Source organism: Marmota monax, unplaced genomic scaffold (assembly GCF_021218885.2).
Source record: "Marmota monax isolate L192 unplaced genomic scaffold, Marmota_monax_Labrador192_F-V1.1 WCK01_AAM20220418_F8-fsc00003, whole genome shotgun sequence".
NCBI classification, from domain to species: Eukaryota; Metazoa; Chordata; class Mammalia; order Rodentia; family Sciuridae; genus Marmota; species Marmota monax.
In genome coordinates this window covers 28582798-28708508 of record NW_026694084.1, presented here as the reverse complement: position 1 = coordinate 28708508, position 125711 = coordinate 28582798, and the positions used below count along the sequence as shown (strand labels likewise).

At 42.3% G+C, this 125711-nt stretch overlaps 2 protein-coding genes and 1 long non-coding RNA gene across 6 annotated transcripts; 1 reads left to right on the top strand and 2 right to left on the bottom strand.

Moving 5' to 3' along the window:
* Nucleotides 1-33606: 33606 nt before the first annotated feature.
* On the top strand, nucleotides 33607-69540 carry Fbxo32 (F-box protein 32). Of its 2 annotated transcripts, XM_046464621.2 has the most exons (10): nucleotides 33607-34137; nucleotides 40176-40288; nucleotides 41076-41125; nucleotides 42247-42339; nucleotides 48123-48197; nucleotides 54966-55059; nucleotides 55812-55996; nucleotides 62566-62748; nucleotides 63647-63790; nucleotides 64187-69540. In XM_046464621.2, exons 1-10 carry the CDS (start codon nucleotides 34022-34024, stop codon nucleotides 64274-64276), a joined length of 1143 nt encoding a protein of 380 aa, XP_046320577.1. In that variant the 5' UTR covers nucleotides 33607-34021; the 3' UTR covers nucleotides 64277-69540. The 2 variants fall into 2 exon arrangements, with proteins under 2 accessions (XP_046320577.1, XP_046320578.1); XM_046464622.2 differs by lacking the exon at nucleotides 48123-48197 and having other exon boundaries at nucleotides 33622-34137.
* LOC124106825 (uncharacterized) lies at nucleotides 41127-85398 on the bottom strand. 2 transcript variants are annotated; one of them, XR_009228681.1, is made up of 5 exons: nucleotides 84038-85398; nucleotides 80630-80771; nucleotides 45536-59458; nucleotides 45121-45262; nucleotides 41127-44070 (listed from the first exon to the last, which is right to left on the bottom strand). It is a non-coding gene; the product is annotated as an uncharacterized LOC124106825 (long non-coding RNA). The 2 variants fall into 2 exon arrangements; XR_009228682.1 differs by lacking the exon at nucleotides 45536-59458 and having other exon boundaries at nucleotides 84038-85397.
* A 12841-nt stretch (nucleotides 85399-98239) lies between these two features.
* Nucleotides 98240-115638, bottom strand: Ntaq1 (N-terminal glutamine amidase 1). Of its 2 annotated transcripts, XR_009228680.1 has the most exons (7): nucleotides 115388-115638; nucleotides 110448-110547; nucleotides 109416-109466; nucleotides 104240-104388; nucleotides 103496-103620; nucleotides 99190-99378; nucleotides 98240-98652 (listed from the first exon to the last, which is right to left on the bottom strand). XR_009228680.1 is itself a non-coding variant. In XM_046464936.2 (6 exons), exons 1-6 carry the CDS (start codon nucleotides 115468-115470, stop codon nucleotides 99272-99274), a joined length of 615 nt encoding a protein of 204 aa, XP_046320892.1. In that variant the 5' UTR covers nucleotides 115471-115638; the 3' UTR covers nucleotides 98240-99271. The 2 variants fall into 2 exon arrangements, 1 of the variants encoding a protein (XP_046320892.1); XM_046464936.2 differs by having other exon boundaries at nucleotides 98240-99378.
* Between the last annotated feature and the right edge of the window lie 10073 nt (nucleotides 115639-125711).

The window sequence follows — 125711 nt, the reverse complement described above, 5'->3', positions numbered from 1 at the left end:
AAAAACCCTGTCATGTTCTAGAGCCCCCAAGAAAAAACGTTATATGTATCTAGCTGATGTAAGGATCAGGCCAGTCACTATTGGAGCTTATATGCAAAGAGAGCATGTCTACTCGGATATTGAATTAAACGAGCATATTCACCTAAAATTGAAGCCTATTTGTGCTATTTAAATTCATTGTTCATACTAATTATGCTTTGGTTTTTAATCATTCTACTTTAAGAAAGTGCAAGGGGTTTTCACTCAGCTATCCCACTTGTGGGAAGCTCTTGATTTTGAAACCTGAGCCCAGGCAGAGTTAGCCCACGAGAGTTCAGCCGCATCCCACACACTTAGGCTACTTCTGCTTCCTACGCCAAGAATCCACAGGTCTGGGCAGTGAGTCCTCCGTGGGAGGGCAGATCGCACACCAGGATGGTGCAGGGTGGTAGGGAGCAGGGGAGCCCTACTGTGGACCTAGCAGGTGATCACCTCCTGTAGTTGACTGGGAGCCTCCAGGAAGACCCAAGCTCCCTCTCCTCTCCGCCTGGCATTGTCACCTGAGAGTCCAACCTCCCCTTGCAAAGACTTACTCAGCATCGAGCATCATCACTGTTTCATCACTGTTTTAGTCTGGCTTTCTCACTGTTGTGACTGAAAGGACCTGACAAGAACAATCAAAGGTAGATACAATTATTTGAGAGCTTCCGGTTTCAGAGATCCCAGCCATAGATAGCTGGTGCTGTTCCTTGGGCCTCCAGGTGAGGCAGAACATCATGGCAGAAGAGTCTGGCAGAGAGAAGCAGCTCATAAGATGATCAGAAAGCAGAGAGAGAGAGAGACTCCACTCGCTAGATACCAAATATGTACCCCAGATCCACACCCCAATGACCCCCCACCTGCCTATAGTCATCACCCAGTTAATCCCATCAGGGGATCAATTCACCAGTTGGGTTAAGGCTCTCCAACCCAGTCAATCCACCTCTAAACCTTCTTGAGTTGTCTCACATGTGAGCTTTTGGAGGATACCTCTCCGCCAAACCATAACGATTGCCCAGGCACCCCGAGAGGAATGAAATGTCATTACTGTCACCTTTAATGTGAGTGGATTTGACAGATTACTTTTCTCAGATTCGAGAAAAGCCTAGGGTCTCACTGAACCCAGGGCAGTGTAAACATGAAAACCATCATGCAGGGTGCAAGTACGTGCTCTTCCTGCACGTCCAAGGTGCGTGGGGGCACACACGGTGGTGCTCCTTCCTTCTCACAAAACCGATGAGGGAGAGCATGCTGTTCTAGACTGTCAAGGGATAATGACAGTACTGTGAAGAATTTTCAAAATTCTAATTTACTGAGGAATTGTGTGCACCTGGCAGTGGAGAAAGCTATTCCCAGGCAAAATCTCATTATTCCCTACTGTGACTCCATGAGGTAGATCTAGCATTCCCTGCACCTCCCGATGAGCCACTTACAGAGGGGCCAAGATAATAAAATTTTATTTCTAGTCACACTATACGAGTGACAGAGCCGCGACTGCTTTCAGGATGGCAGTGTTGGAGGTTGAAGAAAACTGCATCATGAATCCAGAGACTTGATCTGGAAGCCTGGTTTTTACCAGCCAATGGCTGTATGACCTGGGTGACCTCAGAGCCTCGCTTTCCTCCGCTGTAGGATAAGGGAAGAGATGATCTCAGGACGCCTCCCAGCTCTAACATCTTAGGAATCTATTGAGACATAATCTTCCCACCTGACCAGACACAATCTCTCAAACTGCAATTAGCAGTTAGCGCAAAGGAGTGGACATTGTTTCCAGGGGACAACAGGGCCTCAGAATGTCTGTCTTTTTTTAATTCTTGAACTGGAAAAAAGGGTTACTGTCGTACTAATTAGATGGATGCCTGGGCATTCAAAAGCTTCAGTGGAAAAAGAAATATCAGCCTGCTGAGTGGCCAGGGCAGTCTGAAGTCACCGTTGTGTTATGGCACCGTGCTGCCGTTACCAAGACCCTGGAGGCTTAGCGCCTGGCTATTCTGTCAGCTGGGACTATCCATGTCTCTCAGTTTTCTTCTGTGCCTTAAGCAGAGCTGCTTTCCACAAAGACACATGACAGGTGGCCTAGGGTCTCCATTCAGTGCCCAGGACAACTGTAAGACCCAGTCCTTACTCCAGACGAGTTTCAGGAAAAGGAAACGCTTTCTTTGTAACATGGAGGAGACCCCACCTGGGACCTGCCTCTTGATTCATCCCAAGTTTGCTCTCACACCGCTATTATCCCAGACCAGCTCTATTAACTAGCTACCCTGATTCTGGCCATGGGGGCATAATTCTCAGTCTTGCCTCTTAAGATCACCACTTTGGTTAAGTCACTGAACTCCAAGGCTCAGCCAAGATCACAGGACTTTACAGGGCCAAAGACAAGATTAAATAAGAGATGATTTCTATGGGGATTTGTCTACTACGGGGCTCATGTGCCTTAAGCATTCAACAAATATTTGTTAAATCTGAATTGTATATTATAAGTCAGTCTAGAAGGAAAAGATTTTATGTCACTCAGAGGAAAGTGATTTGGGAACTCTGTAACCCCCAAATGTCATTGGAAATTGAATTGCATTTATTCAGCAAGTTTTTATAGAGTGCTAACCGTGTACCAGGTGCTAGTCTAGGCCCTGAGGACAAAGGGATGGATGAGACATGCAAAAACTTGCTCTCGTGGAATTTATTCAATGTAAGGTGCTTGGAATTTTTTAAGTTTAAATATACTTGGGGACGACAGCATCAGCTGGAGCTATCAGGCCATTAAGGAAAACCTAGTGTCCAGTCTTTAAACTCAGCCCCAGCAAAGGGTAGCCACATGCTGTGACAACACTTTTCTTGGCAGATCCATCCGACAGCATGTTCCTGTTCACTAAGACAGTGACTCTGACCCCATGTGGCATTTCTTATGTCCTCAGGTATCCTTTCTGGCTCAAGAGAACAAGCAGTGTGGGGTGCCACAGTCTCGCTTTCCCCAAGTACGTGCCTCAAGGCACAGCTAGACCATGAATGGGAAAGCTTCCTTGTCCACATGCATTCAAGAAATAATGGATCCAACCAAGTTCACTGGTTTCTTTCCTGCAGGCCTTCCGGGACCCTTCAGTAAGCTGAGGAGCTGGGACTCTCCAAGAGAGCAGTACAGTGTGCCGCCTTCCCACTCTGCTCGGACCACAGAACACTATTCCAGAACATGTGGTAGGACTGGCCTTCCACAGCACACGTGTGCAGACATGCTGGGTTCCTGGAAAGAAGTCAGAAGCCCCCATTCCACTCCCAGAACTCCACTGACGCCCTGTGTGACCTCAAGTCGGTCCAGTCATCTCCCCGGGGCCTCATCGAGAAACTGTGTCTGTGCTGTCATGGTGGGACAGGAGCGAGGTGAAGAGGAGGGGAGGCAGAACTGTGCCCCCTCCCAGGCCTCTGTGCCGGAGGAACATGCCCTGACCCCATGCACCAGCAAGCCCACGACTTTGGGCAGGCCCATGTGACCCCCCAGCCGTGATACGCTGTCCACCCCAAGCATCACTAACACTCCTTGCCTGAGAGCCTATTAACAGCCTCTCCATCCTAAGGCCTGCTGCTCTTCAAGAGTCGCCAGGACTGCGTCGGCAGCCAGGTGGAGCCGCTCAGATGCTGAGATAGCGAGGGGCAGCATGAGACGTGAGAGTCCTCTCTAGACAACTGGGTGAAAAGTGTGCAGGGTACTAATGATATCAGCATGCTCAACCCCCGCTCGCAGTGCATTGATCTAGAGAGAACAAGCGCTAGACGAGCAATTGACAGGTATGCAGATCTCTGGACAGAGGGTACACACATGGTCAGTTTATAGATATGGACAGTGCGGAATCTATTTTCACTGATCAATACATAGAGGGAGACATCTAACTATCTCTGTCCATACTTAGCTATGTTATATAGGTATAGAGACAGGTGAAATATACCCCAAAATTTATGTCTAGGTATGTGTAGTCAGGTGAAAGAGCGTGAGGAAAAAACTGGAGAAAATATAAGAAATATTAGCAGCAGTTTTCTCTGGGTCATGGGACAACAGGTATTTTCTTTTTTAAACCTTTCTATGTTTTCTAAACAGCCTTCAATAAGCATGTATTATGTTTGTGATATAAAAGTCAAAACTAGGGCTGGGACTATAGCTTAGTGGCAGAGCAGTTACCTAGCATGTGTGAGGCACTAGGTTCAATCCTTAGCACCACATAAAAACAAACGAGGAAGGCATGCTGTCCATCTACAACTACAAAAAAAAAAAAATTTAAAGTCGAAACTAACCCCTCCCTCTTTCAAAGTGTCATCTAGTGCAGGTCTAAGCAGGGAAGAAACCACCCGTAGACTTTGTCAGATTGCCCCTGCACGAGTCCTCTGTGTCCCTGTCTCCTGTTACCTTGGCTTATTTCCCTGATTCCTAATTTTCAACGCCAACTCCCAATCACAGTTTTTAATAGCTCTCCCCTGAGCCCCTGACATTTCCATGTGGCCTGTGCAATCTGATTATACAGACTCCAAGATATCCGAGTGGCCACATAGAGTTGTGTATACTGTACACTGCACAACTCCAGGGTTTACAATTAACAAAGATGACAATGTATATGGTACCTCCCGAGTTGTGCAGTGCACAGTCCACCCAGCCACCCATGGCAGCCTGACCTGCTGACCTGATTGTCTGCTTTTGTTGAGATAAGTGCTACCCAGATGAGAATATCTGGGCTTGAAAGTTCGCACACCTAACATATCTCAGCATGGGCTTTGGAGTCAGACTGCCTGGCTTATACATTGGCTCTGCCACTTAGCAGCTGAGTGACCTTAGATAACTTCTCTGCTAATACAGCTTCAGTTACCTGGAAAGGGAGATAACACTAGCTCCTACCACTAACTGTTCTGAAAATTAAATGAAGTTAAAACATAATGCACTTAATTTTCTGCCCCAAGATATTCAATAACTATGATAATTACAAATTCCTCTGAAATCACACACAGAGACCTTAGACAGGGTCTTCCTTGCTAGTTATATTTTGCATTTGTACCTTTCTCTGAGATACTGGGGGAGGTCAGCCAGAGTGGGGGTGAGATCCAGGGGACCAGAACTGGGTCAGGGCAACCCACCAAAGCCAGGCAGAGTCCAGAAAACCAGGAGGTCAAGATGATTCAGGATGAGAGTCCCTGCCTAAGAACAGACACCAGCAGCTGAGGCAGGAGAGGTTATGAGATGAGGGTTGTGAGACCCAGACTGCCACATCCCGTGGGAAGATATTGGCGGGGACCAGGGGCAGCTAGGCAGACACCCATCTGTTGGGCCTCCTTGAACATCAGCGTTAAAGTCTTTTGTTTCTACAGTCTTAGGATCGGCTCCAGCGGTGAGTTTTGAACACACCCAAAATAACAGTGGCTTAGATGAGATACAAGTTTATTTCTTGCTCAAACATAGGAATTCCAAGGCTGGTCTGCGGCTCTTTTTCTTCACTGGGACCAAAAGACCTGACAAGAGCAATGTAGAGAAGGAAAAGTTTATTTGGGCCTCATGGTCACAGAGGTCTCAGTCCATAGATGGCCTGTTTCTTTGCTCTGTGCCCAAGTGAAGGAGAACATCAGGGCAGAAATGCGTGGAGGAGGAAACAGCTCAGGACAGGACAATCAGAAAGAGAGCTCTGCTCCTGAGGTACAAAATACACACCCCCAAAGGCACACCCCAGGGACCCACCTCCTGTAGTCACACCCTACCTGTCTACAGTTATCATCTAGCTAATCCATTCAAGTGGGTTAATGCACTGATTAGGTGAAGGCTCTCAAACTCTCTCCTTTCACCTCTACACTTTCTTGCATCGTCTCACACAGGAGCTTTTGGGGGACACCTCATATCTAAACCATAATACTGCAACTTCCAGCCCAGGCCTCCCCCTTCTGTAGGGTGTGGTTGATCCTGATGGTCCAAGTGGCATCTGTGTGTTGACAGCAGGATGGAAGAGAGATGAAGAGAAGGTGGCAGGGGCCCTAAGATCCCAAGAGCTACCGCCCAAGTGTCACACCGATACCCAGAACCTGGGTCTCAGGGTTTCACCTAGGTACCAGGAAGCCTGAATGATCTCCTTTTTATTTTAGGAAGTGTGTTATTTTCCTGTTGCTGGATAATGCATCACCCCAAACTTAGTAACTAAAACAGCACAAGTCTATCACCTTACAGTTGCAGAGGTCAGAAGTCTAGAATGGTCTCACTGGACAAAAATCAAGGTAAGGCTCTGGGAGAATCCACTGTCTTCCCTTTTCTACCTTCTAGAGTGTGCCTGTGTTCCTCATGTCATAGCTCCTTCCATCCTCAAAGCCAGCGATGGCCAGGCGCGTCTTTTCCCAGTGTGGTCTCTCTGGTTTATACTGTTCTGCCTCCTACTTCCCCATTAAAAGACCCTTGCAATTACATTGAGCCCACCTGCATAATCTAGGATAATCTGTAGGCATCCTTTGTTCAATTTCTAACCCTAATTCCACCCCCTCGCCATTGAATATAACACATCCATAGGTTCTGGGAATCAGGATGTGAACATCTTTGGGGCTTGAAGGGAAGGGGGGCATAATTCTACCTGCCATAGGCAACTGTGGTACCCACTCTGCCACTCCAAAAGATGGGCAGAAGGACATCCCACCAAGGCTATGATCTCTGAGATGGTACCAATCAGGAGCAGCTGCTTTAGGCAGTGGGTGTGTGACCCAAACGGGGCCCATCCTGTCACTGCTGGTACTCCAGCTAGAGTTTTGATCCATTTCTTTTCTAGGAACAGCAGCTCTGAGGACAGTGACAACTGGGAAGCACCATAGCTATCTCTGTCACCACTGAGAAAGCCTCCTGTATGGAAGCCAGTGCAGAGGTGAACAAGGGCACGAACAGGAAGAGACAGACCCAGGACCTCCAAACTGCCCACAGCCCAAGTCACCCTGGGTCCAGAATTCCCTCTGCTCTTCTGTTTCTCCTGAAACTAATTTCACCTGCAACCAAATGCCTGCATTAACATACTCAAGAAAGACCTGTCAGAGCAAGTCACAGCTTCCAAGAGCCCTGAAGTGTCTCCTAAACCCAAGATCTAAAATGCTCTGATTCTAAATCAAGGTAAGGCTCAAGGAGAATCCACTATCTTCCCTTTTCCATGAGCCACTCCAGTGCGTGTGAGTGTGTGTGTGTGTGTGTGTGTGTATGTGTGTGTGTTGAGACAGGTTTCACTATGTTGTCCAGGCTGACTTTGAACTTGTGATCCTCCTGAGTAGCTGGGACTATAGGTGTGTGCCACCACGCCCAGCTCCCTTCCGGATTTTATATGCCCTCATAGATATCAGAACATCCTTGGTCTCTTTTGGCCCAGGCATCCACAGTGTCTCCAAGTCTGTTTATTCTGCATGGGAAATGCCTCATGAGACCAGAGGACCCCCAGCCTCTTCCCCAGCCACTCAACTCCTCCTTTCCATATCCATCTGCTTACTCCTGCGATAACTGCAGACATCCATATGGAAATTTGTGGCAGCAGAAGGAAAGGATCCAGAAACAAAGGAACAGCTTGCTCTCTCTGAGCCCAGCTGAAGAGAGTGAAGGTGTTTCCTCCTCAACTCCTTCTGTTACACAGGTTTTCCTGGTCCAGGTCCCTCCTGGGGTGCAGCTCTTGACTGTTCCAAGGGAAAGACACGTCTTGATATGTAGCCTGAGGCAGGAATACCACCTTCAGAAATTTAGAAAGAAATTTAAGGCCAGGTAGGTGAGGATGAGACAGGAGGATCACAAGTTCAAAGCCAGCCTCAGCAACTTAGCAAGACCCTCTCTCTCAAAAAAAAAAAGGGGGGGGGGGGGCTGGGGATGTGGCTAAGTGGTTAAGCACCTCTGGATTTGATTCCAGTATCAAAAAAGAAATTTGAGAAATAATAATTTTCTGCCAGGCACGGTGGTACATTCCTGTAATCCCAGCAGCTTGGGAGGCTGAGGTAGGAGGATCGCGAGTCCAAAGCCAGCCTCAGCAACTCAATGAGACCCTGTCTTTAAATAAAATACAAAATAGGTCTGGGGATGTGGCTCAGTGGTCAAGTGCTTCTGAGTTCAATCCCCAGTACCAAAAAGAAAGAAAAAAAAATAAAAAGAATAATTTTCTAGCCTGCTGTCCAGGGTAATATCAGAATCAGAACCCTTCTGGAATTGCCAGAAGGGTCCTGGAACTAAAGAATTTTACCAAGTACCAGGAAGCCACTTCACTAATGGAAGAGACATTTCAAAATTCTTGCTGCTAGGGTGCCTGGCTCTGGAGAGCAGAGACACACATCTTTCCCCCGGTTTACACGTATCTAGCACCCTTTATGCTCTCCTTGATGAATGGGGCCTTCTCTGCTGTGCAGGTCTGGAGCGCCTGTAAGACCCATGTGGATCCTGACTCACTTAGGTCATTCATCAAATGAGAAGCTAATCCTCGTGGTCTTGGCATAGCGACTAAAACTGAGTGTGAAATCATAGTCATACCTGCCATTCGCATAGTGCCTCCCATGTACTCTCCACCATGACCTCCTGTAAACCTACCAAGGAGGCTGCATTATCCACATTTTGCAAAAACAAAGTTAGTTGCGCACGACTTGCTTACAACAAGAAGAAATGTGCTGCTCAAAAACAACTCTATCCCACTGAATTAATGAGTAAATAAAAAGTTACCTAGCCGTTAACTGAAAATGGATGACTCACTGTAAGCATGTGATAAGAGTGCCCATCCCAGAGCTCCACCTTTATTTATCTTCTATATGACTCTATTCTGAGAGAAGTCCATTGGCCACCCATGTTTGAAGACCACTGGGATTTTAGAAAGATCCCCAGTCTTAGAGAGGGAGAGGATCTGGGATTGAATTCTGTCTCTACTGCTAACTAGCCATGCAACTCTGAACAAATCCAGTGCTATGGTGTGGATGTTTGTATCTCCTCCAAAAGTCACGTTGAAACTTAATCCCCAAAGGCATAGGTCAAGAGGTGGGGCCTTCTGGAGGTGACTAGGCCAAGAGAGCTCCACCCTCATGGATGGAATTAGTGTGGTGAGAGGGAGCAAGCTTGTTTCTTCACCCCCTTCCCTGATGTGAGTGCGCAGCAACAAGGAGCCGTCTTGGAAGCCCCTCTCCAGACACCAAAGCTGCCAGCATCTGGATCTTAGACTTCCCTGACCCCAGAACAGTGAGAAATAAATTTTTCCATGCTTTATGAATCTCATAGTCTATGGTATTTTGTTATAGTACACAAATGGACTAAGAGATCAAATAACAAAACTGAGATTTAATCTTCCCCTATGAAAAAAATGAGCTACAAATGCCCATCTCTGGGCTTTTGGAAGGATTTTAGATAATTTTTTTTTAAAGAGAGTTAGAGAGAGAGAGAGAGAGAGAATTTTTTAATATTTATTTTCTAGTTTTCGGCGGACACAACATCTTTGTTTGTATGTGGTGCTGAGGATCGAACCTGGGCCTTATGCATGCCAGGCAAGCACGCTACCGCTTGAGCCACATCCCCAGCCCCTTAGATAATTTTTATAAGTACCTAGCAATGAGCAAGTGCTCAGCACATGGCATTGTTAGTAACTATAACTGGCTCAAGAATGCAAGAGAACCCACTGAGAGAAGGCCTGGAGAAGGTGCCCCTGGGGAATTAGATGGTCAGCAAGGGCAGAGGTCACCAGACAGCAGGATTTGAGGGTGGGAAAGACCTGAGGCTGTGGAAAGATAACTGAGCCATAGAAGACAAATGGTTTCATTTCCAGCATGTCAAGGACTCCATACCTGAAACCCAAGAGTTGGCCTAACAACTTTCTTTCAAAAGGAACACTCGTCCAGATGATCACACCAGGACACCTGGACCATTGAGTTAACTTCCTATGCAAAGGGGCTAAGATCCTTGAGCAAGTTCACTAACTTACTTCCTCTCCTATCACCAAACAGGCCCTCAGCATCCTCCCAGGCCCTCTCCCCATCACTTTCCGGGAGGCCAAGTAGAAATAGTTTCTGGACTGCCTTCTCTTTGCAAAGCCATGGGAAGCAAGCTCTTAAAAAGCACATATTGAGCCTCATAAACATATCATAAATCCATAACCAAGTTCTCCACGTTCTTTGTGTTTTTATGTGATACATGTAATATTACTGTCCCCGTGACTTTGAACCCACATCTTCTATATCCAGATTATTAAAAAGTGGCTGTTCACAAGAGATTTTATTACTATTTATTACTTTTGTGTGGATGGGAGGATGCTTCTTTGTTATTTATCTCCAGGAAAAAATATATTCCCTGATGCATTCAGACAAAACATGATATCAGCTCTATTTTTTCTTTTTCTACTTCTGGTCAGATTTTGTCTGACCTGGATCAGACCAGTTTGCCTTAATAGTTTGAAAGTGGGGAAACAGTGCCTGGGAAACCACATCTGCTTCCTTCCCTCAGAATGAATGTGGCTTGAGACAAGTGCCATCTGATGTCCAGCAGGCTCCGTACAAATTCTGTCCATAAACAGACACGAAGAGCAAAGGGAAAGAGGGGAGCCAACTCTTGATTAACCAGCATTCAGCCCACCAGAAATGGCAGTTATCCAAAACTTTGTACTTGACTTCAAAGGAAAAGACAAAAAACTTGGAAGAAAGAAGCTGATATTGGTGGACTTGCTTTAGAAGCAAAATCTTTCCTGTGGTTGTTATCATGACAGCCAGTCACGACTAGGAGCTTATGGGGTTCCAGACACAGCACTAAGTAGCTTGTGTCCATTATCTAATTGAATCCTCCCATCAACCCACTTTGCAGATGACAAAATTTAGGCCCGGAATGGTTAAAGAACTTGCCCAAGGTCACACAAATCTGCCTCTGAACCCAGGATTCTAACTTCAGTGTCCACAGGCTTGACTTGTGCTCCTCAACTCAAGTTGGGGTTACTTCATAATAAACATAAGTTGAAATACTCTGAGCTGAAAATGCCTTTAAGATACTTAACCTGCTGATAATCCCAGCTTAGCCCAGCCTACCTGGAATGAGCTCAGAACACTCACATTCACCTCCAGTTGGGCAAAAATCATCTCACACAAAGCCTATTTTATAGGAGTGCTATTGCCTTGGTTAACTTATTGAATTCTGTACTGAAGCTGGAAATCAGAGTGGTTGCATAGGTAGGATTTTACACCATCTTAAAGTCGAACCATTAGAAGCTGAGGACCAGTGTGCACGCTGTTCTAGGAAATCAATGAAAGGAGGTCTACTGCCTCCAACTTCCCCAGAGACATCCAGAACTGGCTGGAAGGGGCCTATTCACTTCCTTTCCACAGCTGCGTGAGTTCCCAAAGAGAGGAAGGGGTCGGCCTGTGGATGCCTTGCCCCAGCCCTAGAGCTAGGATTTCCAGCAAGTTCACACCGGAGGGGCAGCATCTCAGGGCTGCATGTTCAGAAAGGTGACAACATGCGGAAACACTCTCATGGACTTCTCTACTGTTCCTGGCCCATTAAAAATAGCACACTGAGGGGGCTGGGGTTGTTGCTCAGTGGTAGAGTGCTTGCCTAGCATGTGTGAGGCACTGGATTTGATTCTCAGCACCATATATAAATAAATAAAATATGGGTCCACCAACAACTAAAAAATATTTTTAAAAAAATAGCATTGGCTCAAATTCTGCTAAATTTACCTAGTGTTTACACAATAGTATTTCCACATATATTTTCTTATTTGATGTCATCACAAGCATGTGACTCACAGGAAATATTTCCTATTTTAACACCTCCATTTCAGAAATGAAGAAGCAAAGCTTTGGTTCTCAGCTATGGAACCCCACGCATCTTACCTATGCCCCAATTTCTTCCTCCATAAAGTAGGAGGATTGGAATTGGATTCTCTTTAAGGTTTCTCCAGCTCCAATACCCACAATAATAAAGAGAGATGGCCTTGTTCTCTTGAATGTCCTTCCTATGGTCTGGCAAACTTGAAGTTTCTTGGCTTAAATACAGGTAGATTGGTATCTCCTTAGTGGTTGCGAATAATTGTGTAGTTTAATTATCTATGTGCCCAATGGCCAAGGAGTGGGTGCATTTTTTATGCAGATTTAATCAGATGTTCAGAGACTGCTTAGTTCAGGAGGGAACTGCTCACGTGGTACCACATCTTTGTTTCCACAAGCATCAAATGGCTGGCTGGAGCAGGCTTCCCTGGGGGGGGGGACGTGGGAGTTCCTGCCTGAGGAGTCTCAGAGCACTAACCGGGAAAAAGCCACATGATCCTCCACCCTCCCCTTGCTGGGTGGGAGGATGGAAGACGGAAAGGGCCATCAGGCCACAGCTCCCCAGGTCTGAAGCAACAGAGAAACTTAGTTCCACGGGCCTGGCAACTTCTGAGGATGGTGTCTCAGGGTTTTTGCTTTGGTTTCTTTTTTGTGTTTTAAGGCAATCAATCTTTTTTTTAATGTTTGAAAGGTCACTGTATTATGGCAGGCTCTGCTTTAAAAACAGAAAGTGGGGGCTAGATAAGAATTGAAAAGGCCTCTTTGTAGATGATGGCCTGTCATAGCCTTGACACCTGGCTTGTGGAGAGTGGGCAGTACGTGGAACGTAACAAGACAATCTTTACTGGATTGAACCCAGGGGCACTTTACCACTCAGCCACATCCCCAGCCCTTTTTTATATTTTATTTAGAGACAGGATTTCACTAAGTTGCTTTAGGGTCTCACTAAATTGCTGAAGCTGGCTTTGAATTTGCAATCCTCCTGCCTCAGCCTCCTAAGCTGTTGGGATTACAGGCATGCACCACCACGCCTGGCTGAATATCAGGCTTTCACTTCATCAAAAGGTTCAGAGAACTGGGCATTTTATCGAAAGCTATCAAACAACTATAATGTATTTGATTTGGAGGTACCTTACTTCCTATCTATTACTCGAGTGAGAAAAAAAAATTTTCTAATCCACATTAAGTCTCTGTGTTCTAGAGAATCCCCCATTATGAGTCCTAGGGTAAGATGAGCCCAAAATTGCCAGATACTCACTTCCAGCTTCTCTGGCAACTAAGTCACAGCTAAATAGATGGACATCAGCTGAATCTGATGCTGATGATGCCAACAAGAAGGGCCAGTGGGAAAGCATCCCGGTGAGTGCAGCAGCATAGCAGCGACAGCTGAGACCCAGGGACAGTGACGGCCACAGCAGGACACTCTGTAATATCCTCTGATCAGGGGAATGTCGGCACTGTCCTCACTAGGCTGCTTCTTGGGCACAATTTTGGCCTGTATCCAAGCTGCCAAATCCCCTGCCTTGTTCTAGGTCATTTTCTAATCCATGTCTTCCTGGTGATTCTGTGATTCCCAAGTAGCCACTCAACAGATTCTTTTTTTCCCCTTATCCAGAGATGATTCTTATTGTTTATGGTTGGGAATCTGACAGATGGACTAGGTATGTGACTTAAGCAAGCTACTTAATTGTTCCGACTCTCAGCTTCCATGTCTGAGAATGCGATCAGTCTCCAGTGTCTTTATTCACTCAGCAAATAGATAATCATTGAACACCTATCAGATGCTAGGCACAGTCTAGGCTCTCCTGCACTCATAGACTTACAGTCAGATAGAAAAGACAGACATTAGCAAATCATCACAGAATTAATTTATTACAATCATATAAGATTCTATGAAAAATTCATAGCAGCAGCATTCACCATAGTCAAAAACAAGATAAATATCCACCAACTGATGGATATATATATAATATATTCTCACAATGACGTGTTATTTGGCCATAAAAAAGGAATGATGTACTGATACAACATAGTCAAACCTAGAAAGCATAGTGCCAAGGGAAAGAAGACAGGTATGTGAGGCCACATACTGTATAACGTCATTTCTCTGAAATGTCTAGAATAGGCAAATCCACAGAAACAGACAGATTAGTGAGGTCCAGGGGCTGAGAATGGATAGTGACTGCTAACAATTAGGGTTTCCTTTTGCATGATGAAAATGTTCTGGAATTAAGATAGTAATGATGGTTATACAAACCTGGAATTATACTAAAAACCATGAAATTTTACACTTTAAAGGGATATTTTTTTATGGTATATGGATTAAATTTCAAAAGAAGGCTCTCACTCTCATTCCATCCTCATCACCCTTCTGCCCATCCTGCTTTCTCTCCTAATGCTGGACAGTTTTCCTTGGTGGTGCTAAGAAAGACCACCTCCAGTGACCCCAGCCACAGTTTCTTCTGGCTTAACAGACCCATGAAAAAGAAACTTCCCTCTTCACTCCCTTAACCAATTCCAAAGAAGGTTCTGATTGGCCCTCATTAAGTCACATGCCCACCTATGGACCAATCACCGCACTATAGGGGATTAGTTCCCCTGGTTACCTGGCAACCCCTGTGGGTAGGGCAAGGGTACCTGATGAACAACCCCCAGAACCACATAGAAAAAGAGAAAATTTTTCCCTCATGAAAAAGAGGATTGTTACCAAAAAGGAGACAATGAGATATGTGCTTGACAATTAATATCCAATTCTTCATGATCACCCAGTCTGTTTTAAAGCAGCCAACAAAACCTCCCTAAAAATATTTAAGATAAAACAGAATAAGAAATAGTGAAGTGATATAAAATCAATACCATAAATCAAATGCATTTCTATACATCAGTGATGAATCCTCTGAAAGAGAAATTAGGAGAAATAATCTCAAAAAAAAAAAAATACTTAGGAATCAACAAAAGAGGTGAAAGTGAAAACTATAGAACGCTAAAGAAAGAAATTGAAGAAGACCTTAGAAGGTGAAAAGATCTCCCATGCTCTTGGATAGGCAAAATTAATATTGTCAAAATGACCATACTACCCAAAGCACTATACAGATTCAATGCAGTTCCAATTAAAATCCCAACATCATTACTTATAGAAATAGAAAAAGAAATTATGAAATTCCTTTGGAAAAATAAGAGACCCAGAATTGCCAAAGCAATCCTTAGCAAGAAAAGTGAAGCAGGAGGCATCACAATACCAGATCTTAAACTACAGTAACAAAAACCAGTGTGGTTTTGGCACCAAAATAGACATGTAGACCAATGGTACAGAATAGAAGACACAGAGACAAACCTACGTACATACAGCTATCTCATATTAGACAAAGGTGCCAAAAACGTATATTGAGAAAAGATAGCCTCTTCAACAAATGGTGCTGGGAGAACTGGAAATCCATATGCAACAAAATGAAACTAAACCTCTATCTCTCACTATGCACAAAACTAAACTCAAAGTGGATCAAAGACCCAAGAATTAGACCAGAGACCCTGCACCTAATAGAGGAAAAAGTAGGTCCAAATCTTCATCATGCCAGATTAAGTCCCAACTTCCTTAACAAGAATCCTAAAGCACAAGAAATAAAATCAAGAATTAATAAATGGGATGGATTCAAACTAAAAAAAATTATTCTCAGCAAAAGAAACAATCAATGAGGTGAAGAGAGAGCCTTTGGTTTTGGGGGATTGGCTTAGCTCACTTAGCCTGATATTCCCCAACTCCTTCCATTTACCTGCAAATGCCATGATTTTATTATCTTTTAATGCTGAGTAAAATTCCATTGTGCATATATACCACAGTTTATTTATTCATTCATCTATTGAAAGGCATCAAGGTTGCTTTCACAGTTTAGCTATTGTGAATTGAGCAAGTTTTGGGGGAGAGAATTTTTTTTTAAATATTTATTTTTTAGTTGTAGTTGGAAACAATCTTTATTTTACTTATTTATTTTATGTGGTGCTAAGGATTGAACCGAGGGTCCTGCACGTGCTAGGCAAGCGCTCTAGCACTGAACTACAATCCCAGTCCCTGGGAGAGAATTTTTGCCACATGTATGTCAGATAGAGCACTAATCTCCAGGATTTATAAAGAACTCAAAAAACTTAACACCAAAATAACAAACAACCCAATCAATAAATGGGCTAAGGAGCTGAACAGACATTTCTCAGAAGAGAAATGATCAACATATATGAAAAAATGTTCAACATCTTTAGTAATTAGAGAAATGCAAATCAAAACTACTCTAAGATTTTATCTCATGCCAGTCAGAATGGCAGTTATCAAGAATACAGACAACCATAAGTATTGACAAGGATGTGGGGGAAAACGCACACTCATTCATTGTTTGGAACTACAAAATGGTACAGCCAATATGGAAAGCAGTATGGAGATGCCTTAGAAAACCTGGAATGGAACCACCATTTGACCCAGCTATCCCACTCCTCAGTCTATACCCAAAAGGACTTAAAATCAGCATACTATAGTAACACAGCCATATCAATGTTTATAGCAGTTCAATTCACAACAGCTTAACTGTGAAAGCAAACTACAATAGATGAATGGATAAAGAAACTGTGGTATATATACACAATGGAATATTACTCAGCATTAAAAGAGAATAAAATCATGGTATTTGCAGGTATATGGATGGAGTTGGAGAACATCATGCTAAGTGAAGTTAACAATGTTCTCCCTGATAAGTAGATGCTGATCCATGATGGGGAAGAGCATGGGGAAAATTGAGAAACTTTGGGCAAACAGGAGGGAACAAAGGGGAGAGGGTATGAGGACAGGAAAGATGGTGGAATGTGATGGACATCATTACCCTAGGTACATGTATGAATGTACATATGATGCGACACTACATCGTGTACAATCAGAGAAATGAAAAGTTGTGCTGCAATTGGGTACAAAGAATCAAAATGCATTCTGCTGCCATATGTAACTAATTAAAATAAATTAATTAATTTTAAAAAAGAGTGAAGTACCTTAGGTAGATTGCTACAGGTAAAGAGAATACTCCACAGGAGAAAATGTATGGTACAGAGCATCATCAACTCAATGGCACTAAGTAAATAGTTATTATTATTCTAGGATCCAGAAATCCTGGCTCCCAGACTGGGTCCCTTTCTGCTCTTGAGCACTGGGACTTAGAAAACACCCTGCCCCCAGTTTTGCCCCATGGCAGCTCACCCCTGGAAGCCTTTCCTGTCCGTGGAGCAACTGTCTACTCCTTAAAGACTCTCCAGCTGTTGAGTATCACAAGCACAATAAATACCACTTAATGCCCAGTGTTCCAGCCCTCTTCTCACATAAAAATTACAAGCAGCTATTTCGATAGTCCTTGCTTTCATCTAGGTAAAAGTGTGCTCAGGGGTGATAAGATCAGCTGGAGCTCAGGGCTTGCATCTTAGAACACTGTGCACAGCAGTCTTATTTTTCTTTTGAGTTTCCCCCCCCACACACACACACACACACACTTTCTTTCTTTCTTTTTTATGGCAAAAGGAGAGAGGGGAGTTTGCAAGGCTGGGCCAATACAGATACATAGACTTTATGGGGCTGGAAGAGAACATTTGAAAATTATTCAGCGGCTCATCTTAAAGATCAGAAAATCAAGAACTGGTTGGAAGATTTGTTGACTTGGTCACAAGCCATAGGGATGCTCCTATTCCCTGAACTTCCCATTTCTGGGTTACTTGGGACCCATTTGGTTGCAAAGAACAGAAACCAGTGAAAAGTTCACAGGCAGGGCTGGATCTAGGGGTGCAAATGATGTCATCAGGACACACTCTCCCTTTCTAGTTGAGGTTATCAGGTGTCCCCATCAGCCCAGGACTGAGGAGTTCTTGGGATGTGTGGGACTTTAACTTCTAAAAGCAGGATGGTCCCAGGCAAACTGGCACCAGTCATTCACCCTGATCGACATCTTCAGCCTGCTGACCCCTGGGTTAGCCCCACTTCCTATCAGGTTCTCCCCTCACAGAGGCAAGAAGGCTGCCAAGAGCTGCAAGGCTTTGTCCCACCCTCTCAGCAACTCATACTGCATGGGAATTCCTAGTTTCGCCAGCAGGGGCCTGCAGTTGGTAAGAGTGACCTGATTTGGGTCACATGCCCTGAAGACTTCACGATATTGGAGAAGATGATAGGTCAGGCTTATGCTCACCCCCTCCTATGACTTCTAGAAAAATGATTACAGAAACCCATACACTGGTTGACCATCACCCTTCATTCCACCACTGAAATATGATGCCAGTGTGTGAAGTCTGGACCCATAGTTATATTATACACACACACACACACACACACATATAACCACACAACAAGATGGCACTACTGGCCCAATGAGAAATTGTAGCAGAATACACCAGTCACTAATGTGGCATTATGTAAAAATGTGGATGTGTAACCGATATAATTCTGCAATCTGTATTTGGGGTAAAAATGGGAGTTCATAACCCACTTGAATCTAATGTATGAAATATGATATGTCAAGAGCTCTGTAATGTTTTGAACAACCAATAATAATAAAAAAAAGAAATTGTTCCTATACCTAGGTCCAGATGACAGAGGCACTTTTTGCAATCACATAAAGTGATGCCACGGTGGTCTCAACAGGACAACCTCACCCTGGACAGGCAGAATCCCATCCCCCCCAAATCCAAATATGTCTTCTGTGAGGACCTGCAGCAGCTAAAGAAGCGGTCTAACAGAACACCCTCCAGTCTCAAGACTTCCAGTGCCCTTTGCTGAAGAGGGACTTACATGTTTGCCACAGGAAGTTGGGACATCTGTAAGAGTTTGGGTCAGTTTTGCCAAACCTTGAAGGCTGCTCTCTGGAGAACTGTGAGATTGTGACCCAAACCCACCCTGTGTCCTGCAGGTGAGGCTCATGTGCAAAGTACCAGGAAGGGGGTTTTTCACCAAGGGAAATGGGGGTGCTGTTGCCAAAACCCAGGGGGAGATGGATGTCAGGGTAGCCAAAATAGCACAGGTGCCCTCCACCACACCTGCTGCTTAATCCTGCAGAATTTTTTCCTGTTTTCATCCAGGGAATTGTGAATACTTGTTAGTGTTGAAGAGCTGCTACTTCAAAATTCTTAGTAGCCAACTTATGGAACCAACCCAGATGCCTGTCGATAGATGAATGGATTAAGAAACAGTGGTACAACTATACAATGGAGTTTTACTTGGCCATAAAGAAAAATGAAATTATGGCATTTGCTGGTAAACGGATGGAAGTGGAGAACATCATGCCAAGTGAAATAAGGCAGACTCAGAAAATCAAAAATCAAATGTCTTCTCTCCCAGGTGGAAGCTAGAGCAAAATAAAGGGGGGGAGGATCAGATAGCTTAATGAAATAGGGACGATCCATAGAGGAAGGAGGAGATGGAGAGGAAGAGAGGAGTAATGGGAAAGGAGAGAAAATGCTGAATGAATATTTTAAAAATTATGGAATGTGCATATATAAACATACCACAGGAAATTTCACCTTTATGTATTAGTAGAAAGAACCAAGCAAAAATAAACAGATGAGGGGCTGGAGTTGTGGCTCAGTGGTAGAGCTCTTGCCTGGCATGTGTGAGGTCCTGGGTTCAATCCCCAGCACCACATATTAAATAAATAAATAAATTCAAGAGATTCATTGACAACTAAAAAATATATATATTAAAAATAAATAAATAGATGAGTGAAAGGAAGACCAGTAGAGGAAGGAGACTGGGGGTGGGAAGTGGGAAGGGAAAGTTGAGGAACATGAGCTGAGACTTAATTCCATACATGCACGATTTTGTTGGGATGAACCCAACTACTATGATGCTCTAATAAAAAAATGGAAAAAATTAAGAGCTGCTACTTGAAGACCCAGAGTAGACAAGGCAAGGAACAGGAATCAGGAGAAGTCCAAGGGTTCCACTCTTTTTCCCTTTCTGGCTGGGCTGGCTACTTTGCATCTGCCTTTCCAGACCCCACACTTCGCCCTTCCCTGCCTCCATCTGTGCCCCAGGACCTTACCCATATGGGCTGCCAATGGGCTCCCTCGACTTCTGGCTCTGGCTTCTGGTTGGTTTTACTGCTGGAAGCACCGCAAGAGATTGAAGAGCACAAGGAAAGGGAGAGCAGGATATCTGTTCCCCTCCGCTCCTTTCTCCTGAGTCACTGGGACTTGGCTGCCTCCTACAAAGGCCACAGTCCTACCTGAGGTCTGCCCTGCATCCTAGCCCCTCTCTCTGGGGCCCTGTAACTGCTTCCTCCTCTTGTCCCTTTAGCCCCAGGGGTGGAATACCCCTGCCCACTGCTATCCCTGGGTGCTCCACAGACTGTGTTGGATCCCTTACTCTGCCCAATACTTGTGAGCTGTCCTGTCATGAATTGTTCTCAAGTATCCCTTCTGAGTGTGCCATCTATTTCCTGTAGAGACCCTGATAGAACTCCAGCTATGAAACCTTGACAAATAGTCAACTTCTGGGAACCTTGGTCCTCACAACTAGGAATGAGCATAACTGTGTGACTTCTCAAAGCCATTAGCAGGCAACATCTGTGGAGCCCAGCACCTTGCCTGACACACAGAAACACTCTGCCATGGACACAGGGTGTCTGACACGCCTGTGAACTTTTTTTATTCATCTGTGATTCCACAGCACCTGCAGCTGGTGATGAGCACAGTACATTCTGTGTACTCAGGAAATGCAATTCTGTGTTCATCAATCTCTCCTTGGCCTTTCTTCCTTTCCTTTGGTTCTGGAAGACAGATAAGACAAATAAAGCAGCTCTAGACATTGGTCCCCCCATGTCCACCAACCCCAGAAGCTTACAGTCAGTGGTCCATGGTTTCCTACCTTATATTTTTGACACCATGCAAGGAAGAAGGACAGATTTTTTGTTGTTGTTGTTTTTTGGTTTAGGCTTGTTTGTTTGGTTGGTTGGTTGGTTTTGAGACAGGGTCTCCCTAAGTTGCCCAGGTTGGCCTTCAACTTTGGCCTCTACCTCAGCCTTCTGAGCAGCTGGGATTACAGGCACCACCATGCCCACCTGAAGATATCATTTCAACAAGATAGTACTACAGTAGTATTTGGAGACTTTGTGCTTCAAAAAAATAGCACTCTAGATCCACTGATTTCCCCTGGCTTAGAAGCTCCTACTGCAGCATCAGCCTTCAACACTGTTTAAGCCCAAGAAAAGAAGCACTAACTGCAGAGATGGACACACACAGATCTCAACATGCATCTGGGTGTTCTGGGGCAGAATACTGTGGAAGAGGCAAGCCTTGGCCTCCAGGGCTTTCTGCCCCTGCCCTCAGCAAAGACTTCCCATGGCCAAGGAGAGTCTTCACAGTAGGCCTTAACTTGTCTGCCGGCTCGTCCCACGTCTGCTTCCATACAGCCTCTGCCCAGCCAAACTGTGTTCAACACCTCCTCCCAGACACGAAGCTCTTCCTTCACCCTGCTCTACCATTTGCATTCCATGTGCTACATTTTATTGCAACGGGTCTGTCTCCCCAATAGATGGTCCTAATCTCTAGCCTTGGTGGAGCATTTACTATGTGCCTGCTGCTTCACAAACATCTCAGTTAGTTCTCACAGCAACTCTGGGAAGCAGATCTCTAGATCTACAATTGCGTGGCTGCAGAAGTCGACTGGTAATTGGGGGTTTTGTTTGTTTGGCACACGGCGAGCATTCAGAATGAGTCAATGATAGCTAATATCATTTTGACATTTGAGAACACTCAAAAGCAGAGACTTATTGAACTTGCACATGGTCACACAGCTAATCAGTGACAGCTGGGAGTCACATGTAGGCCTTTACACAGCACCCAGCTTGTGCCTGGTGGGCCAGGGCCACATCACATGCCACTCAACGACAGGGACTTTGTCTGGCCTCAGTAGAAGCCTGGAGAAGGAAAAAAATGGATGCTTCATTACTGTATAGCCCAAAGGATTATAATTTGATGACAATCATTTGCAAAAAGTGGAGTAAGCTGAATTCTCCAGTATCTGTAGAGATCAATCTTCTCGTTTATGACAAAGATGTTTTTGCCACAAGTGTGCTAGGGGGAAAGCACATTTGCACAAGCCTCTTACATAAAATAGGCTTTTAACATAATCTCCTTATTTTATAGTACTCCTGGCATGACTTCCTCTTGGAAGTCTGTATGCAAATCAGATGTTTGTAGAGCAGATTGATTTACATATCACAGGGACTCTCCCTTTAAAATAATAATAATAATAAAACACTACTATATATTCCTTGGGGAAAGGAAAACTGCTTCAATAAAATAAAATCAGTTCCCAGTTTCTCTCATACAGAGGCCCAACAGGTTATTCTGCTCAGATGGCTTAATTAAGAGGTTTTAGTAAAAGGGCTAGTTGCAGAGGTGTAAATAGGATGAAGGGACCTAGAGAGACTGAAGCTGCAAGAAGCCGCTGCTGCCTCTGGGTCTTAAGGGACAAGAGGAGGAAGCAACCTCATAGACCCACGAGGGCTGCTGTCAAGGCAGAGGAGCTGGAACTGGAGCAATGAGGAGTCAGAAGGAGCAATGAGAGAGAGAGGAAGACCTGACAGCTCTCCTCCCACCTCTGATCTGCCAGTAACCTTTAGTGACCAAACAGGACTGGAAGCCAGAGGGCTAGGATCCCATTGTAGGGCTCAGCTCCCTGGAGAAGGACAGAGCCTGCAAAAGGAAGAAGGACAGTGAGGGATGCAGAGAATAATCTGTGTGGTCCACCCTCTCGCAGCTACTCAGCATCCACCTTGCCCCTCACCCAGAAGAAAAGACTCTCATCCCAACATCACTGAGACACCAAGTCCCATAAACTGTGGCATCATTGAAAAAATAAGGAATTGCCAACCCAATCACACTCTCATCTGGAACATGCCCACGAGGTGGAAGAAAGGCAAGAGGAAAGAGAAAGTGTCCAGCGGTCCCTGACTTACGATGGTTCAATTTAATGATTTTTGGACTTCACAACAGTGCAAAAGCAGTGCACTCTCAGCAGAAACGACTTCAGATTTTGAGTTTTGATTTTTTCCCCCACATTAACCATGGACCATCCTCTCTCACTCACCATGCTGGACGCTAGCAGCTAGAGCAGTTTCCAGCCAGTCACTTTATCACAAGTGGAAACAACTGATACTCCACCATGCACTGACTCAGTAAATAACGTGACATACTCAGCACTTTATTACAGAATAGTCTTTGTATTAGATGATTTGTCCACCAATAGGCTAATAAGTGTGCTAAACATGCTTAAGATAGACTGGGCTAAGCTATGGTGTTCTGTGGGTTACATGTTATAAGTGCATTTTTGACTTTCTGATAATTTCAACATGCAATGAACCCATAACCCATGAGAGCATCTTTATCATAATTAGACGAGGCAAATATAACACACCTCCATAGGTGCAGATAGATCCAGTATCATAGCTTCCTTCTTTCCCAGTCCACCCTACCTTCCCCTCACCCTTAGCACCTCAGATGGTTAGTTTTTACCTGATAGAATGAGAGAAAATTGCCAAGAGGGATGGTGCACACTTGTAATCCTGCCTACTCAGGAGGCTGAGGCAGAAGGATCATAAGTTTCAGGCCAACCAGAGAAACTTAGTGAGACCCTGCCTCAAAATAAAATAAAGAGAGCTGGGGGTCTAGCTCAGTGGGAGAGTGCTTGCCTAGCACATGCAAGGCCCTGAGTTCAATTCCTGGTGCTGCAAAAAAGAAAAAATGAAAGAGTGAGATCTTTATTTCCACAGGATCTGAGCCCTAGTGATCCCACTTTACTGGAATGTCATGGTTTTCCATTAACCATTATGATGTATATGAGAGGCTGAGAAGTGACCCAGTGAGTCCCCAGACTCTGGATGGTTTTTGTTTATCGTTGGGTAGCACAAACCTAACTTTCCTATGTGATTATGATCAGTCACTCCTGTCAACACGGTACCCCTCCTGCTGATGCAGTGGTATGAGGAGCTTAAACTACTAAAGGACAGCATGAGCTTCCAATTTAAGGGAACCATCTCTGCATTCCCTGGTAGAAACCAGGACCCCCAAGTGCACCGACCCAAGGTTGGGAGGACAAGAACCCAAGATGTAGGTAGATTGTTGGGTGTAATGGTTTAGAAGTGAGATTGGGCTGCTCCTGTCTTGCCCTGGTTCTGAGATTAGGTATTCTGGATACACAGAAAATCACACTATGTTTTTAGCACATCCTGTAGGACAGTACCCCCAACTTTCAGAATATTTCCCAGTTCTTTTAGGAGCTTTATAAGGTCATTCCAGGTTCTATAAAGCTTCTGAATGATGGTTACATGGTAAACGGTTAAGTTTGACAGCAAGAACCAAGGGTTATACTTCTCTTGGTGAGTTTCTTGGTGATTTAGAGGCAATATCATGTAGGAAAGCAAGACAAGGAGGCCCCTCCAGACTGCATAATGGCAGCTACTAAAACACAGTCAGTGGCATCTCCAGGCCCAATTCTCATTTACATGGAAGGAGAGCTTGCTTCCAAGGGCCCTAAATTCTCTCTCTCTCTTTCTTTTGTCTTTCTCATCTGTGGCCCTCCTGCGACCTTCCAGGGGCAGAATGGCATCACTGGAAGAGCATGAGCTTTGGAGTGAAAAGTCCTGGGCTCAAATCCCAGCTCTGCAAACTGTGATTCTGAGCAAGTCATCTAATTGGCAATTTTCTAGGGACTAAAATAAGTCTATCATATCTATCTCATAAGGGTTTGGGAGCTTTAGAAGTTAAAGAAACCAAGGTAGAAAAAACTCAGTCACACAAAAGGCACTTGATAAATGTCATTCCCTTCCTCCCGCCTGAATGCTGTATTTCCCACCTGAAGCATCGATTTTAGAAATTGTTTATGACAAAATACACGCCTTAGGTGAATTTATAAAATATCGCCAGACGAACTTTCTCTGGGCTCCTCCTTGCTGCCCACAGGTTTATCAGCAAATTCTACAGCTCTGGGCTTTTCGACTCCTTGTCTTTGACTTTGACACAGGGACAGTTCAACATTCTTCTCTGTCTCAATATGTCTAAATCTGCCATTTTTGGTGCAAGGCAAAATCCCTCCTCTGGGCTTGAGTCCAGTTTTCTCAGCAGATGACTTCTTTTGCTAAGTCCTAGCACTTACAAATCATCTTCTGGTTGAATTCAACCCTTGGCCCCAGTACACACACGTGTGTGAGACCAGAGAGGCTTAGGGGAACGATGTTTGTGTGTAGCCCGCTCTGAATCTCTCTCCTACGTGGAAATTCTGTGCTGCCAGGATTATGGCTTGCAAGCGACACAAATCAACCCTGGCTTTCTTAAGCCCCAATATTTTATTATAAGACTATCAGGATCCATAGAATAAAGAAGAGGCTAAAAAAACAGGCTTGAAAAACAGGTGAAACTGACAGAGACTCAAAGAACAAGGCAATAGGGACAACAGCACAGCTACCATGGCAGGAACCACCTTACCCTCCCTCTGGAAAGTGCTTGATGGGTCAAATCTAAGTCACCTGCCTGGCCCTGGCTGGACCACAGTAGTAGGAACATTGGGTCCCTTTAGGTCCTGTATTTGTAAATGAGCTTAGCCTCCCACCAAATCAGGGGGCTACATAAAAGGGGTCCTAACCAGGCAATTAAAAAAAATGGAAGACACGTTTACATTGCATGTTTATTTACTTGTTGATTTTAGGCATTTTCATTCTTTACTTTCTTTTGGGGGGGGGGGTTACTAGGGATTGAACCCAGGGGCATTTAACCACTGAGCCACATCCTGACCCTTTTTATTTTTTTATTGTGAGAAGTGTCTTGCTAAGTTGCTCAGGGGTTCACTAAGTAGCTGAGGCTGGCTTTGAACTTGTAATCCTCCTGACTCAGCCTCCCCAGTGGCTGGAATTACAAGCGTGTGCCATCGTGCCCAGCTTTGCTTACTTTTTTTTTAAAAAAAGAAAGCTCATTATAAATGATATAACATATATATTGATGACACTTTCAAGTCATTTGAAAATGGAACATGTACTAGACAGGGTCTCAGGGCTGTGGATCAGATAGAGGGCAAGAAGAAAAGATCCCACCAAGTGTTATTCCTAGCAGAGTTCCTGCCTCAGGGCAGGCCTGGGCAGTTGGGAAGAAGTCCTTGCAGCAACATAGGCAATCTTCATGAAGCACAGGAAGCACCAAATTTGTTCTGTTGCTGGCCTCAAACAGGGTGAGAATGAGGTCTCACTCAGAACGAGACTTTAGTCCTCAACCCTAGATTCAACCATTCATTTCTTCTTTCACCCACCTCAGAATCTTGGCACCTCCATCTCCTGACCCCTTGCATTCAGTCATCCCTGATCCCTGCAGTGTTTGTCTTCCATATAGGTCTCATGGCCAATCCAGCTATCCATGGCTGCCCTGCCTCTGGTGCTCATCAGCTGCTGCCTGAAAACAGTAAAAACCTAACTTGTCTCCTGCCTCCTATCCAGAACATTCTATGCACCCCTCCAGCCTCCGAGAGCTATCTACCTCCTGTGCTATCCATCTACCACCCTTCAGTTCTCTTCAGATAAAGCCCAAGCTTTTTCCTGAAAGCCCACAGAGCCCTCTGCAATCTGGGCCTTGCCTGCCTCCCAGTTGCCAGCTGTCCTTGTCCCCTTCACATTCTCCCCTTCACCATGGTCCATGCTGTTCCTGTTCTTCACACCATGTCCCTGCTGGCTCCTCCACCTGGAATGCCCACCCACCCTCTCCCCTGTACCTCTGGACACCTGATGGTTCCTACTGAGCTCAAGGACCTAGCTCGAGAGCAACTGCAGGAAGCCTCCCATGACTATTCCCAGCTGGGTTGGGTGCTTTGTCCCCATGGGTGTCTCATAACACCCGTCCCTATGTCTCACACTGTCACATGGTTTTAGCTCTCATGGCCTAACCACTCCCTGCAGGTCTGTGCTCATTTCTGTGTTAAAGGCTACTGTAGAAGATCCCCAGGAATACAACAAGGGCGTGCCATATCCCTATTGAGACAATGTGTGAACAGTATTCTAGAATAAATTTTACTACCTGTAAAACTGCCAAAAATGGAATAAAAGATTAGCACTTCTCTTGCTTAGTTGACAGAAGAGGGGGAAATTTTAGGCTATGTACCATCTCTTCAATAAATACATGATTTTGAGACATTTAGCAAAGGCTTTTATAGCAGACCATTTTTAGAAAAGCAGATGTTTAAAAGACTAAATTATTTTTTCAATTACTATCAATAGTAAAGCCTGGTTGAAAATATTATGTCCCTTAAGGGACTGAATTTCTCAGGCTGTAATCAGGATGGAAAGGAAGATGAACATTTTGTGCTTCTTTTTAAATGATTTTCTTCCTCCTGAAATGAACGTACTGTTGTTTAAAAGAAATTATGGGCTCATTTTATTTTTATTTTAATTGAATCATCTGAGAGAAACAATAAAATGGTTTGCAGTTCAGAGCCCACAATTGCTAGAGATTTTAATCCCACACACAGAGAGACCTCATTCGTGCCAGGTGCTGGGTACAGAGCAGAGAGCAGAACATATCTACAGCTCTGGATTTTGTCAGATGAAATGACAAGAACAACAGGCAGAAAATTAGAAAACACCCAGGAAAAAGGACAGGAGAGAACCGAGTTCTATTTCCCAATGAAAATTTATGATTATTATTAATGATCTTTTCACATCAATGATGTGAAAGATACAATCAGCTCTATAACGTGTGTGAGTAAAAATATGAAGATAAACACCCAACAGGCTAAGTGACCTCTCCAGGATCAGACGAATGGGGAGCTGACTCACACAGGAAACACACCTCACCTGACTCACAAAGGGCGTCTAGTGATCCCCAGGGGCAACCAGTCAAAACATGCAGTGGTGACAACAATTTGTCAAAAAATAACACACAGGGCTGGGGTTGTAGCTCAGTGGTAGAGCACTTGCCTGGCACATGTGAGGCACTAGATTTGATCCTCAGCACCACATAAAAATAAACAAATAAAAACAAAGGTATTGTGTCCATCTACAACTAAAAATATATATATATATAAATATAACACAGCAGATCTGCACTTAATCTGATGGTCAGAAAGGGACTTGAGGGCACCTAAGTCTTTAAATCTGTAGTTTCTCTAAGACTCTGGCGGCCTTTGTAAAGTAACTTCTTTTTTTGTTTTAAATATTAATTTTTTTAGTTGGACACAATACCTTTATTCCATTCATTTATTTTTATGTGGTACTGAGGATCGAACCCAGGACCCTGCATGTGCTAGGCGAGCAATCTACCACTGAGCCACAATCCCAGTCCCTAAAGTAACTTCTTAAGGAGCTCAAATATTTGATATCATTTCTCCTGTACTCTTGGATCAAACTTATTTGATGTAAAGTCCAGATAAAATCCCATCACTGTAAATCAGGAAATTTGAATTTTACTACAAAATTCACATTTCTCGGGGACATTGGTCTATACAACTAGGTTAATGGCACATTCTAACCCTGCTGGTTTGTCTCATGGTACCCACTTCCCAGGACTGTCTTCATATCTGTGTTCCTCAGTGGGCATCCCTTCTTGGGCCTTTTCCCTCCTTGCAGGTAAAGTCACCTTCAGGTGCGTTCTGATTTTTAAGCTGAATTGCACGGTTTTATATATATATATATTAGTTGTAGTTGGACACTATACCTTTATTTCACTTACTTATTTTTATGTGGTGCTGAGGATCGAACCTAGGGTCTCACACATGCCAGGCGAGCACTCTACCGCTGAGCCACAACCCCAGCCCTAAATTGCACGTTTTTGCCACACCTGAGCCTCCGTCTCTTCATCTGTAAAACAGCAATAACAATCCCTACCTTGCAAAGTTATGTGAACATTACTGATATTAAGTAAGTAAGCCAACAAGCACAATACCTAGATGAATTTCAGCCCAATCTATATTTGCATATGTGAAGTCCCAGAACTAAAATCTGCTACTCAGCCTCTCAAGATACCATTTGAAGGATTATACATACTCTGGTTTGAACTAATTTCAGGCACTAGTTTTGTATTGAAAGCTATGCAACCATAACACATTTAACATCTTATTTTAAAACATATGTTCTCTTTTTAAAGCCACTAGAGGTTTGGCCTTCCCTTGGTGTGAATGTCACAATAACATTCATTTCCTTATGCTACACAAAAGTCAGCAGTTGTGTCTCCAAACTTTTTTTGCTATTTACTAAAGAAGAAAAGAATTTCCACTCAAACTGAGCCAGTGGTCTACAAAAGAAGGAGGATTATAGTAAAATGCCCTTGACCCTCTCTCCAAAGCAGAACCAGGCCCACACTTGAGGAATGCCAAATGATTCTCATTAAAGTAATGAGCATATTTTCAGTGACATGTGTCTGACCGACTTCAGTTTAGTTGGCAGGACTTGTGGCAGCCAGAGACCCAAAAATAACTCACAGCTGGCAGTTCCTGCTCGAACACACCTCACAGACGCAGTTCACACTGTTTCAAGGAAGCCCAGCCCTGAGCAGGTGGGGTGTAAGGTCATATGCAAATTGTTGTATCATTATACATGCATTCCTGTGACAACGGTCAAATTTAATACCCTGAGTTTCTCTATCTCCTCTTCTATTAAAATTCATTTTAACTTGCACAGATTTTGGTTTATTCTTGCCTCTGCCCCACCCAATAAGCAAAAGTTATTTTTAACTTACAACTACTGCTAAGTATTTTTCACACACACCACACACACACATACACACACACACACACACAAAATCCCTCTCAGAAAAAAGAAACTATGAAAAAAAAAATACCATTGCATTTCAGTGAGGAGTAGTCTGTCCCTCAGTCAAAACCATAAGCAAATGTCATTTTGGTTTAAAAGCAACAAAGCACTTCATATTTATCAAGTTTTTCACAGTATTTTCTAGAGACAATGCCTCTGAATACTCCCAGGAGGAAATGGACAGGCTCCATCTATGCCTTTGAAAATTCATCTATGTTTTGTAAAGAATAAGGACATTTACAATCTCAATAAAATATAATTAATAATGGACTAGTTATCTTTTCACTATACAGATGCTTTCTGTATTTGGAAGCTAGCTGAGTGAAACATGCTCCATGCCCTCCAAACCTGCCATTTGATGTGAAGATGGGAGTGGACTTAACCAAATAAAAGATGGAGGTAAAGATCTGGCACAAAGATAATAGCAGTAACTACTTTCCGTGCTTGCCATGTTATAAACACATCATACATATTGTCACAATAAATCCTGACAACAGCCCTTGAGGTAGATGTTATAGTTATCCTTATTTTACAAATGAAGAAAGTATAGTACAGAGAGGTTAAATAACTTGCCAAAGATTTCACAGGTTTATAAGTAGGGAACCCTGATTTGAACCCAGTCAATCTGGCTCCGGTCAAAGTTAAAGACAGACCTGGGTGCCTGTTTGAGTTCCACTACATACTTACCAGGTGATCTCTGGCAGACTGTGACTCAACTTTTCTGAAGCTGTTTCCTCATCTGCAAAATGGGAACGACAACTACTAGCTTCCAGATTGGTGACCGGTATTAGAAAGGATTGTGTTCACAAGGTACTCAGCACAGTGTCATCAGCATAGTCAGCATCTGCCACCAGGGCAATAGTACATTCAAATTTCTAAGATGCTACCTCTTGACAACCTTCCCAATTTGCCTTACCAACAGGTAAGTCACCAGTGTTAGAGAATGCACAGGGTTGGGAGTTGGGGGTGCTGTCTTCCTCCTCCTCACCCTGCTATCCTATAGAAGTAATAAGATATCAATAGGTGAGGTCTTGGAATAATAGCTTCCAGGTCAGACAAAAACATTTGGTGAATAATTGATCACCTGCCATGTACCATATGCCATATAAAGTATTGAGGTAACTAAACTGCTAAGACTCGTCCCTACCAGCAAGGGGCTTACAGTTCCATAGAGGAGAAGCACAAGTGAAACATCAAATACCCAGCATGCAATTTGAGCAACTGTTTCAGGGAACTGTGTAGGACTGGCTAGGTATCTGTGCAATGGAATACATGGCCACAGCATTATTCACATCATCAGGCCTTGTCACTCTGTGCCTTGTGAAGTCCTCTGAGTATCCATGGCAATCTCTTCAGCCTGAAGCTATAACACTGATAGTGTTGACTTTTGTGATTCTCAAATGCTCAAAAATACAGCCTTTAATTACAGAATCTTGGCACAGTCAAACCAACATCTGATGTGAAAGTCACTGAGTTTGATCCTGACACAGCCCAACACATTCTTTATCTTGAGTGGTCCAGCATTATAAGTCTTTCTAGTTGAAACCATATGTTTAAAATATACCAAGTTAGATTTCTGATAGTAGAGGAAATCTAAGGCAGTGAATCATACTTCAGAAGAAGCCTGAGTTAAGATATGAGAGCTACTATTTTTTTTTAAGTAGGAGAAAGCTGAAGAACTCTCAACAAACATGATCTTCCCGAGATTAGCTCTTAGACAAAAAAAAAAAAAAAATTGGGCAAATTTTGTGATTTCCTACTTGTGCTTGAATTTTATGTTTTAAAAAAAAAAAAACTTTTATCAACTTTCAGCTACTCAACCTTTTGTAGCATTCAGCTAAAGACACAATAATGCTGTGTAACAAAAGTTCACAAAAATATCAATGGCATTCAACAAGAAACATTTATTTCTTGCTAACACAATGATGTCATTCAAGCAAATCAAAGAATGGTGGCTAGCCAGGGTATGCTTTTTTCACTGAACTAGAAACATAAAAGGTCAACCAACAAGCACACACACCATATCCTCTTCTCAGATCACACCCACTAGCATCCCACTGGCCAAAGCAAGTCCCAAGACCAGCCCAATGTCAAGAAGTGGAAAACTACACATCACCCACTAAGAGGCCATGGCAAGGTTATGGGTGCACAACAGTACTACAAAGGTAGGAAGAATTGGTACTGATAATCCAATCAACAACACTTCCTAAAAATCCTGAAGCATAGACATTATTGGTGCCAATTGTTCTTGACAGTTGAGAAAATGAAGTCCTAGGAGATTATTATTCATCCAAGATAGAGCCAGCAGTATATTGCTACTCTAACAAAATTCAAATTGAATCTTTAATATTCTGGCCCTCTATGGTTTCTACAAGGATATTGCTTACTTACTAGTAACTAGCATGCATCTTTAATAATCACATCCTTTAATTATTCTTCCTTGCAAATAATCTGTTCTCCCCAATAAAAACCAAACCCAGCACTGTCTCATCTCTTAGCATGTTTACCATTTGTTTGGGACCTTCTGCAGTGTTTTTACAAGTTATTTTTTACTATTACTACACTAATAAATTATTTATGGTGGGAAACCTAAATTGGAAAACCCTGACTTCTTGGAAACAGACTTTATTAAAAACATCTCCTTCCCCCTCCAGCACTAGCCCCATAGGGTACAGTCAGTTTCTCTGCTTTCTCTCAGTCTTCCAGATTGCACTGGACAGTGGAAGAGAAGCTCCCGATGGCTGTAGAGTCAGGACTAAGAATCAAGTCTGAAGCCGTTCTGAAGCATGCTACTGCCCTATGCCATCCAATCACCAAATGAATCCAGTTGTACTGCGAACTTGAGGTGATAAAGGGCCAGAAGCCACCTCATGCCACAGCCTCCCGTGTCTATTCACTTATTCATACAAGAAATGGTTGCTAAAGATCAACTCTGCACCTGGCAGGGTGCTGGGCTGGATGAGTGCCAAAAGAGGAGGACCAGCTCTCACGGAGTTGACATTCTGCAGAGAGGGGCAGATTGTTACCAAAAACAAAAAGTAAAAGCAAACAGCCCTAGTTTCAGATTGTATTAAGTGTTGTTGAGGAAAAACTGGTCTTGTGGCTCTGGGAAGGTTACTGGTTTGACCACCTCTCCGGGCCCTCAGTCCCTTCAATCGGGATAAGTCCCATACTAGACCCTTCGCCGTTTGCAGGGTTAGGTTAATCATCTACGCTAACGGAGGGCTTCCCCACCTGCGCTGGGCACCTCCACGCACCGAAGTCCTAGGGTGGACGTTCCCGGGCCTCTCTCTCTTCACTCTCTCCAAAATGAAAACAAAACTCGAGACCTGATACTCCCCCCAGAGGATTCAATGGCTGAGGCCGAGAGGAGGACGAACCGTGGAAAAGGAAGGAGAGGACAGTGGTTCCTTGGAACAGAAGCACAGCCCCTGCGCCCTAGCCGGGGTTGGGACAGTGACCCGGGCTAAGAGGCCCTAACTCTGCCCCCCAGCTGCTCGGTGCCGAGCCAGGAGCCCAGCGCTGCTCGGTTAGGGTCCTCGGGGTGCGATGGGGCTCTGTTCCGATTCTCCACTCCCATCCTTCGGTCACCAGATGCCTCCTGGGCCTCCTTCTTCCCTCTTCCTTGCCATCCGGGGAATCAGGCCTGACAGTGGGCTTGTTAATGACAGCTTGGGGGTGGGGAGGGGTGGAGTTTGTCCCCTCCTCCCGACTCTCCGACCCGGGATCCTTACGGGGGGGGGGGGGGGTGAGGAGGAATCCTGATCTGCCTGAAGGGCTCGATCTTGATGCTCTGGGAGGGAGGTGACCGGTCCTCCTCCCCACACCTGCCCTGCAGTGTGACCTAGGCGCCGTGCCGGCCTCCTCCAGCTCTCCGCCAGCCCGGGAGCCGCAGGAGGACGGTCGCGGCTTCCCGAGCGCCAGGCCTCGCTCGGGCTGCGGCAGCTGCGCCCTGGGGGCTGGGAGGGAGCGCGAAGGTGCCAGGGGACTGAGGGGTGGTGGAAGATCTGGCCTGGCAAGGCAACCTCAAGTTTCCACCGGCGCTCGGTTGTGCAACGGCGAGTGGAGCGGGAGCCGCGGGCGCCTCAGAAAACTAGCCGAGCCCATAAACAAAGCCACGTGGCCTCGGGGAGGGGGGCCGGGCTAAGAGCAGGCGCTCTTCCGGCAACAAAGAGCCGGGGCCAGCGGACCAGGATAAATACTGTGGCCCCGACAGCCGCGCAGCACTCCCGGAGCTTGACGCGCCGCGCGACCCTCCCCAGAGACAGCGCCCTCTGAAAGCGCAGGGGACCGGCTCCGCACCCCCAAACCCTCAACCCTCCACGCCAGTGCCCAGCACTTCCAGACATCGCGGGCCTTGCACCCGGAGCATCCGCCCGGGGAGGCTGGTCTCCGACACCGCCAGGCCGGTCCAGTCTATCAGTTCGTCCACTCAGTGGGTGGCGTCTGCTCTCGGTGCCATGCCATTCCTTGGGCAAGACTGGCGATCTCCCGGGCAGAGCTGGGTGAAGACAGCCGATGGCTGGAAGCGTTTCCTGGATGAGAAGAGCGGCAGTTTCGTAAGCGACCTCAGCAGGTGAGGGGACCCTCCACCTTCTAGCCAGGCAAACCTGACCTGGGCTGACCTGGGGCGCGCAGGGCAGATGAATGAGGATAGGTTGGGCTGGGACAGGATGAGGAGGTGGGCCCTGTCCGAGGGTGTGGGAGTGGGTTGCCCGGACTTCTGCAGAAATCGCCAGAGCACTGGAGACCCGGAATTTGGGTTCTCTTACTACTTAAGTCAGCTTCTCCAGGTGGACATGACTTCTTACAGAACCCTGGATCCCTCTGGAACCTGACAATTGCAGATCTTGTCCCCAAACATGCACGCAACTCAGGCACCTTCTGCCTTTGGACACCATAGACCAAAGGCATTTGCGCTTATGCAGGCGCGGGCGAGTGGGCTGTGCGCCTTTCATCGCCAGGGTGGCGGGGCTCAAAGTGTCCAGTCGCGTTAGTCATAAGTCTGGTGACGATTGGACGTGGGTCCCATCGTGAGCGCCCCCACGCTCTTCCCACGCACAGGCGACGGTGGAGCGGGCAGAGAAAATGAGTAATCTGGAGGGGCGGCCAGATGGTCCCTGGGGCAGCAGCCTTGCTGGGCGGACTTCCTCTGTGATGGTAATGTCTAGAGGCTGCTCAGAGGCAGACGATGAAACCCACAAACCCCGTTTCGGGGGCAGACGAAGCACTAGCCACCTGTTTTCTAAGTGGCCCTTTCATCAGTCTTGGTACAGTGAGCACACTCCCATTTCTAGGGATGCCTGCCAGCTGCAGAAAGACCCCTGGGGACTTGAGGTCTCCCCTGAGTTCTGCCAGGCTGGTGGAAAATCTGAGGTCCTCTGAGTTCCATGCTCAGCTTCGTTAACACAAATACAAAGAATAACTTCTGTGGCCCTGAATCAAATGGTCGTGGGACCATTTGAATGTTTGAGAACAGGATCCGGGATTGTCAGTTTCTCAGAGGGATCCTGGGTTCTGAAAAGAGTCATGTTCACTTGGAGAGGCTGACCTTGACCAATAAGAGAAATCATTTGACTAGTGAAGAAGGTGATGAAAGCTGATGGGGGTGGGGAGGGGCTGCTGCAGCTGAGTCACCCTTGGGTGTCTTTTCCCATTGCTTTTGGTTAAACCACTGGACCCTGCACCCTTAAATTGACTTCAGTGGAGAGTTCTGTAACTGGGCCAGGTTCCTGCTGACTGAGATTTACCAGTGGTTGTTTGGATAAAGGCTGAGCAATAAATTGTAAGAAAACTATCAAGAAAATGTGGTTGTTTTAGCAGCTTGACCTCCAGAGCCTCCCATTTGTTTGTGATTTGTAATGCATCAAATTCCCTTTGTCCATGAATGAAGAGAAACAAATTATTTAATGCTGAGATCTGTCAGTAGAGACAAGAGCATATTAACCTTTATATTAGAGATGCTTTGAGGCAGTCCCAGGGGAGTTGGAGAGCACAATACAGAAATCTTATTCACAGAAAACTTGTTTGCAGAAAAATAAAGGCAACTGCTGTCATCAGACTATGCCTAAATTATTCTCCCTCCACTAAGTGGGAAGGGGATAGAGTGGAAACTTTCTTCCTCCCTCCTTATCCCTAAGGAATAATGATCTAATATTCTGGGACTTTCTGCATAAAAGTTGAGATTCTTTCTAGGATGGTGCAGTAGGGGCGCAACCAGCTTTGTATCACCTTGTCTCACCCAAATACAGTTGTAGGGTGGTGGTTGATTCAGTTCAGCAGGAAGTGTTCAAAAATGGGGAGCCTGCAATTCAATAACTGCTCCTTGAGATAAACTGGTGTGCTCTCCTCAAGAAATAGTGACACCTCCCCTCTCCACAGTATGGAGAACCTGAAGCTGTTTTAAACTCCGAGATGTTTAGACTAAGCTGGGATCAGGTAGCTACCAGGCCCCTTTGTCCCTTTGAGGAACCTCCTCCCACTTTACACCTTCTGAGCTCCAGCTGTCACACTCAGCACTCATGGTTACTGATAGGAGCAATTGATATAGTGCCCACCTGTGCTCCTCTGATGAGTCAGAGTTTGGGAATCTTTGTGTAGTCTCCCAGCAAAACAGCTGGCTGTTTGTTTGCAGGGTATTTTTTTTCCAACAATTGTAAACAACCCCTTCCTTACTTAGCAGAAGAAGTCTGCCAACTTCTTAAAAGCAGTTGGCCTTCTGAGGTCTCAGTTGGTAATCTCAAATATCTCCACTGTTTTCCGTCTTGGTTTCTCTGTGATGTCAGGTTTGGGCCCAGTGCCTGGCTATGCAGGTGAGGTTGAATGCCTTCTCCTGTTCTGAGAAAAAAAAGGAAGGCCCTCAAAGAAAAGGTGGGGGACCATAAACAGGACTACAGAGGTATGGGATCCTTTTCCCATTCTCGAATTCCAAGTACCAGTCTGTGAGCTGCCCAATAAGAGCAAGAAATGAAGGGTGCATTTGATGGTTCTTGGCCTGGGGTTATTATTCTATGTTGACCATTCTTGTAAGCACAGCACTCCTGTTCTGGACTCCTCCGTTGGCTGCTCTGTGGTCCAGGCCCCTGTCTTCCTCCAAAAAAAAGAATGTTACAAATCCTAGGGCAGCCAGGTGCCTCCCAAGACCATGAAAGGCTCTGAAAAACTTAAAGCAGAGCCCCTTCTCAAAAAGTTGAAAGTATGTAAGATAGAAGAGGAATGGCAAGTGTTAAATTTGGTGGCAGTTTAAAATTTCAAGGCAAGAGCTGAGCATGAATTGGTCTGAGCCAAGAATGCTTCAAGGAAATGGGGTTGAGGGGACCATACTGCCCTCCTCACCACCATCACCACCACCCACATCCACCCCCAGGATGAGTAATGTTGGCTCTATTTTCCAAGCCCGCACTTCTGCAGCTGAAAACTCACTTGACTGTTGCTTTACTGTGTAGCTAAGTCTAGACCAGGAAGCAGGAAGTTTGCCTTGGTGCTCTGGATAAAAATAATAGTTAAGATTTTATGAGTGCTTACTATGTGCAAGACACTATTCTAAGAGCTTCATACACAAGGCTGTTTGTCTCACAGAGTAATCTGGGACTAGCTTTTGGCCATCTGGATATGTCTTACAGAAAATTAGCATCGAAATCTCACTGGCCTTAATCAAGGCTATGTAACTACTTTGGGGCAGGACATGACTTTATTATTTGGTTTTTATTGCAAATGAAATAAGAAATGGGGTTCTATTTTTTTCCAATCCCCCCTTTATCTGTTGCTAATGTGGTCTTTTTTATAGTATTATTTTTATATCTTTCCACCTTTTCTAAAGTTGTCTTAGAGTATCTTGGTCTGTGTTTGATGATGATGTGGGGCTGCACAGGGGAGGTACTTCTTATTCTAGGCCTGGGTCTATAAAAATAAAGATAGTAAGAACTGACTACAAAATAGCAACATCCTGGCTATTATTATTGAATTCAGTAAAGAAAGCAATCTCCTTAAGATGGTTTTGTTTATTTTTTTTAAAAAAAAATAAATGCTGTGATTCCTAAGTGGTGGGGTTTTTGTGTGTGTGTATGTTAAAACTTTCAGTTGTAATTTTCCATTGGCTTTGCATTTCCTTGAAATGGACATAATTGAATTCTCAAAATAGCCTCTAACTGAATATATTATTGCTTAAAAGAAAACATATAAGCAGGCAATGTAAACAAATGCCATGACCCTTCCTTCCAGGCCTACCTCCGGAATTCAAAACCTAATACCAAAGGAGAAGTATAGGGTTTCCCTTTGGTTAAAACTTTTCTACACCCTACAGTGAGAGAGCATCATCAATTATGCAAAATTCCTTTTAACTCCCTTTTGAAATGAGTCACTCGGGCTTAAAGCAGGCTCTTAGTGCTTCTGTGAGGGCAGCAAATGCTTGAATTCCCTGGAAGAATGTTTTCAGTTAGAGAAGAATGAGATGAAATATAAGTATTTACAATTTCTAAGGAATGGTCACAACCTGTGGCCCCAGCTCTGCAAAGTTTCTGCTGAACCTTAATTGAATGATGGAGACTAAGATAGCTTCATTGTATGGTTCCCCATACACGGAATTTCTAATGTAGGTTTTTGTTGTTTGGAAGGGGTATGTATGTGCACATATACGCAAGCAAACTGTCTTTAAAAATGAGCCTTCATGTGGTATTTTTGCACACAGAATGTTCTAGCCTTGCTTTGGTACATCACGGACCCCTTCAGCCACCTTATTTTTCTCTTTTCCCTAGCTTTGAGTAAAATTTCCTAAGTTAGCCTCAGGGACTCAGAGTTCTGTTGTCGTTGTTCTACCCCTTTCTTCCTGCTGACCTTGGAGGAGATAATCCACTGGCCAGTGATTTGTACCCCTTCTAGTAATGCAAGTGGACAAACACACGCTCACATGTTACACAAAGCCTGGCCCAAAACATCCACCCTTGGCTTGCTTAAGAAAGTGCCTCTGACAGAGGACATTACCCTATCTGAAACCTAAAAATATTCTGTTTCCCTGAATGAAAAGAAGAAGGCTAAGACATTAGGAAACTCAATAAATGGTATTAAGTATGCTTTTGAGAAGGAAGATTAACAAATGATTGATGATCCACCACATCTTGGGTCTAGAAAAGTTATGTGTCATATATTACTAGGCATTGCGGTGTAAGCCTGTAAGATACTTATTATATTAATTGAAGTGGGACTTAAGAGACTGTCACAGCAAAGACACTGAAAACCATTTCAAACCCTCTCTCCTACCACCTTCACAAGGCATGGCGTGGAGTACAGGTGGGCCTCATTTGACCCAACAGATGCAAGTCTAACATGATATAAATCAAAGCATATTTTAAATCAGCAGAGAAATTTGAAAAGCTGAAGGACTCTAACATATTGATGATGTCACACAAAAAAAAACCCTAATTGATGTTTTACTGTGATTGAAAATCGTACCTTGTGTACTTCATGTGCATTGAGGGAGTTAGAGAACCTATCTTTTCACTGTAGCTCAACATTTCATCCTTTCTGAGGAAACTATTTAGAGATTCACTTTGAGGTCACCTAGCCAGGTGGAATAGAACCTGTCACCCCTACCACAGCCTGCTGCAGGAAGTGTACACCTGGCCCCAAGTTGAACCTGCCCATCCTTTGATGACCTGTGAATTGGATAGGTACGCCTCTGTATCTTTTCAGACCTTCTAAATTTATGAATTAAGGCTTTACCTTGTTTTCGTTAGAACCCAAGGTCTTCACCTTGTAGCAGGATGCTTAGTTTTGGTCAAGGAAACTAAACAGCTAGCACTGTACCCTAAACATCTGCTAGAAGTGGAATTCATATGTCAGATTTTTGTAAATGCAGTCATTTCTTAAAGATATGATGGGACTAGGGGTATGGCTCAGTGGTAGAACCTGGACAAGACCTTGGGCTTGATCCTCAGCCCTGCAAGAGTAAAGACATGACAGGCTCATAATAGAAAAATGGGCTTGGGTATGCCTTAAATGGTGGATTCCATGGTATATGAATTATATCTCAATAAAGTTGTTTTAAAAGAAGAAAAAGCAGGTCTGGAGTTGTGGCTCAGTGGTAAAGCACTTGTCTTGCACATGTGAGGCACTGGGTTCGTTCCTCAGCACCACATAAAAACAAATAAAATAAAGGTATTGTGTCCATCTACAACTAAAATATATATTTCAAATAAAAGAAGAAAAAGCAGCAACTTGGAGGAGCTGCCTTTGGAAAATGTAGGCACTGTACAGTACAGTGATACCAGTAATGGCCCTTCCCCCATTTGTGGCTTTTGTTTAAAGTGACATTGTAGTACCCTGCACTGCCCTTAGAGAGGGAAGTACTGTGTATCAAATGACAATGGCAGGCCTTGTTAGAGGATTCAAAAGAATTAGAAGCCCCCATCCCTGCCTTCCACACAGAGGTGACAGTATTTCATCCTAAAAAAGAGAAGTCTATGCTTGTGTGGACTTCTTTTGAGTAATTATTTTATTGTTTTCTCTTGTTTGAGAAGCCTGTATGATTGTGTTTTATGACCCCATGTGTTATTTATAGAAACAACTCATGTTAAAGTGTAGCTGTCACAGCTCATCCTCTTGTCTTGTTACCCATAGTTACTGCAACAAGGAAGTATACAACAAGGAGAATCTTTTCAACAGCCTGAACTATGATGTTGCAGCCAAGAAGAGAAAGAAGGACATACTGAATAGCAAAACCAAAACTCAATGTAAGCCATTTGTCTTTAACTTAAGAGGAAAGTTGTTTGAACAGAGTTATCATTGGTTCTTGGGGGAGAAAATTTCCATGTCGAACATCAGACATCACAGAAGTTGCACCCAGAAATCTGACTGTGCATTTTGCAAGCAAGATCAACTTATTCTTTATAATCTTCTTTATAAGTTATTTGCTATTTAGGGTGTTTTTTCCCTGTGTGTCACTTGCATTTGACATAGGCCATATAGTTATTATACGGTGATGCTGTCAGCTAAATCAATTCCAGCAACTACTTTTATTTGGAACTGTGTTTTGAAGCTTTGAAAATAGGTTTTTTTCTCTTTCCTTGTATAATTAATATTTCTAGATGCTTTAGTTATTAGCAGAGGGTATAAAACTCTATTAATAAACATGAATTATTTTAGTTTATTCCATTTCAACTGCATGTTATCTGTTGTACTTTTATGGATTTATGTAAGTTTTAGTTATAACATTTAAAACAAACTTATATATGGATATTAGATTTTCTTTTAATTTGGGGTTTGTATCCTAAAACTGACTATTAACGATTTTAAATGCTTTAGACAAAGAAAATTATAGCTCCAGTATTTGTATGCTGCAAAAACTCAGCATTTGTATCCTCTTAGATTGTCACTAGAGTCGTCGTCATCTTCTTCTTTTTTTTTTTTTTTTGAAACTTTTTAAGCTTTGGAATAAGTGGGGGAAAAAAAGAGTCAGTTTAAAATCTTGAGCACATGACCAATTTTAAACAAGCTGTGTTTTCTTTTTTGTTTCTGCAGATTTCCATCAAGAAAAATGGATCTATGTTCACAAAGGAAGTACAAAAGAGGTGAGCACTGACCTGTTTATTAAACCTTCATGCCTAGCCTTACACTTCCCTGAAGGGGCAGAGAAAATCAGGCAGCAGCTTTACCTCCAATCCTGCCATCTTCGGTGCATATGGTGAAGGCCAGCAGCCTGTGGCCCAACCAACCATCAGAGTTTGGGACCACAGGGAGAGAGAAGCAAAAGCCACTAAGTGGACTGCCCAGTAGTCCAGTGAAATAACATATGTAAAAGTGTGTTATAAAGATGAATGTATTCGTCTCTCAACTGTAATATGAAGCAGCCCTGGATTTTTCCTGAGGACGGTACCTCCCGTTACTCTAAGATCTCTCCAGACATTGTTAAGGGTTACTCCTGCAAGGGCTAATCACTAAATCTAATAGAAGTTTCCAGAGCCTGCTCAGCATGATGTCAGAGGAGACAAGACAGTGCATTCACGACATTTGTATGGCACTTGACAAACCATTTTGTACCGTTTCTCTTTGCACAGGCACTTGCTCAGACAACTAGGACACAAGGCAATATGGCAGGACGATGGGATTTCTATCGCTATTGGGGATCTTGGAAAACTTCTAGTTCACTCAGTGTTTGAGGCCCAGAGAGGGTCAGAACAGACCACCCAGATACGCAGAGCAGAGCTGGGACTGTGAGCCAGAACTCTCAATGCCTTGTGCATTCATAGGCAAAAGATCAAAACTTCTTTTTTACTTCCTCTCAAAGCCTTTTTTAAAAGGTGCTATTAGTGTGAGCAGATTGGTGCCACAGTTGACACAGGTGCATCTAGTTCTCTGGGGAATGTATCACAATCACTCACTTGCCATTGTCATCTCCCCATCATATATTCAGCTTCCAGAAATATTTTCCCAGACTCGTATGTAGAGAAAAAGAGCCCAGATGGTTTAAGTCATGAAAGGGACATTTCTCATGGTAGTCCCCAACAAAAGCAACTGCCAGACACATCACCCTTCTTGGTGCCCCCCCCCAGGGACTCATGGTGCAGGAAATACCAATGCCCAGGTTCCCTAAGACAGGCATCAAGCTTGTTTGGTAGAGTCCAGTTGGATTGTTCCAGAGAACCACCTCTGCATGGCAGGAATAACTTCTGTGTCTTTGTTTTACATTCAGCGCCATGGATACTGCACTTTGGGGGAAGCTTTCAACAGACTGGACTTCTCAACTGCCATTCTGGATTCCAGAAGATTCAACTACGTAGTACGGGTAAGTCTCAAGAGCCCAAAGCTTATCCAGATTCTCGCGTTGAATTGTCTGTTTGGGTTTCCTGAAGTAGTTTCCTCAGAAGACAGCAGTTCAGGACCCTGAGTGTTTCGAGGCAAGCAGAAAAAAGGTGCCCAACCTCCCTCTTCAAGGTCTTAGGTGAGGATGTCCTTGAGATCGACCCTGACATACAGGGACTGCCATACTCCTTCAGTAAGTCAGTCTGTTCATGAGCCGGTCCCCTCAACTGAAAATTCACTGCAGTCCCTTGAGCCCACCCAATGGACAAATGGGAATGTGTTGCAGGTAGCAACATGAGCAAGAGACACTACGGCAGGAACCAAGCCCTAATATACTTTGGCTTGTTTTAAAACCTTCTGCATCTGATTGTCCCTTTCCTATTCTGCTTTGGCTGACTCTGAGTGACCCTAAGGAATTCTTACTTGAGGACACAAAACTGGATAGGTTTACAGCATCTCAATGTGGCCTTCCATGACTCACTTCCACCCCCATGCCCATGTGACAATGGCACTTAGTCCCCTGTCTACCTAAATCCTAAAACTGCCTGTTGACATCTATTGATTTCCATTTTAAACTTTATTTTAGAAAAAAAATAAGTGAGTTTTCACAATTAATTAATGAATACTACTGGGATTAAAGCAAATAAGCTGACCATGACTTCCAAGCCATCAATTCTTTCTATTTGGGTGACTGTTGTTGTTCTTCCCCCTGAAGGTCCCTTGCCCATATTTGTTGGTGGCTCACCAGGGGATGTAACAGCTGTTTGGGTTTCAGGCTCTGAAGTAGGAGGGAAATTTCCCCCTGGGGGTGTTGCTTGGTTTGGTTTTTATTTTCTTTTTCTGAGTTGTTGGGCTTCTCAGTGCTGTGTCACAGAGTCAGATGATTGCAGAAGCTCAGCCAGAGTGATGACATTCAAGCCTCTTGAGGCCTGATCATTCACCTGTCATCTGGGCAGATGCAAGCTTGGCCGTGCAAACTGACCTGGTCAAAACCCAGCCTGCAGGTTAGAAGCACTGAGTGGAGCCCCTGAGGCATGTGCAGATCAGTACACTCCCAGCTAAGCCCTGTTTCCAATCTGTGAAAATAAGAACCTTTCTTGGGTGAGATGTTTGTGTCATTCAGCATGACTCTGCCAGTTTAAGGAGGTCACCTAGTCCTCCTAGTGCCTGCAAACTAGTCCAGGCTGGTTGGAAACAGGCCCAGGGAGATCTTGAAACTTCTGTTGCTAAGAATACGAATAGTTTCCATCTTCTGTGTTAGAGGAAGACACCTAGATCTGATGTCTTGCTACAGACTGATAATTAAAACAGTCCCTTTTTAGATGGTTTTTCTTCCTACCTATATTTTCTTTCATAAAAATAAAATAAAGCGAAGGAATAAGGACCATAATAGTGGAAATATAATTTCAGGCAACTGTGTGCAGTCTCAGTTTTTATCCTTGCAGAAACCCAATGAAGCATAGGCACTTCTGCAAGCTTCATTTAAACAAATGGCAGGCAGGTTAGCAAAGTAAATGACTTGTCCAAGGTCACAAAGCTACAAAAGAGACAATATCAGTGTTAGGGTCCATACTCTTAAGTTTTATGATAAATTCCATGTAAGCCAAGGATTTAAAGTAAAATGTCCTGAAGTCAGGTCCAGATCCTCTGATTTTCACATGAAGACTCATTCTCCTCCACTGTAAGAGGGACTGGCCCCAATTTTATAGGGTAGCTGTGGAAACATTGGGATATATTACACATGCAGACCACAATCCACCAAAGTCAGCTTCTAATATTTAATATTAACTGTTTACCAAAATTATTATTGATTCCCTATAAAATGCCTTTTCAATGTCGTTGATAAAGATGTATTTCTCCTTTAAAAAATAGTAATTGGGTAATCTGGCACTTGATTAAAATTTGGACACAGAACTTGTGTCTGATAGTCTGTTGTAAGATACATCATGAGTGCATGCCTTTAAGTAATCTTAAAGATAGGAATTACTGAATGCTTTCAAAGTTAAATAGGTTCAGAAATAGTAGAAAAACATTTCTGTTTTGGAAAGAACAATATTTTTTCCCCTTCACTGTTAGAGGCCTCTGTAATTTGAGAAATAATATGTTATTTTTATAGAGAACTTAAAACATTTTAATGATAGGCACTATGTTTTGAGGTTTTTCTTCTTAGGAACTCAATATACTTCTCATATATTTTTCTTATCCTTAAACCAACTCTGCAGAGTTACTTGCCAACATATTATCCCTGTCTTACTACTTGGACCTAATGGTGGTTTGATGCCACAGTGATTGTTTGGTTCCATTAAAGAGCTAAGCCAGTTTTCAGGGCCACTTGGGGGGAAAAAGATTTAAAGTTTTTAAAGCCAAAGTACATCTTTAAATTTTCCTATATTCAGCTGGCATGACAACACATGCCTGTAATCCCGGCTTCTTGACAGACTGAAGCAGGAGGATCTCAAGTTCAAGGCCAACCTGACAACTTAGGGAGACCCTGTCTCAAAAATTAAAAAAAAAAAAAAAAAAAGCTGGGACTGTAACTGACTGGTAGAGTGCTTGCTTGCCATGTGCAAGGCCCCAGATTCACTCCCCAGGACACACACACAGTTTTTTATTTTATTTTTTAACTTTTTAAAAATTTTTATGTATTTATTCATTCATTCATTCATTCATTCATTTAGGTACTGGGAATTTAACCCAGAGGCACTAGACCATAAAGCCACATCCCCAGCCCTATTTTGTATTTTATTTAGAGATACGGTCTTACCGAGTTGTTTAGTGCCTCGCCATTGCTGAGGCTGGCTTTGAACTTGTGATCCTCCTGCTTCAGCCTCCCAAGCCACCGGTATTACAGGCATGCACCACCGCATCTGGCTTTGTTTTTTTTTAATGTTCATGCTGGCTGTCATCTTCCAAAAAAGGGACATGCAGAGATAATTAAAGAAATGGTCAACACTGCTGCCTCAAAATGCTAACATCTCTATAAGCATGAAAATTTCATGGAATTTTGGGGATCTGAAAAAAATTTGTTATAAATTTAAAAAAAATTTTAAATGACATCTGCTTGTCATTTTAATTGGCTTCAAACTATGCACAGTGTCCCTGCTGAATCACCTATATTCCCCCAATGAATTAAACACAAGTTGAGCTATTATTGAAAATAATTAGAAGTAGCAACTTACCTATTTGTGGAAGTCCAATTACAAAAGTAGCTTATCTTCTTCCTCAAGACCAGAGGCTTCTGGTGGCTGAGACAGTCATGGGGTTGACAGTTGGTGACCAAGAGAAAATGGGTGCTAACTAACCAGGTACAGAGAGGTCACAGAATTAAGTGGATTTCAGCCCTGACTGCACATTAGAGTCAACTACGAGGCTTGACAGACTTCAGAGGCCTGCCTCTAGAACTTCAGACTTAATTAGTTGAAGACAGTACTCGGGTATTGCCCCCTTTAAAATGCTAGCCAGGTGATCCCAATGAGTTTTCAAGTTTGCACATCAGCTCAGAAATGACTTTGGAGCCCAAATGTTATATTTTACATAATGGGGTTTTAAACAACAGACCCTGAAGAATTAAATTTTGGATATGACTTCTAGGGTATATACTGTGGTCCATTAGGAATGAATGCAGTAATGGACAGGGAACAGCCCCTTTGACATCCCACTTTGAATTCAAAGCTTATTAGCTGGGACACCATCTGCAAATCCGCCACTGTACCTCTCCAAACTATAACACTGGAGTAATCATATCTGTATTAAAACATTTTTGTGAGAATGGAAAATACAGTAGGAAAATAAAGATAACGGATATGAAAATGTTATATAAGTTTCAAAATGCATTGTAATTTATTTTTCAGGAAGGAGGTAGGATCTAAACATATGCAGTCATCTTTCCTCGGCAATTAATCCAATAAGTCCCAAGTTTTCAAATTTGTGAACATAATAATTATTTCAAAGTTAATATAAGCGGTATATTACTCAATGTAAGTTTTTATAGGTGTTCTACATCTGGGCTGATGGGACAAGGAAGTCTCAATTTGCAGAACAGATACAGTGTGGGGTTGGAGGACATTTGCCTATTTGCTTAGAATGGGTGCTTAGAACTTGTATACATTTTTTAAATCCCTATGCTCTCGCTAGTGAGGCTCAACAACAGAAAACATCAACATTTACCCAAGTGCCTATCCCTGTTCCCCACGGAGTCAGTTGAGAAAACTGCATTATTGGGATAACATAAATGAAGATAAAACCTGAACCATACCAATAAAAAGCATAGCTTAAAAAGGGCAGGAACCAACAGCTAAGTAACTGTGATTGCTGAGTAGAACTGGAACTTGAACTCAGATTTGTACTATTCCAGAATCTGTGCTCCTGTCACTTGGCCCTGCCACTATCCAGTGAGGGAAATAGGAAGATAAAATAGATACAACCCTGCATTAAGGTCTACTGCAAGTGTCAGCAAATTGCTGGCCCTTAGGCTTATACAGCCTACTACCTATGTTTGCATGGACTACAAGCTAAGAATGATTTGTATATTTTTTAATATCTTACAAATAAAAACTATACTATTTTATAACATAAAAATTATATGCAACTCAAATTTCAGTATCCATAATATTTTATTGTAACATAGCTATGTTCATTCATTAAATATTGTCAATACTCTTTCTGTGCTAAATGCATAGTTGGGTTCAGAGTTGAGCAACAGAGTTATTATGGCCTGTAAGTCTAAAACATTCATGATCTGGCCTTTACATAAAAAGTTGTTGACCACTGCTTTACCATCTAACTGGTTATTTGAGGAATATGCATTAAAGGAAGTTACCTGAGCCATCAACATAAGAGAGTTTGAAAGTACCAAGATGTAGCAGAGCCAGATGGCCTATGAACTTCCAGAGGTAGGATCATGTGGGCAGGGTAGCTGAAAAAGTCTTCAAGGAGAAAGTGGGGTTTGAACTGGTCTTGAGTAGGGATAGACTGAATGGAGGCAGGCAGGACTCAGGTCTGTTCAGAGACCAGTGAGCAGAATATTCCATTTGGACAAAAGTAGCAGTGTACTTTATGATTCAGGATCAGCTAAGAGAATGGCCACAGGCTGGTTGAGCATGATCCTGGACAGGCCTCACTCATTCACCTGCTACATGGGAATGATGATCATAGTACTCCTCCCAGAGCTGTGACTGACACTGAATGAGATAAGCAGGTCACAGTGCCTGTGTGATAAGAAGCCCATGAGCTCTGCTGATGACTAGTCATTTAAATCTGACTAGGAGGAGATTGCACAGGTTTGAGAAGAGGCTTTGAAGGTGAAGCTACTTCATGCACCATAATCTGGCAAGCAGGAGGGAGCTGCAGGGTGGGAAATAAACAAGGAACAGGGCACCTTGAAAAAGCAGTATTTCAGATTCATGATTTTGAAATGGCTTCTGACATTTCCAGATGCTATCAATTATCATATGATAAGTCTGTTACCGTGCAGTTTGCTGATCACATCCCTGTACTTTTATTTTGTTGATGAGCATCATCAGGTGGTTCAGAAGGCAGTTGTTGTTACCCATTTTAAAGATGAGGAAGCAGAAGCCATGGAACTGAGTGATTTGCACAAGGTCACCTAGCCAGAAAGGGATGCAGAGGCAAAACAGGACCTGAATCTGGTCCTGACTCATGCTCCAGTGTATTCTCCCCTCCACCACATATCTTGGATGGAGAAGTTCAGAATGGAGCCTGCCCTCTTCTATAATCACTAAATTATTTGCACACACTGTCTTACAGGAGAAATCATGTCAGGATGACCTTGATCATCACTTCCAGCTCTCTCTATGGGATGAGAATGAGGGCAACTATATGGTAACTGTAGCTGTCATTATCAGCCCCAGAAGGTCATGCAGAACTTGAGTACTAATTTCCCTGACTAGAGTATACTAACCCATATGTGTTACTCGATCAGGAAGGACAAGTAAAATTTGCAACCCACCCTCCTGCAGCAAAAAAGAACATCACAACCTAAACCAATGCACATTCTTTTTTTTCCCCCCACATTACCACCCTAAGTCTATTTGAATATTTCCAGAAAGTTTCTGCATTCCTACCACCCCTGAAGTGCATTTTCCAAAAACATGTTTTAGTTTAAGTTGACTGGCGGTTTGGCAAACAAAAGGTTGAATATGGCCCAATGACTCAAATTTAAACCCAGTGCCTTAAATTGAGAGCATGCTGTTGCCAAACCCCTGCGGGTCATGATTAGCATGAGCAGCCTGGCCCTGCACATAGGTTCCTCTGCTTCAATGACCTTGGGGATTTACTTGGTGCTACACACACTTGGTGGCCTTTCTGTGATGGAGGGTGGCCCTGCCACCTGGGCCATAAAACTGGTGGTATCTGGAATAGAGGGAAGGTGGCCAGCTGCCACACAGCAACAGAGTCAACAGAGAAGGGCTGTGACTCCATCTGAAAGGGACTCTCAGAAATGATCATGAGTGATGATGACTTTGTATTTTCCTATCTGATTTTATTTTGGAAACCACTGGATCAAAAGCATGCCAGTTTGTATAATGCTTTTCTTGAGGACTCAGAATCTAGACACATAGCACAAAAGGCTCAGAAACATATTTTATGTTGAAATTGACTTAGATCTCTAAGCTGAGTTGGTGCTTATTATAGAGAGGAACATGCCAAATTGTATAGGTAAGCTAAGTTTTTAAGTGTCAGTTCAGCAGACTTTTGCTCGTCCAAGGAGGAATGTTCCTGAGGGTATCTGACACTGTGCTCTGAGCAACTAGTATCTGAAGGTCTCTTGATTCCATTAAAGAAGGAGATCAACAGTGTCCAGGAGCAAATTCCCATCATCCTCCTGCTAGGTCTCCACAGGGTGCACAGTGCTTCAAAGGCACAGAGAAAGCCTTTGAGTCCATGAACTTCTGTTTTGAGGCCACAAACTCACAGTGCCTTAGCCACTTGAGAATCACGGGGGATCTGGCCCCTGCTTGTCAGGTACTTCCAGCCTACTTTGGGTGACAAGACACAACATTTAATGAACAAGTTGAGTTTGGTACTGGCTAGGAGCAAGTGGTTTCTTGGGAGAGGTAGAACCTGAGAATCTGCTTCTTTGAAGGATGACCAGGATTTGGCAGATGGAGAGGCAGGGGGAAGGCTTTGAAGGGACAAATGACATGAGCAGAAACCTGGATATGAGAAAGAATGGAAGTGAAGGGGAGTGATCATGGGTGAGGGCTGAGGACAGTGTGACATTCAGCATCATAAAATCAGAATAGAGGTGGGGATATCAGTTTAAGAAAGATCACTGAGCTAACCATTGATGCTCAGAACCGGGCACCGATGTAACATCAAAATTAATTGGGATCAGTGAAAGATGGAGAGGCAAGTTCCTCTCAGCTGAGGATACGATTAATTCATGTAAACTTGGCCCTCGCTATTTTAACTCCCTCAGTTAGAAAGATGTTTCACTTGCAAATAATATTTACCCAATCTTGACATGCCTGAAGATTATTAATGCTGCTGAAATTTTTCCTCTTCCAACCTGTCAGTGTTTAAGCTCAAAGTCAGGACAAAACTTTCCAGGCTCATGCTCTGTGTTATCCATTGAGTAAATAAGGGTCTTGGAAGTGCATGGTACTGAGTGCAGGCAGAGGCCCTGCCTAATATAACCAAGAGTTTATTGCAAAAGACATCACCTTCTGGTGGGCACCCAGCTTGGGTACTGAGCGTGAGACATGGCTGGGACTTCTTGAGGCTGGTCCTCTTTCCTGCCTTTGATAACAGTGGCAGACTTTCCAGTCAAGCTTCAGAGCCCTGCTGTCATGGGAGATGGAAGAGTTGGAGCATAACTTCTGTTCTTAACAATCTCCCATGAGATAGAGTATGCTTGGGCAACAGCCTCATGGTTAACCTCCATGTGGTTTTGACCTTCTAAACTAACAGGCAAGGGAAGCTGCTATTTTTGTTACTTTTTTTTTTTTAAAGTTGTAGATGGACACAATACCTTTATTTTATTTATTTATTTAATGTGGTGCTAAAGATCAAACCCAGTGCCTCACATGTGCTAGGCAAGAGCTCTACCACTGAGCTACAACCCCAGCCCCATTTGAGGATTTTAAGCATGGAAGTGATATGCACTGATGTATTTTTACAAATAAGAGAGCGATGTTAGGATGCACTGAGGGAAGAGAAGGAGCTTGCTTTTATGTGAGTAATGTAGGAGGGAACTCTCTCCTGCCTGTGTGTCTTCCAAATATCACTTCATTTGTGGTTGATGTGCATTCTGAGATTTGCTCTTCTGCATTGCCTGCAACTAGATTTTTCTCCAACTCATCATCTCCAAACTAGCAAGAGCTAAAGCTGAAGAGCAGGATGTGGTTTGGGCAAGTGGTGACCACCACCCCTTCCTCTAGTAGCACAGCCTCATTCCTATTACTGCTCAACCAGTCACTACAGATCAGGCCTGATCACCACACTGGCCACACCACAATGACAAGGTGGAATTCAGGAGGAGCCCAGAGCCCTCCTCCTTTTTCCCCCTCCCCCTCTTGCCTCTCAAACACAGCCACAAATTACTGGCACCTGGGCTAAATTTGCCCAGTAGAAAACAAACAACCACTTCCAAACAATCCATTTTCCTCTGCTCTCTTTTTTCTCTTGTGGCTAAGGAGGAAGAATCCAGTTGGCTCAGTCATTTTGGTAAACAAATTGCTAGATACAAACCTACTGCCCCAGGGGCATACAACTCGATGAACATTGAAGTCAAATTAACAAATTCTGTCCTCTTTACTACTAGTCCCAAACAACACTGCTACTGTTTCTGGACCTGCGTACAAAATAAACTGAATGTTTAACCCAAAGCAATTGCCTCCTCCTAAATGTGCTATTACAAACATGCTGCATATTGTTTCTCCCTTAACATGAAAAGCTGATCACCAGTCACAGAATAATACTGATGTGAATTTCCAAGCTCTGTGTCCCCAGAACATAACAATACATAGTACTGCTACTATTAAGAGTAAAATTTGGCCCCGCATTTGCTTTTGCTGGTACGTCTTTAGGTGAGTTATTTAACTTCTCCGAGCCTCAGTGTCTTCATTTTAGCAAACTACCTCATTGGGTTGTTGTTGAAGATTAAACAAGATCATGTATGCAAAGCCCTTGGCACATTCTCTGTCACATGGTAAACACTCATTATTGTTAGCAAAATAAGATTTCATGGTACGTGTATCTATGCAAGTCTAAAAGATGTGTCAACATTAGCTTTTACCAACAGACAGGGAGTTATTAAAGGCATCACAAACATAATAAAAATGACAGAAAGAAACATTTAAATTTGAAAGCATTTAATTGACAACACAACTAGAATATAGAGTCTTTAAATGGGCTATACTTTGTCCTATTAATTCACTATTTTCTGCAATGGCAATAATTTTATCTAGCAATATTCTCTGTATTATGATAAAAGCCAATGATAATAATGTATTTGGTATACCAAGCACAGTTGTAAGTGCTATATGAATTTGTTTAATCTTCACAGTAACTTGAAGTGGATGCTACTATTATGCATATTTTATAGATGGGAAAACTGAGGCAAGCAGTTGGGCTCTGGAACTTCCACTCTTAAACTCTAGCTATAAATCAGAAGTTGGCAAACTATGGCCCAAGCACCTGGCCCTCTACCTGTTTTTGTAAATAAAGATTTATTAGAACACACCTATACACATCATTTACATATTGTTCAAGGCTGCTTTTGCACTACCACCATAAACCTGAGTGTTACAGAGGAGACCATGAAATCCACAAACCCTAAACATTTACTAAACTGGCCCTTTTCAGAAGTTTGCCAACCCCAGATGTCAACTTCAAACTTCACTAGCAGACTGGGATTTCAAAGAAGAAAACTATCTTATAATAATAATAATGCCTTATTTGGGGCATGGATTTTTACGTATTTATCTCACCTAATTCTCATAATAATCCTGTGAAGTAGGTAGTTTTTTTATTGCCATTTTAGAAATAAAGAAACTGGGGCTATGAGAGATTAAATGACTAGACAGTAAACTCCTTGAGACTAAGGATCATGTGTCTTTACCGTCATACCCGATGGGCATGACCTACCACAACGCTAGGACAAAGTGAACACTCAGAAACACTTGCCAAATGAATGACAGTTGTAAAGGTCACCAAGCTGAAGAATCCAGGTCTCCTATTCCAGGGTTCCACAGCTGCCTGGCAGTAAAAAAAGAGACTTTCCCTTGAGATCGGATGAAACACAGAGTAGTTGACATGTCATTCTGCTGTCTGTTGACAAATCCTTGCTGATATATTCTTCCCTGGCCTAGTCAAAGAAGATAATCTCAGCCAGTCCAAAGGGCTTTTTGTTTCCCGTTAAATGCACAGTCAGAGCCTTCAGAGTTTTCTTGTCCTTGTGATTGGTGCACTTTTAGACGAGATTAAAACTGACACCCTCCATGAGATGGTAATCACATGGAATCTGGGTTTTGGACAGATTTCAGGCCAAGCGCTGCCTTCGCTCCTCCTGCCCCCTCGACCCACCTCCCACCCAGTGGTGAGTCACAGTGAGCCGGCTGCCTCCAGAGCAGACTCCCGGCTTTTGTTTTCTTTCATCTTGCTCTGTGCTGATCATGTGAGGCTCAGGGTATTAATAAACCACCGCCTGGGCCTTCTGGATCTTGCTGTGGGTCAGGGAGATAAATGAAAAGTTTGGCTAGCCCCTTTGTGCCACTTTCACTCATCTCTTGACTGTCACATGCTGGTTGGTGGCAGAAGTAAATCAGATAGGCAGAGAGCATTCAGTGTGGTCACTGCCCATAGCCATGTCCTCTACCCGTGTTTTGATTTCTTGCCTTTCTTAGCAACACAGTCAGCTCCTACCTTCCAGCCTTAGGTCACTAGTTCTCACCCCAAAAACCAGTTCCTATGTGTGTGGAAGATACATATCCAGGCACGAAAAGTGTTTTGGGTTTCTCTTTTTTTCTCTTATTTTTCAACTTAAAATTTGTGTTCAGGAAATGAAGTCTTTCCGGGGGTTTGACAGGTGCCTAAAAGGCTCAGTGGGGACAAATGTTTGAACAAGTGCTTTGGAAGCAGAGGTGCTCTCAACTGCCTGGGGCTTGAGCCAAGATTTCAGTCCTCCTCTGCAACCCAGGTTTTTTAAATTTCACTTTGCTTCTTCCCTCAGCCTTGATGCCAGCACCCAACACAGCACCATAGTCAGTGTTTTGGAGTTGCGTGGGATCCTGGCCAGGGCCATCTCTTATAGAAAGTTCCTAGGAACAGGAATTCCAAGAAAGAAAGGGTCTTAGTTTTCTATTTTACAAAGTCTCAATCTAGTTTGCTCTCCTGGGGACCTGGTGGGTTCTGAAACTAATTTTCACTTTGTGTCAACCCTTTCTTTTGATACCTGTTGGAAAGCATGAGGAGTGTCTCCTTATTTTCCCATTTCCAAGATACTGCTTTGTCCTCTTGCTGGCTGTGAAGTTGTTTGCTTAAGCCTCACTTTGTTCATCTGTTTAGTGTGTCGAACTAGACCATCTGTAAGACCCCTGCAAAAATTCTACTGTTGAACTTTCGTGTTTCAACAGTAGAATCTTTGGGGTTTTTAAAATCATGACACAGGAGTACAGAATTTTCCCATACAAGGAAAGAAAACTAAACTAAGAACACACCAACTTCAGTTCTTATCTGTTCCATTTGGGGATAGCAGATTAGGAACGGGACATAGTCCTTCAACAAGCCAATCGATATTTTTTAGCACCCAATATGTTCCAGACACTGCACTAAGGGCTGCATGTGCATTGTCTCATTTAAAGCTCACAACAACCTCAGGGACTCTGAGTATTAATAGAAACCTTGGGTTACCAAGAAAGCTAGTGACTTGCCCATAATCACAGTCAAATCAAGACTTGATCAAGGCTAAGAATTATGAGGATCCTAGTTCTCAGCCACAGTGACATCACTGCCACCAGATCAAAACAGGTATTCAGACTACAAGTCCTTAAATTGCCCTCACTCTGCTCTGATTGGCCCCTTTCTATAGAAAGTTGAGTGCAGTGAGATTCTAATGAATAGGTGCATTTATTGAACACTTCATAAGCAGGAGATATCTGGAAACTAATTGCTATGTCCTTGAAAAATGCATGAAGTACTGAACATGAGCTTCCAGGTGCCTCCAAGGCAGTCGGTGCCAATGGGGGAAAAGTTCAAGTGGGAGCAGAGCAGAGAAGTTCTGTGAGGCGGGTAGGGGGACTGATTATGCAGAACTCAAGAGGCATCATGGGAGATTTTGTTCTCTTCAGAGTACCCTCAGCTCTGCCCACTGAAGTAGGGAAAGTAGAATGGATTACCCACCCCCAAAGCCAAAAGTCTTTACATTTAAAAGGAAAAAAGCAATTAAATATTCAGCCTGATTCATGGGTCTTGAATTACCCCATTTGTCTCTCATGTCAAACATCTGCTTTATTGCCTGGTAGTCCTGCCTGCCATTTATCTCTCTTCGTCAGTCTGTGTCTACATGTCATGTGACTCAAAAGTGAAGATTAGAAGAGAAAAATATCTCCAAATTCTAAGCCTGGCAACTTCTATTTTTATCCACAGCTGTTGGAACTGATAGCAAAGTCACAGCTCACATCCCTGAGTGGTATCGCCCAAAAGAACTTCATGAACATTTTGGAAAAGGTGGTACTAAAAGGTGAGCCCACTCTCTCACCCTTTTTGTAGGCAAGGTGATGGACAGATGGATTTCTCATACAGTAGACATGTATTTGATTTAAATTAATATCAGTGGATGGAAATGAATAACTCCAGCTGCATTTCAGGGGTACCACGTTCTGATGATGGCAAAGAATGAGACCATCATCGTCCTGTGTCTCTGGGATGATTCATTCGCTCTGCTTTGCATCGCAAGCTTCTCCATGGGAGCACACATCCCACCCTTAGCTACTGAGTCTCCAAATGACGAGGAAATTTAGCTGTGTGCATCTCAATTCTTAGGTTATTTGAGCTACAGGGAACCTTAGACTTCTGGCTTAAGTAGGTCATTATACACCCAGGAGAAGGGGTTTGTCCACAATCATACAGAGATCAACCCAACCTCCTAACCCCAGAACTGTGTTCTTTCCACTGGTGATCTAAAAGATGCCACTACTGAGCAAAAGTAGCAGCTTTCTGATCAGGTGAATCATTGGTGCTATGGAACAATGGAGAGAGAAAGGGGCTTTATAGAGAATCAGGAAGAACAAAGAGGGACCTAGATCATGGAAACTCTACCCCTTAGCCTTGAGTACAGAAGCTTGGCCAAATGTAGAATCAACACTGGTGAGAAAGAAAACTGTATCCCCAGAGGCAGTGCCTGGTAACAGGAGCAGATGAGAAGAAAAGCTCACTTTAAAAACACACAGTGTTCCACTATCATAACTGTATTTTTTTTCTTCTCTACTCAAGTCCTTGAAGACCAGCAAAACATTAGACTCATAAGGGAACTACTGCAGACCCTCTATACATCCTTATGTACACTAGTCCAGAGAGTCGGCAAGTCTGTGCTGGTGGGCAACATTAACATGTGGGTGTACCGCATGGAGACGATTCTACACTGGCAGCAGCAGCTGAACAACATCCAGATTACCAGGGTAAGCGGGAAGGCTCCTCCAGGCAATTGGGTCCGCCACTGGGATGCCTGGCAGTCTTGCCAGGACTTCAAATCCACACTGTGATGAAGGAGTCTGATCTCCTCTGATTCCATGCTTTAGCCTGGTGCAGAAGATGGGCTGAGGTTGAGGGGGCTTCCTGCTAAAGGGAGGGTAGGAAGAAGAACTTGGCAGTACAGGATCAAAGTATGTGAAAGAGCACAGCCAGATGAATCATCTAAGATCTTGAAACATCATGGGATCTTGGCTTTAGGGCAGATGCTAGCTGTCCCACTGAAGTACTCAGTAGGGTGCAGAGATTTCTCTTCCCATTTCTCACAAAGAATGAATTATTTGCAGCTTTGGGATGCTGCCTTGACTATAGTAGTGCTGTGGAGGCTGTGGCTTGGAGGACTGGTACCAGCCTTTTAAAATCCTGTTTCCAATTATTAGTTGTACAAAGGAAGACTGTGATTAGAGACTGTGGACATGCATGTGCAAAACCAGGCACTTCTCACTCAAAGGGCGAGGGGAAGCCATATGTTACCAGCAAAACATGGCTACCATTATCAGTAGTTCCTTTTAGCTTCAAAACATAACTCACCCTCGGCTCTTGTCCTCTTAATAGTGAGCAGAAAGACTGAGGCACACAAAAAATATACAAAAGATGCTGGAATGATCTCTCTGGGCTCACTAATGGACAGACACTTAGGCACCTCACATGGCACTTTGCCTACTTATCTGACACTGACTTATCTGACCACTGACTTATCTGACTGCTGTTTAAGTGGTTTCCGGGACCCACACTGATAAAGTTAGGGCTGTACCATATCAGGAGAAGGTAGTATGCAGAGATCTCCTTTACCTTATTTTATTGTCCTAGGGATCAAACCCAGGGTCTTGCTCATGCTAGGCAAGTGCTCTTCCACTGAGCCACACCCCTAGCCCCCCAACCCCCTTTAAAGAAGTGGTTTACTATGTGAAGTGTTCGAACTGCATGTCCTTTACTGTTAACAATTTCCCTATGCCTTGGTTTCTTAAGATCAGGAACAGAGGGGATAATTAGAAGCCTCAGAGTTATTTGGCTCTCTTAGAGTCACGTGGGCTACAACACCCACACCTCACACACCCACACACGCTCATGCAGGCACACACATGCATGCACAGAGCAGAGCACAAAGGTGGGTTGCCCCACAGAAGCCATTTCAGTTATTGGATTGTTTTAAGAGAATGTGAGTGTTTATCATGAATAGTAACCTGATGCATTCTAATAATTTACCCCAAGCCCATCTCTCAAATGTAGGCATCATTTGACAGTGTGAAGTTGAAACTGAAATTTCATCTTCTCTCTCAGAGAAAACTCATTTACCCCTTCTTCTCGATTTCTAGAATTCTCTGTGGCCTGGATTGAACCCAGAAGTACTTAGCCACTGAGCCACATCCCTGGCCCTTTACTTACTTACTTATTTATTTAAATTTTGAGACAGGCTCTGAGCAACTTTAGTTGCTAAGGCTGGCTTTGAACTTGAGATCCTCCTGCCTTAGCCTCCCAAACCACTGGGATTGCAGGCATGCACCACCACACCCGGCTTGGATTTAATATTTCCTATCTTAAATCAGGAAAGAATTACCCAGCCAGTGATATAAAGGAGCAAGTCTCATTTGTCCCAAAGACATCCTCCCTCCAGCAATGTTGGAACAGCCATTAGATGGTCACACTTGCTCAGAGCTCACCATGGTCCCCCTGCCCACACTATAGGAGCCCCCATTGGCCACATCTATTCCCAGACATACCTAGTACTTGCATGGGCTTACTCCCTCAGAGCTCTCCTTAGTTGGTCCCCAAACACTCTTGGTAGGTAACCATAATAGTTACTATTACCCTTCATGTGCTGGAGCTAGGATGGGGACCAGAGAAGCCTAGTGACTTTCCCAGCATTACACAGCAATTAGAGCTAGAGCTAAGGTCAGAACCCTGGACTGCTTATTCCTAAAATGGCAAAGCTAGCTTAACTTTCGTGGTTTCCAAACATTTTTCCCCATCCAGTTTTCTTCCAACTATTTATCCAGTGATCCATTTTTTTAATTAAAAAAAAAGAACTTTTTAATCCAATGAAATCCTGTGCAGAAGAGACCAAACGCAGCAGCTCACCCCACTTCATTTTGCTTGAGGTGTCCCGCCAAGCCCAGCTACTCTTTGTACACTCTGATCTTCCTGGCTTGCAACCTTCCTGACCACCCCAACTATTGAAACCACAGCCTTCTTCAGAGCAGTTACTATGATCCAAAATCATCTCATGCATAGGTACTTTCCCATCTCTGACCACTGGTTTACAGATTCCACAAAGACAGAGTGGAATGTTGCGTTTAAGCCATTACAATTTAGGGTTACTACTGAGATATGGTTTGTATATCAAAGACAGGGCCTTACCCATTCCTCCACACCTGGCACAGAGGTGGCAAGCAGTTTGAGTTGAATGAATGCACGTTTGAAGGGGAGTCTCCTCCATGACCCACTGAAGTACTTATCCAGGGTTCAACAGTGCATATTAGAAAATACTGCCATGGATCATGGAGGATAAATATGACTAACTGCAGGTTTGGGGGAAAGTTATTCGATTTCTCCATGCCTCGCTCTCCTCCCTTTGAAAATAGGAATAGGCCCTGGTGTGAGTGTTCATAAAATTAATCTATACAAAGCAGTTTCAATAGTGTCTGATGTGTAGCAAGTGTTTTAAAGGTGTTGAGTGTTATTATTATCAAGAGCTTGCTCTGTGCACTCACTCTTCTAAGACCTTCATATGTACTAATTAGCTCATCTAGTGAATTGTAAATAGAACTAATGGCCAAAATTTACTGGTCACTGTAGTAAGTACTTCTGTGCATGATCCCATCTGCTCCACCCAGCAGCACTGTAAGATATGCATTGCCTCATTTTATCAATGAGAAAAATTAGAGTAGTCATCTTCAATAAGCCCCCCAGGGATTGATTCCAGAATCCTCTGAGCATACCAAAACCCATGGATGCTCAAGTCCTTTAGATTAGATGACATAGTATTTGCATTTAACCTATGCAGAACCTCCTGTCTCTAAATCACTTATAATACAATTTAACTGCTATGTAAATAGTTGTCATGATATAGTGTTTAAGGAATAATGATCAAGAAAAGATGCCTATACAAGTTTAACACAAATGTGATATTTTTAAAATAATTTCTGGTTAAATTGGCTGGTTAAATCCAAGGATGCAGGTCTCAGGATATGGGGGGCTGGGTGTAATTTGACTGGAGTCTCAGTGTTGGTAGGATCTGGCACAGGGATTGAATCCAGGCCTGTCTTCAAGGGCTGTGCTTCCTCCTCCATCTTGTCCTATGCCCCAACCCTCCTGGGCTTTGAGCTCTATTATCTTCAGGGCCCTGCTGGAACCCACCAGCTCTGAAGAGCTTTCCATGTGAATGCCCAACTCTGCAGGGGTTGGGGGAGAGGGAGAGGGACAGGGAGAGGGACAGGGAGGGGGGGGGAGGGAGGGGGAGAGAGGGGGAAGAGAGTGAGAGGGAGAGAGGGAGAGGGGGAGAGAGAGAGAGAGGGAGGGAGAGGGAGGGAGGGAGGGAGAGAGAGAGAGAGGGAGAGAGAGAGAGAGAAGGGACTTAATTACTACAGTCTGGACTGTATTTTAAAACATACTTTTTAACAGTTTGGCCCAAAAGAGAGGTATGTTGTTGCATGAAAATAGGAAGGTGATTTGGGGAGTAAATGCTTTTTATTTGCCAAAGTTCTAGCAGTATCTTCCCAACACATAATCTTGTTTTCCTTCGAAATTTTCATATCTAATTATTTTGAACCAATTTTTTATTGGCAAGTATAATTCACATAATAAAAGATGAAGGAAAAATTAAAAGAACTGGTTTGTAGAGGAGAGAAATCAAATCTAATAACCTTGCTGTGGGCCAGGCAGTGTTTTGAAACAAGGGGGAGGGTAGACAGAAATGGATTCTAGCCAATGCTTGATTGGAGGAGCGAGAGTGACGTATTTTTCTTTTATATGTTTATATTCAGGCAGAAGAAGGCATGCAAGCAGTTAACCATTTATCAGGAGTAAGGGCTTGGCATGGGGTCTGGGCAAGGAATTAGGAAAAGTTCAGGTTTGAAAATTTGACAGAGTGAACTCTGCCCAAGTAGACTTGCCTTTAATAGGAGTTAATGTAATAATTGGCCTGGGAGTTTTAACCAAAAAAGTAGAGGCTTTGAAGTGCTGGAAACAGAAAGAAAATCTCATGGCAGTTTTATTAGCTCATATGATCAGCAGCAGATGATAAACGACAAATAGGTCCAGGGCCTTCTGCGGTCCCGTGAAGTCCTGAACGTTGCAAATAATTGAAAGTTCAGCCCAGCAGCCTGGGGTGGAACGGAGCAATAAAAATTGCCAAGTCATAGACACTTCTGATGAACCAGGAGGCTGAAGTCACTCCAAGTCTGAGATTGTTAGAGCTGGAGGGATCTTCAGTCTTCAAAACCTGGCCACTTTGGACCCTGTACCCAAGGGTACCTGGATCCAGATCTGCTGCCATCTGTTCTTTTTGTTAGTCCCCTTCTCAAGTCCACCTTCCCACTACATGCCTGTCCTGCCTTGAAGGGGACATGGGAGCAATAACTGAGGCTGCATGACCCTCAGGGTCCTCTGTATGTTTGGGCTTTGATGTGCTTCCTACAGAAGTTCACTCTCTAAAAACTTGAGGAAGAGGGCTGGGGTACCACTTAGGATTTATTTTAGAAGAGTTGTGTCAGCCAGCCTCAGCAACTAAGGAGGCCCTAAGCAACTTCATGAGACCCTGTCTCAAAATAAAAAATAAAATAGGCTGGGGATGTGGCTCAGTGTTTAAGTGCCATTGGGTTTAATCTCTGGTACCAAAAAAAAGGGGGGGGGGTGTCACATAACAAATAGGAGGTGTTGCAAAAAAGATCTGAAAGATCTGAAAGAGATCATGGGCACTCTGGGAGGTGCAATAAATGAGGCCAGAGGGAATCACAAAAGCAGGAAAGGCCATTCAGAGGAAATGTGTTTGAAGTGCACCTAAAGGACAGGAGAGGACCATGGGGGGGGGGGGGCGGTGCGGCATTGTGCAGAAGTGGGCAAGATGTGTCAGGTGCCTGTGAGTAAACCTGTATAGAGGCTCCAAGGTCATGAGGCAGGGGGCAGTGAGACAAGAGGCCAGCCAGCACGTTGGGGCTCTCCCTCCAGGCCCATAAGGCCTTCAGGAAGGTAGCAAACATGATGACTGAGCCCTGAATTGAAAGAAGCTCTAGAATTCAACCTGTGCTATTTGGAGAATCATTTACAGTAAAATCACAGAGCTTCGTGAAACTTAGGAGACTCCCTCTGGTACCATCAGCACAAGCCACTCTAGGCTGTTCTTCGTGTGTCTCGGCCATGGGTCCCATTCTGTATGTAGGATGGGGACAATTACTTTTTTTTTTTTTTTTTTATTATTGTTGGTTGTTCAAAACATTACAAATTTCTTGACATATCATATTCCACACTTTGATTCAAGTGGGTTATGAACTCCCACCTTCACCCCATACACAGATTGCAGAATCACATCAGTTACACATCCATTGATTTACATATTGCCATACTAGTGTCTGTTGTGCTCCTCTGCCTTTCCCATCCTCCCCCCTCCCCCCTCCCCACCTCTCCCCTCCCCTCCCCACCTCTCTCTCTACCCCCTCCACTGTATAACCCTGAGGGTCTCCTTCCATTTCCATGCAATTTCCCTTCTCTCTCCCTTTCCCTCCCACCTCTCATCCCTGTTAAATGTTAATCTTCTTCTCCTGCTCTTCATCCCTACTCTGATCTTAGTTACTCTCCTTATATCAAAGAAGACATTTGGCATTTGTTTTTTAGGAATTGGCTAGCTTCACTTAGCATAATCTGCTCTAATGCCATCCATTTCCCTGCAAATTCTATGATTTTGTCATTTTTTAATGCAGAGTAATACTCCATTGTGTATAAATGCCACTTTTTTTTTATCCATTCGTCTATTGAAGGGCATCTAGGTTGGTTCCACAGTCTTGCTATTGTGAATTGTGCTGCTATGAACATCGATGTAGCAGTGTCCCTGTAGCATGCTCTTTTTAGGTCTTTAGGGAATAGACCAAGAAGGGGAATAGCTGGGTCAAATGGTGGCTCCATTCCCAGCTTTCCAAGAAATCTCCATACTGCTTTCCAAATTGGCTGCACCAATCTGCAGTCCCACCAGCAATGTACAAGTGTACCCTTTTCCCCACATCCTCGCCAGCACTTGTTGTTGTTTGACTTCATAATGGCTGCCAATCTTACTGGAGTGAGATGGTATCTTAGGGTGGTTTTGATTTGCATTTCTCTGACTGCTAGAGATGGTGAGCATTTTTTCATGTACTTGTTGATTGACTGTGATGGGACAATTACTTTTTGAGCTCTGATCAATAAGCCAGCTTGAGGGTAGCAGAGGAGGGGACAGTCACATCCTTAATGTGTGTCACCTAGAGAATGGCTGCTCTCTGACCCCAGGCTTATTGTCACCTTCCCTCTGCAGCCTGCCTTCAAAGGCCTCACCTTCACCGACCTGCCCTTATGCTTACAACTGAACATCATGCAGAGGCTGAGCGACGGGCGCGATCTCGTCAGCCTGGGCCAGGCGGCCCCCGACCTCCACGTGCTCAGTGAGGACCGGCTGCTGTGGAAGAAGCTCTGCCAGTACCACTTCTCCGAGAGGCAGGTCAGTGGCGCCCACGAGCTGCCTCACAGATGGCCCTCCTTTGCCCCACCCTCCTCTCCCTTGTCCTCCTCTAACATAAAGCATGGCTGCCCCACTTCAGGGCTGCCAGGTTTGACTGGAAAACTCCAATCGAAGGTGTCTATAGTGGGTAAAGTTGCTTCCCCCGCCACCCCAGGTAGTTTTTCTTTTTTTGTTAGTTCTAATCAGTTATACAAGGCAATAGAAAGCTTTTGATTCATTGTACACAAATGGAACAGAATTTTTCACTTCTCTGGTTGTGTATGAAGTAGAGTCACACCATTCATGCAATCACACATGTACCTAGGGTAATGATGTCCCTCTCATTCCATCTTTCTTACCCCTTTGCCCCTCCCCTCTCTTCCCCAGGTAATTTTTAAAATATCTTTATTTTGTTTATTTGTTTTTATGTGGTGTTGAGGATTGAACCTAGTGCCTCATATATGTGAGGCAAGCGCTCTGCCACCAAGCCACAGCCCCGGCACCCCCAGGTAGTTTTGATGGGAAACACACACAAAAACACAGCCAAGAATTACTGCACCTCCCTGAAAATAATCACTCAAGTCTATAGCAGAGAAAAATGTTGAAGTGGATTATGAATGTGACCTAACTTTAAGTATTAACAGACTAAATGCAATTTAGTAGAGGTCATTAGTAAGTTGTCACCAACCACCTATATCTTTCAAAGACTGGTTCAAAGCTACTGTGTAACTGAGGAGAGATTTGAAGGCACTTCTTGGCAGTCTTTCCCTTCTGGGTATTGTAGGATAGAGAGGGAAAGGGGAAGGAGGGTAGGAGTAGAACTTTTAAGAACCAGAAAACCACAAACCATGCTCTTGACTAACTCTCCTGCAATTATTTTTATTCATTTGATTTTTAGATCCGCAAGCGATTAATTTTGTCAGACAAAGGGCAGCTGGATTGGAAGAAGATGTATTTTAAGCTTGTTCGATGTTACCCAAGGAAAGAGCAGTACGGGGACACCCTGCAGCTTTGCAAACACTGTCACATTCTTTCCTGGAAGGTATGTGTTTCAGAGGTGCTACCACAGCCCGCTAGCCTAGTCCCCAGAGCCAGCAGCTCCAGGCCATTTTCTGATCTTTCCTCTCTCAGGCCCCAAATCAAAGGGAAGGTAAAACTGATCCAGCACCTGGGAAGGGAAGAGAAACTTTCCTTCATTTTCCCTCATTTCCTTCACCTTCTTATGTTTATTTTTCTCTGGAACCCACTCACCTCCAAATTCTCCCACCTCTGTGTGCACAGGTGCATACACAGGCAAACACACAGCTCTATCGCTTTTGCAGTGCTGTGGCATTCTTGAGAGAGAATTGTTGTTTTGAGGTTGGGCAGTACCTCAAGGTGCCAAAACTCAGTGCAACACCTCTGGGAACTCCAAACTTACCACCATGTGTCTTTCCAGGGCACTGACCATCCTTGCACAGCTAACAATCCAGAGAGCTGCTCCGTTCCACTTTCACCCCAGGACTTTATCAACTTGTTCAAGTTCTGAATCCCAGCACATGACAACACTTCAGAGGGCCCCCTGCTGACTGAATACAGAATTTGGACGAATACAGAATTTGGACGCTCCATTTGTAAATAGTGTACATTTTAAACATTGGCCTGAGACTTCTCAGATAAGTCCTTGAGAGGACCTTGGAGGGGAGAGATATAATTGCTTATGGGAATTTAAGAATGTGAACTCCACATTAGAATTGGTATGGAAAAGCAGAAGTATTGTAAATAGACTTTTCTAACAATTTGCCAGCAAGACTCTAAAGGCAAGAATTCTCTGTCAGCCGTGAAGATGGAATTCTCTTGATGTTCATGGAAACTCCTTTATAGTTCCCTAGGAAGAAAAAGGCAAGACTCAAATGCAGACAGAATGCTCTTTGTTTACAATGTGAAAATCTGTTTAGACAAAAAAAAAAAAAAGGAAGAAAGAAGAAAAAATACATATAAGAAATCCTGGAGCTTTGGTTTTGATTGAGTTTGTTTTGGAAAGGCAAAGAAGCACCAACCCCGAAACCTGAGTGGGCATAGGCCTTATCCTATGAGACACCACACAATGGTCTACCTCTAAAAGCATAAAGCGTGATCTCTGACTACGTGCATTATCCAGTAGGCAGTGTCTGTGTTTCTTGTAAGTGTTTTCATCACTATAAAAAGTGATTTAAAATGGAAAGGATGTTGGAAGCAACCCTCATCTTGTTTCACACTTCCTTTTTAGGTAAACGGGGCCCTCTTTGGAGTCCCCTCCTTCCTAGAACAATCTCAAAGTACATGTGCCTTTTCTCCTTCCATACTGTAGTTCACTGGGGAAAGAGAAGGCCAATTAAGAACAGTCCCAGCAGAAATCATACCCCGGAAAAGATAGAATCAGGTACCCCATAGCTATAAAGACTTCTTTCTTCCGGTTTAACTTCTGGGCTTGTCTGGGCTTCCTTGGGTGCATTTGTGGAAAAGTGTACATCTGCAAACTGATTGTAGCCCAAGTGCTGGGGCTTGAGAGACAGGTTTTATCTATCGGCCAATTAAGCATTTTGCCACTTGCTCTTCCTGTCTTCAGGGTGATAAATTGAGCTTTCGTAAGTCCTTGAGACAACCTGAACTAGGGCTTTTTGTAAGTGTGATTAAAAAGAAAGCCTGAAGTTCCAGCCAAATAGGGAGATGAGTTCATCTTAAACTGACTTCAGGGCTGGAGAGTTAAAATGAAGATAGTTAAAACAAAGATCCCATGGGATTTTGCAAGCAAGTATCAGCAGGTCACTGTGGAAGAAAGGAAATCTCAGGACTTCATGAGTTAATTGTCAGATATTCCTGGAAGAGGGTGGGGAATGTTTTTGTTTTTTACTTTTTATAGAAAGTTGCTTTTCTACAACAGTGTACATATATTTGCAGTTGTATTTGCTTCCTCCCCCACCCCCAAATAAAGTCGCCACCTTGCATGCCCTCAGCAAATAATTGAAACAGAAATAGGAACTTAACTCACATTCATATTGAGGGACAGTGTACCCTTAAGGGTTGTACCTTGGGGTGACCCTTGAAGGAGGGAAAAGGTAGCTAAGCAGGTATAGAAACAAGGCAAGGGAAAGTAGTGATTCAGTACTTCTCCATGCCCTTCCTTCAACCACTCAGTCTGCATGTCAGCATTCTGCAGTAAACTCTCCAATGCTCCTCACTTTGTAATGCTTATACTTGCAGCAGGATTTCTCCATATTTCTTTCATTATCATCTCCCCAAAAAAGAAAAATAAATGAATTGAATTGAAATTTTCCATAATGAGAACTAAATTTAATGAAATAAGATGAATTTAAATTTTCCCTAATGAAAAAAATCAGACATGAATGAATAAGATTGTGTTGTGGTAGGTTGAGCTTTGGAGGGCCACAAACCATTGTAATAACTAAGAGGGTGTTTTGGGTTTGTTTTTCTCTCCCATATCAGTTGGACATCAAGAATACAGGACCTGACTGTTAAATAAAAAGCTACTTCTTCCATAATTTTCAGGTTCTGTCAAATATCTTACTTTCCTTAAAGGAATAGAGTGGGTTAGGTGTGCCACTGCTGTGGAAAGCTCTGGTTTGTCAGCTTCAGGTTTAGGGGTTCGTGGTCTTCCACATCCTCCCAACTCATGACCTCTGCTCCATCATGCTGACTGAAGAAAGGGAAAGTTCTTGGCACTTTCAGGTTTGCAATCCTAGGAACAGTGGCTGCTTTGGATGATTAGCACAAAACTAGTCAGCCAGGCTCATTGAACATCACACCCCAGGCAACAACCTGCATTTGTGCAAAAACCACCCCCACCCCAACAGGTAGAGTCAGTATTTTTTATAATATTTACCAAGATAGTGTCTGTGGACCCTGCCCATGTAGTTTGGTGTTATTGGATGTGGTACGTGACAGTTGGACATTTTTTTAAGGATGAAAAACAAGAAACCAACATTTTATGGGTCTTTTTCATTGGAAGGGGAGAATAAGGAAAGAAATCGCAGGTAGAGAGGGAGGGGGAAGGGATAGAAATGGTGTATCTTCGATGCTTTGGTTTGTGTGGGGACAGTGGAAGGAGCAGAGCAGGCAAACTATGTTAGACCACATGGTTTCTGTTAGGCATGGCCAGAGCACTACATGTAAGTACAGTGAGTTTAAAAGAAAATTCTTATTCCCAGGACACTAATAGGCTCCCTATTGACAAACCCACCCAGGACAACCTGACCCAAAAAGCAAACACAAAAAATCCCTGTCTCAGAACTGCTGGGGTAATAGCAAGAAAGGGCATGGAGATGGAAACTGCTGAAAGAGAGAGAATACCCTCTTTAGTGTGCCTACCTGCCTCCCACACACACAACATACACTCTATAAAGCAGAACTAGAAATTGATGTTCATTTTGAAGCAATTCAGACTTATAGCAAAGGAAAGCATTCTGAGCACATCCATATGGATACAACGATTTTGTCCAACTCAGAGATTCACAGGCAGCAAATCTAGAGCCTCCCAAGAGGAAGGGCCAACATTTATGGAAAAGAGAAAATGTGAAGTTGAGGAGTGCTCATTTTAAGGCAAGATCCAGAAAAAGAAAGTCTAATGACATTTTAAACTAGATTACATACTTATGCAACACTGTTACTTTGATTAGATGAATCAGTTGAATGGGAGGGCAGGTAGCAGAAAAGAGCAAAAGTTATAAGGTAAAAACATCCCCCCTGGGGTATCAGTCCTGAGATGATCCTTGGTTAGTCATGATCAATTTCATATTGGAGTGGCTTGGAGGAGATAATTTCAGATGGACAGGGTTTACACTGCAAAATTCTCAATGTAAGAGTGGGTTCTACTTGTAACTGTGAAGTAAGTTAATGGGTGTGTATTATGTTATTGCAGTTCTCATCTTTCTGAGCTTGCAGAGCTTGCTGTTAACACAGGCTCCTTGTTTCTGTTGTTTTTATATGGGAGAAGAGAAAGCTTAGAATTTCATTTTTCTAAGCAAGTGGTGTGATTTACAAGAAGATAAATCATTACAAGTGATGTTCAACAGTGTATCATTCTTAGCATTCAACACAATGTTTATTATAAAATATGCACCTGAGTTTATATTTTTTCTGCCAGGCAATAATATCTTGATTTGCAAACACTCTATATTTTATGTGTGAATTTTTTTAACTGTAATTTTGTGTGTGTTTTTTTTAACTAAACTCTATCATACTTTTCTATGTTGACATCTGTTGTTGTTGTTTTTTAATCTCTTTCCAACTATCTGAGTCTGTGAACCATCTCTTCTGACTGGATGCTGGCCTGCAACCCTATTAGTGCTTTAACAGACCTCAGAAACACCCTGAACCTCTAGGCAAATGCAAAAACATTGCTCCTTGATAAACCCAGGGTCCTCACTAGCTTCAACAAACAAGGTCATAATTCCTTTAAAACTCAATGTTTTCTTATGGAGGGTAAAATCTTTGTGGTTTCCAGATGAAGGAAACTCCTTCCTGAGACTTTAGAAGGGGTGGTCAGGGTGGAATCTGAAGGCCTTCAAGATGAGGAAGCAAGTCCAGGATATTTAGGGGATGGGCCTCAGCTGGATGGAAACCTGGGGCCTGACCTGTGTCCCCATCTCTGGTCCCAGTCACCTGGTGGTATGGCTGGAGACACATAACACTTAATGTCATTATTCTCAAGACCTGCACTGTGGAAGGTACTGGAGACTGCTGCACGATGGGCAGCTGGACATTAAGTCTTCCAAACCTTTTACATCCCTGATTCTTATTGGAGAAGTTAAGGAGCCACTTGATATTTATGCAGACCTCCAGTGTGAATACAGAGTCCTAGTGAGGACAACCTACTTGCTATAAAGTATGTGGCATGTTTTGACAAATTCATTTTTCCCTTGGGTACTTATATTTTGATTACAAAGATGACCCTTATGAAAACACGAGGATGAGCAGCAGCTAGTTTTCTGAACACTGAGGTTCTGATGGTAACCAAGCAGCTCTTTCCTCTCCCCTTACACTAAGGAGTACATTTAACCCATCCAGCTATCTCCTCTTCCTCTAGCACCAGCTGCAAGTTACATGGAGTCTGTAGCCCAGGGGAAGTTCTTTCTCTATTAAACCTCCTCTTCATTTAGCAAATAGTCTATTCCATGAGGCAACAAGGAAGAAGCAAGGGACCATGATATTTGTGACTTTGTATGCTAGGCCTTTTCCAAATGTCTTTGAACTTGGCAAACAAAGCTTCCTGGAAAAATCTCTCAAAACTTGAGTCCTGCTCCATTTGGCTCACAATGGATGGCTGCTCCAAAACTAAGAACTTCTTGAAACTCCATCTGCTCCATTACTTCTGGAATTTGAACATGACTTTTCTATCTTTGAATATAGACAACTTTGTTTAATTTACAATGCACACGTCTGTTAAACAGAAGGCTCCAAACCCTGCTGTACGCTTGGGAGCATTTGGCGCCATCTTTGGTCTACTGTGTGCCAATCACCCTGGCTGAAGGGGGTGTATATGATAGTCCATGTCCTAAGTCTAGAAGCTTTAATGTACTTTTTTAGTGAAAAATAGTAGAGTGGGTTGAATTTAAAGTGTAAGTTAGACCGATTACTTGCAAACATGCAAAGATGTTTATTTAATATTGCGTGAGCTGAGTCCTTCTGTATAAATTATTTGCACTTTTCTTGCATGATGAACTGATTTTTTTTATAGTTGTTTGTACCAGATAGTGGCATATTTTTGTAAAAAATTTTGACACTCTATTGCAATAAATGTTTTCCAAAAACACACACTGGTGTATTTTTGGAGTATGTCAATTCAAGTTGGATTTTTATCATAATAAAAATGTTTATATTTTGCCTATTGAGACTTATACTCATTCTCCCAGAAACTTGGTACCATTGTTGTAAAATTTCTGGGAATACATGAAAAATAAGCCTGTTGCTGAATACTGACCAGAGACCATAATACAGCCTGTGCTTAAAATAGTATATTTCCATTCACTGTTTGTGTAGTGGAATGACTTGTGAATAGTGAATTTTGAAGTCAATGTCACCAATGGACATTTATGAAACAGCAACTATATGCTAGACCTGTGCAAAGCACCATGAGTGTGGAGGCAGACACTAGCCAGGAATACAAGCAGAAAGGCACAGAAAGGGATTCTCCCTGGAGTCTGCAGAAGGGAACAGTCCTACTGACATCCTAACATGGGCCCAGTGAGACCATGTCAGATCCAACTTTCTAAACTACAAAATGATTTTGTGCTATTTTAAAATGTGTGGTGATTTGTTCCAGAAGTGACAGGAAACTAACAGCTTCTCTGGCAGATTCCCTACTACATGTCCACACCTAGAAAGCTTTTCCCTATTTCTCTCCCCAGTGTGGGTCCCTCCCACTCCCACAGGAAAATTCTCACTCTTCAGCTGCATGGCCCCCACCCAAAGGTGGCCAAGGCTCTGCCAGAAAACACAGGGTACAACCATCTTCACAGCCTAATTTCAGCAGCAAGGTTTTTTTTTTAATTATTTTTGTTTGTTTATTGTTGTTGTGGTTTTGTTTTTTGACCCCTAGAGTATAGAACTGAAAGGCTAAACAGGGATCAGCCTCTGTCCGTGGTAGATGTCCTGTTCTTCTTCCTGTTTTACATAGGTTTCATTGAGGATGACGCCAATCCCGCTCCTGCTCAAGAAACACCACAGAGAAGCAGCTTTGCAGAGTCTCTCCAGTGAGCGATATTCATGATGAAGCAGTACTGTGGGCACCAGAGTATGAGCTCAGCCCTAGCCCTCAAGGGACTCACCCACATGGTGGGAAGTGGGGGCAAGAAAATGTACGTCAGCTACAACACAAGATCCAAAGTTTCAAGTGTCCAGAGTCAGGTACAAAGTACTAGAGGAAGCCAGACACAATGACACACGCCTGTAATCCCAATAGCTCAGGAGACTGAGGCAGGAGGATCTCAAGTTCAAAGATAGCCATAGCAACTTAGCAAGGTCCTAAGCAACTCAGTGAGAACCTGTCTCTAAATAAAATACAAACCAAAAAAAAAAGGGCTGGGTTGTGGCTCAGTGGTTAGGTGACCCTGAGTTCAGTCCCAGTACCAAAGAAAAAAGAAAAAAAGAAAGTACTAGAGGAGCTCCAATAGGAACAACAGGAAGAACTGAGTCCATGCTTCTGGAAAGGAGAGCAGTGTGGGATGAGAACATAAGCCCAGAACACACTCTTCCTGAATCCCTGTAAGTAAAGTTTCTTCTTTGGAAACTGGAAGCTAGAGGCAGAGCCTGAGAGTTACCACTCAAGCCCATCTGGTGATGTTAACAGATGTCTTGGGGCAGGGAGCACTCTGAAGTTTGGACAGATTTCCTTTCTGGAGGGAACTGTAGATCTCTATGTCCCCTGGGGTCTCAGTGCCAGAGCCTTGCCAGTGTTGTAGAAAATTAACACAAGCCCAAACTCTCTTCTAGCAGTTCTGTAATAGTTCAGGGTCAACTTGGCTAAGCCAAAGTACCCAGTTGTTTGCTCAAACATCAGTTTAGATGTGGCTATGAAGGATTTTTTTAGATGTGGTTACCATTTAAATAAGATTCCTTGAGTAAAGCAGATCACCCTTTAAAATGTGACTGGGCCTCATCCAAGCAGTCAAAGGCCTTAAGAGAAAAAAGCTGGGGCCTCTCAAAGAAGAAAGAATTTTGTCCCTACACCACCTTTATACTTGAAACTGTGACATTAGCTCTTTTTTTGGGTCTTCAGACTGTCAGCCTACATGCAGATTTTGGACTTGCCAGCCCCACAACTGCATTAGCCATTTCTTAACAAATATAGATATATATGGGGGATGTACATGTATTTATATTAAAGAATAAAATTTTACTGTAAGAAATTTTATTCTCTGACTATAGAAGAACAGATATGTGTGTGTGTTTCTACATACACGGAGGCAGAGAGACTCATCCTACTGATTGTTTCTCTGGAGAACCCTAATACAGGATCCTAGAAAAAGAACAAGGGCAAGGAAAGTCTAAAGGCGGCTTCAGAGGGCTGAGGGGGAAGGAGAAAATCCAGAGGGAGAGCAGAATCTAGTGGCTATAAGAGGCATTTGTCCAATGACCACATCCTGAGAAGTCATGTTGGTAGATGACAAAGAGCGCAGCAAAAGAGTCATTCTTTACCCACATAAAAGTGTTTGTGCGGCTCCCCCTTCTTGAATTTTTTTTGAAATTTGCATTCAATAGTTTTAATTATGTTTTACTATTTAGCTTTTTCTTAATTTCAAAATGATTCTGAGGAGTTGGGCTTCCTTGAGAGAGGTAGCACAGCACTGTGGTCAAGAAGAGCGCAGGCTGAGAAGTTCACGGCCACTTCCCAGCTGTATTGGACAGCATGCTACAAACCTTATGTGCCTTTCCCCTCATGTGCAAAATGGGTGTGACCAGTGTCTGTAGCCTGGGCTTGCTGTGAGGAGCAATTGAGCTGATGTGTTTTATATGATTAGATACATTCTGTGCAGTCAGAGCTGCGCTGGACACAGAGTAAGCTTTATGAAAGAATTTATTGTTATTGTTCACTAGATCCACTTTCCATTTCCTGTTTTGCCTTATGTGCTCTAGAGAAGGAAAAACCCCAACCATGTAAACTTTACTGCCTGTAAAAAAGTATAATGATTAAATCAATGGCCTTCATAATTCAAGTCTTTGCTTATTACTTAAACCAATGGTCTCCAACCAGCTCATCAGAAAACTTTTTTTTTTTTTTAATACTAGGGATTGAACCACTCAGCCACATCCCATAATAATTTTTGTATTTTACTTTGAGACAGGATCCTACTAAATTTCTGAGGGCCTCACTAAATTGCTGAGGCAGACTTTAAACTTGTGATATTCCTCCCTCAGCTTCCTGAGCAGCTGGGATTACCAGAAAACATTTTTATTAGTGCATATTAATTATATAAAACAATGGGTTTCATGTGGCATATTAGTATGTGCATAACATATTTTGATCATCTTCATCCCCCATTACCCTTCTTACCCTCCCTTCCTCCTGATCTCCTTTTCTCTAATAGTCGTTCCTCTACAGAAAACAGTGTTTAAACCTAAGCCAAATATGTCTCAACTGAAAAGCTGCAAAATTTGACCCAAATGTCAGCAGCAGGGGAGTCAACTCTTTATATCATTATGGAACATAAAGAGTTCTATAATATCGTTGGGAGCCAATACTTGAAAAAGGAACAAAATCTTTTCATATTTGTACTCCAAATTGAGAATTCCCAGTAAACTACTTTCAATTTATTCACCATTATTTATATGCTCTGTGTATTTTTTTCTTTTCTGGCACTAGAGTTATCAAGTCAAAAAAGACAGCTAGAGTCATTAAGTTTGAGGAACTCACATATTCTTGGGGAGAACCATTAACTAGAATATTCTACAATCAAATATGCACAAGGTTCAATAGAGACACAATAATAATTAACTCATATTGATCAGATTAACTTTTATGTTTCAATTTCCTCATCTATAACAGAGATAAAAATAGCATGTACTCATAGAATGGTTGAGAAGATTAAATGATATATTTTTATGCACAAAAATGACCAGCACAGAGTAAACTGAACTGTATTAGTGTTCAATATTATGGTTAATCTCATTCCTTTTATATTAAATGGCAAGGCACTATCAAGGCAATGCTTGATTTTCTTAACAATTCTTCTAAATATATATGGGCTCTAAATATATATAGGCTCCATTTATTATTTCCATCTTACAGAAAAGGTAACTGAGGCACAAGAAGGATAAGAGCTTGCCCAGGGACACTCGGTGGAACTGGGACTCAGACTTGAGTGGTATATACCCAGAACCCACACTTCCTGAGCATTGGAGGCGTGAAGAGAGACCAGTCTTGCTGGGCGCTTCTGGGAATGCAAAGGTTTTCCCAAAACAGCAACTGATAAAATATTGTCCTAAAATAACCTGCAACACAGAAATATGGCTCTGGACTTCTTTAAAACATTCACACAAAATTTTCAATGAATTTCAATCAAAAAGGCAAAACTTTGCCCTGGGGTTCCCGGGCATGCAGACGTAGGACTTGCTGCCTGATGTGACTGGGGCCCAGGCTGGCATGTTGATCCTCCCACCCTGCACTCAGCTCTTGCAGAAAGCTCTGTCCTGCCCCTCAGTCAGGGGCTGGTTTGATTTGGATGCCACACCCTTCAAAAGGCGATTTCAGGTTGTCCAAGTGGGGCCTGGGCCGTGTATGCTTTCCCACAGTGCTTATGTAACTATCCCACTTCCCAAACAAGGGATGCTGCTACCCTGTAATTACAAGATTGCAGGCCTGTCCCTGAAGAGGAAAAACACGGAAAATAGCTCCATCTGCCTGTGAAATCCCAGCTTTTTCTGGAAGCTCAGAAAAGCTCCTACGAAAGGAAGCAACAGACCAGCACCCCAGCACTGCCACTCAAAGCAACCATTTTTATTAATACAACAAATTTGGCTGCCCCGACCTAAACATGACTGTGGCCTCATAAATGCATCATTGTGTCTAGGTAGCACTTTGCTAAACTGAGATTCCTATGAAGTTCCCAACCATACAAATCCCCCGAAACATTATTTAATCAAGAATAGCATGAGTTCAATTGGGGAAACATAAAACAGAAGCGTTCATTAATCGTACTATGCTCCAGGATGCCAGATACCAAAATTTGTGTGTCTTTCATACACGAATATAATCATGAGCTCATGTACAGTGTTCTCCTGGAGGGCTGGCAGGCCCAGGTCTTAATTCCATTGCATTTCACCATTTTAAGGTGAACATTCTTTTCCACTTTTAATATCTTTGCATTTGGGCTATATCTTACAATCCACAGCATATTAGATTCAATGAAACACAGACCCACAATTGAACATTTACGGCCCTGTTCTACCCATAAAACTCTCCCTGACACACTCCCACCCCACACACACACTAGCTACACTGTCAACATCAGTTTTCTTGGAAGTTTAAGAGGTACTTAAACCATCTTGTCACTTCAGAGCTGAGTCCTCCAACACACCTACTTTGCTGCCCTAAAAAGATCTTTCTGAAATACTAATTATATCATTCCCCTGTTCATAATCATTCGATAGATCATTGTTGAATCTAAGTGACAAGTAAATGAAGATTCTCGGTACTGCTCTCCCTATATTCGGCCAGTTTAAAAACTGAACTCATAATTGCAATACATCAATGAGGGTGCCCCCAGACCATTAACAATGTCCTTGAACCCAACCTGAATAATCCAGGATCCTGGCCCTAGTCAAGATCCTTCAAGATCTGTAAATCCTATCTACAAAGCCTCTTCGTCATGGAACAGAAGAGGTTCTTAGGAAAATGAGGAGACCTTGGGGAGCCATTATGCTGCTTACCACAGCTCCTTGACATTAATGATCTTGGCCTACTACATTATCCTTTGTTGCTTCTCCTGACCCTGCCTACACCTTTTTAAAGGGTCTACTTATTAATATCTTCTGACTAGAGTCCTCGTATCCTGCTAGGACTCTAGCTCAGAGACCATCCAAGACCAGAATCTATTCCACATTTCCAACTTCAGCTTCCTGTGGTCCCACATAATCTGATCTGCCAGCCTCTCCTGACAACCAAAGGCTTTTGTCATGGGCTTTACATCCAGACTGTCAGGGAAGAGGGGCAAGAGACTAAGCATGAGGAAGGCAGCTCAGAATCACAGATACCATGGGAGGTCTCAAGACTGTCACACAACTGGGCTTTCAGGTGAGGAGATCTCTGAGGGCAAGGGAAACCCCAGGCAATATCTGAGTAACATGATTAGATATGCAGTTATGGTGCATCTGTTAGAGGATATTATGGTTTAAATATGAGGTGTCCCCCAAAAGCTCATGTGACGGTGTAAAAATAGTCAGAAGTGAAATTATTATGAGGTGGTGTTAGGTAGTAGCTAGCAATGAGCAGTGAAATGCACGTCAAATTCACAAGCATTCTTCAAATTACTTTAGGGTCTTTTTAAAACTACTTTCAAAGTGGATAAGAAAGCAAAGAGTGGCATTTAATTTGTAGAAAATAAACAGAAGCAAAGGAGCCAATGGAAAAATATGTCAAAAGAATAGGATTAACGGACCAACTCTTAATAGGGTCCACTGAGGTTGGTGTGAAGTTAGGAATAATGGTTATAGGTATCTCCATTTGTCTGGGAAGGAAGATCCCTTTAGTTGCACATGTGCACTAAGGTGACTTCTGACCAGTTACTGACCCCAATGCCTACATTAACATGGGACTGAGTTGCAGATGAAGCCCCCACCCCCAATAAGATGGCCACAATGACAATTCCAGAAAGGACCAAATAAATTTAAAAAATCCACCACCCCATTAAGGAGGAGTTGAACACCTATATTGGTGAAGGTTGCTAAAAGAGGACCCCAGTTCTCCTGGTAAACATCAAACAGTAATAAATTTGGAGACATCATTGTCTCCTTTGCCATTCTCTGCTTGGAGGTGCCCCCCCCATCTCTCTCTCATATTCTCTGCTTGACCCTCACTTTGCTTTTATTCTACTTTCACCTCACTTTTCATTTTACTTTCACCAATAATAAAGTTCTCTTGTGTGGCTTTTGATGTCTGACTTTAAATTTTCTTTCACTGGAACACAAGAACCAAGGTTTGGAGTTTCATCTCCCCACTTTCCTGTGACAGTGTGACCAAATCAGTAGATTAATTTGCTGATATGAATTAACTAAGTGGTAATTGTTGGCAGGTAGGGTGTGGCTGAAGGACATAGGTCATTGGGGGTATGCCTTTGGAGTATATATTTTGTTCCTGGTAAGCAGAACTCACTCCCTGTTTCCTGGTGCCATGTCCTAAGCTACTTTCCTCCACAAAACCATCCACCATGATGTTCTGCCTCACCTCGAGCCCAGGGCTTTGTAGTGACTGACCATGGACTGAATCTCTGAAACCATGGGCCAAAGAAAAACTTTTTCTCCTCTACATTGTTCTTGTCAAGTCTTTTGGTCACAGAGACCAAAAAAAAAAAAAGAAAAAGAAAAGAAAAGAAAAGTTAACTAAAACAGAGGATAAGGCAGGACTAGCAAACAAAGCTTACATGATACATGTGTGTGGGACCAGGCCAAGGCAGAAACACCTCCTTCTCCACTTAGGGAGAGTTCTTTCGTCTCCACCACCTCTAATGGCCAACCAGGCTCCACTTTGATCCCAGCAACACTGATTTCTAATGACAAGGAGCTCATCACTTAAAATAGCTCTGGGAGGAAAGTCTTAGGAGCAGTGCACAATCCCCCTCTCTGGGATATCTGCTCATAGGTGCGGTTCTGACTCCTACAAGGTAACTTGAATTCACTTCCACACCTTTGCCCTTTAAATACTCAAAGACAGCTCTAAAGCACTCTGCCCTAATCTCTTCTTTGTTGGACTAACCACACTCAATTCCTCTGAGAGTTCTGTGATTATCTGGGTCCTTCAGTGTCCCACCCCCTGTCCCTAAAAGCATTCCAGAACAAAAAAATGCAGGCTCCATAAGTGGCCCAAACACAGCAGATAAAGGTCATCTGTTCCCTCCTCTCTTCATTAACATATGGAGATATGTTAGTGCTTAGTTTTAATGTATACATTAAGATGGAATTATAGGTTGTAAGAACAAAGTACTATTGGCCCATTTTATACTCCCTGTCAACTAAAAGGCCTGGACCTTCTGGCTTTCCCTTATGTTGAATGTTTTTTAAACTAGATGTAGGACTTCACATTTTCATCACTGTTCTGTGTTATACTAGGTTCCATCTCTTCTTGAACTCTCACAAGATTTTTGAGATCTTGTCTCTGTCATCTCTCTTTCATCTTCAGATTTGAAAAAGCATGCTTTCTGTGTTTTTATTCAAGTTGTCAACAGAACATATCCAAGAGGATGAGACCAGGGGGTAAACTCCTCTTGCAAGTTTCTCTACCTGTGATACCAGTGCATCAGTGTGTAGTAGTTCCTCAAGCCTTGGAAATACCCAGTTGTGAGTTTGGCAGCCACAGTTCTCCATCTTGTCCACAATTGTATCTTGAGGTCCTGTGCCATTTTCTAGGTTGAAAACAAGATATACTCCACTTGGGGCACTCTCCTTTCCATATACTCTTAGAGCATCATAAAAAAAATAAGTAAATGACATTGATATATATTTATTCTTGAACTTGCAGTGCTCTTTAATGATCTAAGTATCTACATTAATATTTCCTCTTGGGAATATGTGACAATGGGAACCACTCCTTCCTCATCAAGATGTCCTCTTCTACCAGTTTCCATGGTCTCACCTAGCCCTTGCTGAACAGAGGAGGGTACCATCATGTGATTTTTAGATCTTAACATCTCAAATGGATAACAAGTTTTAAAATGGTTTTTTAAAGATTTTCTTCTTTTTGAGAAAATCCACAAAGTAGTCATTCCCAAATTCTATATACCTTCCTTCATCCTTAAGTAAGGCACATAGAAACCCTTGACATATAGGGTTATTTCCTTATTTTCTAACAAAACAAACCATTTCCTGATGATTAATACCATATTTTGAAATTGGAGTGTACAGTATAAATGTTCCAAATAATTATCCCTTTGTACAAGAGAATACTACTTCCTGCCCCATTGACATTAGATGTATGACTCCCAATCCTGCCAATGTAGTGCAAGCAGCAGTGAAGTGCCCCATTCAGTAGATGTTTTACATCAAGTAGATGTTGTAAGAGCTCTTTGGTGGTTCTACCATAGCTCTTCTGCACCTGCCACACATTGGCATGACCCAGAAGGGGTTACTCCTCTGGACTGAATCCCAGTTGAAAAAGCCACAGAGGACCCAAAATAGATATATGATACAGATGGGAAATAAGCTTTTGCCATATAAACTACAGATAATTAGGGGTTATTTGTTACTGGAGCAGAACCTAACAAAAACTGACTAAGACAGCTATAATTTTACATATTTGTTTGTTACACTACTCTTGAGATTGTATTTACCCAAATTGAAATTTAAGAATCATTCCCATATGTCTCCTCTTTCCTTGACCCTCCATATCCAATACTTGTAGATCAGGTCTTATCAATTCTCAAATCCACCCACTTCTTTCTCCCCACAGTTGCAGCTTGGTCCAAGCCACCATCTTTCTTATGGGTACAAGAAACCCCAACAGCCTTCCTATTCTATCTATCCATTCTCCACAGAGCAGCAAATCAGAGCATGACACTTACCTACTTAGGACTCTTCAAAGGTGTCCATTAAACTTAGAATAAAACCCATTTTCTTACCAAGAGCCAATCAGGCCCTACATGAGCTAGTACTACTTCTTTCCAGACTCACCTCATCCTATTATGCTCTACATATTCTCATCCTCTTTTAGGTCCTTGAACTTGTCATGCTCTTTCCCATCTCAAAGGCTTCATCTCTATGTTGTCATGCTCTTTCCAATCCCAAAGGCTTCATCTCTCTGTTTCCCTCTTCCTAACCTTATCATCAGGTCTTAAATGTGTCACCTGCCTTTTTTGTTTTTTTTTTTGAGACAGGGTTTTCCTAATCTGCTTAGGTTGGTCTGGAACTTGTGATCCTCCTGCCTCAGCCTCCAGAGTCACTGAGATGATAAGTGTGTGCCACCACACCTGGCTAAAGAGATTGTATTTTAAACAGTTTCTTTTTAATATAATTGTATTTTAATAAAAAGATGAAAATGATATTACATATTTGGATTACAAGTAACTTTGCATTAAAAATAAATTTTCAAGAATTATTTACTGTCCATTGTATTTATTGTATTTTTTTCCTTTTTGTTTTGGGGATTGAACCCAGAAGTGCTTTACCACTAAGCTACATCTCCAATCCTTTTTATTTTATTATTTTTTTTTAATTTTGAGACAGGGTGTCACTAAGTTGCTTAGGGCCTCACTAAGTTGCTGAGGCTGGCACTGAACTTCCAATCCTCCTCCTCAGCCTCCCCAGTCACTGGGATTATAGGCATGTGCCTTTGCACCCAGATGTCTGTTGTATTTTATCACTTGTTTTCCATAATTTTATGTATGGAGGGATGCTTTCCTAAAGCAACATAAGATCTGGACCTCCTGCCCATGTCCCAAATCCATTATTTTGTATCATAACACGTCTATTATTATCTTGATGGCACTTAACACAATTTGTAATGATTTAATTTGTTCTTATTGTTGTTTTATGCTTTCCCTGCTGGATTGAGCAAAGTATTTCAGCTTATCTGATACTACTCTCTACTGCCTTTGAGTGAATCTATCAAAGCAGGCATTTAGTGTAGTTATCTGTTATCTATCTTATGTAGTCCTTTCTTAGACTCTAAGAAGCAATGGTTAGGGGCTGGGATGTGGCTCAAGTGGCATGCGTGAGGCACTGGGTTCAATCCTCAGCACCACATAAAAATAAAATAAAGATATTGTGTCCACCTAAAACTAAAAAATAAATATTAAAAAAAAGAAGCAGCAGCAATGGTTAATAAGGCCCATATTGCAGATTTCACTTCAGTGTTAGTCAATTCTCCTGACTTGCTTAGGAACTCTATAAATTTACCAACTGTCACGATCATTTAGCCTACTGCCACACCATAGTCATAGAACACTGAGCACAAATCCTCACCACCACTATTCAATTCACTATTGATTGAGTAAATATTTAAAAATACTAAGCACTGTCAGCCTTACATCAGGATGAAGATGAGGAGCATCGAAGAATAACATTATCTTATTTTTAAAATAAATCACAACTGGAATTAATTGCAATGCTCACTTTGAATCAGGAACTATGATAAATTTACTATACATAATTTAATCTTCACAACATCCCTATATAGGGAATGGTAGAGCATACCAACCACGAACACAGCTTCTAGAATCCTACTGATCCTGGTTCAAATGCTAGGGTTTTGCTCCTCTTGCAAATTCCTTGACTTCTCCATGCTTTCATTTCTTCAGCTGGGATATAGGAGTTATTGTGGTACCCACACCTTAGGGTCACTGTGAAGATTAAATGAGATGACACATGTGATATGCTTAGCTTTCTGTGTGCCTGGCACATACAAAGTGTCCCATAAATGTCAGATACCATTTCTTAACTTGCTCTTCTGGAGGTCAAGCCCTGCAGCATCGCACTTTGCGCCTAGGACAGAGAAAGCGTTTCCAGGCTGAGCTCCTGCCTTTCAGGAGCACACAGTCAGAGACAGCTAAGAGCACACTTGGAATTCAGAAGAGCACTGCAAACATGTTCCTCCAAGTGACTGCGTTCAGTTTATGGTCCAAGCACGGTAAGCTCATGTTCTCATTTCCTTTTCCCCCAAAATAGCTATCTGTGCTCCCTGAAGAGGCCCTGGATGATTATAGTTCCTTAAATACCCTGAAATTCTCAGGATAGAAGGAATGTTTTTCTAAAGCAGGCCCAGCTTGGAGCTAGAAGACATAAGGTTAAATTCTCTGAGGCTATGACAATGTAACTCATTTCCTGTTTTTCTCAACTGTCTAGACACAGATCTCATAAGCATTAGCTGTGAGTTCCACCATCAGACTAAAAATAGAAGGTTTAAATACAAAATGCTGTGTTGGAGGAAAGATTGTAGGTTTCTACCTTTGTCTACAAAATGACTGTATTGAAACAGCATTTTTTTTTGTCTTCTTTGTTAGTTTTTCCATTAAGTCCTGGAAAACCATATTTCAATAGCAGGAACATAGCACACTTTTTTTCCCTGAAGAATATGTCTGTCCTTTGATAATACAATTTTCCCTCTAGGTTTTACTAGTCACTTGAAGACATAGCTCATGGCAGGTTTCCTCAGTAAGGGATGTGGTCAAACCCACTAAAAATGTTGCATAGACCAACATTTAGCCCCAAGTGTCTACAAGGGGATATTTGTTGTGTGACAGCAAATGCATGTGAATTGGGCATATTTACTTCTTCTATCCTCTGCCTCATAAAGAAATCTGGTAATTATTTTTGAACATATGATTTTTCCAGAAAACATTTTAAAACTCCTTAATAATACCCAGATAGTGTTACACCAGTGTGGGGATCCAGTATGCTGAGTTTCCCAAACTTATTGGACCACAGAACCCTTTTATTAGGCTAATCCTACTAGCACCTCCCAGATTAGTATAACATGGAATATCAGTTTAGGAAATGTGAATTGAAGTACTCTGACTTTTTTATTTCTGATTCCAGAATTATAAGAGATCAGGTCTTTTCTCTGACATTCTCAGCTACCTGAATCACAACATAAAACATGACCTAAATAAATACTAGTGACTCTTCAATATTGTAAGTATATCTGTTCTCTTTACTGCTGGGAGGCAAATGCCATATAAATACCTGTGCATTTACCTTTTAATATTTACATATTGAAATAGGTACAAATTGAAATAAAGATGAGTGTCTTGGTGTACACAAATATATTTTCTAATTCTGCCCACTGAGAAGTAGAGACCCTGCTAGCAATGAACATCCATTCTCCAGTTAAAAAAAAAAAAAAAAAGAATTAGACCTCTTTGGAGAACAACTTGATTTTAGGGTTGGGGAGAAGAAAATATAAGTCTAGGATAAAAAGTGTCAAACATTTAGAAAATACTCAGAAGTGATAGGGCATGTTGAAAGGATACAGGAGCCGACCTGTTCAAGCTCCTCATGGCCAGAGCTGGAACAATTTGAGCAAAAAAATAAATATGATAGTATTAAATTATAAGTCATAAAATAAATATGGATAAGCCTATGCTCTGCTAAAACCACTAAGTAAAAGGAAGAAAAACAGATATTTGTGTGGCCTCAAAGCATCTCCCTAAGATATCATTAGTCACAGAGAGAAACATAGAAAAACCTAGCAGACATCACTCTAACCAAAAGATCAAGGTTAACAGAACCAGTAATAATAAATATTGATGCTGTGGGGAAAGACATGACATTACTTCTGAGATATTCCTGCCAAAACTGAATTATTTATATTTTATCTTGAAAGATAAGGAAAAACTAAATCAGAGAAGGCTGAATTAGTCTTTTTCTCATAACAAAGTTCAACATGGGATCCACAGGGTCTTGCTAAGTTGCTAAGGCAGCTTTGAACTCACTATCCTCCTGCCACAATCACCTCAGCTGCTGAGATTACAGGCATGGGACACCATACCCAGCAATCTCCTGGTTTTGATTATTATACTGTGGTTACATAAGATGCTAACATTAGGGGAAACTGGGTGAAGTATATATGGAAATTTTCTGTACTATTTTTATAATTTTTCTTAAGTCAAAAGTTTTTCAAAATATTTTAAAGATTTTTAAGAAAAATATATTCACAAGCCAATAATTTACAGCTCAATGCCAATGTATGCCAATAATATTAATAATATTAGTAACAATAGGATTATTGTTTTTTAAAAATAATATAAAAAGAAGCTATGCTAGAAACTTGAATGTGTTCTTTACTCTTTACAATCTGAAGGCATAAAGCTAAGTAACATGAACATTAAGGGACATGTCAGTTTTTGTTGTAACCTAGCAGAGAAGATCAAAGTAAATTACTTGTGAGAAAGTCCAAATAGCAAACTAAAATTATGGATAATGTTGAATATCTGTGCTACATTATCTCTGTTCCTTGCTCACTTATCTCAGACTTCAAGGTATGTCAACAATGTAGAATTCGGGAATATAAGCTAATAAATACTCTAGGTAAACAATTACTCCTTAACTTTCTGAAATTTTTCTATAAAAATCCCTCAGGGTCACACATTTTGGATTTTACCCAAGGACTTCTTCACATGTTGACTTTATTGAATACACACTACCACCAAATGAGATGCTTCATCTTCCCCATTTTTTGAAAAGAAACACCAACTTTCAAGGAGATTGACTTTCCCCCGCACACCGTCCCATCTCTCCACCCCAGCAGCTAATAACTCCAATTGTTTCCTGCCATCAAAATGAGGGTAAACTAACATCCAAGTTATCCTGGAATGAGAAAATAAGCAATGAAAAGAGAGGTGTGATAGCAGGGGAGGGACAGAGAGCTGGCAAGAAGGAAGACAATTTTTGTAATGGCTAAGAGCATGCATGCAAACTCAGCTGAGCCACTTTCTGTGATCTGGCTAGGTTACTTTCTGCCTCTTTCTCCTCAACAGAAAGAGCTTCAGTAACTCTTTTAGCCAGCTTTTTCACTGTTTCGCCTAAAAGACCCAACCAGAACTGTTTTTACTTCCAGCTGCCAGCACAGAACAACCGTAGAGGAGGAAAGGTTTATTTAGATGCTCACAGTTTCAGAGGTCTTAGTCCATAGACAGCAGGTTCTAATCCTCAGGGCTCCAGATGAGGCCGGACATCATGGCAGAAGAGTGTGGCAGACAGAACCAGCTCACATGATGATCAGAAAGCAGAAGGAAAGATCTCCACTTGCCAAATACAAATATATACCCCAGAGCCACGCCCTCAATGCCCCACTTGCTTTCAATTACCACTCAATTAATTCCATCAGGTGATTAAGTCACTGATTGTGTTAAGGCTCTAGTAATCCGATCATTTGTCCTCTGAACCTTCTTGCATTATCTCACATATGAGCTTGGGGGATACCTCATATCCAAACCATAACAGTAACGGTACAAGAGAATTGTGTCCCTCCCAAATTTTATGTCTAGCCAGAACCTTAGGATGTGACCTTATTTGAAAACAGGGTCTTTGCAGATATAATTAAGGTCACAGTGGATAAGGGTGGGCCCTAAATCTAATGGTGTTATTGTAAAAAGAGAGACCAACCAGAGAAAGAAAGAGAAGGCCTTGTCTAACGGAGACAGATTGGAGCCATCCAGCTGTAAACCATGGAAACCCAAGGATCACTAGGAACCACAGCCAGGAAGCCAGGAGGAGTCAAGGAAAGATTTTTTCCTCAGAGCCATCAGAGAGAGCAGGGCCTTGCTGACACCTGAATTTCAGAGTAGCCTCCAGAACTGAGAGAATAAATCTCTACTGTTTAGGGATTAAGCTTATAGTAATTTACTATGGCAGCCCTAAGAAAACAATAGAAGAAGCAGTATGGAGGCAATGTGTGTGAAGTGCCTAGCAGAGGACAATCAACAACCTATGAGTCACCACACCTGTTCTGCTGTAGTAAGAAGGAACACCAGGGATGCCAGGGTTAATTACACATTTCTTACCTTTGGAGATTTTCTAGCACTGTAGACATGATAATTAAATGCAAAGCAGCATCCTATAATGGCTCATGGTGCAGAAAAAGGGCATCTGCAGATAAACTGATGAAATTCAAAGTCTGGAGTTTAGTTAACAGTAATGCACCTCTGTTGGTTTCTTGGTTCTGAATAAAGTTCCATGATAATATGACGTTAACATAATCTAAGGAAACTAAAACTAGGTAAAGTTGAGACTCTGCAACTTTTCTGTAAATCCAAAATACTCTGGTTTATTTAAATATAGGTATATGTATATATTGGATGTATATTTATGCAGTGAGAACTATATACGTTAATACAGTTAACCACAAATAATTTGTTTATAACTGAAAAGTTCAAACTAGGTTTCTTATATAAGCTTGATACCACTCTTATAATATTGAAAACTTAATCATGCCAAGCTGAGAGAACAGTCAATAATAAAGAGACTCCAACTCACTTGTGCATCCCCACTCCATCAGGAAGAAATAAAACACCTTGGGCTGGGGCTATGGCTCAGCAGCAGAGCACTTATCTGGCATGTGTGAGGCATTGGGTTGGATCCTCAGAACCACATACAAATAAATAAAATAAAGGTCTATCAACAACTAAAATAATATTTTTAAAAAACACCTCGCCAAATAACTGCATACACCATCACACAAATGAGGATACTTTGCGAGTCTCTTCCATTAATTTGGCGCTTGCAAAAGCAGTACTAGCATCTCTTTTTACCCTATTTTCTGTTTCTTAAATGGAGTGCAGCTTGGTGACCCAGAGAAATAGCCCTATAAAGAGATAACTTCAGATGGGACACAGACTTTATGACCCTCAGCCTGTAAGTCCTCGTCCTTTTCATTCCCTAGCTATTCAATGAGTCGGTCTCATAGGGTGTTAACCTTAGCAAAGACCAGTGGACAGAGGCTCAGTGGTTACAGTTCACAAGGGCCCTTGAAGACACGCACAGCATTTCACAGTCCCCCTAATGTTTTTTATTAGTCTGTTCGTGCTGCCATAACAAAATACCCCCCCGGGCCCGCTGGTGTCTTAACAACAGAAATCTATTCTCATGGCTCTGAAGACTACAAAGTCCAAGAAAGGGCTGTCCGTTTCTCGAGACGGCTATCTCCCGAACTTGCACTGTCTCCTCGCTGTGTCTCACACGGCACAGCGAGTAGCTCTTTTTCTTTGCATAACAGCTCTAATTCCATCCTACAGGACCTCATCTAAACTGAATTCCTCCCAAAGCTCCACCCCCAAACACCGATACCCTGGGGCACAGGGCTCTGACATATGAATTTGGACACACAGAGTTAATAAGTGCACTCCAATCTACAGGACTAAGCCTGCCCTCAGTGCGGCAGGGAATAGCCAGCACTTCACTCACCAGCCCCTCAGTGACCTTCTACACTCCAGGCACTGACCCCCAGAATCCCTCCGGCGTCTGTCCCGCCCACCCCGCCGTCTGCCCCGCCCACTCCGCCTCCGTGGAACCGCAACCTCGAAACTCCGCTATCTGAAAAGCACAGGAGGCGAGGCCCAAGTGGACCGCCACACACACTGACGGCGAGGAGCACCTGAGTCGATTCCGGCGAGACGACGATTGACTTCTTTTTTCCTTATGTAGTCCCGGCTCGATGAGCTGGGCGGAGGGAGACAGCGTGAGCGGTGCGCAGTCCCGTTTGGAATTTTGGCGCGCAGCCCGCAGGGGGGAAGGGAGGCCGCCGCCCGTTCTCATTGGCTGGCGGCGCCTGGCGGCCCCGCCCCGCTCCTGCAGACACCTGCCTGCCGTTTCCCGCCATCTAAGATTCAAACGCAAGATGTGGGTCCTGGAGCTCTGAGAAATAAAGCCCTCAGCGTTGACAGCTTTCGACTCTGAGCCTCAAGAGCTCTTTACTGCCGACTTAACCACAGGCTGACTACCAAAAGGAAAAGACGAAAGGAGCTTCAAGAGCCAGTAAAGCCCAGTAGTTAAGGACACAGGCTCTGTCACAAATTATTCACCTCCGGGTCCTAATTTCCTCAAGCAGAAAATGCCTAAATAGGTCTGGGGATGTGGCTCAGGCGGTAGGGCGCTCACCTGGCATGCGTGCGGCCCGGGTTCGAGCCTCAGCACCACATACAAACAAAGATGTTGTGTCCGCCAAAAACTAAAAAAAAAATAAATAAATTTAAAAAAATTCTCTCTGAAAAAAAAAAAGGAAAGAAAATGCCTAAATAATACCTAAGATCCTACGGTATTATTATACCTTATTACCATGCCTGCACGAACTAAGTGCTAAATAAATCTTGTTTGCTGTCACAGAATTACAGTAAATGGCTTCTGTAAGATGACAAGAATTACTTGACAACTTTGAAATAAATAACATGCTGAATGATCAAAATGAGAAAGGAGTCCTATTGCAACTGAAAAATATTTTATTTATTGATCTGGATAACTACAGTTTACTAATGCAGCATGTGTTAAATATTCGTTGATCATCTATTATTTGCCAGGCATTATCCCAAGCACCAGGGGTGCAACAATGAAAAAAAAGATGAAAAATGATCCCACAAACCGGCATGGTAGCTAGCCCATGCCTGTAATCCCAGCAACTGGGTAGATTGAGGCAGGAGGATCACAAGTTGCAGGACATCCCCAGCAACTTATTGAAACCCTGTCTCAAAATAGAAAATAAAAAGGATTGGGGATGTAGTACGGTGGTAAAGTGCCCTTGGGTTCAATTCTAGGGTTCTCTCCACTCTGACTTCACTGTTTGGCTTCTTCTCGCCCTCCCAGATGATCCCCTTGAGCAAGATTTAAAATAACTTCTGCTCAAAATGGATAAACAAACAATACCTTTCTAACATAGAAAAAGAATGAACTTTTGATAAGACAACAGGGATGGAATTCAAGAATGATATGCTGAGTGGCGGGGAGGTCAATCAACTTTTCAGTGATTTGGTTTGTGTGTGTCCACTTATATAACACTCTTGAAAGACAGAATTCTAGTGATCTAATGATGGAGAACAGGGATCAGGGTTGGCAGGCAGGTCTTACAGCTGTAGTAGGAGGGAGTTTCTTTGGAATTTTGTCGATGCTGGTAATGGTGTCTCAGTGTGGTGATGCTTACACAGATTTGTAGATGTGATGAGATTTTATAGTAACAAACATACACACACACACAAAATGATGAGAATCAAGTGATCTACAGTTTAATTCATAGTAATGTACCAATAGCAATATCAATTCCCTAGTTTTGAAAACACACTCTGGTTTTATAAGATGTTATCATGGAGGGAAGCTGGACAAAGAGCACATGGGAGCCTCTCATTTTTGCTACTTGTTCTGAGTCTTAAATTATTTCAGAATAAAAGTTTCCCACAAGTGGTCTAGCCCTGTACTGTCCCTCCCATGGAGCCTGCACTTGAGCTCCAGGAAACACACTCTTCTTTTACCCCAGGAAACACACTCTTCCTTTACCCCAGCAAACCCTGGGAGCACAGGACCAAACCCAGCCCTGTGTCCTGCCGCCACAGGCCAGTCTACCCAGGTCTCTTTGCCCCCAACTGTAGAAAATGTATTTCCCCCGCCCTTCTGGACTTTCTAAACCCCTGACTTCTGGTGGCAAACTCATCCCACACATATACTCTGATCACTTGTGTATTCCGTGTGGCTGAGGCAATCCAAAATTAGGTGACAGGGTCGTGAGCATTTCCCTGGTGCGGTGGATGCTGTATCCCTGATACAGTTCTCCCTTTGAGGATGAGGCCCTCATCTCTACCCCGAATCTCAGAAAATTTCTCTGAGCTGAAGAGAGCACCAAGGTCACATCCCTTTCCCGGAGGCAACCTGCATGTAACGACTGGTCCCTGTGGGGGTTACTGATCCCAGTGGGGGTTAAGAAGACTCAGCCTCCTTGCCTCAACAAGGAACAGCTCTGAAGTCTAAGCCAGCTCCAGAACCCCCTTGGGGTTGGCTGAGGCCTTTATAGTGACTGCAGCAAAGCTCCATGTGTCCCTCTGTCTCATCCTGCTTGACTTTCCCACAGGTGTTGGTCCCAAGACACTCCCACACAAGCCTCCTTCATAGTCCCTCCAGGGAATGTGAGCTGTAGCACTCAGTGAACTCCATATATGACAACCAATCTCACACTCATTTTTTATTCCAATTACCTACTGAATTGAGGACTGAGTCAAAATTGAGAAAAGGAAAGTTCCACTTAACACATTATATTTATGATAGGAATAATCAAGGAGAGTAAAAAAGAAATTTCAAAGAGGCCTTGTGGAATATTAAATAGCCAGTAAAAATTCTGAACATTTTATAACAAAACATTCCAGAAAAATGACCATGATCTGATATTAAGAGAATGAAAAATTGATTCTGGACTGAGAAAAAAAGCAAAAAAAAGGACATCTTGGAGATATTTGGAGACATGGGAGTACATCCTGTATACAAGGTAATATTCTTGCATGGATGTTAAATTTCTTGAACATCATGATAATATTGTGGTTAGGTAGAATGTCTTTGTTGTTAGTTTCAAAACCCTGCTTTAGTGTTTATGGGTGAAGTCTCATGATGTCTGCAACTTGCTTTCAAATCATTCAGGAAAAAAGAAAAAGGATTTTTATAATAAGCCAGCAAGAGCAAGAGAGCTATTCTCTGCCAAGACCAGGAATATTCTTGCCCTGGTATTCTCATTCCTGTGCTAGATGCTCCCCCTTGTGTATCAAGAGAGCAAGAATGCATTCATCAAAAGGGATTTCAAAATTGCCCTTCACAGCCAGAAGGCAAGGCTGCAAGACTTTCAGAGAAGGCCATCAAACTGTCATTTTTACTGTCTCCAATCCCAATCCTTAGTTAATGGTGTATTTCTTATGGCCTCCATCTCCCTGGTACCAAAACTGAAGTCTCAATTCCTGTGGGGTGGGTGGTTGAGGAAAGGCTGGGAGTGGCCTTTAGCCTTGTCTGTGAGGAAACAGGCTTTGAAATCCAGTAGCCCTGGGCTGGGTCCTACTTTGGCTGCTTGTTCCCTGGGTGACCTCTTCAAGCATCACCCTGACTAATCTGAGAAGCAGGGAATCACCAGTAGCAAGTGAAAGGAGTCAGGAAGCCAGCCAGGTTACTGAGCAGGTGCCCAGTGGATATGGCATTGTGGGTGGCTGGGGGCGCCCCCAAGAGAGATGGTGTAGCACCTAACTACTATTTGGACATGCTGTGGAGCTAGAAAGTTGGAGCATTCATCACCCAGTTCCCACTCAGTGGCCTCTGAAGGCTGCTCCAGGGTGTATTAATTCCCCCAGGCTTCCTGTCTGCCCAAGCCAGAGCCAAGTGTGTTGTGTGGAGGGAAAGTCTCTCCCCAGGCCTCCAGTGCTTCACTTAGGTAAGGAAAGGTAAGGAGGGGGAGTCCTGGGGAGGGGGGCTAATAGCATCTGCCACATCACCTGGAAGAACCATGTTGGGGCATAAATGAGAGAGACCCTGAAAGCCATTATCAGAGCGAGCATCTGATAGTGTTCAATGCACCAGAACCCAAAAGCAGGCTACTTTGGCTCCTTGATCCTCCCCTGGATGGCAGAGTGTGCCAGTTTCTATCTCTTCCTTAACCTTGACTAATACAAACTCTATCACGTCCTGAAAACAAAATCTCCCAGATCCATTCCTCCTTCAATTCCATTCCTTATCCCCACACCTTTGTGTTCAGAGGCCTCTCCCCGCTGGTCTCTTTTGTCCCCTCTGCCAACCCCAACCTGCCCATTACAAAGGACACTCTGCTAATATTCTTCCATCTCCTGTTCAAGAACTTTTAAGGACCCCTTTCTTCCTACAAGATTAAATCCTCAATTCATGCCTGGTTCAAGGCCCTCTAGCAGGAAAGGCATCACACGTGCCTAAGGCACCCCATGGCTTCTCTAGGTTCTCGTGTCTACAGTCCACACCACTCCTCACACCCAAGACCAGGAGAGAGGCTATGTATGCCCTCTTTTTGCCTTTGGATTTCAACATATTCCAACATGACCAGAGCTTCCTCTTACGCTACAGTAATTCTGGAGTCAGATCCAGATTCCAGTCATATTCCACTATATTACTTTGGGTAAAGTGCCTATGCCCATTTCCTCATCCAAAAAAATTAAAAGAATTTTAAAATAACAATAATTCCTACTTCATAAGGTTATTTTAAGGATTAATAAACAACAAGTTGCTTTGAACAGTGTCTTGCACAAAATGAGTACCCAATAAACATTAACTATCTGTATGGATTCCTTTCAGGTACTATTTCAAGATTTTATTAAAGAGACATCTGTTGTGAAATAAGAAATAATATTGGTCTCTGTCCTCAGTTCCTGGCACAAAACTCCTAAAATGATTGTTAACTTCTGAGCAGTAGGAGTGGTAGGGAAGATGTTTGTTTTAATCTGTGTTCTGTGCCCAGGTTCCTGAGACAGAGCTAAAACCCTTGCAGACAGGGGTGCTAGAAGAATCTTTTGTTCCAATATTTGGTCTTTGACCCTGGTTCCTGACACACAGCTTCTAAGACCTTTGCAATTTTCTAGGCAAAAGGAGTATCTGACAAAGAGCTCCCAAATCCTTGGGAATTTCATGGGCAACAGGAGTATCTTCTGCTCTCAGTGGGCTCCTGGATGGAGGCTGATCGCCAGAAAGACCAGATCATGATTAGAAGCTAGAAATTTCCATCCCTACCCCCATATTCTCCAGAGATGTGAGAGGGACTGGAAATGGAGTTAATAATAGATCATGTCTTCATAATGAAGGCTCAATAAAAATCTATGGACTATGGGACCTATGGGGTCCAGAGAACTTCCAGGTTGGTGAATATATTTATATGCACCCCAACTCCACAGAACAGAAGCTCCTACACTTGGGACCCTTTCAGATCACCCCACATATCTCTTGATCTAGCTCTTCATCCATACCTTTTATCATACCTTTTATTAATATAATAAGCCAATAAGTAATATTTCCCTGAATTCTATGGGCCATTCTAGCAAGTTGATCAAACCATGGAGGGGATCATGGGAACCCTGTAAAATGTATAATAGCTCAGCTAGATGTGTATCCTGACAACCTACTGCTTTTGACTGGTGTCCAAAGTAGGATATACAGTTTTATGGGACTGAGCCCTTAACCCATGGGATCTGACTCTAGGACATCCTGTTGATATTGCTGGAGAAATAACTTATGTATAGGGAAAAACCCACCAAACTTTTGATGCTAGTCCATCTAGCATCAAAATGGAAATACTGTGCTATTGCTATTAGCAATGTTGAACATGAGAGTAGAAAAAATAGTTGGTGTTTCCTACCTCATATATCTGCCAAGAAAGTTTTCTCTCTGAATGAACACATGGGCTTCCTGAGCTTTTCTGCACCAAAATGGTAGTTCAAAGCTATGTATGGCACAGAAACACACCATGGTTTCATATGACACATGGCTGTATCAGTTTCCTCAGCCCCCAAATGATAAACCTATAGGTGGTTTCCAATATTCTATTGTTATACACCAGGCTACAAGGAATAATCTCAATTACCTGTCATTTTACTTATGTGCAGTACATCTGCAAAATAAATCCCTAGGTGAGGAGTTACTAAGTCAAAGGGATGGTCACAGGTCATTTTTATAGATAAATATCTGAACTGCCCTCCATAGAGATTGAACCAAAATGTTTCATTTGTTTGTAAAAGTTTCCAAGATGAATCTGAGCCTCCATTTTTACTCCTATGCCCCAGATGTAATGATTACTAAGAATGAAACTAAAAGATTTTCCCCTTTTAGGGGAAAAACAAATTGTAGGTGTTCATTGTTTATTTTTAAAAATTATTTATTAGCTCTAATAAATTGAATAAAGCAAATTCCTATTACTTATTATATACTATATTTCTAAGAGGTATTAGGAAATAAAAATAACATGTTAGTAATTTTAAAAATGTAGTTTTTAAATTACTATTTATCACCTGTGCAGTAACTATCTTTGAACATTCTTGCAAATTTTTTTTTCAAAAAATGTCTTACATTATTTGGAAGCTACCTCAAATCATTTGTCATGATAAAACTGTACTTTATCAATATAAAACAATTTCCAAGATGCCTAGAACTTCAACACTTGGCAAAGTCATTTAAATGACAGAGCAAAGAAGGTAGTAAAGCAAAAAATAATAATTTTTCTTAAATCACTTAAAATCACATTTTTTTTCAGTAAAACTGCAGTTTATTTCAATTAAATTTTTTGATCTCAATGACTTTCCCTTATTAACCTCTTACACTAGAAAATAGCAATCTTAGGGAGAAATAATATAAAATACAATAAATATACCCATAAGATTATGTGTCCAAAAAGTGAGAAGAATTCATATTATATAATTCTATGGGAAAAAACTTCCTAATAATCTGTGTGTTACATGGCATGTCACTACAGAATAAAGAATTGAAGTTGTAAAGTCACATTTTTTTTTTAGTTGTCAATGGACCTTTATTTATTTATACACAATGCTAAGAATTGAACCCAGTGCCTCACACATGCTAGGAAAACACTCCATCACTGAGCCATGACCCCAGCCCCACATTTATTTTAATATTTATTTTTTAGTTATAGTTGGACACAATACCTTTATTTTATTTATTTATTTTTATGTGGTGCCGAGGATCAAACCCAGGGCCTCACATGTGCTAGGCGAGTGCTCTACTGCTGAGCTACAACCCCAGTCCAAAAACCACATTTTTTAAGAAGTAAAATGATTAACTCTTTTTTTCTCCCCTGAGGCAATCATGCCCAACAACTTTGATTTTTCCTTCACTACTTGGTGAAGAGCCCAAATATATACTTTGTTGTGGTTTAGTTCCTATAAGGATTAATATTGCTCAGAACTGATGAAAATAATTAATTCCTGCGGTACACTACGTTTTCTGTGATTTTGTTCACTTAAAAATGCCTGCTATCTGGCTGGGAATATATCTCAGTTGGTAGAATGTTTGCCTTGCAAGCACTCACACAAGGCCATGGGTTCAATTCCCAGCACCAAAAAAAGAATGTCTGCTAACTTAGATATTTAAGATGTGCATCCCAAAGTCCAAGTTTTGAAATAAAAATCCCTGAAGTATTTAAGTTCTCTCCATATTCAAAAGCAATAAAAACAATCAGGATGAGGGGAGAAAGAAAAGAAAGAGAAAGAAAGAAAGAAAGAAAGAAAGAAAGAAAGAAAGAAAGAAAGAAAGAAAGAAAGAAATTGTGCCCATCTACGACTAAAAAAAAAAAATATTTTTTTAAAAAGCAGGATGATAATTAACAAAGCTTTTATCCAGAAATAATGTCAGTGTCAGATTACTGTAAACTTTGAAATGGAATGTTACAGAACATGGGGGTAATCTAGGAATAGGGTGAACTGGGAACTCAGCAAAAGAGACGGCAGTCAGGAGGAATGTCTGCCTTTAAATCCTAGCTCTGGCTCCCTAGCTATGTGGCTTTGGGTATGTTACTTTACCTTACTATGCCTCGGTACTCTAATCTGTAACACAGAGAGAATGATAGTATCAACCTTATTTTATTATTCTGAGGATTAAATGACTGTACATATAAAAAGATCAGAAGGGCTAACAGGAACATACTGGATACACAGCATTAAGTATTTTAAACATTTTACCTTTCAGCATGTGACTAGCAAATCCAAGGCTATAATGGGGATCAAGGACTCCTTTCTGATTCTTTCTATAATGTGAGTAAAAAGATAAGATCTCCTGAACATCTGCCCCAAGGTTCACAGCAGCTCTGCACCCATGGGCCTTGGGTGGGGGAGTGACTCAGCTATTGTCCATGGTTCTAGAAAAGGTGTATGCCACAACAGTGGGACTGTTCACAGTTTGCTCCTCAATTTGCTTCCAATATTCTTCCCAGAAATTTCTTTAAATCTCCAGGTCCCCATGGAGACCTCAGGAGAGACTGCCCATTGACTTTAAGTGAAATTTTACCATGACTGCTCCCTTGATAACAAATGGATATTTTTAAAAGCCTGGCCCCAACAGATTTCTGCTGCAGCTCATGGCCACAGCCACATTCTTCCTGGACTGAGAGGGTAAGAGTTCACCCTCTGGGGCCAGGCTGTGTGTTCTGCTCAAAAGAAAGGGGAAAAACACAACATGTGCTGCTACTCTCAGCATCAGAGACCAGGCGAGGGACTTTCCATTCATGTTTGTGACCAGAGGCTAGAATGAGGTGTCTGCCAGGAATGGCAGAGTAAATTAATCAACTCGTGTTCTTTGCTGCCTGCAGAAATTAGTTGTAATGTGCTTTTCACACCAAAAGGTAGAAAAGTAGAGCTTGGAGTTAAGGCTGGGGGCACCACACAAGAGATCTGTTTGAAAAAGGACTCCATCGTCTACAGGAGGAATAGAATCTAGTCAAAGCAAAGAATTCAAAGAGCGAGAATTCCCCAGTACTTTGCCAGCATTATTCAGAGTTCAGTGAAGCAAGACACTTGATGTTCCAGATTCCCAGCTCCTGGGGTGACAGAAATTGTTCCTTTCTTAAATACTTGAGGGATATTTGCTGAGCAGCTCCTATAATGCATCAGATACTGTGCTAGGCGGCAGCATGAGAGTGGAGAATAAGGTAGAAAGGCACCCAGTCTAGAGAAGGGAGATGGAGAGCAGACTTTTAAACAATATGCAAGATCACTGAAGTTAGTGATAACTGCTAGGAAGGGAGGAAGGGCATGGATGTGGACTGGGGCAGTCAGCTCAGGGGATGTCAGCCACAAGAAACAGGAAAAAAGGCTGGCCAGGATAAACAGAATGTGAGATCTGTTTACTGAATGAGCTCCTCCTGCCCAGGAACAGGAATCTAATGGGGGAGGCAGGACAGGGAGTGGGGAATGGCCAGGAATGGAGAGCGTAGTCACAGAGGCAGCCTCCTCACAGAGATCACTGAGAGAAAGTCACTGTGAGTGAAGATGACATGTGACTGTGAAGACCAGCCTGGATAGTGAGGCCTGATACTACCTAACATCCATAGCAGGAAATACAGAATTGAATACGTAATGCTTATCTGCAGGCTACACAGGCACAGCACATTCCTGGGAAGTTATAAAATAAGCTGAAAAAGAGGTTGCTCCTGGGTAGGGAAATCATAAAATTGGATGGCAAAGAGGGAAGAAAGTTTGCTTTGCACCATTTACTCTTTTATACATTTTTAATTTGTACTATGTATGGGTGACCTCTGTTTTTTAAAGAATTAAAAATTAAACTGAGGGGTTGAGGGTATAGATCAGTGATAGGGTATTTGCCTAATATGGACAAGGCCCTGGGTTCAATGTCCAGGCACCAGAAAAAAATTTTAAAACTGAGAAAAACCACATACAAAAAAAAAAAAAAAGTTTGCCTTTTTGCTACTATTAAGCAACCCCTCTTTGGAAAGACATAATTTTCTTAAAAGCTACATAGTTTTCAATCAGGAACAACCAGTTCTACTAACTTGAGAGCCATTTTATGTTTTCATGTTTGCTTCCCCATTCTGGGGTATATCAGATTCTCAGAGACACTTCATTTCTCTTGTTTTCAATTTACAAATTCTGTCCCCTGCTTTTCTCAAAAGCTCCTCCGTCTAGCACACCTGTAATCCCAGCAGCTCAGGAGGCCAAGGATTACCAAATCAAAACCAGACTCAGCAAAAGTGAGGCACTAAGCAACTCGGTGAGATCATGTCTCTAAATAAAATGCAAAATAGGCCTGGGGATGTGGCTCGGTGCCGAGTGCCAACTGAGTTCAATCACCCGTACCCCAAAAAGCAAACAAAAAATCCTTCTCCTTCCAGACAGTATTTAGCTCTCCTCAACGTCTACTATAAAAGCAAATCTTCCCTCAAAGAAAAATTAGCACAGAAAGATTCAAATAACATTTCCTAAACCTTGTAAAATAAGAACATCAAAGAAAAATCTTCTAAAGGAACTTACCTTTCAGTTAAAACTGACAGAAATCCAAACTATATAAGCTGAAGAAGAAGGAATCCACTGGTTCATAGAGTTGGGCAGCTCAGAAGTTGGGCTAGCTTCAAGCACAGATCGATCCGGGACTCATGCACCATTGCTGTCAGCTCTGCTTGGTAGCTTGCTGCACTTAGGCCCTTCTGCAGTTTTCATGATGCTCACCAGCAGCCCCAAACCTCTGGGCCTCTAGCTTAGCAATCCCAGTAGAGGGAGAAGTCCTCCCTGAACAGCAATACAGGAAATCCAGAGAACATTCTGATGGATGAGTCTTGAGCTTGTCCAGGGTTGGGACTCAAGCCCGGCCTAGCTCAGACTATATTCTAGTACCACACCAAACGGTGCAAAGAACAGTACCCAGGAGTGCTGGGTAAGAAAGAAATAACAGATGTCCTCTGTCACTTCTAACAAGTCAAAATTACAATCATGGATATTTTAAGAGGCTTGAAACTATAAAACTTTGCTCCCTACAATGTGCAGAGGTGATGGGTTTTCAATTTCAAGGCAAGGTGGCTGGGAAGTTCAAATATCCACACAGACATTACCTAATCTGTTATACTCAACATACTTTTGAATACCAGAGTGGAAATATGCTTATAAAATAGGCCAAAACAAAATAAAACATCCCAAAAATGCAATTTGTAAATCAGATTACAATCCTTTGGTCCCCATGAAACTTTTTGCTCAGGATAAAATATTTCTGTGGTTCTACTTGACAAAATTTATCTTCTTCATTTTAGCCATGAACTTTTTAAGTAATTGTGAAATTCAAAAAATATATCTAAGTGTGGGGTCCATATTTAGTTTTCTGGTTTGTTATTTTTTGGAGGGCAAGGATTAAGGACAGAACCCGGGGGCAATATGCCATGAGCCACATCCTAGCCCTTTTTATTTTTCAGAAGCAGGGTCTACTAAGTTGTTTAGGACTTTACTATGTTGCTGAAGCTGGACTTTTGTTTCTGATCCTCCTATCTCGGCCTCCAGAGTCGCTGTGATGATAGGCCTGTGCCACCGTGCCCGGCCACATTTAGCTTTAAATCATAAAATAACCTAAGAAGTTCTATTTGCATTATTTTTACCAAAAGTTCACCTACTCTCTCCCCAAATCTTCCTGGTTGGCTGAACCAAGTGACTTTTCCTTAAACTTACTGATTCTTGAGTAGATGACCAGTTTTACCCTTGAATGCACAACACTCATGTTGAGTAAGTTCCTTAATAAGAAAACTCATCTGAGGACAAGTTTGGAAACCCTTCCATATGAAGTTGTTCATCTTTACAGTAACACAATGAGAACATGAACAAGAGCCAATACTATATGCCAGTGTAATTATAAATACCTTTTATTTGGAATTTTACAATTAAAGCCACATTTCCAAGGCATCTTCAAAAAGGCAGACATGATCAATGTGTTTTAAAGCAATGGTTCTCATCAATGATTAAGACATTCTTAGGTGTTTTGGATCACCAAGAGCAACACAAAATCTTCAAAATAAAACTAGTTTTAAATCTATTTTATTTAAAACAATTTACAAATAGGCCAAATATCACTCAGACTAAGAGAACTTCAACCTTTCTAACAACATCATAGTCCAAAAAGACTAATACTTACTGCTGATTCAGCTCACAGTATTATCCCTTCCCAGGCAGCAGCACCGTCTCTAGAAGTATTTTATGGGCACCTTCTATGGGCATCAGAGATTTCCACAGCCACAGGCATGGCCCTGCCCACAAGAAGCTTAGTGTAGCCAGAGAGACAGGAAACACCCAGATCAGACAAACGGAGCTGGCTCCAGTCCACACCTCTATCTTAACAAGAGCTATCACCCACATAAGTCATCACATGTTTTAGCAAATAAGCCACAGGAATAACCTAGCAATTACGTGCTACATCAAGTTTCAACTTGACATTTTGTTAAAAAAGACTACATTTGGGCTGGGGATGTGGCTCAAGCGGTAGTGCGCTCGCCTGGCATGCGTGCGGCCGGGGTTCGATCCTCAGCACCACATACAAACAAAGATGTTGTGTCCGCCGAAAACTAAAAAAATAAATAAATTTAAAAAAAAAAAAAAAAAAAAAAAGACTACATTTTATTTTATATTTCTGAGTTCCTGGGGATGGGACCCAAAGTCTCACATATGCTAAGCACACATTCTACCACTGAGCTACAGCCCGAACCCAAAAAAGGTTTTATTCAGTTCACAGATATTTGTGCTCACTCATGTTTCCCCTCAATAGAATCAAAAGAAAAATGTAACTCCAAGCCAACTGTACCATAATGTTTGCTGTCCTAAATGAAAGAATGGCTTGTCCATGTCCTAGAATTTCTGCACAGTTCCACATCCTGATGTCAAATTCAGTAGTTACTGCTAAACCGATGTACAAATTCAGACAGCGTGTAGACAGCGCCCCATCCTACTTCAGGATCCATGCTTATGAAATCATTCAAGTTCATTTTGGAGTCTAGAAAAATATATGAAAGAAACGTCTGATGAAAACATAATTTTGGCATAGCAGCAATAAAATCCAGAGACCAAAAAGCAGGAGATATTATTCAAATGGATAAGGGTTCAAGGTCATTTCTGTGGTTCAAGGTCATTTCTGTGTTCAAGGTCATTTATTCGTGCCTGTCACAGATTGGAGGAGACATGACAACTAAATACTAAGTTTCAAACAAATTGGAAGAAAAAATAATTATGACTTCATGAAATAACTATAAATGTGAAAACAGACTACACAGACATATGATAATTTTCCACATATAATAATGGTATTATGGCCATTGTTTTAAAGAAAAGAAACCCTTATATTTTAGAGATACACTAAAATAGCCAGAGTTAAATGGACACACTATCTCACCTCAGAGTAATGCAGGTGGCAGAAAATGGCTGAGATATAAACAAAACCACCAGCCACGAGCTGTTGGTGTTGGAAATCGGATAAACTATTGTGTCTGGTTTTGTATGTGATTTAAATTTTCCACATAAAACGCCTTTTTGGACTAGGGGTATAGCTCAGTGGTAGAGAGTTTTCCTACCATGTGTGGGGCCCTGAGTTTAACCCCTAGCACCCCCACCAAAAAAAAAAACAACAAAACTTTTTAAAGTTCATGCAGCTTCCTGCTTCTGTCCCTCAAAGAACTGTTATAGGAACTGCATTTCTATCACAAACCACCAGAAAACTGGACAAAAGATGCAAAGGGACTGGACAATGGGCAGCGAGTGAACAATGGTAGCACATGACCATGAATTTCAAGGATCAGAAACAAGTAAGGAGAGGCCGGGAAGGGACTCACAAACAGCCTAGAAGGGACACACAAACAGCCTGGCAGTCTCCCTGCGTGAGAAGACAGAGGCTGAAGTTCAGGAAGGCCCCCAGGAGCTAGGGGTGAGAGCATCAGAGTCCTGGGGAGCTGCAGAGGGACCCCCTGTGTCTTTGGACAAGTACTGAGCTTCTCTTTCATACTGGGTGAAACACATGAGGACAAGGAGAGAAGCAGCAGGAAGCAGAAAGTCTGACAATTTCCAGAATTTCCACAGTGACAATTCGCATCCCTCGGTTTCCTTACCATGGGGAAAAAAGGCTCTTTTCTTTAAAACCACTAAATGCAAGTGGGAAATAGTGGTGAACCTCCAGACAGTCAGGTAGCCACTGAAATTTATTAATGCATATGCTTAATCATAGCCTACAACATGTCAAAAATAATAAATTTTCAGTTGTAAGAGTCACTTCTGACTGGAGTTGTGTAGCTCAGTGGTACAGCACTTGCCTATTGCAGGAGGCACTGGGTTCAATTTTCAGCATCCACATAAAAATCAATAAATAAAATAAAGGTCCATCAACAACTAAAAAAAAAATTTTTTTAAAAAGCATCACTTCCAAAATTATGTGCAAAAAGCTGCGTATAACTACTCTTATTAATGCATGTGTTTAGACATGCTTTCATGTAAAATTTGACTTCTGGAATAATTTTTTTAAACCTTCTTTATTTTTCACAAAACACCACTCATTAGCTAAAAGTAAATCACATTTATCCTAACTTCTAATACATCCTTTTAAAAAAAATTTTTTTAGATATTGATGGGCCTTTATTTTATTCATTTATTTATATGTGGTGCTGAGAATCACACCCAGTGTCTCACATATGCTAGGCAAGCACTCTACCACTGAGCAACAACCCCAGCCCTCTAATACACCCTTTTGATAAATACAGCATTTGAGGTAATAAATTCACCACATGACAGAACATTATAATTCGGTTACATAATTACATGAGAAACCAACACATTTACCTCATGCTCCACAGATCTCTTTTGTTGGTTATTTCTTTGTTGTTGTTATTGATTTGGTCCTGGGGCTCCAGAGGTGCTCTATCACTGAGCTACATCCCCAGCCCTTTTTTTTTCTTTTTGGGGTGCTGGGGATTGAACCTAGGCCCTTGTGCATGGGAGGTAAGCACTCTACCAACTGAGTTATATCCCCAGTCCCAAAATTATAAGGTTTTATTTTGTTGTTGTTGTTTGTGGTGCTGGGGTTTGAACCCAGGGCTTTATGCATGCAAGGCAAGCACTCCACCAACTGAGCTATATCCCCAGCCCCCCAGCCCTTTTTTTTTTTTGAGACATGGTCTTCCTGAGATGCTCAGGAACTCACTAAGTTGCTGAGGCTGGCTTTGAACTTGCAATCCTCCTGCCTCAGCCTCCCAAATTGCTGGGATTACAGGTGTGCGCCACCATGCCCAGCTAGATTCCTTTTTTTAATTCAATCTCAAATTCAGAAGGCCCCTGATAAGTTAACTACAAATGAAGCCCAAGACTCCTCTTGAAGAAATCCCTCCTCGGGCTGGGGATGTGGCTCAAGCGGTAGCGCGCTAGCCTGGCATGCGTGCGACCCGGGTTCGAGCCTCAGCACCACATACAAACAAAGATGTTGTGCCCGCCAAAAAACTAAAAAATAAATGTTAAAAAATTCTCTCTCTCTCTCTCTGTCTCTCACTCTCTCTTTGAAAAAAAAAAAAAAAAGAAAAGAAATCCCTCCTCAAGCACTGTGCACTAACCTGTAACCAGCCCTGCTGCTCTCCAGCTGTGTACACTTACACAAAGGGCTGAATCTCATGCACTTCTCTCTATCCATCTAGCCAATGAGGAAATCACACTTGGCTCATTGGGTTTTAGTGAAAATTAAATTGAACTAATATGTTAAGGGGCTGGCCAAAGCCTGGCACAAAATGGCACCTAATGAAGAGGTGTCCTCTAAACCAAAGAATGGCCCAAATAGGACCAGGGCTGACCAGGTGGGTTTTACTAATTGCCTGTCATGTGCTAGCCCCTTAGGTGCCCACATCTAAAAGAAAAATGAATAGTTGCTGAAGGCACAGTATGCCCAGACCAGACCCCATGCAGCAGAGAGTAGTCTGCTAACTTAGGAGCCTGCCAGTTCTAACGCCCAGGCTGGGAAGCAGGTTGGTATACCAATAAGCAATTCCACATTTTTTTTTTTTTTTTTGTACCAGGGATTGAATCCAGGGGCGTTTAACCACTGAGCCACATCCCCAGCCCTTGTTATTTTTTATTTTGAGACAGGGTCTCACTAAGTTGCTGAGGCTGGCTTTGAATTTGTGATCCTCCTGACTCAGTCTCCTGAGCCACTGGGATCACAGGCGTGCACCCAGCACTTTTTCCTTTATTTTTAATTATAAGAGCTTTTCACAGCCTCAAAAGCCAGAGTCTGAACCTTCTTTAAGTGTGCTCTGCCTTCAAACATGACAAATAATTTTTTAAAAATATTTTTATTAGTTATTGATGGACCTTTATTTATTTATATGTGGTGCTGAGAATCGAACCCAGTGCCACACATACTAGGCAAGCAAGCGCTCTACCACTGAGCCACAACCCCAGCCCCCAAATAATTTTTTTCCTTTCTTCCTTGATGAACTATTTATATGACTGTCCTGTCTTCCCAGCATCCTGCACAGCTTTCGAGCACTTTCATGCAGACTGTATTAGCCATGTGCTGGGATGATCTCACCAACAAGCAAGAATGTTGTGAATGACTTCCAGTCATAAACAGTGTTTCAAATGCATATGAATGCCAGACAATAACAATAAGGAGAGCAACCCTCCATCTTCTTAAATCTCAGGAAATTATCAACTGGACTGCTGCCTAGAAGCCCATAAATGAAACAAGTGGCACACTACACCCTGCTGGCTCTCACCTCCCTCCAGTGCAGGGTTCATCACAAAGTCACTGAAATGACATTTCACACATGCTGAGGATGCACTGGGGATTTCTTTCACCATAACATGAAACGCTACCATGGCAAATGCTACTCATCCCACTGTTAAGTGACACGAGCATGCAGACCTTTGGCACCCAGCATCCCACAGTAGGAACATCCACTAATCTGGCAGAGTGCACGTGCATGGCTCTGCTCCTTAACAGCTTTCCTCTCCCAGGAGTTCTTATGCCTTCCAGACCTGTCCTCTGTGCCTCGACTTCCCAACCTAAGAAACACACAGAACTAGCACTTCCTCTTCCTTCCTCACCACTCAAACCCCTGGGAAAGGCACCCTTGGCTCACCTCCAGTTTCAATACAGGGGTAGGGTGGAGGAGGCTCTCTCCAGTTCCCACTGGAGTCTTTCATGTGAGATCGGTCGGAAGCAAAGTTCTTCAGGTAGGAATCTGCACGGATCACTCTAAATTTCCTGCAAATCAATCAACAGAACTTATGTTAGGGAGATGTCACATTGGGAATTCTAACTCAGCTTTTATATAGACTCATTTTCTATGACATGCACAAAACTACTCATGCATTTTTATCCTGTTAATAATATAAAGCTTTATTACCTATTAAAATACTCTATGGGAAATGACTGAAGTCTAAAGATATGAAGGTACAGAAATATACCTACCTAGTTGCCTTTATTTACTCAATTGTGATTCAGGCAAAGGGCATGATCTTCTGGAGTTGGCCTCACAGTTCTCTTAATTTTGGCAGCATGAGAATCCCCACCCCTACCCATCAAAGGAGAGTATGAGAGAACCTCCCAGGGTGCCCCCCAAAACATGTTTGAGATCTCATCACAAATTTTTAAGACTGCCAACCTTTAATATGATGTATAACCTTCAAACTCTAACATATTGTTTTTAACTCTCCTGTGTAGCAAGCACATCATTCTCAAGTATCAACTCAGTACTGAGGCCAAGCAAGGTAAGAGATCTTTACAAAACAAATACAAAAGAAGGGAAGAAAAAAGAAAGAACCTCTGTGCAATTGCCAAGGCCTTACGTCAGACACTAATAATTCATCCTGAATGTCCTCACCTCCTAAACTGTGGATGAATGTCATCGTCAGACTTAAAGGCCTCTTCTACGTAAGTGTCAAAGGGGCAGGGAAATGGCAAGACAGTATCAAGATCATAAATGAAGCTCTGTCCTCCACTTGACACATGAAGCAAAACAACATGGTAATCCTAGAAGTAAAAATTGCTGATGTTAACCAAGTTACTCTAGGATGACAAATTGCAAGGTCCCATGAGCAATGCACATATATTATCACAAAAACAGATACAAGACGAATACAGCCCTCCTTAAAAACAGCAAAATTTTTAAAAAGCAAACAAAAAGCCCTGAAAATAGACTAAATGTCCACTGACAGGGAAATGGCTAAGAAATAAAGGAAATGTTCATATATGTTAAATGCATATCCTTCGACTCAATAATACTACCTCTAGTAAACTGTCTTACAGGGAAATGGTCATAATCGGGCAAAGGTGTATGTACCAAGAAAATCTCTGCAGCATTGTTAATAACAATGAAACTTCTGAAACAGCCCCAAGTCCTTCGATAAAACAATGGTTAATAAACTATGATACAGCCACATATTAGCATACTATGCAACTACTGAAACAAATAGGCAAATATATATGGAAAACTGAAAAATATCCATTATTTATTATTACCTACTATTATTAAAGCTATATGTATATTAGGACACACATGTGCACTTCGAAGTATATACACATGCATGTGAAGTAGAGAGAAAACTCTACAAGGATACCCTCTGCTACAGTCTGGATATTAAATGCCCCCCAAAATCCCATATGTTAAAGGCTTAGACCCCAGAATAGCACTATGAGGAGGTGATGGAACCTTTAGAGGCAAGACCTAGTGGGAAATCTTCTGGGCACTGGAGATATGCCTTTCATGAAGACCATGGGACCCCAGCCCTTCTTTTTCTTTCTCCCCTCACCAATGAGGTAAGCAGCTTTGCCCCACCATGCACTCCCGCCTTGACGTGCTGCCTCACCACAGCCCAGCATCTGATCATGAACCAAAACCTCTAAAACTGAGAGACACAATAAACCTTTGCTCTTTATAAGTTGATTTATCTTAGGTGTTTGTTAAAGTGACAGAAAGCTGACTAACACCCTCCAAATTTTTAACAAAGGGGACTTCTTGAGTTTAGTGTGGAAAGAGTCTAAAGGACTTATATATCCAGTTTTGTACTACTTTTCTAATTAAAACAAAGAAAAAAAGTACTTTTTTAAAAAGTCAGCCATGCCCTCATCTGTAGCCATGAAGGGAGAAGGATAAAAGTTGTGCCACCCAATTTTGTTACAGAGCAGATATTACTTCCTACTCTCACTCCCAGACACAAGGCACTATTAACACCAGCTAATAAGGGCCAAAAGGGTTTCAGGATTATCAGGGGAATATGAGTAGACTGGTGCATTGGCCTCTCAGGAAAAAAAATGCTCTCCACAGACAACAGCACACCAAAATAAATCTCAATATAACAACATTAGTAATAACATCTTTTATTCCTGCAGTACTTTAGAGTTCACAAGGCACTTATTCCATCTGAGCCCTGCAAAGTCCCTGTGAGGTGGGAAAGTTAATTGAGATTGGAAACATACCATCAGCATGAAAGCTTCCCTTGGCTCCAACTCCATCCCTAGTAGAGCAGAAATAACATCAGAAATGGATGCTTCCTCCCTGCACTCCTTTTATCCTTCAAGATAAATGGACTAAAAGCTGCAGCCCCTTCTGGCCCACCACTTCCTTTCGCTGGGCTTGCTCGTGTTACACATTCCCCCACCGCAGCAGCAACCTTCTCCACCTCTCTCCACCAAACAACCTCTGGCTCAAAGGCTTTCTCTCTCAGGAATGTGCTTTTCGTCTTTCCTAACCCCTGCCAGAAGTAATCTCTGCCTTACCCAAAATCTATTTCTGTTAACATCTTCAATTCCTATCATTAGTTTTCACAAGGGTGAAAAAAATAAGTCTTACCCTCAGGGGTCAGTAGAGAAATGTAGGGTCAGAAGAGAATGGATGCAGTACCACGTGATGAAGCGAAAGAACAGGAGCACACACAGCTTGAACGGGAAAGAGCCTGCCCAAAGCTCAGCCCCTCCATTTCCCAGCCTCAGCTTCCTCTTATAAACTGGAGATAACTGGAGTGTCTACCTCGTAGAGTTAATGGGACAGGGAGTATGTCAATGCTCATCCTTTTCAAAAGCCAATCAAGAAACAGAGGGGACTGGGGTCCACCTGCCCAGGACAGCATCACTCAAATCCTGCTTGAGAGCTTTCCAGAAAGAAGATAGTCTGTGGAAAACCAAGAGCAATGACCAACCACACCCCAGTCAGTCAGGCCCATATTCCTACTCAGCACGTGGCTGCTGGGCTTTGGGGGAAGAGGTCTCGCAGTATACATGTGGAGTCATGAAACAAACAGGCGGTTCAGTGTTTTCCCAGCTGCCAGGAAATAACCCACTGGGCTGGAAGCAGGATACCCCTCTGGGAGGGGATCTGCTCCTGGAGGCGGGATTGCCCTACCTGCTCAGCAAGGCCAACCCATTTCCTATAAGAGGACAGCACTGAGGCAAAGATAAATCTGCCAGGCTGTGGGGAGACTTCCTGCAGCAGGACTGTGCACCCTGAGCTACCATGAGATGTGGTGGAAGGGATGTGTCCACAGGTCCTTTCCCAGGAAGCCTCCGCAGATGGGGAGCAGCTAAGCAGTTCAGCAGCAGGGTTAAACTCCTAGAGAAGGTGGACAGCCTGCAATAGGAGTTATGTAGCATTGCCAACAATAGCCACCAAACACCAACTTAAAAAAAATTTTTTTTTCATATTGAAGATTGCATCCAGGGTGCTTCATCACCAAGCTACATCTCCAGCCCTTTTTATTTTTTTATTTTGAGATAGGATCTCATTAAGTTACTGAGACTGGTCTCAAGTTTGTGATCCTCCTGCCTCAGCCTCCTAAGTTACTGGGATTACAGGCATGTGCCACCATACCCAGCCTACCTCTTCTTAGGTGTCCTCTACGTTACCTCATTTAAGCATTACAACCTCACTAACACCGAAGAGACAGGCTATATAACTAGTCCAAGTCCCACAGACTGGGACTTAAACCCCTGCTCCTAACCACAACAGTGCTAGGTTTGGGCTTTGATGTTGGTATAAAAGATCAAGATAGAGATAGAAATTCTGTGAGTCCCCAAGTTTTAGTCTGCTTTGTGACTGCTATATAAAAGGCACCAATTAACCTACGTGAAATAAATGGAGACAATTCAAACGATACATCATAATCTTGAGTAGGTATCTAGAAATTAGGAGTTTGTTACGTTATTATTTATAAAATTCTTCTTTAACTTTTTCTCCATCATTACTAATAAACAATTCCATTCTTCAGGAAGACAGGTTAAAATGACACACAGAGGTGTACAGGAAAGAACCCAGGTCTAAGACCCAGTTCTGCCACTGACCTTGAGCTACTCACTCGCTATACCTTTCTGTGGTTGTTTTATCATCTGAAAAATGAAGGCATTGGAGTGGATATCTCTGTGTGGGTGCATGCACATGTGCTTTGTCTTTTGTTTTAGATCCATGTCTTTCAAATGGAGATCATGTTCAGCCAGGAGTGTATTAAGAACACTATTTATGAACCTCTTTCTAGATGAACCAACCCAGGAATCTATAATTTTAACTAGTCTCCAGATAGCTCTAATATGCAGCTGGACTGCATACTGATAAAAGTTCCTTTCAGGGGCTGAGGTTGTAGCTCAGTGGTAGAGCACTTGCCTGGCACATGTGAGGTCCTGGGTTCAATCCTCAGCACCACATAAAAAATAAATAAACAAAATAAAGGTGTTGTGTCCATCTAGAATTTTTTAAAAATTTTTTTCTAAAGTTCCTTTCAGTGCTAAAAGGATAAGTCCAGAAGATCACAAATATGTCTCCTACACTGGCCATTTAAAAATCATTCCTAGATCTCTCTTCCTGGAAACAGCCTGAGACAATCTGTGAAAATGGTTTGCTACTCTCTTAACTCAGAAAATCCCACAAAAATCATGCAAATCAAGAGGTTCAAATCTTGGTGTTCACTTTATACACATCTGTGAAACTGCCCAGGCCATCACAGGTGTGTGTATCTGAAAAGACATACATATCTGAAAGATGTCCCTTTAAAGAAGCAAGGTATACGATTCTAGCATGATGAAACAGGTAGTTATGCTAAGGCCCAACTGGGTCTGGACACAAGGTCAGGGGCCCAAAAAGAGTGCTGATTTTTGTGCACATGCTTAAAAATGCAGAGAATTATGCTGAACTTAAGGGTTTAGATGTGGATTCTCTGGTCATTGAACATATCCGGGTAAATAAAGTACCCACGATGTTTATACAGCTCCTGGCCAGATGAACCAGCATGTATGCTTCCTCTGCCACCTGAGGTAATCATTATTAGAAAGAAGAAATTGTTCCTAAACCAGAAGAAGAGTCTGCACCAAAGAAAAAGAAATCCCTGAAGAAACAAAATTTATTACACCAGAATAAATTTAGTATAAAATAAATGTAAATAAAAGCATAAAAAATAAAATCATTCCTATAATAATTCCAAAATAAAAATTAAAATATGCCTGTAGTACTTCTACCTTAGACCAAATAACATCTATTCTCAAAAGGGTGAGAATAAATACCATTTATATATAATAAATATATAAATTTAAAAATACCACTTATATATATATATATATATATTTATATATATATATATATATATATAAATGGTATTTTTAAATTTATATATTTATTATATATATATATACACACACACACACACACACCATTTAATAAATATATAAGTAAATACCATTTATAGCTGGGTGAGGTGGCACATGCCTGTAATCCCAGCAGCTCGAGAGGCTGAGACAGGAGGATCACAAGTTCAAAGGCAGCCTCAGCAAAAGCGAGGTGCTAAGCAACTCAGTGAGACCATGTCTCTAAATAAAATACAAAATAAGGCTGAGGATGTGACTTAGTGGTCAAGTGCCCCTGAGTTCAATCCCCAGTACCCCCCCCCTCAAAAAAAGTCTATTTATTAGTAATTGCCATAGCCTTTCTCTCCTGTCCCTCTCAATTCTGCTTTCCCAAAGTGTACAGACCACTCAGGGGTCACAAGAAACACTGAAGGCTCTCCGAATGGACATCTTACCCAGATCACGGGTCCATTTCCAGGTCTCGCCTGCTGTTTCCAGATAGGTATCTATAAAATATAGTATATCCCATAGTTTCAGTTAAACCACTACTAGATCATTTAAAGCAGTATATAAATAAGAAAAAAAATATTTCTGAGCAACCAAAAATCAAGGTAAAAGAATAAGTTAATGAATAAGAATAAATTCAACTCCTTCTTAGTATCCTCAATAATGAAAGCTCACAAGAGCTCAAGTTATTGTAAAGTCTTCTTTGGAGTGAAAAAGTATCTGGACTAGGACTCAGAACACCTGGCAGAACATGATCACAGTGGCACAGGCCTGTAATCCCAGCACCTCATGAGGCTGAGGCTTAGCAATTTTGCAAGGCCCTAAGCAACTTAGCAAGATCTCATCTCAAAATTTTAAAACAAAGGGCTGGGGATGCAGCTCAGTGGTTAAACAGCCAAGTTCAACCTCTGGTACCAAAAAGAAAAATAAAAAAGAACACTTGGCAGGTTCAGATTCAAGTCTTGATTTCCCATTGTATTATTCACAGGACGACACTGAGTCTTTATTTACTCTCCTCTAAAATGGAGAAAGCTGTCCAAACTTTGCTTCCATTGGCATCTAATGAAATGATGCCTACAAGAGTACGTTATAAAAAGAAGGGTTCACTTTTCTAATACTTTCTATAGGTTCGTTATGATTCTATTCAAAACTCCAGAGAAAAATCTTTTCTTCAAACCTAAGAATTATGTGGTTTCCATATAAGCACTTAAAGCTCTAAATTAATACCTAAAGGGATTTAATCTGTGTGAGTATGCCATAATATACTTACTCCCTCACCTACTATTTAAGTAAGGAACAAAACTTTTCTAACTCAACTGTGTCCTTTAAGAGAAAAAAAAAATCTCATTCAAAAACACTTTAAAATGTTCCTGTATTTTATAAAGCACATCTTAGAATAGTACTGACTGAACCCATGCTGCATTCAACTTCTACGCTCATCCTAAATCTCATTTCCTTTCTTCAATCACTAACCAACTTACCATCTTCCTCTCATTTGATATGAAGACAGCATAACACTCTTCCAAAGGATACTGGTTGTGGTTTTTGATGTATTCACAGAGTTTCCAAATATTTTCCTCACTGAAATAAAACAACTGGTTAATCAATATAATTAAAAGCGAACTCTCTTTGTTATTCAAATTTTAATTAAAGACTGATAATGGCATAAAAAAATTGGAAGAGACTTTAAACACTTTCTAATCCAACAACTAACTAACATTTAAATCTCCTTCTGTACAGGCACAGTGGCACACACCTCTAATCCCAATGACTTAGGAGACTGAGGCAGGAGGTTGGTAAATTCAAAGCCAGCCTCAGCAACTTAGTGAGACCCTAGGTCACTTCGCAAGACTCTATCTCAAAATAAAAAATAAAAATAAATAAGAACTAGGGATGTGGCTCAGTGGTTAAGCATCCTTGAATTCAATCTCTGGTATGTATGAACACATGTATAAATACATAAATAAATAAATGTCCTCTAAAACATCACCAACAAGCTGCTGTCCAACCTGCGCTGAGGTGGCACCTCTGCAGACACAGGGCTCATTACCCCATAGCACTACTTGCCTATGGAGAAAGTTTACAACCAATAAAATGCTATGTCACAATTCTATAACTGTCTGGTTGAGAGACTTGCAATGCAGCTAGAATTCCAACTGAGCCAATTACAAGGTAAGAAGCATTGACCCTCTTGATCTGAGAATCTCCTTTGCTCATCTGTAAAATGCACATAATCATATCATATTGTAAATACTCAATAAATCTTAGTTAACACTGGTTCCCTGCTTGCCTTAAATAAAGGACAGGTTGGGTGTTTTGGGGAACAAGGCTCCTGACTGGCAAGGATCGGGAACAGTTCCATGATAGGTCCAGGAGAGAGTCCCTGTGAGTGGGATTCCCTGAGCCCCTCTGGTAAGGAGGAGGTCTTGACTTTTAGAAAGCCCTTACTCATACTGAACTAAAACCCACCTTCCTACACATCTACCCTGGATCAATCTCTCTTCTCTATGACAAGCCTTGAGTGATCCAAAACAGTAACCAGAACAACCTAAATAAATTGGTGCCTAGTGCATCAAATAAGCAACTGAACCACACTCCAGAGTAACTAAGCACACACAGGCAGTAACTAAGCCACACTCCCAAGCATGGGCAAATATGGCCGCCATTCAGCCTCTGAGCTCAGCCTCTTAACTAATAAACCACATAGTACCTTTGCTCAAAATGAGATACACCCATAATTATGTATAACGCACTAATTAAGAAAACTAGGGAAAAAATGAGCTATACCAACGCTCTGCTCAGAGCACATGACTCAATCTGTCAAGGATGAATTTCCAGTCATCTATACGACACTACATGAAAACAAGCAAGACACAAACAACACTCTCTCCATTTCATGCAAATACACACCCTTTCAATTCACACATGTAGGCCTTGTCTACCTGTCTCAATGCTCCACACAATTTAAAACACCAAAATCTGACATCTGTATTTTTCTCCTGTGGTTTTGTTTTTCTCTAAAATAACAAGGAAATCTTGAGGAGAAAGTGATATTGGTGGTGACAACAAAAGGAAGCTTGCAATGACTCCTTCAACATGATCTATATAATAGATAACAAAAATTCACTGACAGTTTCCATACGACAAATGGCATGCAGTAGCTCAAACTTTTCAAATCCAAGTTTTGAGAAGACATTTATCTGTCTGGCCTACAGAAATTTTTGAAGAGTTTTACCAAAACATCTTCAAGAGCCTGTGAGGTACAAAACACTAAATTAAGTGCTTGAAGGATATGATGATAAATTAAAGCTTACATATGCTGAGAGGAGATATAAAGATCAATAAATAGCAAGCAGCACAGAAAGACAAAATGATGCATACCAAAAGCCCAGAGGAGGGAGTCATTATTTGGAGAGATATGGGAAGATGCAAGAGATACAGGACAGCAGTTTCTCCTTGTCTGTTCCCCTATCCCTCATCTTACAGTTGGGAACAGAATTCATGAATGGACAAGTACTACTTGTAGACTGAATTTTTTTTTTTTTTTGAACCAGGGATTGAACCCTGAGGTGCTTAACCACTGAGCCACCCCCACTTTTTTTAAATTTAAAGACAGGGTCTTGCTGAGTTGCTAAGAGCCTCACTAAGTTGCTGAGACTGACTGTGAATTCACAATCCTCCTGCCTCAGCCTCCTGAGCCACTGGGTCCAGGAGAGAGGTCCAGGAGAGAGTCCCTGTGAGTGGGATTCCCTGAGCCACTCAGGGAATGCACCATAGCGCCCAGCCAGTACTATTAATTTTTAATACAGTGTGAATACTACAGAGAGAAAAAATTTGAACATAGAGTTTCTGAATTTTATTCATTCCCTTTTTATCATCAAGATCATAATATGCAGAAAAATCTCATGAAATTTTTGATGCTAAAAAAAAAAAGGTGCTTATATTTGAAAATGCAGGGAACCACAGTTAGAATAGAACAAACAAAAAGGGTGATGATACGGTCCCCAAGCTGTCAAGTGATCATTCTAATAGACAAAAGCCTAATAAAGCAGCATAAGGACTGAGACTGCAGGGGTTACCCATAATGGGCTGAGGCCAGAGAAGCAAGCTGAGTGGACATTCCTGACACACAACAGGTACTACACAAATGTTTGGGAAAAAACTAAACAATTAAAACAGAATCAGAAATACCCTAGGGGCTCAGGGTGTAGCTCAGTGGCATGCTGGGCAAGCACAAGGCAGTAGGTTGATCCCTACACTGGGGGGGGGGGAATAAATATTGCTGTGCAAACCATATAGTCCCATACAAACAATGGCCACCACTCTTACCATTAAATGGGGTTGCGAAATACAAGTAACATCTGACAGAAACTAACAGAAGAAAAAGTGTTTATTTCAAATTAGAAGAACCTAATAGAGCAGAAGCAAAGTGCACCGATTGATGTGCTCAGACAGGATAGAGCACTGTTTCCCAAGCACAGGTGACCATGTCCCCAAGAGGACATTTAGCAATGTCTGGAGACATGTTTGGTTGTCACAACTGAGAGGAGGTTGCTAACAGCATCTAGTGGGTAGAGGCCAGGGATGCTGCTACACATTCTATTCAAAAAAAAAAAAAAGACCATCTTCTCAGGAGACATTTATCTCTTGCCATTCTCCAACCAGATCACTCTCCCAGAATTGTATCAGTCTCCCTCCTGTTTCTCGAATACTGACTGCATGCTTCCTTCTCAGGGCCTTTGCACCTGCTCTTCTCCCTGCCTGAAATGATCTTCCCCCATTAGCCACAAAGCACTTGCCCTCTTTTCCACAGATCTCTGTTCAATATCACCTTATCAACAATATCTTCCTTAAGTATCCTAACATAAAAATAATATTAGTTGCCAGGCAGGGTGGCACAGACCTGTAATTCCAGCATCTTGGGATGCTGAGGCAGAAGATCTCGAGTCCAAAGCCAGCCTCAGCAAAAGCAAGGTGCTAAGCAATTCAGTGAGACCCTGTCTCTAAATAAAATGTAAAATAGGGTTGGGGGTGTGGCTCAGTGGTGGAGTGTCCCTGAATTTAATCTTTCGTTACTCCCCCCAAAATGGTATTAGTCATCACCTTTTGCTTTTTCCTATTTTTCTCATAGCATTACCACTACCCAAACATGAATCACTTGTCCTTGTCTGCTTTCCCCCATCAAAATGTAAGAACCAGGAGATGTTACCAAGGAAATTATCAATTTTGTTCACTGCTACCTCCCCAGTGCCTAGAATCACACATCACATATTCCAAGTGCCTAATAAACATTTATTGAATGAATGAATGAAACAATGAATGTCTGCTAGGAGTGAGAATAGGATTTAGGAGACAGAGCAGAAATACACTGCAGCAATTGAGAATCAGGAACTCCAGCATCACACAGAGGTTCCAGGCTCAGTACCATCACTTAGTAGAGGGGTGATCTTGGATAAACAGTCTTTCTGTGGCTCAGAAAGCAAAATGAGGATAATATAATCATAAAATCAATCTCCTAGGCATGGATAGAAACAGTTGGCATTGGGCCTAACATGGTCAGAACTGAATTAATGTTAAACTCTTGGTGGTATTGGTTCAATGACCAGCTCAAGGAGGAATGGGTAATTTTATGGTCCTGAGGTTTCTTGCACGTTGGGGAAGAAATTATTTTTACTGAGGAAAGGCAAAGAGGAGTTGAGACCAAGGTAGGGGTGATGCTTCAGCTGCTGAGATAGCCTAGGTAAGAGATGTACAGTGCCTTGACTCCAGAGCCAGACTCCCGCCTGCAAATCCCCATTTTTCACTCAGAAGCTGTGAGAATCAGGCAAATTATTCGCACCCCTCTGTGCTTCACTGTTCTTTGAAATGTAGATCACAACAGTACTAACTCTCTTGGGTTACAAAGGGGCTCAAACGAGTTAGTCCACATATCCACCAGTAACAATGCTCAGCATTTGCCAAGCGCGTTGCAAATATAATCATTATTATAATGACTGCAATTCCTAGCTGTTAGCTGGGTGACCTTGGAAAAATATTTCAAACTCTCTGTGCCCCCATTCTCTTCCAAATTTAAAATGACCTGCACCTCAGTCTGACACCACACAGGCTTCTGTAGATAACTTCCAAAGCGGCGCTCCACCCTCACTCCCCTTCCGCGCCCCCAACCACTGAGATCTGCTGAGCTTGTCCATCCAAAAAGCGCCAGACAGAGGTAATGCACCATCGAACGCACCACTCCCATCCCATCCCACTGCCCACGCTCTGCTCCAGAGGCAGGGCTCGCGTTCCCTCTCCCTCCACCCGGCAAAACAATAGAACCTTCCAATCTAGGCCCCGCGCGCCCAAAGGGGCTGGAAGGAATCGGTGGTCCACGGCGGCGCGCTGGGCCAGACCCCGGGTGCAGCGCCTGCACCCGCCTCACCAGTAGCAGCTGCTGTAGACACAGGCGTCCCGCGGGGGGCTGGCTGGCTGGTAGAGGGTGGCGGCGGCGACGTCCCCCTCCATAGCCCCGGCCTGGGGCTCAAAGACAGGACCCACCAAGGAATCCGCCAGTGCGCAGCAGCTGGCGCCAGAACTCGAGCAGAGTGAGAGGAGCCTGGGGCCGCCCCAGGCAGTTTCCGGCCGGTGGAACCTGCGGCCAGTGGGCGGGGCCTGGGCGGAACCAGTGGCTCAGAGTCCCAGCGCGCGAAGCCCGGGACAGAGCAGGCGGACCTCTCAGTGTAGGGAGCTGGGAAAAGGGAGGTGCTACCAAGGGGGTAGGACTAAGTGGGCGGGACCGGGGTGGGGCGTGCAGCGAGATTTCCCAGTGGGCGGATCTTGGGATGAAAAGGCCTGCGTGGTTCTGGATGGGCTGGGCCCTGGTGAGTGGACTCAGGCGGGGAGGGGCCGAAGCGCGAGCTCTGGTGGGCGGAGCCGGGAACTTTGCGCGTTCCGGGTAGGTGGAGACTGACCGAGTGGGTGGAGCCTAGACGGGGCCAGAAGACCGCGCGCGTTCCCAGGGGCAGGGCCTGAGACCGGCTGACTGAGCGACAGAGGCTGTAACCGCGAGGACCAGTCAGGTGGGGAGTAGAGCTGTCGCGGGCCGCTGAAGCGCCGGCCTCAGCAACACTTGGGTGAGAGTTCCTGGAGACACCTCCATCCCGGGCTGAGGTTGCCACCTGTGGAAGTGCCGGATTAGACGTTGAAATAAGACGCTTTGCGTGTGTTTAAATCAAAGTGTTGGCACTCAGCGTGGAGTCCGCAGGATCCCGGAAGAGGAGGGAAGGAGAGCTTAATTCCAAATATGACCTCATTGAGGGATCGCACCCCAAATTTCACCATATTGTAAATTTTTTAAATTCGGAGATCATTATATGTTGGCTCAGGAAGACATATTGATTTCTTGATAATTGATTTGCTGGCAATATAAAAGAAAGACGCCAAATATTAGAACAGTGCTTAGCGGGCGCCCTGAGGAACGGCCTGTAATCCCAGCAGCTCCCGAGGCTGAGGCAGAAGACTCGCAAATTCCAGGCCAGCCTCAGCAACTTAACCAGGCCCTGGGCAACTTAGCAAGACCCTGTCTCAAAATAGAAAATAAGAAGAACTGGGCTGGGGTCGTAGCTCAGTGGTTAAGCTAACCTGGGTTCAATTCCTGGTACAAAAAAAAAAAAAAAAAAAGTAGAAAACCTTTGTGCATCTCTGGTGAATAAAGTATGTCGAGGACTTTGACTAGTCTGAATTTGCAATGGACATATGTAACTGATCAGAGAACTTCATATTATAAAAAGTGAAATTCTTAGGTTGGTTATAGGCTACCCACGTCAGATTCTCCGACTTTTAAGAGTTCCAAAGCTCATAAATCAAAGTCATAAAGACTTTGAACATAAATCCTTAATGTCCATTATCAATTTATTGCCTCAGTTCTTTATACTCACTTATTCTGTTATTCTAAATAACAGAATTTCATTAGATCTTCCTCCTTTAAAGTAAGGATAAGGTTCAGTGTTCTCAGCAGAGTGTGGGAGGGAATACTGCAGGGGGAAGAAGCTCTCTGCTGTTTGGGGGAAGGACAGAGACCAGAGTTTTGGGTGTGATCATGAGTACCTCAAGTGGAGTCGGTTCCAGCCACAGGCTCATAATGTAGTCCCTCTGTGGCTTTAACAGCTTCACCTCATGATGCTGTAGTGCAGATTAAATCCAGTAATCTACTGGGTTGGGGGGCAGCATAGTGCCTGGCACAACATAAGTAAAAAAGTCAGACATAGTTAAAGCAGTAAAATAGGTTTTATTCCGTGAGTACTGAACTTAGGGAATAGAACTGAACTCCATTCTGATTTGTGCAGATGTGATTTACATCTAAATCAAAAATTAAAAGGGAGAGGGAATGTGGGAGTTCAGTAAAAAGAAGTGAAAATTACCCAGGGTGTAAATACAGGAGGCCAGCTGTGTCTACTGGCTGGCAGTTATCTAAGTCCGGTTCTCTCCTCCCACAGAGACTGAGATGGAGGCCCTAGCCTTCCTGATGATTACATTTCAAAGAAATGGCTCTCAGATCTTAAAAGATACCTTTGAATTGCTAAAAAGACAAATTGACACTTCTAAACTCTTTAATGCTCTAAGAAAAAGGAGGTCAGGGGCCTATCATTAGGTGTTGGTGAGAACAAACAGTAAATTTCCCTGGCAGGGTTTGGCTTTCTCTTGAAAGTGTTTTAATGGGAGGTGGGGAGGAGCTGAGGTCATCCTACGGACACAGCCTATGCTGCTAAAAACCTTAGTAATGTGTGCTCAAGTCTCTTAGAACAGAGATTTGGGCGGAGTAGTCCTGTCCGGAGAATTCTCAGCAATCTATGTAATAAAACTGCATAGCTTTGCAGTTATGATCATTAACATTTTATATCTTTGAACAGTATGCCAGCATTATGACTGGCATAAATGGTTCTTGAATTAATTATATTTTGTTAGTTAAGATACATATGGTTTTTCCGTAACTAAGAAACCCCAAATTGTAGCAACTTAAATTTGAGATACAAATGTTTTTCTCATAGAACACTCTGAGCACTGATACCTTATCTCTTTAGTCCACTACCCAGGCTCCTGGTATTTTATGCTAAGGGCATGGAGCCTTGCCCTGGTCAGCATGGTTGAGGATGGATCACCACCCCATCTGCTGCAATTGCATTCTGGCTAACAAAACCAGGAAGAAAGGATAAGTGAAAGATTTAAGGACAAAATCACTTCTGCTCACAGTTCACTGGTGAAAAGATACTCATAAAGTCACACCCAGGTGCAAAGGAGATTAGGAAACATGGGTTTTTTTTCTGGGCAATCCAGCTAACCTGTGAGTTTCTCAAAGAAGAAAGAGGGCATGGATTTTGAGAGAGAGCCAGCAGTCTCTGCCATATTGTACTTACTTTCTTTCCTTTTCTTTTTTTTTTCTTCTAAACTTTCTCATAAGCAGGAGTTATTTTTTTTTAATTGGAAACAAAAAACAAATCATAGAAGTCAGTCACAGGCACATACTTGTAATCACAATGGCTCAGGAGACTGAGGCAGGAGGATGACGAGTTCAAAGCCAGCCTCAGCAACTTAGCAACGCACTTAGCAACTCAGCAAGACCCTATATCTAAATAAAATATTTAAAAAGGCTGGGATGTGGCTTAGTGGTTAATTACCTCTGGGTTCAATCCTCAGTACCAAAAAAAAAAATAGATCATAGAAAAATACATGTGATCCTATAGTAGAGACTATAAAAAGGGAAGGAAGACCAGGGATGGGAGGAAAAGAAGGAAAGGGGAGGTACTGGAGAACAAAAACAACCAAATTATATTGTTATACTGTGTGTATGCATGAGTATATAACAATGAATCCCACTATTATGTAAAATTATCACACACTGCTAATTAAAAAAATGAGGATATGGCTTCCAACCAGACTCTGACCACAAACTCCAATAACCCCGATTAGGAAGAAATAAGAGATGCACTCATGGAAGACGACAGCCCATGAAATTAGGATATTAAAGGGCAGGGATTTAGAGGAGGGACATTTGACAAAGGAAAATGTAAGAAAGGCCACAGGCATGGAAAGGAGATTCAGGAAGTCTGCAGCATACAATACTTTAAAAATCAAAAGAGGCTTTTTTTATTGAGAAGGTGTATTTTTAATGCTTAGTATTAAAAGCATGAAGTAAAAGAAAGAGATAATCCCATGGTTTGAGACCATATGGTTTGCTGTGATCAGACAACTGAAAGGAACAGAAATATTCAGTGCCCATTTTGCTTGCATTTTCTCTAACAAGGAAAAATGATCCTCGAGCTATAAAGAATAAGGAAATTAGCACTAAAAGGAAATTAAAGGCCAAGATAGGGACAATGATAGAAAGCACTAAATTATCTTAAGTGGATTGAAAAATCTTCAGACCCAGAGTTATATTCCAGAATACTGAAAAAGCTTTAGGTTACACCCTCCGAAGACTCTCTTACAGCTCTTTAAGAAAATATGATGGAGGAGATAACACAAAATTAAATATGAATGTTTGCTGTCTTGAGTGTCATAAAAGGAAAAAGAGATATTCCGGTCATCCCATTACATTGATGAGCTTGATATCCATTCCCATGGTCATTTGTGACTATTTTGTTTTAAAAGTGAAGGGCATAAATCCTTGTTGAAATAATGATTTTTTAAAGAACTGATTATTAGAAAAGCATTGTGGCTTAGAGTATACCTTGATTCCAACAAAGCACCTGGCTCTGCTACACTAGTCCTGATTCATGTCCAGTTCAAAGTCAAGGCTGTTATTATCTCTTGTAACGAGAACAACACTGAAATGGCTTTCAGACACAAAGGATGAGCTACAGGGTCTCAAGGGATCCTAATCAGGATCACATCTCAGCCCTTCTTTCTCCCCATCTCTCTGCTTCTCAATGCTTGGCTTTATTCTGAGATCAACTTTTCACTTCTGCCCTGTGGCAGCCACTGGCAGCCCAGTATGCATATTTTCCAGGCTCAGCAACCACAGTGGAAAGAGAAAGCTTCTTTTTCATTCTAGCAACCATATGGAATGACTTGTGCCTTCATTTTTTACTTCTGTGCTGCCTGTACTTTTTCTATGTATAACTTTGTAATAAATGTTAAAAGTAAAATGCTTCTAAAGAATCAAGTTTATGGACATTAATATAAATAACTGTGTGTGGGTAGACTATTGTTCACTTAATTTTCCCTACTGTTGGGCATTTAGTTTGTTTTCAGTATAATAGTATACTATTATAAGTAAAGCTGTAATCAACACCTTTGTACATAAATCTAGTCCATACCTATGATTATTACCTTTGGCGTGCTAGAAGTGGGATTCCTGATCCAAAGGTTTAAACATTTTTCAGGACTTCTGATACATGTTGCTTTATTGTTTTCAAGAAATGGGCCCATATCTGGACGTGGTGGCACACACCTATAATCCTAGAGGATCACAAGTTCAAAGCCAGCCTCAGAATTAGCAAGACGTGAGCAACTTACTAAGATCCTGTCTCTAAATAAAATATTAAAAAGGACTGGGGATGTGGCTCAGTGGTTAAGTGCCCTTGGGTTCAATCCCCAGTCACACCCCCCCCCCAAAAAAAGAAAAAGAAATGGGCCCATCCCCCAACACTACATTGAAGATTTTTATTTAAAAACAAAACAAACAGGGCTGGGGTTATGACTCAGTGGTAGAGCATTTGCCTATCATGTGTGATGTGAGGCACTGGGTTCAATTCTCAGCACTGCATATAAATAAGAAAAAAAAAAATAAAGGTCCATTGACAACTAAATGTATTTTTAAAAACAAACAGGCAAAACAATAAACAAAACTCTGAAATCCCATTTTATTTTAATTTGAACTTATTTTCTTATCATTTTCCCACCTTAAAGATATAATTTCCATACAAAGCAATAAGAGCTAAAATAACAATGTACTGTGTGAAGCTGGCTGCGGGGATGGGGTGAGAGGGAACCTCACCATTGGGGTGTGAAGTTGCTGGGGCTAGAGCACAAAAGACCTCTCTGACTTAGGTTGGGGAGAAGGAGGCACAGTCCATGTTTCTCTGCATCAGGCCATACCTATGCTTTAGACTCACTGCTGTGTACCCATACTTTACATGGGAAAATTGACAAATTGAAGTATATTCAAAGGAGGCAAATAAGGAATAAGGCCTGAAAAACCACAAAAGAATATTTCTTCTAGCGGGGCACCACAGTACATGTCTGTAATCTCAATCACTCAGAAGGCTGAGGCAGGAGGATTCTGAGTTCAAAGGCAGTAAGACTCTGACTCAAAATAAAAAAAAAAATTAAAAGGGGTGGGGGTACTGCCCAGTGGTAGAGGCCTTGGGGTTCAACTCCCAGTACTGACAAAATAATAAATAAATTAAAACAATTATTTCTATTTAATCTGCTTTGTCAACACAAATAATCTAAATAATATCTGCCCCTGCATCTTTGGACCATTCCTACAAGAGGCAATAAATGTTCCAGATGGTTAAGCCAAAGTCACATGCCTGAACACTAATTGCCAAATTACCAATGAAACAAAGTACACCTCCCTGCAGGATTTTCACAGAAGAAGGCTGGGTCCTGCCAAAGCCAAAAACAACTCAAAAAAGAAAATCTTCTGGAGAGAAAGGCTATTATTTAAATAAATTATTAAAATTATTTACATATTATTTAAATTCAAAGTAAGGGGTTAAGGGTAGAGATCAGTGGTAGTGTTTGCCTAGCATGTGAGGCCCTGGGTTCACTTCCTAGCACCACAAAAAGTATAAACAAACAAACCAACCTGGCTTGGTGGTACATGCCTGAAATCCCAGCTGCTCAGGAGGCTGAGGCAGAAGGATTGCAAGTTCAAGGCCAACCTGGGCAGTTTAGCAACACTCTTTCTCAAAAATAATAGCGTGCTCGCCTAGCAAGCATGGAGCCCTGTGTTCCCAGAGTAACTTAAAAAAGAGCAGCTGTCATCTATGAGTCCCATTACCTTCATGTTTCCCTCTTTTGTGGGAGATCAATGAGATTAGCTATTGAATTTAACTAAGGTCACTTTTACAACACTCCTGAAAGAAAGCCCTGTCTGAATTGATCTTTATCTTCTAACTTTGCTACCTATCATTGCTTCCAGATCTTAGTTCAGCCTCTTTCACGTTACATATCAAGTGAGAACACTTGGACCTTTTTGATGCAGTCATGTGGTGTGGGCAAGATCCTCAGTTTCTATTGCCTCTTGTTTTCCTAAGTCAAGTCACTTCCATCTTAAGTCACTAAGACTAGATAGAAAAGGAAAGAAATCTCAGCAACAGAAGACCAATCCCAGACCAGCTATGTTCCTTTTCCACGGGCTGCCAGATGTACCCAAAGACCACACAGTGGTAATAGTTTTAACACACACACACATACACACAATCTTATTCTTTCACAGTTCAGAAGTCAAAGCGTGGGCCAGGTTATATTCTTCTGGAGAATCCAAGGGAGAATCTGTCCCTTGCCTCTCTCCCAGCTTTTGGTGGTTGCTGGCATCTTGCAGTTTCTTGGCTCGTAGACACATCACTACAACCTCTGCCTCTATCTTCACCTCACCACTTTCTCCGTGTATCTCTATGTGCCAAATCTTTCTCTTTTGTCTTACAAGAATAGCGGTCATTGGGTTTAGGGCCTACCCTAAAGCAGGATGATCTCATCTCAAGATATTAATACACCTGCAAAGACCTTCTTTCCAAATCAGATCATGTCACAAGTACTGGTGTTTAGATCTTGGATATACCTTTATGTGAGAATAGAGTTCAACCCACTGCACCAAACAAAGGCTACAGCCAGTGTGGTAAATGGTACTGTTGGGGGAGAATAAAGAGAGAAAATCTTTTGCTGTCTCTGTCTTTTGGCATTCTGAAATTTTAAAAGAACCCAAATGACTGCATAAGTGGAATGGCCAGGCCAAAAATCACATACAACAGAAAACTACTGCAGAGGGCAAGTTGGTCATCTCTAGCAAAATCATAAATGTATATGGTTTTGTAGTGGAAGTCCTTCTTATAACTTTTTATTGCTGTATAATATACACAGAGGAACATGTGAATAGCCAAAAAGTTCAGCTCTATTAACTCTCACAGCTTGAATGCACTTGACAAACCATAATCCAGTTCAAGTTCCCTTCATGTTTTACTACCCCAAGGATAACCAATGACAGAAAAAGTTTTGTCAGTTTTTCTTCTTCAAGAAATTGTACATTTTCCATGTCTGCTTTTCTTTTGCCTGATATTGTTCATAAGATTCATCTATGTCATTGCATGTAGCTGTTGTATGAGATTTTTGGCCTGACCATTCCACTTCTAGGAATTTATTCAACATACATGATGCCATATGTTTGAAATGGCATTTGGGCCAATTTATTCACAGCAGTTATGCAAGACAATGGAAGCAAATGTTTATCTAGTTAAATAAATTATGGTAGGTCCACAAAATGGACTAGTATATTACTGCAAAAAGGGAGAGCTGTCATTCTGAACTCAAATGGAAAGATTGCTAGACTTAGTCAGAGATGCGAAAGCACAGTATAGAACAGGATGGACAGTATGTTACCTTGCATGTCAATAAGTGGGAAATGAATACACACACACATAAACACACACTGTAGTATTATAGTATGGATCAGAGACTAAAAACCTGTGATCTGGGCTGGGGATGTGGCTCAAGCGGTAGCGCGCTTGCCTGGCATGTGTGCGGCCCGGGTTCGGTCCTCAGCACCACATACGAACATAGATGTTGTGTCCGCCGATAACTAAAAAATAAAAAAATATTAAAATTCTCTCTCTCCCTCTCTCACTTTCTCTTTAAAAAAAATAAAAAATAAATAAAAATAAAAACCTGTGATCTACTCCTGTCAGAATGGCAATCATCAAGAATACAGGCAACAGGGCTGGGGTTGTAGTGCAGCGGAAGAGCACTTGCCTAGCATGTGCAAGGCACTGAGTTCGATTCTAAGCACTTCATACAAATAAATAAAAAATAAAGATCCATTGATGACTAAAAATATTTTTTAAAAAAGAACATAGGCAACAACAAATGTTGGCAAGGATGTGGGGGAAAAGGTAGACTCATACATTGCTGGTGGGACTGCAAATTGGTACAATCACTATGGAAAGCAGTATGGAGATTCCTCAGAAATCTTGGAACGGAACCACCATTTGACTCAGCTATTTCACTCCTTGGTTTATACCCAAAAGACTTAAAATTAGCATACTACAGTAATGCAGCACGTCATTTTTTATAGCAGCTCAATTCACAATAGCTAAACTATGGAACCAATCTAGGTGTCCTTCAATAGATGAACAGATAAAGAAAATGTGGCATATATACTCAACGGAATATTACTCAGCTTTAAAGAAGAGTGAAATTATGGCATTTGCCAGTAAATGAATGGAGTTGGAGAATATCATGCTAAGCAAAATAAGCCAATCCCAAAAAAACCAAAATGTTTTTTCTAATATGTGGATGCTAATTCACAATAAGGCGGGGGGGGGCACTAGGGAAGAATAGCATTACTTTAGATTAGATAGAGGGAAGGGAAGGGAAGGGAGGAGATGGGATGTGGGGATAGGAAAGACAGCAGAATGAAACAGACATTATTACTTTATGTATGTATGTGAATGCATGACCAATATGATTCTATAACATGTACACTCAGAAAAATGAGAAATCATTTCCCATCTATGACATACCAAAGTACATAAATGCATTCTACTGTCATGTATAACTAATTAAAACAAATTTAAAAATTTTTAAAAACTGATCTATAGATCAAATACAGTCTACCACCTATTTTTCTAAACAAAGTTTCATTGGAATACAATCATGTCTCTCATTTCTACATTATGGGTGGCTGCTTTTACTCTATGATGATAGAATTGAGAAGTGGTCCACAAAGCCTAGAAATTTTACAAAAAAAAAAGAAGAAGAAGAAGAAGAAGTTTTCCAGCTTCTACTGTGAGATGTGTTGAATAGCAGCTCCAAGAAGATATGGAGTTAGCCCAGTGGTAGAGAGTGCTTTTAACTGTGCATATGATCTGATTTGGAAATAGAGTTTTTGCAGATATAAGACGATGTCATCCTAGATTGAGGGTATTCCCTAACTAAGCCAATGATTGGTGTCCTTACAAGAGAAAAGTTGAGATTTGAGATACAAACACAGAAACACACAGGGGAAAAAAGGACATGTGGAGATAGATGGAAGCAGAGATTGGAATCATATTCCAAAAGTCAACTAATGCCACAGTTGCCAGCAGACACCAGACACTCAGGGAAGCATGGAATGAATTTTCTCTCAAAGCCTCAGAAAAAAACTACCATGGACTTCTGTTGTTTTAAGCCTTCAAGTATATGGTAATTTATTGTGATGGTCTTAGAAAACTAATATTCTTGGCATCAGTTATCTGGAAGGATACTCCAGAAACTGATTGCTTTGGTTCAGATGGAAGGGGAACAAGAGGACTGGCAAACCAGAGTGTGAAGGAGGCTTTACCCATATACTCTTCTGGAGTCCAGCGATCATCTAGCTCAGTAGTGAGCACATGATTAGAATGTGTGAGGCCTTGCATTTGATCCCAGTACCAAAAAACTATATGTTCTCTTGTAACTACTGAAATTTGAACCACATGAATACACTACTTCTTGAAAAATAAATAAAATGTAAATAGAAAAATGAATAGCTTAACCCAGCTACAGGAGTCACTTCTGCTGATAGCAGG

What these genes read in the sequence shown, in the direction of transcription:
- Fbxo32 (XM_046464621.2), top strand. Translation starts at nt 34,022, where the DNA reads ATGCCATTCCTTGGGCAAGACTGGCGATCTCCCGGGCAGAGCTGGGTG. An exon ending in TTCGTAAGCGACCTCAGCAG is followed by an intron (nt 34,138 to 40,175) that starts GTGAGGGGACCC and finishes TGTTACCCATAG; the next exon opens with TTACTGCAACAAGGAAGTAT. An exon ending in GATTCAACTACGTAGTACGG is followed by an intron (nt 42,340 to 48,122) that starts GTAAGTCTCAAG and finishes ACTGTCTTACAG; the next exon opens with GAGAAATCATGTCAGGATGA.
- Ntaq1 (XM_046464936.2), bottom strand. Translation starts at nt 115,470, where the DNA reads ATGGAGGGGGACGTCGCCGCCGCCACCCTCTACCAGCCAGCCAGCCCC. An exon ending in TATCAAATGAGAGGAAGATG is followed by an intron (nt 109,467 to 110,447) that starts GTAAGTTGGTTA and finishes TATATTTTATAG; the next exon opens with ATACCTATCTGGAAACAGCA. An exon ending in GAAATGGACCCGTGATCTGG is followed by an intron (nt 104,389 to 109,415) that starts GTAAGATGTCCA and finishes TTTTACTTCTAG; the next exon opens with GATTACCATGTTGTTTTGCT.